This window comes from Schistocerca gregaria, chromosome 1 (assembly GCF_023897955.1).
Source record: "Schistocerca gregaria isolate iqSchGreg1 chromosome 1, iqSchGreg1.2, whole genome shotgun sequence".
Lineage (NCBI taxonomy): Eukaryota > Metazoa > Arthropoda > Insecta > Orthoptera > Acrididae > Schistocerca > Schistocerca gregaria.
In genome coordinates, this window is record NC_064920.1 from 608828683 (window position 1) to 608953503 (window position 124821).

The window sequence follows — 124821 nt, forward strand, 5'->3', positions numbered from 1 at the left end:
ACCCGTTAGTACATCATGTATAAAAACAGGCAGTAATTCCTCAAGATGTGCTCGATATTCTTGTTGATTAATGGACGCCAGACCACAACGAATTTTATTTTTTCGAACCACCGTGCTTTTTCTATACTTACGGTGCTGCATATTCTCCCGCTTGTTGCTTGCATTTCAAACTGGATACACAGAGCTGTCTTGTCGAAGGCCATACAATATAAGAGAAACTTTTAACTCGTTTGGTTCATTATTCCCACAGATGAAAAATATCAGGTGAAATATGTTAAGTAATTTCTTGTAAACAGTGTGTTCTGCGGTGGGTCTGAAGACATTGTGTGTGTAAAAACGTGCAACAATCTGTGTCTGCAACTTTTACTGCTTCTGACGAAAAGGCAGAAGCCTTACTATCAAGACGTCTTGCAGTCCTCAATAAACAGCAGTAATTTTCAAGAAAATGTTAAGTCTTTCTCTTTTAGAAAACAGGAAGACTCTTTCGTCTTTAATTTGTAGGATGTTTTGGTTTTGTTTGTACCTGGAAAGCTAACATATCTCGTACGAGATACGATATGTAATTTCCATGGGTCTAAATAGCCTTTGAGTTAGTAATACTTTGTTTTAATTGGCATTTTTGCTGTCTCAGTTGTGGACAACAATGATCTTTTTCTCAGCGCATTCATTTCATCCTTCTTAAATCTCACGCTGTGTAGAAAAACGTTGTGTAATAGTTGGCCGCAGTTACCGCAGCATTTGGAAATAATCTGTCGAAATCGTGGAAAAATAGGTAGCTATGGACGACATGTGTGAGGTAATACATTCAAACTCACAGATGACGAGCGAATATGACGCAGGTAGGCTTATGAAGTATTTTCTTCATTTTGCTTTGACTGTTGTTATTCCTTTATATAAAAGTGTCATCCATATGATAAAAAAGTGCAGAGTCTAAATCGCGGTACTGGCATGATGCGAAATATACGTACTGGTTTCTGGAATACATGCTTCTCATGAGGGAATGTGAATTTTCGACTTACGTGTTGCTTCGATTTCTCGTTTACGTCTTTTGAATATAAATGCAGCATTAGGCCTATCATATTCTTAGATGTTGTAGGCTACTGTCGGGCGGCCACCGACAAAAGGTTAAAGGGTGACATTGCGACCTAAAATATTGCAGTTAAACAGCAGGTTAAATGAATGTAATTCAGAATTGTTGTTTGTGACAGTTTCAGGTTGTTACACATTTAAATATTAAAAAAAATTATTCTACTGCTGGCAATATGGCCAATGTCTAAAAGGTATTATAATAAATTAAAAAAACTAATAGGATGCCTAGAGCAAGGGAATTGATTAACGATAAGATATCGGGATTAAATTAAAAAATTCAACTCGCTTACTGTTAAACTCACAATTAAATGCTGTGAAATACTGGTCACACAAGAAGTTCATATGACGAACAAATGTACGATACGTTTCCCAAGTCACTATCCGTCAACAGGACAGCAGATTGTCTTAGTTAAATACATATTCGACTCCGTTATTTTACAGGAGAAACAGTATTGTAAACTAATTGTGTCTCATTTTTGAATGGTGAATAGCGCTGAATTTGTTCTGAGTGTAACAATATAATTTAAGCACCTTCAGTTTCACGTCCTCGAGAAATGTGAACAATTATCGGTTCATCTTTGTTATAATTTATCGAAATGAAATATTGTTGGGGACAACTACGTTTTCTTTCCTGACACCTTGCAGCAGTTGGTCGTTCTCAAATGTGAATTCTCTTGTAGTAATCACGGAATAAATAGTTCTGATAATCTGTGTTTTCTGACACTTCAGTGTGTGTGAATTTTATTCATAACTAAGCAATCTTTACAGTCTCTGAGGGGACTGATTGGAGTCAATATCCAATATATATAAACGTATCGTACTTCCACATATCTACACCATAGGCCATTCCGTGTTGCTACAGAAAGGTAATGCTGGGGAACGCGGAGCGAATGGGAATGCGTAAAATAATTAGAAAAATTCCTCTACCTCACGACTCTGTTGTTTGTTTCTTTTACAAAGGTTCAAGGACTGAGAAAATGTTTATAGTAAATAGTGTAGTTTTACTAAATATATCATTTTAATGAACGTACAAGGGTTCGAATTTTATTAGTGACAATTATGTATTTATAACTTGTCAAAAATACATAGATGTTTCAGTGTTTTATTGTCTTTGAACGTAGTCACCACAATTGTGTATAACCTGTTGTCCAGAAACGTGCAACACGTAGGATACTCTTTGCAGCGCTAGTTGTGTCGATGGTTTTAGAGGAGCGGTCTACTGGCCGTCGTATCTCCTTGTCAGTTCCGAAGGGAATGCAATGAAGTGCTTCCTTCAGTTTAGGAATCAAGTTGAAGTCACAATGGCTTAAGTCCGGGAGTGTGTTGAGTGGTTCCCAGCCCCATCGATCGAGAAAATCAGACTCAACTTATGCCATATAAGCCAGAAGGAAGGTAGATTAGGTTTAAACGTCCAGTAGACATCGAGGTTGTTAGAGATGGAGCATAAGCTCGGACTGTATCAAGGATGAGGAAGGAAAGCAGTCGTGCCCTTTCAGAGGAACCATCCCGGCATTGGCCTGGAGTGATTTAGGGACATCACTGAAAACCTATATCTGGACGCAGATTTGAACCTTCGTCCTCCTGTATGTGAGTCCAGTGGTCTAAAAACTGCCCGCCACCTCACTCGGTAAATGCGCCCGAGCTTTGTCTCGCAAAATGATGGGCGAGTCCTGTAGAAATAAATTCTATAAGCTGGTCGCCATACTTTCTGTAGGTTCCACCCTCATTTTGCAGAACAATGTGCAAGCACACGCGGTGCAACAATGTTCATTGATTTGGTCGATCGATGGGACTGGAGAATACTGAACCACCCTCTACGAATTTAAGCCTTTGTGACTTCCACTTGTCTCCCAAATTGAAGGAAGTACTTCATGGGATTCGCTTCAGAACTATTATAGACGTTTGTCTGACAATATACCTCGCCACAAATGGTGCCGTTAAAGAGTATCCTACCATTGGCTGGCAGAAGTATATTTATTGATTTGGAGGTTCAGATCCCTAGTTCCCTCACAGTAGTATTCTTGGTAATGTGCACGCTTGTGCCGTTTCCAACATCGCATTCCTACTACAAGGGAGCAGTCGCGATGTCTTCCTGGCTACTAGTACCAGACAAATGATAACACACACTCCCAAATGGCCTGAATTTCTAGTATTCTACGTTCCTTGGTACACGGTATTGTCGATGGTAAACATGTGTTCCATCCACTTCGCCATCTTAACAGTGAGTGATGCAGAACAAAGAGTGCAATTCCTCTAAACATGTGTGTCGCATTTCAGTGAGTCTCTAACTTCAACTTTTGGATGAGATTAACCTGTTTAATGCAATAAGTTCCACTTTGGGACGAGAGTAACATGTATAATGCAATTAGTTCAGTATTGTGATGGGCGTAAAAATGAAGTAGATGAGAGAGAAACAGTTAACGCCACTGAATTTCGTAGGGAAAAAAAGGAACGTTCTGAACGAAGTTCAACTCAGTTAATTAATTCAGACTCAAGTAACATTACAGTGGATACAGCAAATTGCAGCAGTAAATGGGAGGTCGGTAGATGTGTGAACAAGGATTATATAGATGATTTCTGTGAAGCTATTGAAATCCTTTCAGGTGCCACCCGGCACTTTCTAAGGGAAATCTTCATTACCAGAACTGTGATCCTATGTTGCTCACAGGAATTGACTCTTTGCGACATACACGACTCTGGAAATTCAGTGACACAGGGTGGCAAGTTAAATGATTGGAATTGTCTTGTCTCCTTTCTTTCCACGCTGAAGCAGGCGACTTAGTTTTGCAAAAGTATCTTCAAAATTGTGCTAAGAATGCATAGTATATCTGCGCTGGTACTCAAAACCAGATAATAAAAATATGTAGTGATATTCTAAGAGTGTGTACTGCCCATGGAATGAACAGTTGTGACTCTTTCGCCATTCATGCCGACAAAACTACAGGTATTGCAAGTATTGAGCAAAGATCTTAGTGTGCTCGGTATGTAAGAGGGTGTGCTGGAAAGTAATACCACTGAATTTATTATGTGTAAACTCTTAAATTTTTTTAAATAAAACAAACGTTATTAACATATATGTCTTTATTCTTCATGTCTGCATGTTAACTTATTAACAGTCATCCTGATAACGAATACATTTCTCCCAATGAGAGACCAGTTTGTTAATACCGTCACTCTGGAATATTTGACTTTGTTGACAAAGCCACAATTCACCTCTTCTTCCACCACTTTGTCATAAAGTGAAGTCCTCAAAGCTGTTGGTTAAGTTCTGGAAACCGTTGAGTTGTATGGAGGGTGATCGATGGCTGTGTATCCAAGGCATCGGACTGTTGCAAATGTCACAGAGCTCGTGTGTGGTCCAGCGCTCTCGTGCTAAAGGAGAAGGTGCTTGTATTCGAAACTCGATTACAGCACTGTGTTTCTCACTCACCGACTTAAGTTATACTACATACCGCCATATCAACCCTGCTATTCAGAGCTCTCTAGCCGCAGATGACTGCAAAGATGTAGACATGAAGAATGAAGACATAGAATGTGAATAACGTTTGTTTCATTTAAAAAGATTTAGCCTTCTGCAAACCAAGTTGAGTACAGCAGGACCCCAACGTAATTATTTTGTATTTGTAGCTGTTTCAAATAGTTTATATTTATCAAACCAAGTAGCAGTGTCAAACTGTCCCCACAAAACACTACCATTGTTTAATTTTTTAACTAAAATTATCTTGATAATAAATAGTAATTTAAATGTTTGTTTGTGTCATTTGGAACCCCACTTATGATTCTTTGTGACAAGAAAACACATATGTATAAATACACATTGTGGGAAGTTATGTTGGTGCAAGTGTGAAACGAATGTTTTAAATTTTAATGCATTGTTGTATGTAATAATGTTTAATCAAATACTTTTCTCTGTTAGTCATTTACTTCAGTTCTGTTGCTATAGCCCGTTGTGTTGTAGAACAAGCATGTCGAAAAAGCTAAGGTTACAGAAGAAATATAATATATGCAATGAATAAGATCTAGAAGAAGTAATAGAAGTAACAGAATCAGAACTAGGAAATAGTGATATGGAGTCTGTGTTTTCAGAAACAGACGACCATGTGGAAGAAATGGACATGGCTGAAGGTGTTATTGAGGGAAGGGACAGTGAAGAAGTGATTGATGATATTCAAATGCACACAAAGTAGTGGACAGATTTGTAAAATAAACAAAACAAAAATCAGACACAATTTATGATTTATGGAATGCGACTCATCGTTCTAACAAGTGTAAGTGGATCCCAGTAAGTAAATCAGGAATGTTTGGTTTCCTAGAGCTCCTTGTAACTATGGGATCACTAAAAGTCACAAGAGAACCACTTTTTTTTATCCACAAACGAAAATATGTTTTCTGAACTTCTTTCTTACATCAGATTTAATGACATGACTACTAGATAGGAATGGAGACAAATGGGCAAATTTTGTGCATTTAAGGAAATATTTACAAGTTTCCTGCAGGAATGCAGTGTACGCTATAACCCATGTCGTCATTTGATAGTGGATGGGCAATTGGTAGCTTTGTGTGAGAAATGGCCATTTACGGTCAGATACAGCATAAATTGTTGTGTCCTCTGCCATTTTGAATCTTCTTATGCTTTTAACTTCAAGGTTCACACTGTGTAAGAATGATCTATGGAAAAGAATCAAGGTGCTAGAGTTATAATGGGCTTTAACATCTCCTTTAGGAAATGGATATGGTATTGCGTTGATACGAGGGCTATGCCGAAAGTTCGCAGCAGCCGTAAACCGTAAGGCGGTGGACAGGGGGATTGTTTTCATTCGAAAGAGCGATGTTTTTCGACCTTGGGACGTGCGCGCGCTTCCCCTGGCTAGCAGTGATCCCCCCACAGCGCGGCAAGAAAGCACAGGCAGTGCTAAGTCAGAGACGGTGCAGGATGGAGCTGTCGCGCCGCGACTTACGCGCCATGATCTTTTACGATTATAAAAAGGGCTTAAGTGCCGAAGAATGCCATTCTTCTTTGCTGCGTGTTTTTGGTGAAGCTTCCCCTTCAAGGGCCACAGTTGGAAATTGGTTTCACAAGTTTTCGAGGGGTCAGCAGTCAATTGAAGATGAACCTCGTTCCGGTCGGCCAGCAACAGCAGTTACTCCTGAAAACATTGATGCTGTGAGGAAAATGATAAAAGAAGATCCAAATCTTACATTTTGCGACATTGAAGGGACCCTAAATATTGGATCAACAGCAGCACAGACCATCGTTCATAGTCACTTAGGCCTTACTAAGAGATGTGCCCACTGGTTGCCACATTCCCTGACAAAAAGCCAAAAGGAGGCGAGAGTGGACTAGTGTCGTTTCATGCTCGAAAATTTCAATGGAGGGAATTCCCAAGACACCTACAATATCGTCACGGGTTATGAAACGTGGGTCTACCATTATGACCCTGAAACGAAGAGACAGTCTTCTGTGTGGTGCTTTCCAGGGGAGGAACCACCCACAAAAGTTCGACGAAGTCGAAGCTCTGGAAAAAATATGGTGGCAACTTTTTTCACAAAGATCGAGCATCTCACCTCTGTGACCTTGGACACACGTCGCACAGTCAATGCTGAATCGTATGTGAACGATTGTCTTCCAAAAGTCATCGCCACATGGAAGTCACAGCATCCAAAGTCCAAGAATGGGCACCTTCTGCTGCATCACGACAATGCATCTGCGCACAGGGCTGCCAGAACGATGGACTTTCTGGAGAAGGAAAAAGTGCGAGTGTTACCCCATCACCCCTATTCACCTGACCTGGCCCTCTGTGACTTCTTTCTGTTCCCTAAGACTAAGGAAAAACTCGAGGGCAGCGGTTTTCATCGGATGAAGAGGCCATTGCAGCGTACAGGAGTGCACTAAGTGACATCCCAAAAGAGGCTTGGACTGACACATTTTCTAAGTGGTTTCAGAGAATGGAAAAATGTATACAAGATTATGGAGAGTATTTTGAAAAGTTGTAAACGTTTTTTTGCAAATAATTTTTTTTCACGCATCCTGCCCTCGTCTTATAAGTATTTCTCTTGCACAGGAGCTCCTGAAACAAGGGCTAACGTCGACTGGTACTCTTAAGTAACAAGCCCGAAATCCCATCTGAACTTCAACCAATGCAAGTGAAACCACAGTTTTCCTTTATGTTTGGATTCAATGGAAAATTCTAACCATAGTATCATGCACACCTAAAAAGAACAAGGCAGAGTTGTGAAGATAATGGTGGCACAGGGAAAGAGGACTTCAAACTCGGCACTATTCTACACTGCAATAAAACCAAAGGTTCTGTTGATACGTGAAATAAACGAGTGTTAATGCAATAAGGCTGCCAAACGATGGCCATTTGTGCTATTCTTGAACATTATTGATACAGTAGCCATGCTTACGTTTTCTGGAAGACAAAAATCCTGTCTGAAAGCCTCTCGCACATGACAGAAGGAGAAAATTTTCGTTAGATTTAGGACAAGGACTTATAAAGCCTCACGTGTGAAGCAAAGAATGCGGAAACTGAATGGAATGTCCGCGAACACGGGAACAGCAACGGAAGAATTATTGTTTGGTGAAGACGCAAGCCCAGTGACACTTCAATCAAGCTCTACGCAACTCTGCAAGTGGCTGCCAGTGTTGGACGTTGCGAACTGTGACCTGGGAAAAAGACCGGAGGTGTAAAAGTATGGCAAGTGCTATTCTCTAGTATGTAGTGAACATATATTAATGGAAATGCAAAAACGTGTGCATTTACCAATACAGGGTACATTTTGAAAACGGTCTATCTGGTACCCTCCTTGGTATACCGTGTTATTTTTTTAGCTTGGAATGCAGTAAGTTAAGAGTTTTCACATGAAAAATTCGAAGGCATTACTATTTCGCACGCCCCCGTAGATGCAGCATTAAATATTATTTGTTAAGACTTCCAGATGTTCATAACTGCTGCAGACGTAGTTAAAATGGTCTGACGAACTTAATATTATCCAGCTTGAAACAAATCGGTGCCAGTTGTGAACTATTGATTAAGCAGAGGTACGACGGAGGAGAGGCAATGAGCTGTCATTTTCACGACGCCAAAGCTTCATTGTGAGAGAATAGCCAGTGGCTGTTTATAATATACATTGCGGTGCCCACGCTTTAAACGTTGCCTTAGCTGCTTCTAGTTCTCTGCATGCTATCAGGAATTGCATAGGTACAGCACAGTCCATTGAAACTTCTTTAGGATTTCCTCTATACATAATGACATTATGAAACAGTCTTTCAAAGATTTGTTACTGGTGACCAGACACTCAACACTTTTGGAGATGTGGGTAACTTGGCCGATTCATGAACATGAGGCAATTCTGCAATTTAAAGAAATAATTTTAATCATACTGCATTCTCTGCAACAGTTAACACCCTGTGCTAATAAATAAACTGTTCATAAAGCAAGCCAACTGATATGTGTAGTCACTCACAGCAATCATTTCTTTTGTCCTATTGGAAAAATCTCCTTGTTCACCATTTCTCTTTTTTGAACGCTTCAGAGTGTTAACTGTGATGTTGTTGCAGCTTTGGAATATGTTAGCGGTGTATCTAATGTCTTAAAGAAATAATACCAAATAATTACAAAGAATTCAAAACTCTGTTTAGTGACGCCTGCGCAGAAGTCGAAATAACAATCACAGAGCTCTATATCCACAATGAAATAAAGAAAAAGCAGCGCCAGTTTTGCTAGCAACCCAGAGGAATGTTGCAGAAGAAATGCGGCCTTACTTTCTTGCACCGTGTAAGAATGGAGCTCGACGAAAGGTTTTAGAGCTATGAAAATTTAATTAAGTCCACAGCAAGATGTACTAGAGCCTGCGAAATTTTATCAGTAGATGTTGCCAGACCCTTTGTCTGCAGCTGGTGTTTCGATAGATATCCGTTTTGCAGTGCATAGCGTCAGCCCAAACAAGTGCCGCTTATCACTTGTTTTATGGGATGCCCAGGGTCGACGGAAAGCGTCGTTTTTTTCTGTTACAAACAAAATTATTTTTAAAGAGGAATTTTACATATAGTACGATATTTGTTTTATCGATACGTATTAACAGAAACAGTAAAACAAGGAGATTAACCAGAACTCCAGCAGCGACCTCACTCATGGAGGTAAAAATAATTCTACCTCCATGACCTCACCGCATTGGCCCGCACTCTGTAAATCGAATGCAGCAGCACTGTTTAGTCGATGCTTGAGTACTACTTATTCCTCGCGTTTTACTGGTAATGTTAACACATATTGCACTGGACTAATTTTTGGCCCCTCTATCGAATGGGCACGTAAACCACTTTAAAAATCATTTTATTTGTAATGGGAAACAAACTGACGCTTTTAGTCGACACTGGGCGACATGAAAGATATGATTATCAGTGTTTGTTTAGGCTTATTTAAGCTACATATTACAAAAACAAAATTGCAGATACCTGCCGAACCATCAGAGAAAATGCGCCTGACCGCTTTTAGGAGGGACATCCGGTAGATACATAAAATAGACCTTTGCTCCAAAACCTAGTTACCCCCTTTCCAGTGGCATCGTCAGAAAGAACATTTTCGACTTTTAAATGTTTAAAAACCTAGTTAACGAACAACACAAGTCAAAATAAACAGAGTGGCCTTGCTTTCTTGATTTCACATCACTGCATTCGAATTGATTCTGAGGAAGTAGCGAATCACCTTACCAAACTCTAACGACTGATAAATACTTGCTGAAGGTAAGTGATAGCGCCTATTCTGCATTTGGTTGTTTGCATAATATCGATAAATACGTAGGCTGAAATTAAATAGTGAAAATTGTGCCCTTATACAATGGAGACATCGTACCCATAAATCCAAATCTCATCACGTACAGTCACAGCGTTCAGAAAATTGGGATTACTATTTGCATTGCCCAGCGTGTGCTGAGGTATTTCCAGGCGCCGTTGCTTCTGTTTTATTGTCAGCAGCTTTGGTACGAATCTCATGGACACACTCCTCATGCACAAAACGTCAGTCAAAATTGCTTGTACCGATCCAATGCTTACTCCTGACTTGTTCGCAAATTATCATACTCTTGATATGATAGTCTTCCATGACAAAAGTGGGCGCTTCTTCAACGATACTATCATTCCAGCATGTTGAAGGTCTGCCTCAATGCAGTTTGCTGGTCACTGACGTACGTCATTTTTTGAAGCAGCTGTACCACTTCTTTATCAATTAAAAATGGTATCATCCCCGAAAACCTGTTGAATCTTGCAAAGCGAATGGGACCCCATTGGGTCTCGCCAAGCTTTTTGTCTAATTTGATGTAATGTCACTTTTCAATTTGTTCCACCATTTTACAACTGAGGTCTGACAAGCGCTCGCTATATATTTTCACTCACACACTGTCTGCAGGTGAGAAAAAAATCTCAAATGCACACGAATAACCTCTACCAGATCACTTCTGAGGAAAGTCTCCCACTCTTCACTGGTTTACACGGAAAGAAGAAAGTTTTTGAACACACCTTGTGTGACTATCTGATTAATAACAGAGTGGACTAGCTACAGCAGTGATTCTGTGTGGCATGGATTTGAGAAGTGCTTCACAGGTTTCCAGAAGCATTTGGCACTAAATATCTACACACAGATCATTCAAGTTACATAAACTACAGGTTGGTGTTTGTGGATGAGAAGATGGTGTCCGATTGTATCCCAAATGTGTTGCATTATGTAGAGATCAGTCGAACTTCATGGTCAATATATCAACCTGAATTCACTCCATCACGTTCCTCAAACCACTGTATCATGATTCTCACCATGTGACATGGGCAGTTATCCTGCTGCGAAGTGTCATCACCATGGAGAAAACATGAATCATGAAGGAATTCAGGTGGACTGCCATAATGTCCATGTAGTCAACAGCTGTCAAGGTGGCTTTGATTACCATCACAGTTCCTACAGAAGCCTACGTAAATGTCCCCTATAGCATGATACTGACCCCTCCTGTCTGTGTTCATGGCACAGTGTGTGTTTGTAGCAGCTGTTCATCTGTATGACAGTATGTCTAAAGGTGACCATCCACCCGGTGTGAAATATCATCCGTCCCACTTGACAACAGATTTTCATTTATCCATCCTCTCATGTTGATGATATAGTACCCCCTGCAATAGTTGGGTCAACATGGGAACACTTAGTTTTTGTCTGCTGCAGAGCCCCATGTTGAACAGTGTGCAATGAATGGTGTGCTCTGATCCACTTGTGCCTGCACCAGTATTGTACTGTCAGCAAATCTATCACAGATTGCTGGCAGTCTTACTTTACAGAGCACGGTAGCCTTCAACTTCCACATCCTGTGATGAGACATCAATATCCAATGCCTCATCACCTACTCTTGGTTTCGACATCCCTCAACAACTTTCCGAAGATGCACACGACTATACTGTGTGTACAATCAACCAGCTTCATAGTTTCCAAGATGCTTGTTCCCTGGCACTAGGCCATAGAAATCTGCTGTTTCTCGAGTTCATTTTTCCCGTTTGCAATCCATATTGTTGCCCAAATGGCTCCCCAATACTGTTTGCTCCCATATACCCACTTCATAACCAGGCAGAATCCGATCTTGCAATTGGCAGTGTTCAGAATGTTCTTGCTCATCAGAGTATGAGTGTAAGTTCTAGCTTAGGTTGAATCTATAGGCAGTCACATAGTTTGATCTTTGATTACATCACTAAATAAAGGGTTACTTTTCACTTCATTTATCAAACAATTGCCTCTACTCATCAAAGAAAACAACAGCTGATGAAACACCAACTTAAATAAGTTTTTAAAGTATGGGTGGAGGAAACTGGTCTCTTTCTTCTCCAATCCCTATAAGTTTTTAAACTCTCATTGTGGCTGATGCATAATGAGGTGGGCCAATTTAAAAGTCATGTATTTCATTCTGTTAGGGTAATTCTTGCTTTAGTTTGTATTATTTATCCATTTTCATAAAGTTCCGAGAAAATAAACCACACATGTATGGAATCCTATGTTTTACACCACAGCATCAAAATTTATTAGTAGCCATTGGCAAGAATGCTAATGCTGTGTCTGCTTCATTGTGAAAGTTTCTTCTGCATGGTGATTTTGTCAAGTGGAATTTCTCCCTCTCCTTTGTATGAAATCACAAGTTCTGTTTTCCACAAAGGAAAACAGTCTTAACTATGTCAAATTTAGTATTTGTGAGTGAATGAATACACAAATAAATCTTTGATTTATGTTCAGTCAGTACATATCCTTGAAACTGCACTCTATAATTTAAATTGTGATGGGTCCAGGCAAAGCCCATTTTGTACATTCCAGAGATTCATGGAGACATTGTTAAATTTATCCCTTATCTGTGTGATTTGTATCAATCCTGGAGAGGTCATATAATTGGTATATCCACAGTTACATGTCAATAATTAGCTTTTTGTAATGTTGTATATGATGACCATCATCCAGTGCATGCTTAGAACTCATTGGGGTTGGGTAGAAATGTTGGGATTGCCTGTACAATACTTTCTGTCCAGAACATTAGGATATTGCAAAGTGTAATTGAGATGCATTTCATATTTCCTCTCTTCTCACTTTAAGGAAAAAGGAGAGGCATTTCGCAACCAAATTATAACCTGTGGTACAATACAGGTCCCAGGGAACAAGAAGAAGAATATGGAGGGGACAGAATGTGATAGGGACCCTTAATGGAGTTCAGAACTTCTTTATATGCAGTAGAAAGTTCTTACAAGTGTGTTTTAAAGATTTAAAGTTTTTGCTGCTCATGGAATTCCTTTATGACAAAGTGACAATGAATGCCAGTCTTAACATAAGAGAACTTAGTAAAATTCACCAGTTTCGCCTTAAAAATTATCTTTACTTTCCTGACTCTCAGATCCGCAGTCCTGAAAGAGATCTTTGGAGAAGAAAAATTCAACAATTATGTGCTTAGAGGGTGTTCCCATATTCTCTTTTTAAAATATGTTAAGATTACCTCTGTCCAGATCTTTGGAGAAGAAAAATTCAACAATTATGTGCTTAGAAGGTGTTCCCATATTCTCTTTTTAAAATAAGTTAAGATTATATCTGTCCAATGCAGAATTTGCATTAGAAATGAAGGAAAATCCTATAATAAATTTAATGTCACATGTAAATTTGTAAAAAAGAAGGTTGAACAAATATGTAGAGATGTTGCTATCCCAAGAACAAGAAAAAGAGAAAAACAGCTCTAAAATTATGATAATCAGTTATGTGAATGAAATCAAGCAAGTTGATTCTAACTGACGAACCCTACTTCTTTCACAGATAAGTTATAGTGAATTTGGCTACAGTAAAGGGAAAACACAAAAAAATTAATTCAGTAAATATAATTTTGGTAATACAACAGTCAGTAGCGCAGAAGTGTCACTGCAATTGGATTTCTGAGTTTTTTTTATTTCATCTGGTCAGGAATTTTTATTTCATCCATTGTATATCACAACACTTCCTGTTGTGCCCTCTACTCAAGCTAGGGAACAGGAGAAAGTAACATAAGCCCAAATCTAATCAGTAGAATGAGTCAAAATTGTTGTCATTTTATTTTTGAACAAAACCTTAGTGCAAATTGGAGCACTATCATGGCGGAGGAACATATCTTTAGATCTTTGTAGTTCAGTACTTCATGAAATTATTTTAGGACTTAAAAGTTAGTATTGCAAGCAAATGTTAGTACCATGAGGGAAAAAATCACTATGGTTTTTCTCCTCTAAGTATTTTACTATGTGTACAGAACTTTCAATAATGATTATATGTGACAAGTTAAAACTGTATGTGATGAATAAATCAATCAATCAATCACCCACTCAAACCCCAATCCCTTCCTTTCATGGGCACACGCAGGTAACATCTGTTCACTTAGTTAACATACTCATGCAATAAAAGCATCTAGTTAAGGGAAACCAACACCACCGCCTGTCTACCCACAGGAAAGAATTTGTAGTTACTTTTGGGTCTCATCATTCTACAATTTCCCTCATTACCGAAGAAATGAAAACACCCCCTTTGTCTGCATTTTATCCATCACATGTGACATTTCACACAGTTTTCATTTCATTATTTAAAGTGAAAATTTTCTGTGGTTTATGCATATATTTAGCCTTTCTATTCACTTAGTTTAATAACACAGATTTTGTTATTTAATTTATAATAGCCTTCTACTCTACATACAGTTACTTTTACATAATATTACAGTATTGTGATTTATGATCGTGCAAACTCCATGGAAAGCTTGAAAGCATCTGTAATTTACTTATCTTGTTACAGTCCCTGTGTTCCACCTGCCATTGATGTACAAGGGACTAATTGCCTGTCTCATTTCCCGCATAATGTTGTAGTCTTTGATGCTACACAGTCTTATTTATGGAAAGGCTTGGTGTCTGAGTGGGCGAATGTCAGATTATAAATTGCAAGGCTCAAAACTTGGTCACGCTTATGACTTTTGGCAGTTAATGCAACTTTTGACTATCACAATGTGTTCTGTATGTGGAAAAAGGGCCAAGATACATCCTGGATTGGGTTCCATGTTAAACTGCAGGTCTCTCTAGAAATGGTTGGGTAAGTCAGCTCAAATATCAAAGAAAACCTTGGGCATACCAGCTCCAAAAAGACCATGCTTAGCCAAGAACAGATATGCGTAAATCAACTTTCAGATTGAGGAAAGCTTTACTTTGTTTTATGTTAGATATAATGTTGATCAGATATAAGCATTTCCTTAATTAGGTAATGTTACATCCATGGACCCAATAAAGCAGATCAGTGTTTGTGGTTTACAGTTCAACCACAGTATACATCACCTGTGAATTTCATTGTATATAAAAGCAAATGAACATGTGTTTTTGAGAATTTTTCTGAAACTGCCATTGTTCTTTGCAAAATCTATGAGCAATTTGTAGCAAATTGGTGTTTGTAATTTGGTTACTGTAGCAGATTTTTTAACTAACATTTTGTGTTACATCTAGTTTTCCCTTAAAGAGTAGTAGTCATATATGTTATCTGCATTTATCATAAATTAACTCTGTTTTTGAGTTTGCTAACAAATATAATTAACAGCAAAATGTTTTAGGAAACTATTATTTTTTGCCACAGGTTTTGGTATTGCTTTAATAGAAATCTTGTTTCCTTTATCTGCTTCAGTTCTTATAGGGAATTAGCAATTTTGTAGCTCAGAAGATTAAAAGACAATCAGTGGACTTAATATAAAGTTATTTGTTCATTGCCTTGTAATACACTGTAACAACCAAAATGCAGCCCCACTGTGAATGCTGTTTTCAAACACGGAATGTGTTGGTTGACATTTGTAAGCAGCTGGAAATCACCCTGATTACAGTCAAACGATCGTCAGCTGCTGCGAATCAGTGACTTGGAAGAGGAGCTGAGAGTCATGTACCTGTGGTACCTACATCAGAAGTACCTCAAGTACTATCCTCTCATGTGGGTTCTATCTTTTCTGCAGAAAGTACAGGATTTGTCATTATCCATCCACTTGACTGTGAGAGACATGTCAATGGTAAATCTAGGTGTCCTGTACACAGTGGTTGGGGACCAAGGAGTACGTAGGGTGTTGTATCAATCCTCCTAATCAACAAGTATGGAGTGCTGTTTTTCACTGAAACTGAAACTGATCCAATGGGACTCACTTCACCTGTTTTGGAGAAACATGTTTCGTCTGGTGTCAGGAGGAATATTCACAAAAAGGTAGGGCTCTACTGATTGTCAGCAGTTCAAAAGAATGGTGAATGATGGTACCCCTTAGGGAAATGACACCAGATGCACTCAGTGTGTATGCCTGGGGGCCTGATTTGGCGCAAGTTGGAACAAGTGCTGACTGTCTTCTGGACTCTGAGATCATTCGTGGACCATTACAGCAACTGGCAGAGAAGATTGAGAAAACCAACCTTGTGCATAGAGTTTCAACAATGCTGACAATTTGCAGCATTTTCATCAGAACTGATCGTGGCCCTTTGGTTCTAAGTAGCAGGAATGAACCAGAGACTTCGAAGGTTCTGTGACAAGCCAGGCTGCGACTTCATTGACTTGTGCCATAGGGTTGAGAACTGTAGGGTTCCCCTAAATAGATCAGGTGCGGACTACATATCAGAGGCTACTACACAGATAGCTGACTGTGTGTGAATGCACACAAGGTGTGTGTTTTTTTAATAGGTGACTTTTCATCCAATCCTGATAACAACAGCTGTAGGAAACCCAGAAGTATCAGTGTATCAAAATAAATGGTAAAATGGTAAACTGCCAAAGCATTTGCATGAAAGTGCCAGAGTTTGCAGCACTCATAAAAAGCAGTGAAGTTCACATAATACTAGGTACAGAAACCTGGTTAAAGCCTGAAATTGATAGAAGTGAGATTTTGGAAAGATTTAAGAGTATATCGAAATGATAGGCAAAGTGGAAATGGAAGTGGTGTATTTGTCACAGTAGACAAGAAACTCAAATCCACCAGGTTAAAAATTCAAGCTGCATGTGACAATGTTTAGGCAAGACTCAGCATCAGGGGTAGGCATAAAATGATTATTGTGTCCTTCTATCACCCACCAGACTCATCTCCTGATGTGACTAAAAACTTTAGATAAAATCCCAGTTCACTTGTATGTAAGTTCCCCCTATCATACTGTAATCATTAGTGGAGACATTAATATCCGACAATTAACTGGGAAAATTACAGTGGTGGGAATAATGAGACCTCATGTCAAACTTTACTAAATGCCTTCTCTGAAAACTACCTAGAGCAGATAGTTAGGAGCCCCACTCATGATGGAAATATATTGGATCTAATGGCGAGAAATAGACCTGACCTCATTGAGGAGTTCCACATCAAAATGGGGGTCAGTGACCATGAACTCATTGTGGGAACAATGATGCCCAAAACACAAAGGACAACTAAAACAAGGAGAAAGATATGTATGTTCAGTAAACTAGATAAAAAATCAGTAGTGTCATACCTCAATGAGGAGCTTGAGGCGTTCAGCACAGGGCAGGAGCCATAGAGGAACTCTGGCTCAAGTTTAAAAGAATAGTTGACCATCACTGGATAGATATTGTACTCAGTAAAAGAGTTCATAGTGGGAGGGAACCTCTATGGTATACAGTCATTGTAAAGAAACTTCTAGAGAAACACAGATTACTGCATAATGGGTGTAAAACAAAGTGTAGAGGTATAGATAGAGAGATGTTGAATGAAATGCATTTGGCTGTCAAGAGAGCAATGCATATTGCCTTCAATGACTGCCGTAGCAGAATATTGTCAAGCAATCTTTCACAGACCCCAAATAAATTCTATGTAAAGACTGTTAGTGGCCCCAAAGTTAGTGTACAGTCCCTAGTGAGGGAGAGAAGAACTAAAATTGAAGGTAGCGTAGCAAAAGCTGAAAAGCTTAACTGCATTTTCAAATGTTCCTTTACAAAGGAACCCAGGAGAACTGCCCCAATTCAATCCTCGTGTCACAGAAAAGATGAATGAAATAAGTATTAGTGTCGGTGGTGTCGAGAAACAATTGAAATCATTAAAATTGAACAAAACTCGAGGCCCCGATGGAAACCCCATAAGATTCTGTACCAAATTTGTGGCTGAGTTAGCCCTTCTTCTAACTATAATCTAGTGTACATTCCTAGAACAAAAAAGAGACACAGGTTACACACGTCTACAAGAAGGGCAGTAGAGGTGATCCACAAAACTACCTTCCAATATCCTTGACATCGATTTGATGTAGAATCTTATTCATATTCTTAGCTCAAACATAATAAGGTATCTTGAACAGAATGGCCTTTTCAATGCCAACCAACATGGGTATCGAAAACATCAAACATATGAAACCCTTCTCACACTTTTCTCACATGATATACTCAAAGCTTTGGAGCAAAGCAGCTAGGTAGGTGCTGTATTACTTGAGTTCTGAAAAGAATTTGACTCAGTACTGCACCTATGCATATTGTCAAAAGAATGATTATATGGAGAATGAAGGGAAACATGTGACTGGTTTGAGGACTATTTGGTAGGAAGGACACAGCATGTTATCTTGCATAGAGAATCATAGTCCGATGTAGAGGTAACTTCAGGAGTGCTCCAGGGAAGTGTGTTAGTACCCTTGCTGTTCATATTGTATATTAATGACTTGAAGACAATAGTAAAAGCAGGCTTTTTGCATATGACTCAGTTATCAATTATGAAGTACTACCTGAAAAAAGCTGATAAATATTCAGTAAATGGATATATAAAAAAATCTATTCACCATGCAGTGGCTGGAGAACACACACACAAAAGGGTTTAACTTTTACAACCTTTTGGAGCCAGTGGCAGAAAAGTTGAAGGGTAAGGAAGATCTTGGTCAATCTCCTTAACATCCCACAGCCTTCACCACTGTGTCCCACACCAGTAATAACTCATAATCACAAGACCCAGTCACAACAGCACAGTGTTCTTAACCTCTTGTCCTATGTGCTCTCCCTGCCTGAATTATCTGTATTATCCAAGGGCCTCACTTACTGCCCTAAACCTGCATTTAACATTGCTGCTTTGTTGAAGGAAATATCACTTTGCAACCCAATCCCAAAACCTTTCCAACAGCAAACCTGACTTTGGCCCCTGCCTTGAACAGTTCCAACCACGATCCCAACTTCACGCACCACCACAACCTCAATATCATCCCTTCACAAGCTTTCCAAGAATTCCTCACCCCCAGCATTACTTCACAACCTTTCCTCAGGTCCCTACAACATGACCCTAACCTGTCCTCTGCAGATCCCAGGCTCTAAATTCCCTAAAAGCTGATGACTCCATCATTATCCTCCCAGCAGACAAAGGATCTGCCACTGTGATACTTGACCAACAGGAGTATGTTAGTGAAGCTCTACATCAGCTGACTGACACCCCTACATACAGCATCTGCCATCAAGATCCAGCCCCTGTGATTCAAACTGACCTGCAGTCCCTCCTAAAAACCTCAGGCACCTCACAAGTACTTAAACTTTAGTCTATATAACTTCTTACACCAACCAAAGCATGCACCCCCCACTCCTCCTTTTACCTTCTTCCTAAGATCCATAAACCCAATCATCCTGGACATCCTACAGTTACTGGATTCAAAGCACCCACCAAACATATACCTGCCTTAGTTGATCAACACTGCAACCCAAAGTACAAAGACTTCCCTCTTATATCAAAGATATCAACCATTTCCAACATCCCTGCCTGTCCCGCTCCCATCACACACCTTGCTTGTCACCATTAATGCCACCTCTCTCTATACCAACATCCCCCACATACATGGTCTGTCTGCTGGTGAAGATTTCCTCAGGCAGTGCCCATCTGATTCCAAACGTATGGTATCATTCCTACTCACCTTAATCAACTTCATACTTACCAACAACTACTTCACCTTTGAGTGGCAGGTCAGGGGTAGGGCATTGGGAACCAGGATGGCTCCTTCATATGCCAACCTTCTCATTGGTCACTTCATCCCCTGGTTTGGCTTACACACATAGAAGACATCCTCATAGTGAGATTGACCTGTTAAAATTCCTGGAATCTCTAAATACCTTCTCCCAATTAAATATCACATTGTCTTATTCCAAAGCTCATGCCACTTTCCTTGATGTTGATCTCATCCTCACTGAAGGCCAGCTACACACTTCCATCCACATCAAACCTACTGACAAACAACAGTACTTACATTTTGACAATTGCCATCCTTTCCATGTCAAATGTTCCCTCCCGTACAGCCTTGGCATTCAAGGCAAATGTCTTTGTTCGGATGCATAGTCTTTACAGCAACACACCATCACCCTCACTTCAGCCTTCACAGCCTAGTTCAAAAGCAGATTTCCATGGCCATCACATCCAATCCTGGTACTGCTGGTCCCTCCAAAAAACAACTTCAGAGCACACGGGCACTTCGACAAAGCCATGACTTCCGAAAATCATGCTCTGAAATGAAATCCATTCTGTTTGGAATTTTGCCCACCACACCTAGAATAGCTTTTTGTCACTCTCCCAATCTCCACAATATCCTTGTCAGACCCTGTGCTCCTTCTGCAACCATCTCCCTGCCCTATGGCTCCTACTCCTGTAACTGTCCCCACTGCAAGACTTGACCTATGCACCCTCCTACTGTTACCTATTCTAGCCCTGTAGCTAGCAAAACATATACTATGAAAGGGAGAGCCACCTGTGAAATGACACATCGTATATCAGCTATTATGTGAACACTGTTTGGCCTTTTACATCAACATGACTACCACTGAATTATCAATTAGGATGAATGGGCATAGGCAGAGGGTGTATTGTGGCAATATGCAATATCCTGTTGCAGAGCATGCTCTATAACAGGACAGCTGTAACCTTGGTGCCTGTTTAACCAAAGGCGCCATCTGGATTCCTCCCTCAGACACCAGTTTCTCAGAACTCAGCAGTTGGGAACTATCACTACAACATGTCCTTGGTTCTTGCTGCCCACCTGGCCTTAATTTACATTAATTGCTTCTGTCTCAGCATTTCTTCTCAATAACTACTACTTTCTTCACTCCATTTTAGTTTCTGACTTGGTCTATTTTTCGCTGTCCCACCTCCCACCTCTGTTACATACAATGCACTTAGCTTTTCACTCCTATTAAGTTGTGCACAATGTTTCAGTAATAATCTCTGTCTTGCGTTTACCTTGCCATCCGCCTTTAAGCCCTTAGGTTTTCAAATCTCATCCCCAACAGTCCCCAACAATCAGTCTTTCATTCTCATCTTGTCTAGTAAGTTTCTCCTGACCCAGATTTATGGGTGACTTATCTGAACTGTTCCCCATTCCCTAAAGCTCCCCAATCCTTTCCCTCACCCCTCTTCCTTCCCCTTCAACTCTTCTGCCAGAAAAAGGAGCTGCCGGCTCCAAAAGTTTGTAAAAGTTAAACCCTTTTGTATGTGTATGTGTGCGTGTTCCCCTGCCACTGCTTGGAGAGTAAATTTTTTTATCTATCCATTTACATTATATTATCAATAATTGATTATTTATAATGTTGTGCATAAATATTCAGTCAGATCTTGATAAGATTTTGATGTGGTGCAGAGATTGGAAACTTCCTCTAAATGTTCATAAATGTAAAATTTTGCACTTCACACAATGAAAAAATGCAGTATCCTGTGGATATAATATCAGTGAGTCACTGTTGGAATAGGCCAACTCATACAAATAATTGGGTATAACCCTTTGTGGGAATATGAAATGGAATGATCGCATGGGATCAGTCATTGGTAAAGCAGGTGATAGACTTCAGTTTATTGGTAGAATACTGGAGAAATGCAATCAGTTTACAAAGGAGGTTGCTTACAAATCACTTGTGCAACTGATTCTAGAATATTGCTCAAATGTGTGGAACTCACACCAGACAGGTTGTTTAATCTGTGGGAGAGTGTCGCAGAGATACTGAAGGAACTGACCTGGAAGACTCTCGAAGATAGGTGTAAACTATCCTGAGAAAATATATCAAAGAAGTTTCAAGAACTGGCTTTAAATGATTACTCTAGGAATATACTGCAAACTCATATTGCTCACATAAGGAGCATGAGGATAAGATTAATTTCTGTACACATAGAGGCATTCAAACAATCATTCTTCCACACTCCATAGGTGAATGGAACAGGAAGAAACCCTAATAAGTGGTTCAATGAGACCTACCCTTCACACAATTTAGCCATGAATGCAGTATCTCTAGAGGTAAGCTTTTGAGGTATGCCTGTTGTTTCTGATTTAATCTCAGCTCTCTCAATTTTCTCTTTAGAAATGCGCTTAAGAGCTTTATCGACTGCTTCCCAATTAGCATTCTTGCTTGTTCAGACATCTTCTCAAGCTGACTATCTGATGTGTCTGTGCCTAGCCAAACAAAAATGACTCATAGGCAGTATTGCCCGTTGCATGATGCGCATATCTCTTTCTGTCTACCTATGATTTCTTTCTCAGTTGTAAGAACTCCCGCAACCATCGTTGTTCCACCCCCAGCCCCCTCAGAAATTTGCTGCCACTAAGAATTTGCCACCCTGAGCCTCAGCTCATTTGTAAATATCGGTGTAGCTATAAGGATAAGCTGCTTCAGAGGTATAGAGGGACAGTTAATAAATTTTCATAATTTCATTACGCCTTGTTTGAATAGTATCTGTTTGGATGATATTACTTATATTTTACATACATAACATCTGTAATAACAGTCAGGCTAATAAATATAGCTTGTTACTTTAGTATAGGTTGCAGGCCTGGTAACAAAATGTCAATAATAGTCACAGTAGAGTCATTTAAGCTTATCAAGATTGTTCTCCATTGTTGCTGTTATCGTTCTAGAATTTTATTAGGAGTTTCTAACTATACTTAGTCTTTTGCAGTATTCCCTGTTCACAGCTTGTGGTCTATGATAATCATGAAAGGTTAGACACAGTTTTCAAAGCATTTTTCAGTGCTGTGTTCACTAAAAGCAAGGATCTGTTACCTAGTGGATACATACATTTCCTACCTTGTTTTTGTTGTTTTAAAACCATATTAATAAGACGCATATTGGTAGAATTCTAGGTGTATGCTTTTTCTTTATGCATTTTTCAAGTGACAGATCACATCAGCATGTATGTCATTCCGTTTCACTGTTTTGTGGAGAGTAAGCAATGGATCTTCAGTTTTATTTAAAATACTTGTCACAGCCTGACAATAATTTTTATATTTTAATGACCATCCTGTAAATTTCTAACCTACATTCTACATTTTTATTTGTCGCCAGAGAATTTTCCATTCATTTAGTTCACAGCTACACATTTCCTTTATTGTAAGATAGGCCTACAGCAAATGTTGGAAACTCCAAATATTGGGCAGATACTGCCATGACTGTGTGTAATGTTTTTCTAGATAAGCTGTCCAATCTACTTATTCCTCCAGCTGTTATTTAGTATCGGTCCCAACACACTTGACCAATGATTGAGTCTATGTGACAATTTTATTTCATAACCTTCTGAATTGTTACACCAAGGTATTTGTATGAGTTGGCTAATTCCAAATGTACCTGATTGTTTGATATAATTGTTCATTCATAAAACAATACAAACTGTATGGATGTTGTCAATTGTTGATACAATATTTCTTTTTAAATAAATAATACATCAATTTGTACAGTTATTACAGTTCTAATAATTAGTCTTACAATATATGTAATTATGTCATACATTGTTTCTTAATGTATGGTGTATTTATGATATTTAGTGGATGTCTACAGTTATTTTAAATTTTCATTTACAGTTAAAACCTTTTACTTAATAAATATGTTTACACCATTAATTTCCTGTGGCAGCCTGTTGTACAATTTTAGGCTATTATGTAATATACTATTCTTTATTTTTGACATGTTTTTTCTGCTTAGGTATCGGTATCGACTGGATCTAGTTTCATGGTCATGTACTGAACTGTTCGTAGCACACTGATGAATATTTTTTCTTAAGTAGATTATACCCTGGAAGATGTATTCACATGAAAGAGTCAGAATTTATATCTTGCTGAATACGTCAGTACTATGGACACTATTGCAGCCTCATTGATATTGTAGTTATTTTTTTCATTTCTTTTTCTATCGTCATATTGAGATCCTGCTGTTGTCCTTTTACAGAGAATTTAAATGTTATCCTTCATTTAGATACAGTCTTTGTCTGATGTTTCAGAATATATTTGTCCTGTTTGCTGCACTGGGAAAATGGAGATGGTTGTGAACATAAATCAGCATATTAACAGTGACTTTCTTGTGCAGATAAACTCACCTGTGACTGATAGTGTAGAAGTCACTGTGTTGAAACAAACAAATGAGGAAGAAAATGTTCCAAGTCCACTCAATTTGCGTAACACTGGCAGCTGTAGAGGTAAAATCAAAATAATATTTTAGCGTGTTAAGAGTAAAAATGAACATTGAATTTGTCAAAACTGGTATACGCTATAAAACTAAAATGCTAGTCATTCTAATAAAATGCAATTTATGTAATTTTTGTCTTTCAGAAAACAAAACACTTGAAGAAAGACAAAATGGAATAGATTTGTTGTACTGTGGGACACACAACAATGATTATGCTTCAAAAAGAAGTGACAATTACAGACTGTCACGTAAATATCCAAATGATACAATTAGTAATGGTCGCACTAATTATGGGAGTTTCGTTCGGCCTACCAAAGTACAAAATAGAAGGAAGGTTTCACAACATCTTACCTGTAATATCTGTGGCAAATATTTTGCTACCAGACCAGGATTGTACTTACATCGCCGAAAGCATAAAGAAGGATATCAGTTTGAATGTGATACGTGTTCTAGAAAATTTATGGATAAGCAAACATTAAAAGAACATCTCCTAACTCACATGATAGTTAAACCTTACCTCTGTCAAACTTGTGGCAAGCATTTCAGTAGACATTCTAGACTAAAAAAACATTTAATGAAACACAGTCTTGAAACGGTAAGACCTAAACATTACTTTACATGCAGTTTTTGTGAAGAAGTGTTTATAAGTGAAGAAATAGCATTGAAACATGCTAAAATTGGACATGGGAATGTTACAGAACTACATTTCAGTCATGGTTTGATTGATAGAGTTTTTCTTTGTGAGTACTGTGAACGTTGTTTTGTTAGTCATCAAGCATTAAACTGCCACCGAGAAAGTCATGCACCACTGTTTGTATTTTCCTGTATAGTGTGCAGGTCAACATTTCCAACATTTTCAAGACTTCAGACTCACAAAATAGCCCATTCTTCAGAAAATGTCACAGACAGCTTTGAGGTGCCTAGTTATTACGCTTGTACTGCTTGTGATAAGTCATATCTGCATTGGACAAACCTGACAGTGCACTGGAAACTACAGCATGATAAAATCAAATATATGTATCATTGTAAGGTAAATATAAAATTGCTTCTAATACACAACAGAGTATATTATTGTTGTCGTTGTGGTCTTCAGTCCTGAGACTGGTTTGATGCAGCTCTCCATGCTACTCTATCCTATGCAAGCTGCTTCATTTCCCAGTACCTACTGCAAGCTACATCCTTCTGAATCTGCTTAATATATTCATCTCTTCGTCTCCCTCTATGATTTTTACCCTCCACACTGCCCTCCAGTACTAAATTGGTGATCCCTTGATGCCTCAGAACATGTCCTACCAACCAATCCCTTCTTCTAGTCAAGTTGTGCCACAAACTCCTCTTCTCCCCAATCCTATTCAATACCTCCTTATTAGTTACGTGATCTACCCACCTAATCTTCAACATTCTTCTGTAGCACCACATTTCAAAAGCTTCTATTGTCTTCTTGTCCAAACTATTTATTGTGCATGGTTCACTTCCATACATGGTTACACTCCATAGGAATAGTTTCATAAACAACTTCATGGCACTTAAATCTATACTCGCTATTAACAAATTTCTCTTCTTCAGAAACGCTTTCCTTGCCATTGCTAGTCTACATTTTATATCCTCTCTACTTCGATCATCATCAGTTATTTTGCTCCCTAAATAGCAAAACTCCTTTACTGCTTTAAGTGTCTCTTTTCCTAATCTAATTCCCTCAGCATCACCCAACTTAATTCAACTACATTCCATTATTCTCGTTTTGCTTTTGTTGATGTTCATCTTATATCCTACCTTCAAGACACTATCCATTCCGTTCAACTGCTCTTCCAAGTTCTTTGCTGTCTCTGACAGAATTACAATGTCATCGGCGAACCTCAAAGTTTTTATTTCTTCTCCATGAATTTTAATACCTACTCCGAACTTTTCTTTTGTTTCCTTTACTGCTTGCTCAATATACAGATTGAATAGCATCGGGGAGAGGCTACAACCCTGTCTCACTCCCTTCCCAACCACTGCTTCCCTTTCATGTCCTTCTACTCTTATAACTGCCTTCTGGTTTCTGTACAAATTGTAAATAGCCATTCGCTCCCTGTATTTTACCCCTGCCAGCTTTAGAATTTGAAAGAGAGTATTCCAGTCAACATTGTCAAAAGCTTTCTCCAAGTCTACAAATGCTAGAAATGTAGGTTTGCATTTTCTTAGTCTAGCTTCGAAGAAAAGTTGTAGGGTCAGTATTGCCTCACGTGTTCCAATATTTCTACAGAATCCAAACTGATCTTCCCCGAGGTCAAATTCTATTAGTTTTTCCATTCGTCTGTAAAGAATTCGCATTAGTATTTTGCAGCTGTGACTTATTAAACTGATAGTTAGGTAATTTTCACATCTGTCAACGTCTGCTTTCTTTGGAATTGGAATTACTATATTCTTCTTGATGTCTGAGGGTATTTCACCTGTCTAATACATTTTGCTCACCAGATGGTAGAATTTTGTTAGGACTGGCTCTCCCAAGGCCGTCAGTAGTTCTGATGCAATGTTGTCTACTCCTGGGGCCTTGTTTCGACTCAGGTCTTTCAGTGCCCTGTCAAACTCTTCACGCAGTATCGTATCTCCCAATTCACCTTCATCTACATTCTCTTCCCTTTCTATAACATTGCCCTCAAGTACATTGCCCTTGTATAGTCCCTCTACTTACTCTTTCCACCTTCCTGCTTTCTCTTCTTTGCTTAGAACTGGGTTTCCATCTGAGCTCTTGATATTCATACAAGTGGTTCTCTTTTTTCCAAAGGTCTCTTTAATTTTCCTGTAGGCAGTGTCTATCTTACCCCTAGTGAGGTAAGTCTCTAGATCCTTACATTTGTTCTCTAGCCATGCCTGCTTAGCCATTTTGCACTTCCTGTCGATCTCATTTTTGAGACGTTTGTATTCCTTTTTGCCTGCTCCATTTACTGCATTTTTATATTTTCTCCTTTCATTAATTACATTCAATATTTCTTCTGTTACCCAAGGGTTTCTACTAGCCCTCGTCTTTTTACCTATTTGATCCTCTGCTGCCTTCACTATTTCATCCCTCAAAGCTACCCATTCTTCTTCTACTGTATTTCCTTCCTCCATTCCTGTCAATTGTTCCCTTATGCTCTCCCTGAAACCCTGTACAACCTCTGGTTTAGTCAGTTTATCCAGGCCCCATCTCCTTAAATTCTCACCTTTTTGCAGTTTCTTCAGTTTTAATCTACAGTTCATAACCAATAGATTGTGGTCAGAATCCACATCTATCTGCCCCTGGAAATGTCCTACAATTTAAAACCTGGTTCCTAAATCTCTGTCTTACCATTATATAATCTATCTGAAACCTGTCAGTATCTCTAGGCTTCTTCCATGTATACAGCCTTCTTTTATGATTCTTGAAACAAGAGTTAGCTATGATTAAGTTACGCTGTGTGCAAAATTCTACAAGGCGGCTTCCTCTTTCATTTCTTCCCCCCAATCCATATTCACCTACTACGTTTCCTTCTCTCCCTTTTCCTACTGTCAAATTCCAGTCACTCATGACTATTAAATTTTCGTCTCCCTTCACTACCTGAATAATTTCTTTTATCTCATCACACATTTCTTCAATTTCTTCGTCATCTGGAGAGCTAGTTGGCATATAGACTTGTACTACTGTGGTAGGCATGGGCTTCGTGTCTTATCTTAGCCACAATAATGCGTTCACTATGCTGTTTGCAGTAGCTTACCCGAACTCCTATTTTTAATTCATTATTAAACCTACTCCTGCATTACCCCTATTTGATTTTGTATTTATAACCCTGTGTCCCCTGACCAAAAGTCTTGTTCCTCCTGCCACCGAACTTCACTAATTCCCACTGTATCTAACTTTAACCTACCCGTTTCCCTTTTTAAATTTTCTGATCTACTTGCCCAATTAAGGGATCTGACATTGCACGCTCCGATCCGTAGGATGACAGTTTTCTTTCTCCTGATAACGCCGTCCTCTTGAGTAGTCCCTGTCTGGAGATCCAAATGGGGGACTATTTTACCTCCGGAATATTTTACCCAAGAGGACGCCATCATCATTTATCCATACAGTAAAGCTGCATGCCCTCGGGAAAAATTATGGCCGTAGCCTCCCCTTGCTTTGAGCTGTTTGCAATACCAGCACAGCAAGGCCATTTTGGTTAGTGTTACAGGGCCAGATCAGTCAATCATCCAGACTGTTGCCTATGCAACTACTGAAAAGGCTGCTGCCCCTCTTCAGGAACCACATGTAAGTCTGGCCTCTCAACAGATACCCCTCCGTTGTGGTTGCACCTACGGTACGGCTATCTGTATCGCTGAGGCGCGCAAGCCTCCCCACCAATGGCAAGGTCTATGGTTCATAGGGGGGACAGAGTATATTATATTTTTTAATGTCAAATCCCATCATACCTGTAAGATGTTTCTCCATTTTGTCAGTTGTTTATCTGATGCTCAAGGTGTTTAGCAAACTGCATTTGTTGTGCACCATTAGTACTTGAATAATGCTAAGTAGTTTATTACTTAATACTAATGAACTATAAACTTCTACTTACTACAGTAAATGTCGGCGCTGATAATCTCGCCACTGAGTGCCCCTAAACCCCAACCACTGTTATGGCAAAAAGTTTTCATTAAGGTTCTTATTGCCACTAAAAGTACTTTGTCATAGATCTCATGTAATAATGTTGATATAAACCAAAAATCTCCACATATTTCTCTTATTTCAACACAAAGATACCCAAAATTTCAGATGAATAGTACACCTAAATAGTTATAGAACATGATTAGTGTTTGGAATGAAGGCTTAATTTAAAGAATTACAAACTGTGGTATGGAGCAGCAACAATTGCGAGCTTGATAGTGTGTGGCTTACTTGTTGATGGAGACATGAGTGATAAGCAAGATGTGGAATTATATGCTAGCTTTAAGATTGGTCCTTTATTAAGAGAGTACTTGCAGGACATGCCTCATACTGTTGTACTACGATGAAGCAAATGTTTTGAGGTGTTAGAAGTGTAAATCTAGACTGGAGAGACAAGACTGGCAACAAATTCTACAGAAAATATTCTAAGCACTGTGAAAGGTATAACAATCGCGTAAATTGTGGTACAGTCAAAAATGAGGAAAGGGTGATAGCGAAAGTGTTGGGGAAGGGGCATACAACAGAAGAGGAGGCCAGAGGATAAGTGGCAATAAACTGCGTTAAAAATAAAGTTGTATTATTGAGTGGGTGATTATTGCAATGAGTACAGTTGAGAACAAGAGGACTTTTTTATAACTGTGGCATGTAAATAAATAATGAGTCACACACTGAAAAACTTCTGCTCCGACGGGAGGACCCTCCAATGTGTGGTGCTTTTGGCGTCCAGGTCACTGTGTGCCACATTTTATTGGATTGCGTTTTATTTTCTGACCAGCGGGCCGCGGCTGATTTGCCAGGAGACCTATCATCTCTTTTAGGCAACACTCGGACGAATGTGGTTAAAGTTTTAAAGTTCTGTGCCATGTCAAATGTTTTTACAAAGATTTTTGGGAGAGGATCTTAATTTGCTCACTGTGTGACAAGCTTGCCCATATTTTATGTAAGTGGCCAGCCAATGACAATTTACTGTGGCATTCTTGTTGCAACGTTTTTCCTTTCCTTACGTCCTACTCTACTTTCTTATGTCGCATTTTCTTTGTGTGTGTGTTTCAGTTTTATTAGGTCTGTCCACATTAATTCCCTTTAATGCATGTCGGGGCACTGATAACCTCGACGTTGAGCGCCCATAAGCCCCAACACACACACTAGAAGTAATCGATAAAATGAGTATGGCATTCGTGCAAAATCAGTACAAAAGTTGTGGAATGACAGCACAAACACAAAAAAACTATACAGATTTCTCATCCTGTATGTGATTTTTTCCCTGCATTAGTAGGTTTAAGAACAGAACAATACAAAATTTGAATAAAATGAAATTTTCTTTATGAAACAGCTTTAACATAAATAATGATCCAAGTGCCATCATGCCCATTTCCAAACATTTCAAAAGATTCTTGTAAAATCACTTATTCTCTTTTTTCACAAATGGAACAATTTTAACTAATCCTTTCTCTTTCCCTCAGATAACCGATATTCATCATTTAGTGTTTCCACTGCACCTGCTGAAGAGCAGGAGGCTTCATGTTCCTCTTTGGGATGTAATGTTTCTTGAACTCTTCAACTGCATTAAGAGGTGACTGAACTTACGCTACCCCTAGTCATTCAGCAGTCAGTCTGATCTGCTGTGGATCTGGAAAAAGTACACTGGGGAAATTCATATATTTTTCAGCAGCTGACTTAAAAGTTGTAAAAATGTGTTTCTTGCATAACAGTTACTATGAATGATGTGTATGATGAGGTGAACTAAATCTTTTGGAACTTCACACACAGTTAGCCTCTTTTGTTTCTCAAGGTGAACAAAATAATGATCATAAGGCATAAAAGAATGTCCTTCACCAAAAACTTGTATTCTATTTCTGTAAAGCAGTGGTTCCCAACGTTTCTTAGACTATTAGCCATGTGTGCAATGAGACATCAGCTAGTACCTCTGTCCCCCCCCCCCCCTCCCCCCCCGTCCTCACCACTTATAGCACCCAACTAAACTGTGGAATGAAAGACTTTCCTTGTTGGAACACTTTTATTTTTAAAATGATGAAAGATGAATGAACTCTTCTCAGACAAGAAAGCAAACTGTCCACAGTTAGGGTAGACACTTGTTATAAAACATACTTCCCCTGCATTACTCCTCTCCAGTGCAGCACTGTCTTGACCTGCACACTGCAACCCCATTTAAAATCAAATAGGTTCAGCTGTATGCACTATACTTACTGTTTGTAAATAAATTGAGTGCTGCACTTCTTACTTCTGAACTGGCAGAAATTGAACATTTTCAGGGTGTTAATGCTTTGTGTCTAACCACTCTAATAATAATAATAATGACACTATGTACAGCACTGTAGTAGCCCTTATGCAGTTACTGCTGTGTCTACTGTCAATCAATTCATTTATCTGTCTTTAAGAGAGTAATGAAGCAATTTATGGACTACTGAAATTACTATTACCCCACAGAAAATTTCATTTTACCCCTCAGCAGGTAATTAACACAAAGTTGAGAATCACTGCCGTAAAGTAACCCTTTGCTGTTAGGTAAACCCACAGAAATGTCATCATTCTTTTTTTATTGTGCCCACAGCAGATGTCACTCCACACTACTACCTTCATTTTACAAGTACGTTTCGATGTAAAGGCTCTGTGCACACAAGAAGCAATTTCATTCCCAGCCACATATGGTCTCATGTGAGAAACATGACCAGTTTGATTATCATGAAGATGAATGCAACAACTATAATTTGAGAGCTACCGTTAGTAGTACATTTCAGTGTGCCTTAATGAAGGAAGAGAAATCACTTTTTGTTAATTCATTGCACCTATACATTCTTCTTGACTCTTGATTGTGTCAGCTTTCTTGGACTCTGTAGCTTTGTTTGCTTTTCAGCAATGGATTTATAGCTGCAGTTTATTATCTTTATTATTGGGATCACACCTCTATTTTACTCTTGTAGGTCACATGTAGGACAAGTATCACTTGACAAATGATGAAATTTGTCTTTAAATACTTTAGTATAGAAGCAACATGTGATTGTATTGTTTCCATGTTGCTTGTGGAATTCCTTGAATAAGCGAAAAACAAAACAAACAGAGCTTAATTAAGCAGTCTTTGTCAGCTGTTTTTCCCTGGAATAACAGCTTTCTTGTCTTGGTATTGCATTAATATGATCAACAAACAGATTTTCATCATCTTGTGTACATTTCCGATGTTTGGTGTTATATCCTCACTTTTATTCATAAACAGTCTCACCACTTGCGATCACACCACTCTGCTTCAACCATGTAAATGTCTGAACTCTTCTTTTGGTCAAACTGAGAACCTCCCAAAATCTTCCTTCACGAACTCTTATTATATCTCCCTCACCATAAGTCAATGTGTAGCTCATAGTTACTACTTTCTTCTCTGGTATTACCAGTTGTTCAGCACCTTCCTTAGTAGACAGCTGAGTAGTTTCAGTATTACCAATAAAAAATGGCTCTGAGCACTATGGGACTCAACTGCTGAGGTCATCAGTCCCCTAGAACTTAGAATTACATAAACCTAACTAACCTAAGGACAGCACACACATCCATGCCCGAGGCAGGATTCAAATCTGCGACCGTAGTGGTCGCGCGGTTCCAGACTGTAGCACCTAGAACCGCACGGCCACCCCTGCCAGCTTATTACCATTATTCTCTTTTGATATTTGCCTCTTCACTTAGCAAACATGCATTTGAGACATTGCATTTATGCACTTTGGTTTACTGTATCTTCTAGTCAGCAGAAACCATCAAACAACTTTCAGCTCATATGCAAGCTGCCTGTATTTAAATTGACATTTACATGAAACCTGAAAGAGGTTCCATGTAAGTAGTTAACTTTAACCTCATAATCAGAACAATTATTTTTGTCAGTAAAAAATTCATTTCAATAATAAATTAAACAGATTAAAATGGTTGAACATTACTTATGTTGACCCCAAGTCTTATAACAAATTTTAAAACAATAGTCAAGGCCTGCCAGGTTCTTGGGAGCATCTTTAGCTGGATCCACAGTATTGTCTTTTTGAGTATATTCCTTTCCTTCACTGCATAGTTTCTTTATTTCACATTTAGCGCTACCTTCACTTTTCTTCCTCTGTTTTGGTGCAATTTTCCTTTCTGTTTTGCAGTACTGTGTATTATGTATCTATAATAATTACTTTGGCAATGTGTGGTTGCTGCAAACAAACCACAGAGCTACTTCAATCATCAGCAGTTCACACAAGTGTGTGCCAAGACACTAATGGAGAACAAAGTGTTGGCACATGACTCATTATTTGAACATCAAAGTTGGTGGAAGACATGAGTAGCATCTTGTAGCAACTGTTTACATTGTGTCCCACTGTTCTGGTGCTTGTATCTAAATACATGTTATTGGCCTTGACTTTACAATGGAATTTCACCAACAATTCTAAGTTTCATTTTTTTTAGCACTTACGTTATTTACCTACATGCCTCAGTTACAGTAATAACAATAATTCTTGCAATAAAGAGCCATTGGCATCAAGGTTATAGTTTCATCATTAAAGTGCTGAGAATGAAAGAGTAAAAGGATTAAAACTCTTGTGTAAATTAAGTTCAACAGGCTCCATATGGTGGTAGCTAGTCAGAGAACATTTATAGGATTCTAAGCAGAGGTTTCCAGTGGTCCCAAAGGAACAAGAGAAGATTTTTGTGATGACAAAAAATCTCATGAAGTATTCTTGCTCTCTGCCTTCCTGCAATCATCATGAGCTCCATCTTCTTTAAACTTTTATCTTGTGTACTTCAATGAGATTCCCAGAACATTTGAGGACTTATTAACAGTAGAATTGATAGAGACATTAAATATACCCCTCACAACATTAATGAGATGGCAGTACCATAAAGAGGAAGAAAAATGATGTTTGAATTATGCCAGAGAAGTAACACTTCCTAGATCCTTAGTCAGGAATCAGAATGTCTGGGTCCCCAAGTACTCACCAGGGAACATAAAAGAAAGTATGGTGATTTAAAAGCAAAATAGACCAAAAAAGAAACAATACAAAAGCCAAAATTGTAATTCAGATCCAGCCATGAGTCTTAAGAAAAGTTTGAAAAAAAAGTTAAAGAAACAAGAAAATGACACTCTTAAATCAAATCTCTGTGAACCCCAATTACAGAAAAGAGTCCATAGAGGTATAGAACAAAGAACATAGAAGAAACAGATGTGAAAATAAGAGTACATAACAAGGAACATAAGAGCAAGAAAAATATCATAAAAAGCAAATGGGGGAGGGTGCAGTTATGTTATTTGGACCAAGGGTACACAACAGTGTGGTGATTTGCATGGAAACTGTAAAAATTTACAAATGGAAGAGATGGTTTGTGGAAACAAGCTTGATGAATAAGCTAAGTTTTCCTTGCATAAAAGTTGAGAAGATTAACAAAAATGACCTATACATGTGGCACTTTGAGTGTTGCCACAGCAAATAGAAGCCACCTCCCAACCCAAATTATGGACAGCAAAATCATTAGCAAATTGAGTGGACTCTTCTCAGACGTGGGGCGTAGATAGTTAACAGCTACAAGCATCACACATTGATGAGTCCTCCCACTGCTTAAGGAATCAGTGAATCACGGAGACTGCCTAACGTAGAGGCAAGTTAGAAGAGCTTTATTTTGCCTCAGTAGCTGCCAAGAACCACAGGACCATTAAATAAACTCCAATTTATTGTCCTTCATTTTCAGCTATTTGTCATATGACATATGGTCATGTGCCTCTGGAGTGAAGTAACTGTATGCAGGGGAGTTTATATGTCACAACAGTATTTCAGGTGCTGCATCTGCCAGTTAGTGCCCCAAATTCCCACATGCCCTAATACCCCTCAAAATGTCATCAATTTGGTCAGACAGAGTCAGGAATGGTGAACATCGGCTTAGGGAGCAGTGTCAGGTAGTGAGGCCTTTCGCTGCTGGCCTATCCCAAGGCACCGCTCAATCTGTTCTTCCTTCCTGACTCAAGTTTAAACAATGGCATACATTCTGAAAATTATGCTTGAGCATAACAGATACAAAATACCTATAGAAGTTTGCAAATTTTCATTGTTACACAATGGTTTTAGTTTCACCTTAGTGTTACCAAATTTTTATTAGTTTAGTTTATCATTCATATATCAAGGGTACTGCACATAATAGCATTAATACTATTGAGAAGAAAAAAAAATTCAGCTAACCTTTGAGGAATAAAGTATTGTGACAGCTAAAGCCTCAGACATGGCAAAAAAATATAAAAATTATGTGCTTCATCTAACAATGCTAGTTTTCAGTTGCATTCCTTAGGGCCCAGGTTGATTGATTTATGACATGACCGGTTGTAGAATACCTTCTGGTCTGGAAAAGGGAGACATTCACAGGCTCACCACACCTGCTACCAGCAACAATATGATAAGATTTGTGACTGCATAGATGGAATCAGCAAACCACAGAAAGTTCTAGTAAGACAAGACAGATGGGAGGGATGCTCCAGTAATGAAAATAATAGAAAGACTGATTTTCCTTATGTAAGGATACAGCACTCACCCTATTTATATGCTCACATAGCTGTAGTCTACAGCAGTGTGTTCACAATCTTAGAGCTGTGTGAGATACGCAAATGGTGAGCATACATAGATTTTATACTGTATAAATTATGAAGTTTTCAAAGTTGCAAAAGTTTGTCACTGTTGTAGACCTTAAAACAGTTGCATGGCACTGATTATCCTCAAATTTTTGAACAAATGCTTTCCATATGATGTGTTTAGCTTACATGAAATTTCTTGAAATTTTTCTTGAAATGATATATTAAGCAGTAATACAAGCAAATAGTTGATCTTTAATGACCTTGTTGTCAATGGGACATTAAACTGACCATTTCTTCCATCTTTCCCTAAACAAATTATACAAAATATTTTCATGCAGTATATTATTGCTGTTATTTATAAAACTGTAGGCATCTGTGACTCATTCAAAGTAAGGGTTATGGTAAGTTATAAGTGGAAACGGGGAGCAGGGGGCAGGAAGCAGCAGCAACAAGCTGTGACCCCCACCCCGAATCAAATCCTAGCTTTGTGCCTGTCCACAGCTCCAACAACCTACAACCTCTGGACATCATATGTGCTATTGCAGTGTTGGGGAAGGAGCGAAGATTAACATGATCATCTTCACATAATGAAAGCTGTGCTGACATCCGAACAGTGGATGTATTGCCATCAAAGATGGTAATGTTAGAACATTGCTGTGAGGGAAACTATTATATATTGCCCTTTTTGCCAGTGCTAGTCTCCTTTTTACATCCTCCTTGCTCCATCTGTCAAGGGCTACTTTGCTGCCTTGGTAGCAGAATTTCTTAACTTCATCTGCTTCATGATCACCAATTATGATATTAAGTTTCTCACTGTTCTCATTTGTGCTACTTCTTATTAATCTTTTGTTTCTTCAATGTATTCTCAATCCTTATTCTGTACTCCTCAGATTGTTCATTATATTCAACAAATAATGTAATTATTCTACACTTTCACTGAGGATAGCAATATCATCAACAAATCTTAACACTGATATCCTTTCACCTTGAATTTTAATCCCACTCTTTTATTCCCGTCATTGCTTCTGCAATGTGTAGATCGAATGGCAGGGGCAAAAGGCAACATCCCTGTGTTACACCCTTAGTTGTCCCTGCACATCATTCTTGGTCTTTCAATTTTATTGTTCCCTCTTGGTTGTTGTACATATTGTACATTACCCATCTTTCTCTATAACTTCCCCCTATTTTTGGATTTTAAACATCTTGAACCATTTTACATTGTCAAATGCTTTTCCCAGATCGACAGATCCTATGAACATGTCTTGATTTTTCTTCAATCTTGCTTCAGAACTGCCTCTGTGGTATTTTTACCTTTCGTAAAGCCAAACTGACTGTCATCTAACAGGTACTCAATTTTCTTTCCCATACTTCAATATATTATACTTGTGAGCAATTTGGATGCATGGGCTGCTAAGCTGACTGTGTGGGAATTGTCACACCTGTCAGCTCTTGCAATCTTGGGTACTGTATGGATGTGATGTTTTCCCAAAAGTCTGATAGTATATCCCCAGTCTCATATATTCTACACACCAACATGAATTATAATTTTGTTGCCACTTCCCCCTATGATTTTAGAAATTCTGATGGAATGTTATCTACCCTTCTGCTTTATTTGGTTTTAAATCTTCCAAAGCTCTTCTAAATTCTGATTCTAATTCTGAATCCCCTACCTCTTCTGTATCAACTTCTGTTTCTTCTTCTGTCATGTCATCAGACAAGTCCTCTCCCTCACAGAGACCTTCAACGTACTGTCTCCTCTGCATTTAAGAGTGGAATTCCCATTGCACTCTTTATGTCCGTCCCCTCCCCCCTCGGGCTTTTAATTTTACAGGAGGTTGTTTTGACTTTTCTGTATGCTGAGTCAGTCCTTCTGACCATCATTTCTTTTTTGATTCCTTCACATTTTTCATGTAGCCATTTTGCCTTAGCTTCTCTGTGCTTTCCATTGAATTTATTCCTAAATGATCTGTATTTCTGTGTAACCAGTAATGGAGTGATATCCCCTGGAGCCAAACTGAAGGTAACATGGGTGTATTTTACATTTAATAACCAAACAAGGTGGCAAACAGTTTAAACATTTGCAGCTGATGAAGGTAAACACTACTCAAGGCAAACACTACTTAAGCAAACATGGCATTTCTCTGATTTTGGAATTACATTAACACTATGTTGTCCAGTGACAACACAGTGGTGTTGTATGCGAAACAGTGGTCAAAGGCCAGCGACACGACAGTGATGTCATCTGCATAGAATCGCGCAGTGACCAGCGACAGCACGTTAGTATCTTTTGCATTCTGTTGGTGTTTTGTTTAGGTAACAATAAGCTACACACGTCAACAAGTGTTTTGTTTTTATAAGTACTTGTGCCCTTTCATCATGAGACAATAGGATTGTTTATGATGAATGCGCAGACATTCTGTGTGACATTCTGGAAGAATTGACCGATTGGTAAGAAGACATTGGATATCAAAAAAATGAAAGTGAAGCAGAATCACAGGAAGATAATGAAATACATCCAAGAAGAATTTGGCGAACACTACGATTGCCAAGTGATTCGGCTGAATCAGACAAAGAAGACAGTGCACAGTGGTCAGACTTTGAGCACAGTGGTCAGACTTTGATTTACTGAGTACCAATAATAAATTTGAAGGATCCCCGGGTCCAAACATATTTCCCAAAGATACGAAGAGCATCAAGGATATCGAACAATTATATACTGGGAACAATCTGTTTGAATATATTAGCAACAAAACCAAAAAGTAATACAGTCAAAATTGCAATAGAAGGAAACTGGATTGAAAAAATGCCAAATTTGTCGATGTTACGTGACCCAAACTTGGAAAATGGATTGGGCTTGCTATCCTTATGGGAATTGTAAGAAAAGCAAGGATCAATGAATCCATCAATAGACACACTGATATTTCACAAAACGATGTCCCACAACCAGTTCAGACAAATGTTATGATTTTTACATTTTTCTGACAGCAACAATAAACTGGATATTGCCGACCAGCTTGTAAAAGTGCAATTCTTAACTAATTATCCTCAGTGGTGGATGTGGATAGGAGGGGCATGGGGTCAACACACCGCTCTCCCGATCGTTATGATGATATTCTTGGCCGAAGCCGCTACTATTTGATCGAGTAGCTCCTCAATTGGGATCACAAGGCTGAGTGCTCCCCGAAAAATGGCAACAGTGCATGGTGGCCTAGGTGGTCACCTATCCAAGTGCCACCCATGCCCGACAGCACTTAACTTCGGTGATCTCATGGGAACCGGTACCATTTATTAACGTCTGTGAAAATTTCATTACTAATATTTCTAAGAGTATACTTGATTTGCTATTTATTTCGATGCAAACTGAAAAAAACATTGTATCTGGTGATAAAAGGTCTTTGATATACCCAAGAAAAGTTAGGGTCCTAAAATGCAACCTTATGGGACAGTACATGTATTTAGTTCCCAGTTGGATGACACCCAATACCTTAATACATCCCTCTTTCCTACAAACCCCCTTGATTTTGTGCCAGTGATGATTGTATATTACCTTTTCTAAAATGCGGGAAAAAGTGAAAATGGATGGTAATACGATGGCATTTCTTTATCTCCTTTCTTAAACATCACATTTCAACCATTCAGGAAATGTTCATGTCATATGTTACTAAATTCAGAGGAAACTTTTTAATTAACTTTGTTGACGCTTTATCATAACCACTAGATTTTTTTTATTTTGGTTTAAAGATTCTATCATGGAAGTTACTTCAACTGGTGTAATGGGGGTCACATTCATATTACAGATGTTATTTGAAATGATTGGTCTGATATATTCCATGGCAGCACCTACTGAACCTTACAACCCATCCTTGATGAAAAGTATTGCAATACTGCATGTATTGTTACCAATGTATCATTTATTCTTAATGATGTCTGCTCATCCTCATCTCTGGTTCTAACACTTCAATTATATCTCATATTGTCATTATTTTCTTACGTGATGTGACTATCTTTTTCTCTTAATGTAGTTGTTTTGATGCCAAATTTGTCGATGTTACGTGACCCAAACTTGGAAAATGGATTGGGCTTGCTATCCTTATGGGAATTGTAAGAAAAGCAAGGATCAATGAATCCATCAATAGACACACTGATATTTCACAAAACGATGTCCCACAACCAGTTCAGACAAATGTTATGATATCTTCAATGGATGACACCCAATACCTTAATACATCCCTCTTTCCTACAGACCCCCTTGATTTTGTGCCAGTGATGATTGTATATTACCTTTTCTAAATATACATCAATATCTTCAGTATTTTGCATTATGCCTTGTGAGAGCTGTTTCTGAATGACAGATACAGTTTCCTATTGGTCATATGAGGTACCTTTATTCATAGAGAAATTCATTGATTCTTTGTAGACTTTGGTCTAATCTGGGTTAATTATGGGGAAAAGCAGTTTTCAAATAAAACAATGGAAAGTCTAGGTTGGGATACAAACAGTTATGAAAAGGATAGATTGCTTCCCCCATAGAGATGACATGCTGAGCTGCAGACACACACAACAAAAAGACTGTTACACACACAAACTTTGGCCAGATCCTTCTTCAGAAAAGGAAGGAAAACACTGCCCCACTAAGGCAGCCAGAGATAGTGCCTGAGGTGTGCCTGCTTGTGTGAATTTGTGTGTCTTTTCCTTTCCTCTCTGAAGGAGGCTTTGGCCAAAAGTTAAGTGTGTAGCAGTCTTTGTGTTGAGCCTGCGTGAAACTCAATGTGTCGTCCTTACGGTGGTTGCAATCCATCCTTTCCATAATTGTTGAGTTTTCAAATAAGGTGAGGAATTTATTAATAAAGTGTTGTTGTTTTTTTTAATTCACATCATGAGCACTGCTAGAGGTGGTCATTCCACTCCTGAGCTAATTCAAAGAGCCAGATCTTTCTGAGTACTGAGCAGTTGGTGAGTTGGAAAAAAAGGAGGATTAGATCGACTAATCCAAAGTGTCTCTCTGGTGACATTAGTGAGCAGAAAGAAACTTCTGCAGCAGGCTGCTGTAACAGCACCCTATGTCACATGCTGAAGAAATGTTTCTCATGCTGCAGAACAATGTGCTACAGATCATGTGCGCGAATGGATTCAATATCTTACTAATGTACACATCATTTCTCTGTCATAAGAAAAATAAAAAATGCAGGAAGATAAGTTCTTCAGAACACTGCATTAAGCAGAAAACACATTTCCGTCTTATATTAGGTGTAAATGATAACTGTTAACAATGTATCACAGTAATGTAGAGGAAGTGGGGAAGAAAAAATGTGATATAGGACACTGGTGGTCCATCATGAAGGGAAACTGGCAAACAAAACTACCTAAGCTACAACACAGGTCCATTATAAGAGTTTTTCAATATTCTCTTGCTCTCTTGGAACAAACTATTAGTCCTTGAGGAAAAAATGAACAGGACCTGCTTTGTAGAAAATTTACTGAAGTTTAATCTTATACTGGGATATGTTTTCACTAGGTGTGGCATTTATTGAGTTATCATGTACAACGTACGAAAATTACCATATTGTTCATGGCACTCTCAACTACCACTGTACAAAAATGTCTCACTATACAACTTACTTCCCACATTCAATCTTTTTTCCTCTTTATTGACTGTACTATTATGCCACCAGCTTAACTATAGACTTTCAGATTGTAAAATTGACTTTTGTGATTTATGTCAAAGTTTTGTGAATTTTAATGAAATAAAAGAATTTTGTTTGTTTGGCCCTCCTACTGTGAAACTACTCCGCTTGTAAGAGTTTAGATCAAATTGTTAACAATATTAGTTCCTGCATAAGTTTTCTGAAGTCCTTTTTCTTTTGTTACCCTCACAAGAAAGTTTAAATTAATGTTAATAAAATGGTCAATTAGGCCACTGCCATAATAGCCCAGTCAATGAAGATAAAAAATGTTAGATATGGGAAATCAAACAATGGAAAATCCATGATGGAATAATGACAATATTATGAAAAGGATAAACTGCCACTTACCATCTTGACTACACGTGTGTGTGTGTGTGTGTGTGTGTGTGTGTGTGTGTGTGTGAGAGAGAGAGAGAGAGAGAGAGAGAGAGAGAGAGAGAGAGAGAGAGAGAGAGAGAGAGAGAGATACATTTGCATGAATATGTGAGTCTGTGTTTTCTGTCTAATTTAGAAGAAGGCTTTTTGGCTGAAAGCTTACTTCTTTAGCAGTCTTTTTGTTGTGCCTCTCTCTGACTCTAATATTTCTTCTAAATAGTGAGTAGCAATCTATACTTTTTGTAATATTGTCAAATATGGGAAATAACTCACGTAGCTGCACATTTTTGTACAATGAAAGGAGGGAATGCTAAGAACAACATACCAGAAATCCTGGACGTGAGAGTGCATTTGAAGGTCACTTCTGTTTATTTTTCGAAAAGCATAGTTTCTAGCAAAAACAAAAAAAAAAAATCCCAGAAACAAATTAAACTACATTAAATTTCCTATAGCAAATGTCGTACTCATTTTTTCTCTAGAATTAATAGTTTGTGCGGGGACGGCAAGAAGATATCAAAAATCTTGCACGACATGTTGATGTAGCTTAGGTAATTTTATAGGACGATTTGAAATAGTTTTCCAACTTTATGGACCACAAGTGTCGTACATCAAATTGTTTCTTCTTGATTTCCTCTACATTATTGTGGTACGCTGTAAACAATTATCATTTACACCCTATATTTCTTCTTGATCTGAAATGAAAATTTCAAAAATCACATGCCCAATAAACATTTACATACTTTTGAGTGAGTTGTTGCTCCTTATCTTTTGATATAGCATCACACTACGAATATGTTTACTGTGATTATGCGAATTGCACAAACTGCAGTCTTCAGCTACACTCACATGCAGTAGATCACAAAGCAACTCAGAAATCACTTCTTCCCCAATGGCTCACCAGTCGATCCGGCTTACTGGCTGATCTGGCTCACTGCCATTCACACAGAGAAGAGTGCAAAGCAACTTAGGGCTCAGTCTGCTCTCTGCTGCTCATACAAAGTCGAGTACAAAGTGACTCAGGAGTCACTCTGCTCTCTTGGCTCAGTCATTGATTCAGCTTTTGGTTCCTTTTTTGATTCAGCACCTCTCCACCCAAGTTTGGTTCTACTGGATACTTTTCTTTATCATAATAACAATATGTATTTACATAATTATTTTTACATGTATGATAGTACATGTATACATTGCTTTTATTTTTGTTATTTAACCTGACCACATTAATGCCTTCAGGACCCCTCTTACATTGGACTGACTCACTTTGAGTAAAATAAATCAGATTTTTCTTATAAATCATAATATTGCTTTATTTTTCCTTGTTGGGTGCATTTGTTGTCATATTGATTGTAAATTATGGCTGTAGATAAATTAATTAGAATTATGATATAATATAATATGTTGTATTTTGTCTCCAATAAAAGTATGAAATGTAACAAGAATCAGTCAAAAAATAGATTTTTCCACTTGATTAAAAAAGTGAAGATAACTGCTCACCATATGGTGGAGGCAATGATTGGCAGAAAGACTCATAAACAGGAACTGAAACTTTGTAACTCAGTCTCAAACTTTTCCATCGTCACTGTGCATAAACACACTACTGCATTGCCCTGATATTGTATCACAATAAGAGTGAGGGGATGTTTTGGATGCAGCAAGAGAGTTAAGCAAAACAGGTGTGTGTGGGAAGGAAGGGGAAAATGGAGTGTGTGGTTACCTTTACTCCTTCCATTGTTTTTATTCCATCTGGGACTTTCCAGTATTAAACCAGGTGATTCTTTCTACTGTGTACAAACTCTAGGGGTTGATTGATGAGAGGATATGGACCAAAAAAGGTCTAATCAACTTATGTCTGGAAATGCATCGTTTCCATGGTAGAGACCATTTAGTCAATCATATATTGTTACAGAGACTGCAGGCTAATACATGCCGTACGATGCAGCCACAGTTACAGTATGTGTTGAAAATGGTTTCCAGGTGCCTCAACGCATATGTGTATGTGCCATAGCACATTCTGTCTCACATATTCACATCGGCCAGGCTGCATCCAAACAGTGTCAAAGGCAACTTGAATAAGATGCTCCAGTGTCTCAACATCTAGAATGGGCTCTGCATACGTGATACTTTTGAGATGGCCCCTTAACTAGAAATGGTTTGGGTTGGGATCTGGAGAATGATCAGGCCATGCAACTGGACCCCCTCATCCGATCCATTGACCAGGGAAAACATGATTGAGATGTGTCTGGACATTAATGGCTGCGCTGGAGCACTGTCTTGTAGTAGGCATATTACTTTTGGAATCATCAATGGCACTTTTTCCAGCAGGGGAGGCAAACTCACCTGAAAGAAACGCCAATAGTTCTGGCCTGTTAGGCTACGCAGAAGGAAGACTGGTCCTAAAATAGTTGCCAATCATCCTGGCCCACACATTCTGACTGCACCAGTGCTGATGCTTCTCTGTGAGCATACCATGGGGTCCTGCATACTTCCCCACAGATGACTGTTAAGATGCCTCTCCGCATAAAGGTGGCCTCATTTGTTAATAGGATGGATGACACAAAACACAGAATCATGGTTACCTGGTGAAGAAACCAGTGACAAAACTGCTCCCAATGTGCAAAGTCTATCACTAGTAAGCATTGCACCCACTGTAAGTGATAAAGGTAGTAACAACTGTCATCGAGAATGTTCCACATGTTCGTCTGGCGGACCAACTGCCTAGTGCTAACACAGCGGTCACCTTTCACAGTGTTAATCACATTTTTCTCCAAGTCCGGTTTCTGAATGTTTCGGGTTCATGTTTGATGATTTCCTGCTTCCTGAAATGACCCTGTCTCAAAGAAATGGTGAAACACTGTTACAAACATTGAATCTTTTTAGGGTTTTCCTCAAGGTCAGGCAATGCTCGTCCCAGGTGGGTGATATTATCTGTATGTCATCTACATGTACGATTAAATCCTTTAATAACTGCCTTCCTAATGCTTCGTCTAACACGCGTATGAATACTAATACCGAGATATTTAGTCCAAATGGTAACACATTAAAATGATAGGATTTTCCATCAAACAGAAATGCTATATATTTCCTTGAATATGGATGTAACTGGATTTGCCAATACCCAGCAGTCAGGTCCATTAAGTTAAAATACTGTGCTTTCTCAAATTTGGATAGTAACTCGTCAATGTTAATAGGCCTATCTCTTTCAGTTGCTATGTGTTTATTTAGGGTGAGCCGTCCACTACTAGCCGCACACTTCCTGTAGCCGTTTTAACTACTACCAAAGGATTATTCACAACACTCATACTGTGTTCTATTATTTTATTGTCTATCAGTTTACCTATCTCGTGCTTAACTGCTTCCTTTGAGCTTACCGGTATCAGTTTACAAAAAATGGAGCATCATCTTTGACCTTAAATTTACATATGTAGTCACTAATACTACCTGGACTATCAGAAAATACCATTTCATATTCTAATAGGATTTTGGTTAAATCTGATTTTTGGTCATTGATTAATACTGGAGATTAATTCTTTTTGTTTTTTTTATGTCAGCTGAATGTGATGTATGACCTATTTTTTCCATCCCTGGTGATTTGCGCTGTCACTGTTAATTCTAAACGCTGGTGTTCAGTTATTTGTTTATCAATATAACTGTCAGTTATAAACTTAACACAATATTTATACTCACTTAAACCAAAATAAAGACAACTCTCTTCAAAATTCAATATGACATTAAATTCTGACAGCCAATCTAGGCCAAATAATACCTCTCTATTGATGTTATCTACCACTAAAAGTGACTGACGAAATGGCACATTCCCAATGTTGCAGTTTACCTGTGTCTCATGTTTGACATCTTTTCTTTTTGTTCCCATAATATTTACTATGTATACTCCTGTTACTGGTAATAGTGGTAAGTTATATTTAGTTCTTAATGCATTAAAGAATTCACTAGAAATAAGTGACACTTCACTACCAGAATCAATAAATATCTCGACTTCAAAATCTTAATTGAAACTATGCCAGGTTCCTATAATAGTAACCATTCTTATGTTGGTACTTTATAAAGTATTTCCACGACCTGGGCCCCAGCCCTGTGCAAAATGTTTTCCTCATTATTGGTAATTAATGGCTGGTTACCGAACTGAGGTATTATGTTTCCATTTTGAGGTCTGTTATTACTAGGTACACATTCCTGTGTAGTTACTGGGCCTACATTCAAAGGCGGATGTCTTTTTTGATAACTGTTGTTACCACTGTTCTGACTATACCGGTGCACTCTAGCCAAATTAGTTTCTCATCTTTTAAAATTAGAATTGCTATTATTATTATTTATTATTATTATTATTACTATTATTATTATTCCTTCTGTAGCTCTGATTCTCATTTTGATACACATTCTCATTTCAGTCTTTATTTATCGCATGTAGTGCATCTACAAAAGATAACAATTCTTCTACCTTCTTCCACCGGCTACATAATATGTCTTTCCTAGCATAAGTGGGTAATCGCCTTATCAAAATTCTTACCAATCCCTCTTCCTCCATGGGTTTATCTAAATATTTTGTCCTTATTAAATGCCAGTCAGAATATTTTCTCACCATACCCCATGTATTGTTATGACAGTTTGGGTCCCACAAATCAGATACTAACTTTCCTTGGACACTTGTTGACCAATACTTCTCCTTAAACTTTTACTGGAAGTCCGCCGAAGATGAGAAATTCTCTATATTCATTGTGCCCCACTCTGAGGCCTCTCCTAGAAGGAAACCTACAGTCAATTCTATCTTTTCTGCCTCTTCCCAATTCTTCGGCAAGGCTTGATTAAATCATTTCAAGAAATGAGTTGGGTGTATGTCTCCATCTGGTTTCAATTTGGGAAATTGTCTGGACAGTCCACAATTTGCTCCCCATTGTAAATCTGTCACCATCTTGCTAGTCAACATTACATTCAGTGAAGCTGCCCCTTTCTCTACCTTCTCCTTGGTAAGTTTAAACTCTTTCCACAAATCATCCACGCCGTATCATTAAGTTCTGAAGCTAAACGTGATGGAACGTTGTCTGTGTTTATCCTCTTGACAACTTTTTGGTCAATTATTCCCTCTACCTGTTCCTCCCTCCTTATATTTATGGTGTCTGAGGTAGCAGGCTTTTCTTTAAAATTTCTCTCTACATCATCGACTCGAGTGTTGGCAATAGGGATCATTTTATTCTGTCTTTCTATGCTATTGTTTAAGGCATGTAGTCTTTGTTTCACTGCATTGAATGTAACATTACATACACTTTGAAATGACCCTAATTTTTCATTTAATTCAGACTCTATATTTAACAATATCAAGAGATATCTTCAATATCACATTCTAATTTCTTGGTCAACTTCTGAAATTGATCATCCTGCTTTTGGCTAAAATCTGTAAACGTTTGATTCATTTGGACAGTTAAAGGATCACTTAATGCATTCTTTAAAACTAATCATAAATTTTCCACTTTATCGTTTAATACATCAAACAGAATTTAAAGCTTCACCCTGTGCTTCTAATTTTTCACATAGAGTGGCTGTATTATACTTCTGGTCATCCAACTTAACATTTTGGTCATTTAATCTAGCATGTAGTTCTTGTCTTCAGGAATAGAATAGAACAGAATCTTTATTTGCCTTTGAGTATGTTTTCCATACAATTGGCATTGTCAGTGCGTTCAATACATTGTTTATAAAATTACAATAATTATTGTTGTACATAATTGTGCCTGTGCAGGGCAAGCAGATACGCATGCTAAAGTAATATTGATTATACAACAATTATTCATTCACAATAGTAATAATAATAATAATACCCGTGGAGGCCCGGGAAAAGAATAGGCCTCCGGTATGCTCTGCCAGTCGTAAAAGGCGACAAAAAGAACAAACCACTAATAGGGCTAACCCCCCTTTTAGTGTGATTAGTTGGTTCAGGACAGAACTAATGAAGCCTCAGACGAGCGCTGTCATGGTCAGGGACGACGCTTGAACCATATGCCCGTCCACAATGGTAATGACACTGCTAGCTACATGGAAAATGATTTAAATCCAAATAGAGGTGTTTTGCAGGATATGCTTCCTGCAACCACTCTAGAAGGAAAACAAAGACAGAGGATGAGATGGTCAGATGAAGTTGACAGACATCTCATGTTCTGTTATTACCAAGCAACAAACTTAGGAACCAACACAACTGGATACAGATCACAAGTATACACAACATTTATTACCAGATACCCAGAATTAAAATTTTTAACTGAACAACAACTAGCTGATTGGATCTGTGTAATAATAAAAAATAACAGGATACCCCAGTCAGAATTAGAAAACATCAAACAACAAGTACAACAAATACTGCAAACAAACAAAGAACAACACGCATCAATTAAACAATCAGAGGAAAACAAAATCTTAAGACCGCCACCAGAACAAGCACAAATAGAACACGAAGTGACACACATGATAGATATAGAAGAAAAATTTCAGCTGACATATATAGAATACAAAGACACTAATACAGACATTAGACCATTCTTGCATAGACCACCAAATAACCCACAAGTTGAAACAACAATAACAACTATCAATACAATCATACACAACAAAATAAATGAAAATACAACTATGGAAGCATTACAACTACTGGTTTATATAAGAGCACTCACTACACTAAATATACACGCTAGGCAGAGATCAGAACCAACCAACACACAGAAGAAACCCACAAAACCAGCGTGGCAACACAGTTTACTGGTCAAAATAGAAAAACAGAGAAAAGACATCAGACAGCTAACACAATTTATAAGAAATGAAATGTCAGACAAAAAATGAAAAATGTTAGGTAAAATCTCACAACAAGAAGTGATAGAGAAATTAGATGAAAAGAAGCAGAAATTACAAGCATTGGCCAAATGACTTAGAAGTTACAAAAAAACTGAAAATGGTAAGAAACAAAACCAAACATTCAACACAAACCAAAAGAAATTTTACCAGACAATAGATAACACACACATTAAAATAGACAATCCACCAAACACAACAGATATGGAACACTTCTGGAGCAACATATGGTCAAACCCCCCGGTACAGCATAACAGGCATGCACGGTGCATACAAGCAGAAACAGATGCATACAAGATGATACCACAAATGCCTGAAGTGATAATTTTGCAACATGAAGTCACCCAAGCAATTAATTCTACTCACAATTGGAAAGCCCCTGGAAAAGATAAAATAGCAATTTCTGGCTAAAGAAGTTCACCTCAACACATTCACATTTAACTAAATTATTTAACAGTTACATTGCACACCCATACACATTCCCTGATACACTTACTCATGGAATAACTTATCTAAAACCTAAAGATCAAGCAGACACAGCAAACCCAACTAAATATTGCCCCATAACATGCCTACCAACAATATACAAAATATTAACTTCAGTCATTACACAGAAATTAATGACACATACAACACAGAACAAAATTATAAATGAAGAACAAAAAGGCTGTTGCAAAGGAGCACGAGAATGTAAAGAGCAACTGATAATAGATGCAGAGGTGACATATCAAGCTAAAACTAAATAAAGGTCGCTACACTAAGCATACATAGATTACCAAAAAGGTTTTGATAGTGTACCCCACTCATGGTTACTACAAATATTGGAAATATACAAAGTAGATCCTAAATTGATACAGTTCCTAAACACAGTAATGAAAAATTGGAAAACAACACTTAATATCCAAACAAATTCAAATAATATCACATCTCAGCCAATACAGATTAAGTGTGGAATATACCAAGGAGACTCATTAAGTCCTTTCTGGTTCTGCCTTGCTCTGAACCCACTATCCAACATGCTATATAATACAAATTATGGATACAATGTTACTGGAACATACCAACACAAAATCACACATTTGCTATACATGGATGATCTAAAACTATTGGCAGCAACAAATCAACAACTCAACCAATTACTAAAGATAACAGAAGTATTCAGCAATGATTGGATAACCACATCAACTGCATAGAAGCCATGGAAAAAACAGATGTCTATAAATATCTAGGATACAGACAAAAAATAGGAATAGATAATACAAATATTAAAGAAGAACTAAAAGAAAAATATAGACAAAGACTAACAAAAATACTGAAAACAGAATTGACAGCAAGAAACAAGACAAAAGCTATAAATACTTATGCTATACCAATATTGACCTACTCATCTGGAGTAGTGAAATGGAGCAACATAGACCTAGAAGCACTCAATACACTTACACGATCACAATGCCACAAATATAGAATATATCACATACATTCAGCAACAGCGAGATTCGCATTAAGCAGAAAGGAAGGAGGAAGGGGATTTATCGACATAAAAAAACCTACATTATGGACAGTAGACAATTTAAGAAAATTCTTTCTGGGAAGAGCAGAAACTAGCAAAATGCACAAAGCAATCACTCATATAAATACATCGGCTACACCACTGCAATTTCATAACCACTTCTACAACCCTCTAGATCACATAACATCAACAGATACAAAGAAAGTTAATTGGAAAAAGAAAACACTACATGGCAAGCACCCGTATCATCTAACACAGCCACACATCGATCAAGACGCATCGAACACATGGCTAAGAAAAGGCAATATATACAGTGAGACCGAAGGATTCATGATTACAATACAGGATCAAACAATAAACACCAGCTATTACAGCAAGCATATTGTTAAAGATCCCAATACCACAACAGATAAATGCAGACTTTGCAAACAACAAATAGAAACAATAGATCACATCACAAGCGGATGTACAATACTAGCAAATACAGAATACCCCAGAAGACATGGTAATGTAGCAAAAATAATACATCAACAACTTGCCATACAACATAAACTAATAAAACTACACGTTCCCACATACAAGTATGCACCACAAAATGTACTGGAGAATGATGAATACAAATTATACTGGAACAGAACCATTATAACAGATAAAACAACACCACATAACAAACCTGACATCATACTCAGCAATAAAAAGAAGAAATTAACACAACTAATCGAAATATCTATACCCAATACAACAAATATACAGAAGAAAACAGGAGACAAAATTGAAAAATACATCCAACTGGCTGAGGAAGTCAACATGTGGCATCAGGATAAAGTTGACATTATACCAATTATACTATCAACTACAGGAGTCAAACCACACAATATCCACCAGTACATCAACACAATACAGCTACATCCAAACTTATATATACAACTACAGAAATCTGTAATTATTTATACATGTTCAATTACCCGAAAGCTCCTAAATGCAATGTAACATATACCGTACAGTTAAAAGGAAGTCATGCTTGATCAAGGTCCGCATCAATTTTATTTTTGACCAGACATAATGTCTGAGAAAAGAAAGAATAATAATAATACGTCATAACAGTTAAATACACAATCGTATCAAGATATGTTTATGGTACATCTTATATATCCATGTAAAAAGTCTTTGTTGGTACATTACTGTCACAAACATATAGGTATAATTCAAATGGCAGTTTTTTGTTTCAAGTATCATATCTCTTTTGTGTCAGTGTTTAGAAACTCATCAAGTGAGTAATATGGCATACATTTGAGCCACACTTCTATTGTTTGCTTAAAGTTATTCATCGGTAGTTCACTCACAGCCTTTGAGAGTTTGTTACAAAATTTCAAGCTAAGGTGTTTATGGCTCTTTTGTGTTAATTTCAGCCTTGTGTATGGTAGGTTTATGTTACTATTATTTCGAGTATTATGAACATGCACTTCAGATCTTAAATTAAAGTTCTTTACATTCTCTTTAGCATATATTAAAGAATTATAAATGTATATACTAGGTAGTGTCATTATCTTTAGTTCTTTAAAATTATTTTTGCAACTTTGTCTTGGTGCTAGTCCTAAAATGCACCTAACTGCTTTCTTCTGCCACTTGAAGATGGTACTAGAACCTACTGAGTTACCCCAAAGAAGTACCCCATATTGCAGTTGTGAATGGAAAAAAAGCAAAGTATGTGGAAATTAGCAGATTTTTACTGATAATGTGTCCCAGCTTGTGTAATAGAAAGAGAGTTCGAGCAAGTTTGCCACATAGATAATTTGTGTGTGTGTCCCATGTAAGTTTTTAATCTATATGTAAACCTAGTAACTTGACATATTTTTTATTCTTTTCAATTGGTTCAGGGTTAAGTAAATTTCTTCAGTTTTCAATTTGTTTATTGATAAAAGGTTGGCTCTGCACCATTCACTGCTCATTTCATTTACTACCTTGTTGTATTCTATGACATCTTGCAGATTTTCTCCATCTGTTATTAGTGTCATATCATCAACATGCATGGCATGTAATTTGAGAACTCATTGATGTAAACAATGAACAGGAAAGGACCAAGCACTGAGCCTTGTGGAATTCCTCTCTTTACTTTCATGGGTGTTGGCTTTTGATATTTCGTTTTTACTAATTGTACCCTATTGCTTAAATATGATTGAAAAAATTGTAATGCTTTATCAACAATACCATAATGTTCTAGTTTTTTAATCATTATTTCATGGCTGACGGAGTTGAAAGCTTTTGTTAAATCTAACAGTGTAGCACAAGTGAGTTTCTTGTTTTCATATCCTTCATATATATTACTAAGGAGGCATTCCCTTATTCCGCCTCAGTTACACTATATCGGCCATTGCTGTGCAAACAAGTTCTCCACGTATGTGTACACCACGCATACACAGGGGTTACACTCGTCTGGTGTGAGAGTTTACTGGGGGAGGGGTCCACCGGGGGCCGAACTGCACAATAACCCTGGGTTCGGTGTGGGGGGGCCAGAGGGGTGAAGTGGACTGCGGTAGTCCTCATGGGGCTGTGGACCACTGCGGCTGCTGTGGGGACGGGGCCGCTGATCCCCGGTTAACATACAATACAATACAATGAGACATTCAACTGCTTTGCTTGTCGATAGTTCAGATCGAAAGCCAAACTGGTTCTTACTCAATAATTTATTAATTTCAAAATAATTGTAAATATGGATATGTATGCAGTTTTCTATTACTTTTGATATATTGGGAACTATTGAGAATGGTCTATAATTGTTTGGCATTTTTCTGTCACCTTTCTTATAGATTGGGGAGTGTAACTGTCATTTTCAGACATTTAGGGAATACTTTTTCTTCAGGTATGCAATTAGTCAGATATGTTAGCGGCATTAAGATTGCATTGGTTATGTGTTTAACAATACTGTTACTAAACCCGTAATAGTCCTCTGTTTTTGAGTTTTTAAGTTGCTTTACAGATTTGATAATGTGGCCGAAGGTCATTTTTGACCAAGAGAATTTGTTGGGTGCTGTTGATTGTTGTTTAAGAAGGGTTACAGCAGCTGAAATATTATCAGAATTATTTTTACCAAAAGAAGAAGAAGAATGAGAGCTGGCACAATTTATAATATTTTTGTTAAGGATGTTGAAATCTATAGACTCTGTGGCATGCTGTTTGCTCATATTGATTACACTTTTTATTATATTCCAAGGTGCTTGGCAGGCATTTTTTGAGCCTGGAATATATTCATCATTTACTTTACATTTAGCTGATTTTATTTCATATTTATGCAACTTCTTAAGGGTCACATAATGTTTCCTGGCTTCCTCATTTTTATCAGTATTATTTTTTAGTATAAGTAGCAGTGTCCTCATTTGCTTGAGCTCTGGACTGTACCACTTGTTAGAGTGCTGATGGTTTTTTTTTTTCTTTTGGTTGGTAGGAGTGCATCTTTTTGTGATAAGTGGGCAGTGACTATCTACTGCATTTTTAATTATATATAAAAACATAGAGAAACATTCATCAAGACTTTTTATATTGTGTAGTGTATTTGACCAATCTACCACCTACAGTTCATGTTGTATTGGACAATATTGCTCTCTTTTAGTATTCTATATATATTCTATATATATCCCGTCATGATCAGATAACTCTAATGTAATCACATCATGCTTTAGTTGATCCTGATTTATGTTACTAATTACATTGTCAAGGCATGCATCTAGTCTAGTAGGTGTTTCATTTATACAGTAGACGTTTAGTGCCTTTAGTCTGTTAACCATGTCATTTACATTTTTTTCTACTTTCCCTTATATCTATATTGAAGTCACCTGCAATAAAAATTTTGTAATTTTTGTGTTTAATGAATAATTTGATTAGTGAATTTAGTTTATCTATAAGAACTTACTCATCAGATGCTGGTGTACAGACACAGAGGCAATGATAATTTTTTGGGTATGCAATACTATGGCTGCTACTTCAAATACACCTTCAATGCAATGTTTGTGTAGGTCTATCACTGAATTCCGCAGATTTTTCTTTGATGTAGATTGCAACTCCACCACATGCAATATTTGTTCTACAGCATTTTGTGGCTAATATGGAGCCATAAGGTACACACAAATCTATTTCTGAGTCATGCAACCAATGCTCATTAATACACAGTACGCTACAGTTAATTTTGTCTGCTAAGTACTGTAACTCATTAACCTTATGTCTTAGGGATTGTACATTGACATGAAATAACATTAAATCATTTTTGTTACTGGGAGGAATACTTGTTGCTTTTAACGTTGCATTATCTTTATTGTCCCTTGCAAACTGTTACAACCGAATCCAACTTGTGTTAGATTTGGTCGCTACTGGGAGTTTCCCTCTACCTTATCTTTGAACTGAAACCTATAACTTATTGTATTAGCAGAGCTTAATTTTTCTCTTACAATCCCAAGTATTTTCTTCTTAGAAGTGACTTTCCTAAGCCATTTAGATGCTGGCCATGGCTTGTATGACAAGCTCTGTTACAGTGACAAGGTTTGCTAAGGGGCACAATTGTGGTGTGGCAGCAGTCATTCGTGTCAATCATTGTTACGTTTTTGAAATGTTTACATACTGAATCACAGAGGTTATTTGCTTTTTTAATTTTGTTGTTCACACATGATTGTTCTATTAGATCATAACGGTGAGGTATTTTAGCCACTGTTACATTGGTGTGTGTTAGCTTCCCCAGTGACTCTTTCAATGCTTTTGTTACTGCAACTGTTTCATTGTGCTACACATCATTAGCACCTCCTAGAATTACTGCATTCTTCTTCAACACTGTCAAAAACTTGACTTAATCTTGCATTAGGTTTTACTAGTCCCTGAATTTTGAACCTTCCTGCTGCATCATCTGTTTTCAGTTTTATAGCTAACCCTCTTCCAAAACTGTCTGAAAAAAACTTTTTGGTTATTATAGTGATTATTTTTTCATAGTACCTTTGTGTTCGTTTGATGAAAATGTTTTATCACAGTTTTGTTTCAGGTATGTCTTCTTTGGACTGTCACTTGAGGATTACTGTCATTGTTTATATGAGTTATAGCTGAGTATCTATTCTCATGTTCAGGGATTGTACAAAGATTAAGATAACTATTCACTTTTGTGTTGTTTGTTACTTATGAGGTGGTCGAGCCATAATCCATCCTGTGCTGCTTTTATGAAAATGTGTTTGACCTGTGGACTGGGATGGTGTTTCGTTATTTAGCATGTCCATTGTTGTTCTAAATTCTCTACGGTAAACTTCCTGTTGGCTTATAGCATTAGATCTTGTCCTACATTCCTCACATTTCCAGTTTGTCTACAATTTCATCTCTTCTATAACGTATGGATCAACTTTTCCACATCTAAAGTGAAGTAATAGACAGCATTCATTGCACTTCACACCACTTTTCACATTTTTCTTACATCATTTACAACGAGATGAAATTTCATCACTTGAAACTTGGGTGCTAGGAACTAGTCTTTTCTCAGCATGAGTTGTACTAAGATTTTCTGTTATCATGTATGAAAGTTCATCACATTTGTATTTTAATGTATATATTTCTTCTATTAATGCCATAATAATTTTATTTTTAGTCCTTTTTAAGTTTAATATTCAATTCATTTTGATCACATTATACAGATAGCCATAGTTTCCATTTTTAAGTCGCATTTGCACATTGAAAATGAAATATTGTTTTACATTTCACACATGTTATTCCTTTGTAAGCTCACTTTTCACAGTAGCAGTAACCGGAATCGAGTAATACATTCATATCACTGTTGTAGGACGTGACTGCTTAGCAGGCAATGTCTTTATAGCATTTTTCTATGTCCTTAGTCTTTATTTCAGTTGTTTTTCTGGCAATATGACATACCAAGCACATATTATTACGGTAAACACTGAATTGTTTGTGTTTTTCACACATTTTCTCACAATTTCTTTGTTTACTAACAGGAATATCACGTTTGCTATTTACTTTGGCTGCCATCTGAATCTGCTCTCTGTTCATCTAATTTAGTATTTAACTGTATACTCTGAGCTTTGATTAAATTTATTACTTCAGACAAGCCTGGCATTTTTTTATTCACCATCATGGCCATGGCTGGTTCTGAAGTTTGTTCAACTTTCAGAATATTATCCATCTCCCTATTTTTTGACCTAGTCATCATCTAACCTAAAACACAATATTGTGTAGAATACCTACACCCACAGTTTATTGACCCACAGTTCTTTCGACTTTACCAAACAGTTATTGGTTTTCACTCACCTGTCATAGAGGTCTAGGCCGTGTCGGTGAGCGGGTGTAGAATCGGCACCAGTGAACAGCACAGGCACCGCCAACATGGCAATGGTGAAAGGCAGTTGCAGACGGCGATGGTGGCTGGTTACTGCGTTGGTGTCATTGGCAGGATACTGCAATGCTGTCGGCTTGTTACTGTGTCAGTGTCAGCTGGTTACTGCATTGGTGTCAGCTGGGTACTGTCAGCATTGGCTGGTTACTGCATGGGTCAATGTACGTGTGAGGACTGCTTACTTCCCCACACCAAATTTTCTTAGTTGAACTATTCACTTTGTCTTCCTTTGTTTGGTGCTTATGAATTTTTTCACCCTTTTTTTTCTTTTTGGCAGAATCCAATTCTCCATAACAGTTTCTTTGTCTTGTTGCTCTCAGTTGATATGGCAACTCAGTATCTTCTTATCCCGATTTCTGTCATAAACTTCCTCCTTTTCGAATCCTGATCACATCAGTCACCACATTCTAATGCTTTCTAGATGTGTGGCAAAAAATAATATCTTCTTATTTTCCGTACTCTGGTGATCACATATACAAACTTTACTGTCGAACTACTTGTCGATTAGCAATGCAGTCAACTCGAAATACAAAAAGTTTCTTTATGTTCACTTAAACTTCGAGAGCCCCATTCAGTAACATTTATGAGAGAGTTGGTTTAAAAACCATTCCTCTTCTCACAAAATTGTAAACATGTGTCTTGCCTTCTGTGAGTCAAACAACAGAAAGTCAACTGGTTCCAAGATAAATGTCAGAATCTACTAAACACTTATACAGTTACATATGTCCTGCCTCATTCAGAGCCAAGACATAAAGTAAAAGTCTCTATATAAGACATGCTTTGTCTGTCTCTGTAACAATGACACCACACACCATGAAACATTATCCAAATACTCTTTGACTTTTTGATATAACTTCTAAGGTGCTGCTAGTAACCACTTGTCGGGACCACTCATCTGCCGCAGCTCCTGGTTCCTCATGACAGCTGTCCTTCCTGCCCACACAGACATGTGTGGCGCCGTAAAAAGGCTCTCTCACCCTTGTCATTAAAATATTGGATGTCTGAGGCAGTGTAGAGCCAAGTGTTTCTATAATTTACCCCAAAATTCTTGAAGCACTACATTGTGTATGTGTCTGGGCTAAGAGGCTGCTATAGGCCACACCAGCACAACAGTGAACAGAGAGCTAATGGGGAGGGGGAGGGGGGGAGGGGGAGGAGTAATTCCTCAGGTTGTATGGAACTTCTGCACAGTATCTGTGGAGGCACTTCAAGCAATACTTGGAATATTTCTAATTGACACAGAGATGAAAGCAGCCATGTACTGGTGCAAAGGGAAAGACTACCATCAAGTTCAGAAACTCAAATCAGCTAAAAAAACTGGACTTAATCAACACAAAAGTTTAAATAGAAGAATTGCAGTAGTTTAAAATAAAAACACCTTTCACATGCTGCACATTAAGTTTTACAGTATTTAACTTGTACAGGCAGATGTGTTTCATCTTAGTTACAAGGCCTCTTCAGTGGGTGTCAGAACAGCATTTAATTCATTATTTGCTTTGTAACTAAGATTAAATGTGTCTGGATGCACAAGTTAAATAAAAAACTTAATGTGCAGCATGCAAAAGGTGTTTTTCTTATAAACTACTGCAGTTTATATACAGCTGCTGAGAAAATAGCCACAACAAAAAACTTGTTAAACAGAAGAATTTCTATTTTGTGATAATAAAAACCACAGTGGACAGTGAGGGAGGAAAAGGTGGTAGATTAATTAGCTCATAAGATCTGACAGGTTAATACAAACCACAAACCAAAACCTGTTAAGAAACTGGGTCCTCAGCCTCCAGCAGGAATGACAGACTGATATTGTAGATGTATGATGAAGCTACAGCTTCTCTGCAAATGACCAAGACTGGATTACAATTTGTGAACCCCTCAAGATGACTGATCCAGAAGGCCATAGTCCATTTTCATTGTTTTACGCTTACAAGGAAAGAAACAAATGAATGTGTCTGCTAATAAGAGGCCACTCCAGAGAACACTGTGTGGAAATGTCCTTTGTGTGCAAATGTGGCTAGGGTTGTGAGGCAACAGCTTTGCCATGCTTAAAACATCACATTTCAGATTCTACACCTTGAGTCCAGACCATCAGCACCTTTAACTTTGCTGGTGCAGTGACTCAAAAGGCATGGAAAGCACATCAACATTTGAACCAAAAAGCTCCCCTCCTACTGGAATAGTAGTGCCACAGTAGTACTTCTTTGCGCGCAAGTAGTTCAAGATTGGGATGACGCAGTTCATTATTCAGCAATAATCGACACTGGGTGCTGTAATGTGCCCATGCAGCTAGGAAATTGTCACCTACAACCAGAGAGTACAAGAGAAAAGTTTGCAACAAAGACTATTATTTAACATTAAACAGATGAAAAATTCAGATTCCTTCCATTTGTCCTCTGCCATACCCGGCAGAAAGCTGACAGATTGGGAGTGATGCCAAGTGATGTGAGGAATTTCAAATGCAAAAACTATTAAATAGATGGACAGTTCTCTGCAATTATACAGCATAATATAGTAAAATAATTATGTGGAGGTAAATATACATGACTTAGTAGTAGCAATAATGATGGTGATGGTGGTAGTATTAGAAGTAATAGTAATACTTTGCTATATTTGTGACTGTAAAGTTATTATTTAATGTACGTAAGTGTAGAAATATAGTAGTAGGCAGAAAATATAGCCTGTTGTAGATTACTAGGTGACAGGTTATTATGTAACACATATAATTACATTTTGTACAAGGCTGTTTGCAAACAACTGAAACTGGTAATGATTCTAATCAAGTTCTGTGACTGTCTAAGAAAAATGAGAAGAAATGTAACATAACAAAATGTTATGGTACATATACTTAGGAGACAAAGGTTATGATATAGCACTAGTATCGTGTACATGATGTATAAAAGGGCAGAGCATTGGTAGAGCTGTCATTTGTAGTCGTGTGATTCATGTGAAAAAGTTTCCAATGCAGGTGGGCATCAACAGACTTTGAATATGGAATGGTAGTTGGAGCTAGACATGTGGGATGTTCCCATTTCAGAAATCATTAGGGAATTCAATATTCCAGGATCCACAGCATCAAGAGTATGCTGAGAATAGCACATTTTGGCATTACCTGTCACTGTGGGCAACACAGTGGTCTCACTGTGGGCAACACAGTGGTCGACGGCTTTCACTTAACGACCAAGAGCCGTGATGTTCGCGTAATTGTCAGTACTAACAGACAAGCAACACTGGGTGAAATAACTGAGGCATGCACAGTGAGCATATCCATTGCGACAGTGTGGTGAAATTTGGCATTAATGGGTTATGATTACGACGATTGATGCAAGTGCCTTTGTTAACAATATGACATCGCATGTAGTGCCTCTCCTAGGTTTGTGACCATATCGGTTGGACCCTAGATGACTGGAAACCTGCGGCCTGGTAAGATGAGTCCTGATTTCAGTTGGTAAGAGTGTGGCACAGACCCCATAAAGCCATGCAGCTAAGTTGTCAATAAGACACAGATTGTGGCTCGATAATGGTGTGGGCTGTGTTTTAAGTGGGATGGACTGGGTTCTTTGGGCCAACTCAACCGACCATTGACTGGGTTTTGTTCGGGTACTTGGAGACCATTTGCAGCCATTCTTGGACTTCATGTCTCCAAACAACATTTGCATTTTTATGGGTGATAATGCACCATGTCACTGGACAACAATTGTTTGCGATTGATTTGAAGAACATCCTAGACAATTCGAATGAATGATTTGGCCACCCAGAGTGCCCAACATGAATCGCATTGAACATTCATGATATGTAACAAGAGGTCAGTTCATGCAAAAAATCTTGCACCAGCAACACATTTGCAATTACGGATGGCTATACAGGCAGTGTGACTCAATGTTTCTGTAGGGGACTTCCAACGACTTGTTGAGTTTATGCCACATTGAGTTGCTGCACTATGCCAGACAAAAGAAGGTCCAACAGGATATTAGGAGGTATCCTATGACTTTTATCGCCTTACTGTATAGTGTTGTTATACTTTTCAACAAACAATGACTTAACAACTGGTTTAAAAAATCCACACAGTAGAAATGTAAAAAATGTAGGAAGAGAAAGATTGCTACTTACCATAAGGAAGACACATTAATTTGCAGACAGTCACCATTAAAAGACACTTACATAAAGCTTTCAGCCACAGCCTCAGTCAAGCAAAAGAGAAGCACACCTAATGTACAGATGACCACCAGCTCCAGCATCTTGGCCCAATGGCAGTTGCGTGCATGTGGTGTGCTTCCTTGTGTGTACGAATGATGTGTGTTTCTGTTTTGCTGATAAAGGCTGTGGCCAAAAGCTTTATGCAAGTGTCTTTTAATTGTGCCTCTCTGCAACTTAATGTGTCTTCTTTACAGTAAGTAGCAATCTGTCTCTTCCTACATTGTTGATTTTCCTACCTGGAGTTTACATTGTTGATTTCGTCAAACACAGAAGAAAATAGGTAATAATCAACATATGTGGATATCATAAATCTAGTTGACATCTGATGGTTCCATTGTTTCCAAATGCTTACTTGGAGGATTGTTCATTAAGACTGCTGTGGCCTCTCATATAGAATGTAATGAAAGTTTCTTCAGTGAGTCTATCACACTGTTTACCTCAAATATCATGCTACATAGTTGTGGCCAACTCGTGTTGCAACACCAGGGCAACATAATATTGTATCTGTGTTTTTGTGAAGCAGTTATCTCTGAAGAAGACATTCCTCACATCCTGAGCAGTGATTTCAATCTAGTGGTTGTTGACTGCTCAGTGCCTAAAGTCAGTGGCATGCATTCAAGGGAAACAACTGAAGCACTTCTTTGGTAATAATAACTGCAATGATACATTATGTATTTATAACCACACATTTATTCAAGGATATCTACAGAAAACCCTTACATTTCTTTGAAACACATAGAACCAATACGATGATCACACTACATTATTAATAGAGCACTGTGAGCTGAGTCAAAGCAATATCTGTGCAGCTTAGCTAAGCAGTGAGGGAGTTGTGCATGCAGCTCTGTTGGCTGTGTGCCATGGGCACATTTTTTTTGTCACAACCAAACATAGCTCCAGTAGCGGGAGACTTGCATGCGCTCCTCTGTTGATCCACAGGCCTTGCGCATGTTTATAGCCATAAGCAATGGTAGCTTCAGACAAGCATATAACTTGTAATGGAGTGTATTAGTAATAGAAAAGGACTATTATGCTCTGTTTACAAGTTTGTCAAACATATGTTGAGGTGCTTGGTGGTATTGAGTGTGACATAATGCAGAACTATGTCTACAGTATTACAAAAGAGCTTTCATCTAAGCCATTTTATGTGCATTCTAACAAACTTGGTTCAAAAGACTAATAGATTCACTAATGGAAAATCAATAAGTTCACTAGGTTTTTAGGGTAACATTTATACCAAATGTGATGGGTCAGCCAGCAGCAGTGACCTAAAATGGTGTTTCACTGGTATTGTCTATTGTTTGTAAAGGATAGAAATGATGGAAGTACTGTCATACCACATTTTATCTTGAATCACCATCCAAATACTGGAGTTGAAAATATTTGTTAATTTGCTTGATGGACTTGCTGATTCTTTTTTTTCAAGGTCCTCTAAACCAATTAAATTTTTGGACCCATTTTTGCAATGTTGTCTTCCAAACACCTGTCCAGTGAGATTAAATTAGACTGGGTTAGATGTACTTTTCATTCCAACTGGTACATAGTGAGGAGACAGAATTCTCTGGGGTACGAACCATGTCAGACAACAAGAATACAGAAGAATACAAATGAGACAGAATTACTCATCAAGATTAGCGAACACTATGTGCAGGAACAGAAATAAACTTTGTAATGTGTTAAGTGCCATGTTACAGCACCCTCAAGAATTTGACCCAGTTTAGTACCAATTAAGGTCTTTTTGGTACTTTGAGAAGACTTCAAGTTTGTTTCATTCTTGAACACATATGGCAAAATATTTACCTTTCCATGATGTGCTGTTCAACATCCTTCAGAACCAACCAAGCGATATTCTTGCCACTCCTCAGTTGCACTATGTGATGACTGTGAACAAGTTTTCCAAGAAACCGTCTCTCAAGTAGGAATATGTTCAAAGAAGAAAAATATCAACTATAAATGCACCTATTGCAAAGTGTTTGATAACATTAATACCCATTTGAATTTTAGATTTCAAGATTATTCTAAATTGAAATTTTCAAATTTATTGTTTCATGTAAACTATGCGCAATACTCTAACCAGTTGTCCTAAAGCAGTTTCCAAAATCCTTTAGTTTCATATGGAATGTTCGCCAAAGCCATTCGATTGAAAAATGAGCTGACAGTAGTATACATTAGTGAAGAGTTTAGCAACAAAACCATGAGTGAACCTGCAAAACTACTCAGCAGTAATTCAATGACAAACAAAAGTTTTCAACAGTTTAATATGTTAATGTCTTAACTATATACAATTCATGGAGTAAGTTTTCAGTAAAAAGGCTATTTACTTCTGTGATGAGAGAAGTAAAAGCTACTTTCTTCATTCTTTTGGAGAACAGAGACTGTCTCATCTTTCAATTGAAGCTTGCCAACTAGGAGAACTCAGAAGGAAGGATCGTCTGTTTGAGGAGGTGGCTACCAAATTTCCTTTCCAGGAGAGAAGAATGGAATTTCAATTAAATTGATCTTGCTGAAGGTACTCGGTCTACAAAAGTGTCAAGGTAGAGATTAAAGCCAGATACTAGTTATTTTCTACAAAAGTTTGCTTTAGTGATATAAGTTGCTATTAGATCCAATTATTCAATATCTATTCTTTTAATTTAAAGTGTTACCAGTTGTGAATGTTATTGAGATGAGCCTGACCCTTGATTTACTTAAAATTATAATATTAACATGATTAATTAATAAATTAATGAACATTTAATAAGAGTATATTAATACTATAATAATATAATTATAATATTCAGTGCTTCAGCTTTCAGAATGTATACTCTAAATTGAGTGTTTACTTTTACACCATCCATGGCTCTCCAGTATTATTTATTTTATGGATTTGTTGTTATTTTATTCAGTGTTATTTTCATTCTGGTGTTTCACAGTTCCATGTGTTATAATTCTGTTTTGCCTTTAAGTAAGGTCTGTGTACTTTACAATGTGTTCAGTAAGAGATTGCTACTGGGACAAATATTCAATGAATTAAAGTTAAATGAAAATAACATGTGAGCCAGATGTCATCTAGTTAATGCAGGCTTGCCTTTTTCACGCGTTTTAACAACCTCCATCCCTTTAAATCAAATCTTTGAGTTGAGCTCCAAAGTGGAATGCCGTAACAGATCTTAACCATAGTAGACGTCTGAACTGTAGTTACACCGAAGAGAATAGAATATTCATTCAGCTTTAAAGGTTTTAATAGTAAATGGTGTCATAATGTAATGTTTATATACATCAATAGCTACAACACTACAGTATTCATGCATGGTTCTTTGTACAATTAAGCAATACTTATGGTCCCCCCGTCCCCCTATGAACCATGGACCTTGCCAGTGAAAAGGAGGCTTGCGTGCCTCAGCGGTACAGATAGCCGTACCATAGGTGCAACCACAGTGGAGGGGTATCTGTTGGGAGGCCAGACAAATGTGTGGTTCCTAAAGAGAAGCAGCAGCCTTTTCAGTAGTTGCAGGGGCAACAGTATGGATGATTGATTGATCTGGCCTTGTAACACTAACCAAAACGGCCTTGGTGTGCTGGTACTGCGAACGGCTGAAAGCAAGGGGAAACTACAGCCGTAATTTTTCCCAAGAGCATGCAGCTTTACTGTATGGTTAAATGATGATGGCGTCCTCTTGGGTAAAATATTCCAGAGGTAAAATAGTCCCCCATTTGGATCTCTGGGTGGGGACTACTCAAGAGGACGTTGTTATCAGGAGAAAGAAAACTGGCATTCTCTGGATCGGAGCATGAAATGTCAGATCCCTTAATCAGGAAGGTAGGTTAGAAAACTTAAAAAGGGAAATGGATAGGTTAAAGTTAGATATAGTGGGAATTAATGAAGTTGGTGGCAGGAGGAACAAGACTTCTTTTCAGGTGAATACAGGGTTATAAATACAAAATCAAATAGGCGTAATGCAGGAATAGGTTTAATAATGAATAGGAAAATAGGAGTTCGGGTAAGCTACTACAAATAGCAGAGTGAATGCATTATTGTGGCGAAGATAGATACAAAGCCCATACCTACCACAGTATTACGTGTTTATATGCCAACTAGCTCCGCAAATGATGAAGAGATTGATGAAATGTATGACAAGATAAAAGAAATTATTTAGATAGTGAAGGGAGACGAAAATTTAATAGTCATGGGTGACAGAAACGCGATAGTAGGAAAAGGAAGAGATGGAAACAGTAGGTAAATATGGAATGGGAGTAAGGGCTGAAAGAGGAAGCCGCCTGGTAGAATTTTGCACAGAGCATAAGTTAATCATAGCTAACACTTGGTTCAAGAATCATGAAAGAATGTTGTATACATGGAAGAAGAAGGTTTCAGATAGATTATATAATGGCAAGACTGAGATTTAGGAAACAGATTTTAAATTGTAAGACATTTCCAGGGGTAGATGTGGACTCTGACCACAATCTATTGGTTATGAACTGTAGATTGAAACTGAATAATCTGCAAAAAGGCGGGAATTTGAGGAGATGGAACCTGCATAAACTGAAAGAACCAGAGGTTGTAGAGAGTTTCAGGGAGAGCATTAGGGAACAATTGACAAGAATTGGGGGAAAGAAATACAGTAGAAGAAGAAGGGGTAGCTTTGAGAGATGAAATAGTGAAGGCAGCAGAGGAACACGTAGGTAAGAAGATGAGGGCTAATAGAACTCCTTGGGTAACAGAAGAGATACTGAATTTAATTGATGAAAGGAGAAAACAAAAATGCAGTAAATGAAGCTGGCAAAAAGGAACACAAATGTCTCAAAAATGAGATCAACAAGGAAATGCAAAATGACTAAGCAGGGATGGCTAGAAGACAAATGTAAGGATGTAGAGGCTTATCTCACTAGGGGTAAGATAGATACTGCCTACAGGAAAATTAAAGAGATCTTTGAAGAAAAGAGAACCACTTGCATGAATATCAATAGCTCAGATGGAAACCCAGTGCTTAGCAAAGAAGGGAAAGCAGAAAGGTGGAAGAATTATATAGAAGGTCTATACCAGGGCAGTGTTCTTGATGACAATATTATGGAAATGCAAGATAATGTAGATGAATATTAAATAGGAGATATGATACTGCGTGAAGAGTTTGACAGAGCACAGAAAGACCTAAGTCAAAACAAGGTCTCGGGAGTAGACAACATTCCATTAGAACTACTGACAGCCCTGGGAGAGCCAAGGCCTAACAAAGCTCTACCATCTAGTGAGCAAGATGTATGAGACAGGCGAAATACCCTCAGACTTCAAGAATAATATAATAATTCCAATCCCAAGGAAAGTAGGTGTTGACAGATGTGAAAATTACTGAACTATCAGTTTAATAAGTCACAGCTGCAAAATACTAATGCAAATTCTTTACAGACAAATGGAAAAACTGGTAGAAGCCGACCTTTGGGAAGACCAGTTTGGATTCCGTAGAAATGTTGGAACACGTGAGGCAATACTGACCCTGCTACTAATCTTAGAAGAAAGATTAAGAAAAGGCAAACCTACGTTTCTAGCATTTGTAGACTTAGTGAAAGCTTTTCACAATGTTGAATGGAATACTCTCTTTCAAATTCTGAAGGTGCCAGGGGTAAAATACAGGGAGCGAAAGGCTATTTACAAATTGTACAGAAACCAGATGGCAGTTATAAGAGTCGAGGGACATGAAAGGGAAGCAGTGGTTGGGAAGGAAGTGGGACAGGGTTGTAGCCTATCCCCAATATTATTCAATCTGTATATTGAGCAAGCAGTAAAGGAAACAAAGAAAAATTTGGAGTAGGTATTAAAATCCATGGAGAAGAAATAAAAACTTTGATGTTCGCCGATGACATTGTAATTCTGTCAGAGACAGCAAAGGACCTTGAAGAGCAGTTGAATGGAATGGACAGTGTCTTGAAAGGAGGCTATAAGATGAACATCAACAAAAGCAAAACGAGGATAATGGAATGTAGTCGAATTAAGTCGGGTGACCCTGAGGGAATTGTATTAGGAAATGAGAGGCTAAAAGTAGTAAATGAGTTTTGCTATTTGGGGAGCAAAATAACTGATGATAGTCAAAGTAGAGAGGATATAAAATGGACAAGAAGAGAATAGAAGCTTTCGTTATGTGGTGCTACAGAAGAATGCTGACGCTCAGATGGGTAGATCACATAACTAATGAGAAGGTATTGAATAGAATTGGGTAGAAGAGAAATTTGTGGCACAACTTGATTAGAAGAATGGATCTGTTGGTAGGGCATATTCTGAGGAATCAGGGGATCACCAATTTGGTATTGGAGGGCAGCATGGAGGGTAAAAATTGTAGAGGGAGACCAAGAGATGAATACACTAAACAGATTCAGAAGGATGTACGTTGCAGTAGGTACTGGGAGATGAAGAAGCTTGCACAGGATAGAGTAACATGGAGAGCTGCATCAAGCCAGTCTCTGGACTGAAGACCGCAACAACAACAACAACATGGTACAAGAAGGGATTGACCTAAGTTGTTATTTTAATAATGCACTTTGTTATACAAGGTAGTCTTTGTCCACAAATCTAGTATAGTGTGATATAATTAATCACTCACAATGAATTAGATTAACAACACTCCTACGCGAGGATCAAAATTTCAAGTCATCTATTATACATTCTTCAAATTCTTTCACTGTATAAAATGCATTACGTTTTATCCATTTTGTTTTTAGCCTTTTGAATTTATTCAGAAGCACTGAGACATTTGAATTTATTCAGAGAGACTTAGTGTGCTTTTTTGGGTGTTAAAATATGAGGGATTACTGTATATAAACCCACATTATTTAAAACTAATGTGGATTTTTGGTAGTCAGGAACAGAACTTGCCGATTGCATGTCTGTTTGTTGTGTTATGGTGATGCAAGTTATCCAAATTTCTTTTAGCATATACTTATACTTGACAAAAATATCGAAACACCAAAACCACAACATACCACGCCTAATATGTTGTAGGAAAACTGTTGGCATTCTAAACAGCTTCCAGTCATCTTGGACTGGATAAATACTGATCCAGTATGTTTTATATCACTCTTCCTGCAAAATAGTGACAAGTTTAGGTAACAGTGAAGGAGGTGGATAGCAACCATGCACCCTTCTCTTCAAAGCAGACCACAAAGGCCCAATAATACTGAGATCTGGAGACAGTGGTAGTCATGGGAGATGCAACAATTCATCCCCGGGGTCAAAAATCCTGGATGATGCGAGCTGGATGAAGAGGAGCCCTGTCAATTTTAAACCACGGCATCACCATTGGGATACAAACATTGTACCATGGGGTGGATCTGGTTAGCCAAAATGGCCACACAATTCTCGGCAGTAATGTGATCTCAGACAATCCATGGGGCTCATGGAATACCACAATATGGCTGCCCAAATTATCATGGAACGCTACAATTTTCACCCATGGGGCATAAATTTAGCCATAAGTTGGAAACAGCCTGAAACATGACTCAAGTGACCAACTTTCTCCCATTGCTCCATAGTCCAGGTTTTATGGCTTTGGCACTACATTTTTCTGTTATGGGCATTTGCATCACTGAATTGTGGTTCTGTAATTCCAGCTTTTTGTTGTTTTGGTGCAGATTGGATTATGAGCGCAACATTCAGTTTTGCAATGTCCCTTTCAGCTGTCACCCTCTTATTTTTCATCACAATCTTCTTCAATGACCGTCTGTCACAGTCGCTCAACCCACATTTTTCTGTGCATTGTTACTTAGATGATGATGTTTTTCCCACTTTCCCCATATGTGATATGAATCTTCAATATTATGCCTCTTGAAACACTGAACACGTCAACTAATTTGGTTATTGAAGCACATTAAATACAAGCACCAAAATTTGCCCACATTTGAAATCACTTAACCCAAACATAATGCACTCAAACCTACACAGAACACTGTTCTGACTATGAATGAACTTGCAATGTGTGGAGGACATTGCAAATGTGCCATTTGTGGTCAAATAGGTCGCAGTAACTTGCAGGCTTGGTTAGTATCTACATTTATATTCAAGCATTCATTTACCATGGTGTTCCTATATTTTTGTCCAACCTCTGTAAAAACATACATGCTAGGGACTGTCATGATATTCATATCCTTGAAGCAGTGTGCATAAATGATTCCTATGGTGTCAGTCTTGCAATGCATGTGATAGCCTTTTTTGTCATTTAAATACAGTCTTTGATCCAGGTGAGTTTCCTCATAGCACACTTCCAGATGTCAGATTGGAACTGCAAAAAGCAAAGTATGCAAACTGAAAGAGTGTTCCACTAACATGGCCACTCAGCTTATGCAGCAGATAAATCACATGTGAGAGTCTGGTGCATAGTTTATCTGTGTTTACATTCCAGCTAAGACTGTAGTCAGCATGGGAGCCAAGAAGTTACACTGGTTTAGTTTCCTGTTTAGGGGCATTCAAATTAAATACAACGTTTTCAATTTTGCTGTCACTCTAATGTCTGAAATGAGGAATAAAACTCTGTAAGTTTTCATAATGCATAACAGAGAATACTCAGACTGCTTAATAGTTTCATTCTGTGGAGGCATGAAATAGTTCTCCATTTGTCCTGTTTCTGCACCTTCAACTGTTATTAGATCTGTGCGAGTCTTATGATTCCTGAATGAACAGAAAAGTTCACAGGCAGTCCTGTTGATACTTAACACTACCATAATTCCATATTTTTACACAACCATGACATGAGCCCCATGCAATGTCACACACCTGTTACATCAACTGCTGAACAGATAAGGGAGAATTCCCAACTGTCAGTTCAATTTCTGAAGTGACAATGGAACATTTCCAAGTGTCAATAAACAATATTGCTTGGCTGGTGCATAGAGGGGGTGAATAAGTATCTTTTTTTTGTTTGTTCTCAATTTCATTTTTAAGGGGTAAAACACAACCCAAAAGGTAATTTAGCATATTAGGTTTGGAGGGAATATCTTCAAAATGATATCTGTATAATTGAATTATGTAATAATTTGAAATTTTGCAAATAATCCCACCACTAAACATTCATTGTTAATCTAGTTATTTATTTTATTTATATTTGTTTCTTATTTCAAATTGTTTTACTATTTACTTTTTTTTAGTTTTGTCACAGATGGTCCTCTAAATATCCTGATACATATCAAACAACAGAAAATCCAGGATGGAATGTAACAATATTATGAGAAGGAAAGTTGCTACTCACCATATAGCGAAGATGCTGAGTCACAGATAAGCACAACAAAAAACTACAACTATAGCTTTCAGCCATTAAGGCCTTCTTCAACAAAACACACGCAAACACACACACACACACACACACACACACACACACACACACACACACACACACAACTGCAACTGAGGCATCAAGGGATCACCAATTTGGTATTGGAGGTCAGCATGGAGGGTAAAAATCATAGAGGGAGACCAAGAGATGAATACACTAAACAGATTCAGAAGGATGTAGGTTGCAGTAGGTACTGGGAGATCAAGCAGCTTGCACAGGATAGGCAACTGAAACCACACTGCGAGTAGCAGCACTGGTGCATGATGGCAGTGGTGACTGGGAGAGGGTAAGGAGGAGGCTAGGGTGGGGAGGGGGGGGGGGGATAGTATGGTGGCAGTGATGAACAGTAAAGTGCTGCAGGATAGACAGAGTGCAGGGGAGACATGGAGAGGGGGAGGGAAGTGGCAGAAAAGGAGAGAAATAAAAAGACTGGATGTGGTGGTGGAATGACGGCTGTGTAGTACTGGAGTGGGTACAGGAAAGGGGCTGGATGGGTGAGGACAGTGACTAACGAAGGTTGAGGCCAAGAGGGTTATGGGAATGTAGGATGTATTGCATGGAAAGTTTCTACCTGCACAATTCAGAAAAGCTGCTGTTGGTGGAAAGGATCCATATGGCACAGGTTGTGAAGCAGTCATTGAAATGAAGGATTTTATGTTTGGCAGAGTGTTCAGCAACAGGGTAGACCACTCGTTTCTTGGCCACAGTTCATCGGTGGCCATTCATGCGGGCATACAGCTTGTTGGTTGTCATGCCTACATGGAATGCAGCACAGTGTTGCAGCTTAGCTTGTAGACCACATGACTGGTTTCACAGGTAGCCCTGCCTTTGATGGGATAGGTGATGTTAGGGACTGGACTGGAGTAGGTTGTGGTGGGAGGACGTATGGGACAGGTCATGCATCTAGATCTATTACAGGGGTATGATCCATGAGGTAAGGGATTGGGAGCAGGGTTGTGTAAGGATGGACGAGTATTTTGTGTAGGTTTGGTGGATGGCAGAATACATTTCAGGGCATGACAAGAGGTAATCAAAATCCTTGCAGAGAATGTAATTCAGTTGCTGCACAGAATGTAATACAGTTGCTCCAGTCCTGGGTGGTAGTGAGTTAAGAGGGGAATGCTCCTCTGTGGCCAGGTAATCAAAACCCTTGCGGAGAATGTAATTCAGTTGCTGCAGAGAATGTAATACAGTTGCTCCAGTCCTGGGTTGTAATGAGTTAAGAGGGGAATGCTCCTCTTTGGCCAGACGGTGGGACTTAGGGAGGTGGTGGGAGACTGGAAAGATAAGGCTTGGGAGATTTGTTTTTTGTACAAGGCTGGGAGGATAATTAACAGTCAGTGAAGGTTTTTGTGAGACCTTCAGTATATTTTGAGAGGGACTGCTCATCACTGCAGATGTGACTACCACAGGTGGCTATGCTATACTGAAGGGACTTCTTGGTATGGAATGGGTGCCAGTTGTCAAAGTTGAGGTACTGCTGGTGGTTAGTACGTTTGATATGGATGGACATACTGATGTAGACATCTTTGAGGTGAAGGTCAACATCTAGGAAGGTGGCTTGTTGGATTGAGTAGGACCAGGTGAAGCAAATGGGGGAGAACCTCAACAATGTCTCCCTCATAGGGAAAGAAAACATCTTTCTATCTTTTGACATGGTCAGACATTTGTTTACTAGTTTTCAATGTTGTTACAAGAATATTTGTGGCTTAAAAAAAAAAAAAAAAAAGAAAATCTTGAATTCTCTGTCCAAACTCAACATTAGTTTCTTTTAAAACTATGAAAAGAGGGGAGGTTAGTGTGAGAAAACTGTTTTGACCATCATATCCGAGGACAAGACAGGTACAGACATGCTACAAATATGGCTTTCGATGTTGGAAGAACCTCATGAGACGATTTTCTGATACAGTTCTGTTGAATTATTTTGATGTGTCTCTGCTTGAGAGAGAATATAATTAATGTACAGGCTCTAGTACATAACAACTCTTTTTACCAAGGCTTACCATGGTGCTGAAATTTGTCTCATACATATTAGATATTTAGAGGACCACTTGTGACAATTTGAAATCTTGCTGAATTCTGTTTTATATTGTGCTCTTGGTTATGTATATTACGTGAAGAAATTTTGATCATTTTATGTGCATAGTATAAGAAAACATTATTTTTAAGCATTTATTTACGAACTATCAATATTATAATAATTATGTACCATAATAAGGAATTATTGTTTTCAATTAAGAAAATACACATATGTGAAACTGTTAACTAAAAAAGTTTAAAATGTAAAATAACAATTTTAAACATAAAACAAATATAACTAAAATAAATAACTAGACTAATAATGAATGTTTATATATTTTAATTAGGTTTGTTGAAAATACTCTGACAGCACATTGTGTACAGCTTCTTTTCCAGAAATGGTATTTCAGAAACCAGCTTTATTGCATATCGATGTATGTGGCTTCAAAGCTTTTTTAATTTAGGATGTAGCAAAACTTTCTATTTTTCAAAATCAATTATTGGTGGTGGAGTAGCTTGCAAAAATCCAAATTACTACAAAATTCTATTATACAGTTTTCAAGAACATTAATTACATATCAGCTTTCATATGAGAAACATTTTTTATGTACCAGACTTCAAATATACTTGCTCCAAACCAAATACGCTAAATACAGTGTGTGTTTTACCTCTTAAAAGTGAAACTGGGCACAAACAAAAAAACAGGTTTTGCATTATTTGCGCTTCTACACACCCACCAAAACCTGTCAATATCATTTATTGACATTTAGGAATGTCCCCTTGTGAGTGGCATGGAACAGAAAATTCATATTTGAAATTAATACAGGGAAATGATTCAGAACTATGAGAGGTTGCTCTTACTGAATAGTGGGTAGATTTTTAAGGTTTTAGTTAAGTGACAACCAACAGTCATTAAGTAATAAAAAATGCATTTTTAACCATCAGCTCTTTATTTTACAATCAATATGTCTACCGGTTTCAGTCCTCGACCATCTTCATAGGGCATAAGGTGAAAACAGATCAGGCAAAAAGAAAAAGAAAGGGTTGATTTTGTATTGCCTACACCTTTGTAGGATATTGATGATATAGTGGTTTAAGAGGAAGCAGCTAATTTTATAACCTTTGTTGTAATTAGGCATAAGTACAACATGACCAGTAGACTGATCACAGAAGCATTAACAACTTGAACACAGTATTAAGTTACATCACACACACACACACACACACACACACACACACACATGTGGCCTTTTGAAAGTACGTACATGCTTCACAGCATTCCTTCTCTCTTAAGGAGATTGGAGGTCACAGATTTTTAAATTCTTGAGACATCCATGCTGTCCTTGTCCGCTGGGCTCTGACTAAGCTGGCATGCTGCAATGGGAGCATATGATCTGAAGTGCTCCAGGTGTGGACACATTCTGTACCCACCTTCCCATGTCAAGCCATACAGCAACACCAGCGACACCAGGTCTGTTTCCATGTCAACCTCGGGCATCGGCTCTAGTAAGCATTCTCACGATGCTGATGATACTGGTATCAGCAGTTGCTCAGTAATGGGTGACGGAATTCCTGATGATGGTGTCAGAAGCAGTAGAGGTATTTCTGGTTTGCCTGCCAAGGATGGATGCCCTCACTCACATGGGAGTGGAGAACCAGCAGCAGCAGGTGATGTGACGACCAATGTGGACAGCCTCAGAGGCAATTATGTGACATCAGGAGGTGCCCAGTCATCCATGTGAAGGCAAAGCTGATCATGGTGCCTCATGCAGAGGCCATGTTACATGTGGATGTTGCAGAGATGCTTCCTCCAGCATCTGACAATGACAGCTGGTATCCATATAGGGCCTTGTCCAAAACCACGTGCCCAGACAGCCACATCCAGCTGGAAGAGGCACAGCAGCTACACAGTCCATCCAGGTGGAAGATGCAGGAGGTGTAGCAGAGTCCTCAGCTGGTGCCCATGGGGTAGCTCCACCTGGCTCTTCTCGCTGAATGGCATAAAACGGTATGAGGAGAGAAACCAATCTATGGCAATGTCAGATGAAGAGTTGGCAATGTACTGTTTCATCCAAGTTTTGAATGTTTGCACTAGGTGTTCCACTTCAGCATTAGATTGTGAATGGAACAGCAAGGCAAGGATGTGACGTATACCAGGGAAATTACAGAATGCCTCAAACTCTTGTGATGAAAATTGTGGACCATTATGGGTCACTAATATCATGGGCAAGCCTTCGAACAAAAAAATTTTGGGCAAGGCCACAATGGTGACAGTTGCGGATGTGCAAACATAATGAACAACGTAAGGAAAATAATAATATGCATCAACAGCAATGATCATTGAGAAAGGGGCCAGTGAAATCCATAGGTATATGGTCCCATGCATGCCATGGCTCCGGCCAAAGACACAAAGAGACCCAGGGAGCTGCTTGGCGCTTTGCACACTGTGAACAGGAGGCAGCCAGGTAGTCAGCATCACCCTCCAAGCTTGGCCAAAATATGTGTTGACGGGCCAACACTTTTGTGCTTGATACAACCCAATGATCTGCATGTAATAAACAGAGAACCTCTGAGGGAAGCACTAAGGAGATCACTATCCTGAGGAACCAAACACCGTGCATCTAAAAGCAGAATTCCATCCACAACAGAGAATCGATGTCAAAAGATGTAATATTCACGGAGGAGATCGGACACATGAGAAGATGGTGAATCCGGCCAACCATGCTGTACAAAAGTTATGACCTTACATAATACAGGATCCAAAGCTACATCCTTCATGATCTGTGTGCTACTTATAGGATAACCATCAACTGTCTCCTGTTCAGAGATCTCTATGTGGAAACAACACAATTCCTTCTGATCAAATCCTGAGGGTCTGGATTAGGCGGCAGGCAGAGCAAAGCATCAACATTTACATGTTGATTCGTAGGGCATATAAGTTTGTGTGTTTAACAATGTTACCACAGCTCTTGTATCCACTCGCATGTGCAGAACTTTATGAAAAACTATAACATTAATGAAAAGCTTGTATGGCACAACAGAAATAGCCAATACAACGTTTACATCCATATCTGCAGCAGGATCATTGAGCTGAATTTTTCTTTTACAAACAGAAGCAATGTGACCTTTTTTGTTGCGATTATGACAGATAGCCAACATTCTGGGCACTAATGGTTAATGGAACAATTAGTACAGGACAGAAGCATGGAAATATGTACAGTGCTGTTTATTGTATTGTTTACTTTTGTTGGTGCAGCCACTGCTGGGAGGGAGGCCAGCCACCTCGACACTGTGAGCATGTGTGGATCGCTTCAGCCATGTCTTCCCCTATGTGAACTATCTGAAACTTGGTGTGGAGGAGAGGGTCGGATTGCTGATACCTCACGCAATGACTCATTTTGGTTACCTGCAGCTTGCGAGTCCTTGAACGACAGTGCAATAGCTAAAACCTCAGAGATGGATGGATTTTCATACTGGGCGGCATGCTCTCGCACCTCACAATCTGGAGCTAAATGAATGATAGCATCTCACCATCTGATTAGCATATTGCTCTATATACACATCAGACACAAAATGCCAATGACAACGATTTAACCCAGGGGTCTCCAAACTACGGCCCGTGGGCCAAAACCGACCTGCGAGGGCTGGCAAACCAGCCTACGTTAGCTGGCCGGACATCCCCGGTATCCGGCCCGCCAAATATTTGAGGTGGTACCTACACTGCCAACAACTGAGTTTCGAAGCCTATCGCGATGAATACACTGTGACATTGGTTCTGCTGCTTGCTACGAGACTACATAACTAAACTTATTGTTGCACCGCTTGAAATAAAAATGTGTTGACATACTCTGCCTATGTTACGTCTTGCAGTAATAGTGTTGCTAACAGTGATTTTGAGATTTCGTTAACTTTGCAGGACACTTTCGTGAAGAATGTGCAGTGACATTCTTTTTGTCGGTGAAATTTGCCAGAATAAAATACGCCAAAATTTCGGTCAGGTACGTCCACCAATCAAAATTATGTAATTAAATAAAAATCGTAGTTCGTTTCAGTGCTAGCTATTCCCACAACCTTAAATTTTTGCGATTTCATCTTTCCTTTAGCCTTACAGTACAGTGATCATGAAGTGCTAGGGTGCTTTAATCCCACTAGGTAGATCTTGGCCCTTATGATTTGGTGGAGGAGTAAATGCGGCCCATGGACTAAAAAGTTTGGAGACCCCTGATTTAACCCATAGAGTTCAGTCACACATGCTCAATATGACTGATGTGGCTCCTTCCTACAATGGTAAAATTCCACCTGGGAAAAATCCTGCAAAGGGGCGAGTTGACATAGGACATGGCAATATTCATGAAAGGAACAAGGCACAACATAAAATGGCATCACTAATCCCAAAAGCTTGAAAGTGTTGTCACAGATGTTTCTCATATGTGTCCCATTCCTCAACCCAACTCACTATATGTAGGAAAGGGAGATGGATAAAAAATGGGGACTGCAGAGGGCAAAACAGCAGGTGACAGACTGAGGAGCATGCTGACCATACAAAACAGCAGCCAATGACTGAAGTACATGAGTTTGATTGTCCAGCACCAGTGATTTTTGATTGGTGGTGCAACATTGTGGAGAAAGATTCTGCTGCTCAACTACCCAACGTAAAATGTCTTCCATAACACCATCAGCCATCATGAGAATAAAAGAAGGACCAAGCGAAGTTTTTTCACAGAGAACAGGACCACACTCATTGTCAACTGTGTTGTTACTACGTATAAGTACAACACGACCTTTAGACAGAACACAACTTTATTCCACGGAAGCATTAACAACACAGTATTTAAGTAACATGCAGCAGGAACCAATAATGCACACCACAAAGAGCTGTACTTTATTAAACTTTTATATTTAAGAAGTATGGTATTGTCATAATTACACTACTTCAGTATTATAAGAATGAATGTTTGTCTCACTGTTGTCTGATGTTGACTGATACTTCTTTTCACAGGAAGATATGAATTTTGATTTATTTTCTATTCCACTAAGTCTCACCTTGTTGAAAAAGTGTTGCTGAGAAAAAGTGCAGAGAACTTTGTATTTTACTTCTAATTTTTCCTGGTTTTCAGTTTTGTTCCCTAACATTTCCTACCTCTTGGACATTGTCAAATCACTGTAAACATGACCATGCTGACATGGGACTGAAAGCTTATAAACGAACATTCAAATGCAAAATTTGTTTTCAACTATTTAAAAATGCATCAGATATTAGGACACACATGGATCACAGTCATAACAGTTATGAGGAGACAAAATATCTCTGTGAGACTTGTGGCAAGGTATTTAAACAGAAGGTAAGGGTCATACAAAAGTTTTGGATTTTTAAAAATTTGATTAAAATGATTAATGGAAAGTCTCATATAAAGATGTGAAACAAATACTAACAAAAAGATAGAGGGGCTGGCCAGTGCTTACCTCAGCTCAGTACAGCCAATAGATACACAAAGCAGAACAGAAATTTTTTATCCTAGCTTTCAGAACTTTGTTCCTTCGTCAGGGAGGTTTCCCTCTTCCTCCCTGACGAAGGAACAAAGTTCCAAAAGCTAGGATAAAATTTTTCTGTTCTGTTTTGTGTATCTATCAGCTGTACTGAGCTGAGGTAAGTACTGGCCAGCCCCTCTACCTCTTTGTTAGTATTTCTTTAAGAATTTGTTTATATTTATAAGCTACCAAGTTTCCCAAAGTCAGCACAAAATAAATTTATCTCAAACAGATAAATGTTTAAAAAAATAGCACTTTGTTATTAGAATTGTATCACAATGTTTCTTTTTTATCTTAAGTTTTTGTCTTTGAGAGCTAGGGCCAAAGATAAAAAAAAGTATAAGAAATAAAAAGAGATATGCATTTTAGTCAGACAGCCAGAAGGTTCTGCAAATACAAATCTTTTAATTAGTTTTGATGTAATCTGTTAACTCCCACTCACCCCCCCCTCCCCCCCTCATTTTTAACAAAGAAGATTTTATATAGTCTTCTTTAAGAGATAAATGTTATGAAAAGAAAATAAAATAAAATAAAAGAAAAAGATCATTTCAGATGATAACAGAAGATTTTCTTATGAGATGTTTTTACTTGTTGTCCTTAAGAAGGAGTTCTTAATTTGTTCAAAGAGAAAGATTGAATGCTTTTCTTAAATTTGTGCACAGTTTGGCGTATGTTTAAAATCTGAAAATTTTCTTATAAGTTTACTAGACTAGTTCCGGATGTTCACCCATCATTGACAGTATTTTATACATACGGTAATTCCTCTTAGCGTACGCTAATGACAGTATTTCATAATTATCATGTAATGATATGATTATAGGGTTTATATATGTGATATATGTAAAATTTGCTGATTGTGCACATATTACATATATAAATCTTATTATATGATTACAACAAAATATTGTCATTGGCGTGCACTATAAAGCATTGCAATAAATCAAGCAAGTTGGCCTAGTGATTAGCGCACTCGATTCAGATTCAGGAGGATGATGGTTCAAACCCGTCTTCAGTCATCCAGATTTAGGTTTTCTGTGATTTCCCTAAATCACTCCAGTCAAATGCCAGGATGGTTCCTTTGAAAGGGCATGGCTGATTTCCTTCCCCGTACCTTCACAATCCAAGTTTGTGCTCTGTCTGTACTGACCTCAATGTCGACTGGATGATAAACTCAATCTTCCTTCCTTTTCCTTCCATTATGTATAAGAAACTGCTGGTGATGGTGAATGCCCAAAACTAGGCCAGTAAAATAAACTACCACCAACAACCAGCTTATGCAAAAAATTTAATTATTAATCTCTATATATAAAAGGAATTCTCCTGGCTGATTCACTGACTGATCGTCGCTTGGTCCATGCCACTAAGGATAGAAACTTGAAATTTGGAGAGGGGGTTGATCTTATACTGCAGGCATCATATAAGATTGGATTTTCGAAATTCTGCCTCTAAGCAGTTGGAATATAGGATGAAAGGTTTTTTGAAAATATGTCACTATTAAGGCAATTTTGAAGAAAGAACTACGAAAATTGTTATTTGGTTTCTCACTCAGAAATTATGTATAAAATAGAGGAAAACATTCCACGTGGGAAAAATGCATCTAAAAACAAAGATGATGTGACTTACCAATCAAAAGCGCTGGCAGGTCGATAGACACACAAACAAACACAAACATACGCACAAAATTCAAGCTTTCGCAACCAACGGTTGCTTCATCAGGAAAGAGGGAAGGAGAGGGAAAGACGAAAGGATGTGGGTTTTAAGGGAGAGAGTAAGGAGTCATTCCAATCCCGGGAGCGGAAAGACTTACCTTAGGGGGAAAAGACTTACCTTAGGGGGAAAAAAGGACAGGTATACACTCACACACACCCACATATCCATCTGCACATACATAGACACTTTCCTGATGAATCAACCGACGGTTGCGGAAGCTTGAATTTTCTGTGTATTTTTGTGTTTGTCTGTGAGTCTATCGACCTGCCAGCTCTTTTGTTTGGTATATATGATTCCAAGACTTACGAAGCGGGAAAGCGCCAGTAGAAGGCACAATAAAAAACACACACACAAAATTTCGAGCTTTCGCAACCAGCGGTTGCTTTGTCAGGAAAGAGGGAAGGAGAAGGAAAAATGAAAGGATGTGGGTTTTAAGGGAGAGGGTAAGGAGTCATTCCAATCCCGGGAGCGGGAAGACTTCCCTTAGGGGAAAAAAAGGACAGTTGTACACTCGCGCACACACACACACATATCCATCCGCACATACGTAATTCTGTGTGTGTGTTTTGTTCATGTGCCTGTCTGCCGGCGCTTTCCCGCTTGGTAAGTCTTGGAATCTTTGTTTTTAATATATTTTTCCCATGTGGAAGTTTCTTTCTGTTTTATATATGTATATATTCCAAGACTTACCAAGCGGGAAAGCGCCGGCAGACAGGCACATGAACAAAACACACAAACACACACACAGAATTACTAGCTTTCGCAACCGATGGTTGCTTCTTCAGGAAGGAGAGGGAAAGACGAAAGGATGTAGGTTTTAAGGGAGAGGGTAAGGAGTCATTCCAATCCCGGGAGCGGAAAGACTTCCCTTAGGGGAAAAAAAGGACAGGTGTACACTCGCACACACACACACACACACACACACACACACACACACACACACACACACACACACATATCCATCCGCACATACACAGACACAAGCAGACATATTTAAAGGCAAAGAGTAGGGGCAGAGATGTCAGTCGAGGCGGAAGTACAGTGGCAAAGAAGTTGTTGAAAGACAGGTGAGGTATGAGCGGTGGCAACTTGAAATTAGCGGAGGTTGAGGCCTGGCGGATATCGAGAAGAGAGGATATACTGAAGGGCGAGTACCCATCTCCGGAGTTCGGATAGGTTGGCGTTGGTGGGAAGTATCCAGATAACTCGGACGGTGTAACACTGTGCCAAGATGTGCTGGCCGTGCATCAAGGCATGTTTAGCGAAGTATCCAGATAACTCGGACGGTGTAACACTGTGCCAAGATGTGCTGGCCGTGCATCAAGGCATGTTTAGCCACAGGGTGATCCTCATTACCAACAAACACTGTCTGCCTGTGTCCATTCATGCGAATGGACAGTTTGTTGCTGGTCATTCCCACATAGAAAGCGTCACAGTGCAGGCAGGTCAGTTGGTAAATCACGTGGGTGCTTTCACACGTGGCTCTCCCTTTGATCATGTACACCTTCCGGGTTACAGGACTGGAGTAGGTGGTGGTGGGAGGGTGCATAGGACAGGTTTTACACCGGGGGCGGTTGCAAGGGTAGGAGCCAGAGGGTAGGGAAGGTGGTTTGGGGATTTAATAGGAATGAACCAAGAGGTTACGAAGGTTAGGTGGATGGCGGAAAGACACTCTTGGTGGAGTGGGGAGGATTTCATGAAGGATGGATCTCATTTCGGGGCAGGATTTTAGGAAGTCGTATCCCTGCTGGAGAGCCACATTCAAGGTCTGATCCAGTCCCGGGAAGTATTCTGTCACAAGTGGGGCACTTTTGGGGTTCTTCTGTGAGAGGTTCTGGGTTTGAGGGGATGAGGAGGTGGCTCTGGTTATCTGCTTCTGTACCAGGTTGGGAGGGTAGTTGCGGGATGCGAAAGCTGTTTTCAGGTTGTTGGTGTAATGGTCGAGGGATTCAGGACTGGAGCAGATTCGTTTGCCACGAAGGCCTAGGCTGTAGGGAAGGGACCGTTTGATATGGAATGGGTGGCAGCTGTCATAATGGAGGTACTGTTGGTTGTTGGTGGGTTTGATGTGGACGGATGTGTGCAGCTGGCCATTGGACAGATGGAGGTCAACGTCTAGGAAAGTGGCATGGGATTTGGAGTAGGACCAGGTGAATCTGATGGAACCAAAGGAGTTGAGGTTGGAGAGGAAATTCTGTAGTTGTTCTTCACTGTGAGTCCAGATCATGAAGATGTCATCAATAAATCTGTACCAAACTTTGAGTTGGCAGGCTTGGGTAACCAAGAATGCTTCCTCTAAGCGACCCATAAATAGGTTGGCATACGAGGGGGCCATCCTGGTACCCATGGCTGTTCCCTTTAATTGTTGGTATGCGTGGCCTTCAAAAGTGAAGAAGTTGTGGGTCAGGATGAAGCTGGCTAAGGTGACGAGGAAAGAGGTTTTAGGTAGGGTGGCAGGTGATCGGCGTGAAAGGAAGTGCTCCATTGCAGTGAGGCCCTGGACGTGCGGGATATTCGTGTATAGGGAAGTGGCATCAATGGTTACAAGGATGGTTTCCGGGGGTAACAGACTGGGTACGGATTCCAGGCGTTCGAGAAAGTGGTTGGTGTCTTTGATGAAGGATGGGAGACTGCATGTAATGGGTTGAAGGTGTTGATCTACGTAGGCAGAGATACGTTCTGTGGGGGCTTGGTAACCAGCTACAATGGGGCGGCCAGGATGTTTGGGTTTGTGGATTTTAGGAAGTAGGTAGAAGGTAGGAGTGCGAGGTGTCGGTGGGGTGAGGAGTTTGATGGAGAAAGTTTGGTACAGATTTATTGATGACATCTTCATGATCTGGACTCACAGTGAAGAACAACTACAGAATTTCCTCTCCAACCTCAACTCCTTTGGTTCCATCAGATTCACCTGGTCCTACTCCAAATCCCATGCCACTTTCCTAGACGTTGTCCTCCATCTGTCCAATGGCCAGCTGCACACATCCGTCCACATCAAACCCACCAACAACCAACAGTACCTCCATTATGACAGCTGCCACCCATTCCATATCAAACGGTCCCTTCCCTACAGCCTAGGCCTTCGTGGCAAACGAATCTGCTCCAGTCCTGAATCCCTCGACCATTACACCAACAACCTGAAAACAGCTTTCGCATCCCGCAACTACCCTCCCAACCTGGTACAGAAGCAGATAACCAGAGCCACGTCCTCATCCCCTCAAACCCAGAACCTCTCACAGAAGAACCCCAAAAGTGCCCCACTTGTGACAGAATACTTCCCGGGACTGGATCAGACCTTGAATGTGGCTCTCCAGCAGGGATACGACTTCCTAAAATCCTGCCCCGAAATGAGATCCATCCTTCATGAAATCCTCCCCACTCCACCAAGAGTGTCTTTCCGCCATCCACCTAACCTTCGTAACCTCTTGGTTCATCCCTATGATATCCCCAAACCACCTTCCCTACCCTCTGGCTCCTACCCTTGCAGCCGCCCCCGGTGTAAAACCTGTCCTATACACCCTCCCACCACCACCTACTCCAGTCCTGTAACCCAGAAGGTGTACACGATCAAAGGGAGAGCCACGTGTGAAAGCACCCACGTGATTTACCAACTGACCTGCCTGCACTGTGACGCTTTCTATGTGGGAATGACCAGCAACAAACTGTCCATTCGCATGAATGGACACAGGCAGACAGTGTTTGTTGGTAATGAGGATCACCCTGTGGCTAAACATGCCTTGATGCACGGCCAGCACATCTTGGCACAGTGTTACACCGTCCGAGTTATCTGGATACTTCCCACCAACACCAACCTATCCGAACTCCGGAGATGGGAACTCGCCCTTCAGTATATCCTCTCTTCTCGATATCCGCCAGGCCTCAACCTCCGCTAATTTCAAGTTGCCACCGCTCATACCTCACCTGTCTTTCAACAACTTCTTTGCCTCTGTACTTCCGCGTCGACTGACATCTCTGCCCCTACTCTTTGCCTTTAAATATGTCTGCTTGTGTCTGTGTATGTGCGGATGGATATGTGTGTGTGTGTGTGTGTGAGTGTACACCTGTCCTTTTTTCCCCTAAGGGAAGTCTTTCCGCTCCCGGGATTGGAATGACTCCTTACCCTCTCCCTTAAAACCCACATCCTTTCGTCTTTCCCTCTCCTTCCTGAAGAAGCAACCATCGGTTGCGAAAGCTAGTAATTCTGTGTGTGTGTTTGTGTGTTTTGTTCATGTGCCTGTCTGCCGGCGCTTTCCCGCTTGGTAAGTCTTGGAATCTTTGTTTTTAATATATTTTTCCCATGTGGAAACAAAGATTCCTAGACTTACCAAGCGGGAAAGTGCTGGTAGACAGGCACAATAAATAAAACACACACATATATATAGAGATTAACACACACACAAATGTCTGCTTGTGTCTGTGTATGTGCGGATGGATATGTGCGTGTGTGCAAGTGTACACCTGTCCTTTTTTCCCCCTAAGGTAAGTCTTTCTACTCCCAGGATTGGAATGACTCCTTACCCTCTCCTTTAAAACCCACATCCTTTCGTCTTTCCCTCTCCTTCCCTCTTTTTCTGAAGAAAATAGTCCTCCATTTGGATCTCCAGGAGGGCAGTGCCTAGGGGAGGTGACCATGAGAAAAAGATAGAATAACCAACAAAAGGATAACATTCTAAGGACCAGGGGCTGGAATGTCAGAAGCTTGAACATAATAGGAAAGCTAGAATATCTGAAAACAAAAATGCAGAGGCTCAGTCTATATATAGTACTTCTGATCAGATGAGTATACAGCAATATTAACAGCAGCAGAAAATGGTATAACAGGAGTAGGATTCATTATGAATAGGAAGGTAGGACAGAGAGTCTGGCACTGCAAACAGTTAAGTGATAGGGTCGTTCTTATCAGAATTGACAACAAACCAACAGCGACAATGTTAGTTCAGGTATACACACTGATGTCACAAACTGAAGATGAAGAGATAGGGAAAGTATATGAGGATATTGAAAGGGTAATACAGTATGTAAAGGGAGATGAAAATCTAATAGTCATGGGGGACTGGAATGTAGTTGTAGGGGAAGGAGTAGAAGAAACAGCTACTGGAGAATAGGGGCTTGGGACAAGGAATGAGAGAGAAGAAAGACTAATTGAGTACTGTAATAAATTTCAGCTACAAATGGCGAATACTCTTTTCAAGAATTACAACAGGAGAGGTATACTTGGAAAAGGCCACATGATACAGGAAAATTTCACTTAGATTACATCATGGTAAGACAGAGACTCCAAAATCAGATAGTGGATTGTAAAGTGTACCCAGGATTAGATATAGAATCACATCACAATTTATTAGTGATGAAGAGTAGGCTGAAGTTTAAGAGATTAGTCAGGAAGAATCAATACACAAAGAAGTAGGAATCAGAAGTACTAAGGAATGATGAGGTACACTTGAAGTTTTCTAAGGCAATAGAGACAGCAATAAGGGCGAGCTGAAGAGGAACAGACATCTCTCAAAAGAAGTTGGAATGAAAAACGTAGATACAAAGAACGTAACTGTGAAGAATAATGGGTAACAGAAAAAATTCTTTAGTTCATCAAAGAAAGAAGGAAGTAAAAAAATGTTCAGGGAAATTCAGAAATGCAGTAATACAAGTCTCTGGTGAATGAAATAAATAGGAAGTGCACGAAAGTGAAGACAAAATGCGTGCAAGAAAAAGTGAAGAAATTGAAAAAGATAGGATGGCAGAAGGACTGACTCAGCATATAGGAAAGTCAAAACAACATTCGATGAAATTAAAAGCAAGTATGGTAACATTAAGAGTGCAATGGGAATTCTGCTGTTAAATGCAGAGGAGAGAGCAGATAGGTGGAAAGAGTACACTGAAGGCCTCTACAAGGGAGAAGATTTGTCTGATGTGATAGTAGAAGAAACAGGAGTCAATTTAGAAAAGATAGTAGATTCAGTATTAGAATCATAATTTAAGAGCTTTGGAGGACATAAAATCAAATAAGGCAGAAAGGGTTAGATAACATTCCATCAGAATTTCTAAAATCATTGGGGGAAGAGGCAACTAAAGGACTATTCACATTCATGAGTAGAATGTACGAGTCTGGTGACATGCCATCTGACTTTCAGAAATATACCATCCACACAATTCCGAAGACTACTTGAGTTGACAAACACAAGAATTATCGCACAATCAGTTTAACAGTTCATGCATTCAAGTTGCTGACAACAATAATATGCAGAAGAATGGAAAAGAAATTTGAGGATGTGTTAGATGATGGCCAGTTTGGCTTTAGGAAAGGTAAAGGCACCAGAGAGACAATTCTGACATTGCGACTGATAAAGGAAGAAAGACTAAAGAAAAATCAAGACACATTCAAGGATCTGTTGACCTGAAAAAAGTGTTTGACAGTGTAAAATGGTGCAAGATATTCGAAATACTGAGAAAAATAGGAGTAATCTATAGGGACAGTCACATATTATACAATATGTACAAGAGCCATGAGGGAATTATAAGAGTAGATGACCAAGATCAAAGTACTCGGATTAAAAAGGGTGTAAGACAGGGATGTAGTCTTTCACACCTACTGTTCAGTTTGTACATTGAAGATGTACTGATGGAAATAAAAGAAAGGTGGTAAGGAGTGGAAATAAATTAAAGATGAATGGATATCAAAGATACAGTTTGCTGATGACACTGCTATCCTGAGTGAAAGACAAGAAGAATTTTTGCATGGTCTGCTGAATGTAATGAACACTCTAATGAGCACGGAGTATGGATTGAGGGTAAATTGAAGAAAGACGGAAGTAATGAGAAGAAGCAGAAATGAGAACTGTGAGAAACTTAACATCAGTATTGATGGTCATGAAGTAGATGGAGTTAAGGAATTCTTCTAAATATGCAGCAAAATAACCAGTGATGGATGGAGCTAGGAGGGCATCAAAAGTGGAGTAGCACTTGCAAAAAGGGCATTCCTGGCCGAGAGAAATCTACTGGTATCAAACATACGCCTTACTTTGACGACAAAATTTCCGAGAATATTACATTTGAAGCACAGCATTGCATAGCACTGAAATGTGGACTGTGGGAAAACTGGAACAGAAGAGAACCGAACCATTTGAGATGTGGTGCTACGGATAAATGTTTAAAATTAGGTGGACTGATAAGGTAAGAAATGAGGAGGTTCTGTGCAGAGTTGAAGAGAAAAGGAATATGTGGAAAACACTGACAAGGAGAAGGGCCAAGATTATAGGACATCTGTTAAGAAATCAGAGAATGACTTCCATGGTATTAAAGGGAGCAGTAGAGGGCAAAAACTGTAGGGACGACAGAGATTGGAATACATCCAGCAAATAATTGAGTATGTCGGTTGCAAGTGATACTCTGAGATGAAGAAGTTGACACATGAATTCTTGGCAGGCCATGCCAAACCAATCAGTATGCTGATTACTCAAAAAAAGAAAGAAATGAAATAGGGAATGAAAAGTTTTATTAAAATATTTCGTTATGAAAGCAGACTCACTTTTTGCTCAAAAGTGGTTGGAAAAGACCATGCTTCTATGGCATTAATTAGAGTTAAAAGTTTAGAAAGTGTTGCATTTTGTGAACTAAATCAAAGAAAGCTATTTAATAGTCACCATAACAAATTGTTTTGCCAGAATTGAATTGGGGAGGGGGGGGGGGGGGCCTTTAATACTTCTCAAATGGCCTAATGTATGTTTATAGAATTAGTTTTGTTGTAATAACTGTGAAAACTAATCATTACTGATGACAAAATAGATTCCATCCTGAAATGCTGTTCCATGTACAAGAATATCTGAGAAAAGAGAGTTCAGTACCAGGTCAAAGACCAGTGGTGATAACTATAGAACCATATAGCCAATTTATCATCCTTTTTTTAACTCAATATATGAAATTAAATTAAAATCAATTTATTTATTTATTTCAATGGAACACTTCAGTACCCAAAGAAATTGTGCAGAGACTGGCAGCCATGTAAAGGGTCACTATCATTTTTATAGTGAGTTGATTTACATGTGAACAATGGGTGTAACAACGTACAAATTCAATTAAAGAAAGACCATACAGTCTATGCAAGCAAAGCAGCATGCGCTAAGCTGGTATGATATGTATACACTTTTAAGACACCTGTCATAGTAGCTGCCAATTGTGGTTTGAAGTCAGAAGGGACGAGCTCTAGCCCATAAGACATGTGATTAAATAAGTAAATAAATACCATATCTGAAACTTATTTAACAGTATTCCCAAGCCAATACTCTCTTTTACCAGTTTGCCAGTTCCATCCAACTCCTCCATGAAACTTCTGTGCTTCTGAAATTGTAAAAAGAAGGAAGTTATTTCTGTATGAGCACAGATATTGTTGGTATGTTGGAATTTTTAATATGCTGAATCTGTTCCTCACAATTCCTGTAGAAATAATATTTATGTAGTAATGTAAAAATGTGGTGCACTGGAATTAACTGCTTTCTATCTTTATAAAAAAAATCAAATTTAATTTAAAAACTGTAAATTGTCAGTATGGAGCCATATTTGCATATGAGTGTGTAATATGAACGGAAAATGATCATTCCACATCATTATGAGTAACTGTACAAATGTCCTATGGAACATAAAAGTAACTACAAAGGAAATTTCTAGTTTCAAGCACATACTCTTCCATTTATTGAAAAAGCCAAAAACAAGTAGTACACAGTGTGTTTGGATACCATAATGCAATTCCTACCAAGTTTCATAAACTACTGTACTTACGTACGATTACGACAATACAATTTTTTTTCTTGATACAATAATTTACTAACAACCATATATATTGTAGACATTTATTTCATGAACTTCTTGTATGTAACTAGTTTCAGCATTACATTGATGCCATCTTCAGGCCCCACACGTCATAGTCGTCATAGAGTCTGTGCCTCCTTGTCACCAAGAGCTGTTGCATAGCAATTTGATTCATGGATCCAGTTATATGGCTCCTTCTGTATATAGCGATTTTAGACTATGACATGTGGGGCCTGATGATGGCATCAATGTAATGCCGAAACTGGTTGAATATAAGAAGTTCATGAAATAAATTTCTACAGTATATACGGCTGTTGGTAAATTATTGTATCAAGAAATACATGTCAGCCATTGTCCCACAGTCCATAATGGACCAACAAGGACAATACAAATTAGTTAAATTTGTAAATATTTTGTTAGTTACCTGTAGTGCAATATGGCTAGGTGGAATAACATGAGGAGCATAAACCATGATCATATGCTGCTTCTGAATAATATAAAATTTATCTTATATTTGCAAGATATGCTAATGAAATAATTTTATATAAACACATTTGACCAAGAGTGACAAGACACAAAGTTAAAATACAGCCAGAAGAAAAGGAAAATGGTATTTATAAAAAGTTTTTATGAAGTCAGTATGTGCTTCAGTTTGCTGTTAGTATGTTGAATTTTAATTTACAAAACAAGCATTCATTTAATTGACTATTAAACACTGAAACATTAGAAAAACTTACAGCAGTATGGATACAATGCAAAATCGATGAGGTGTCTGAGCAGACTGACATTACACCAAAATACATGTACTGATAAACTATCCAGTGTTACAGAAATTAAGCAAAATCTATGGCAACATTACGTTATGCCCTGTCTGTCCTATTAAAAACAAATTTTCAAAGACAACTAGACTGCAGGCACTAAGGCTTATGACCCACGTTGACCTTCAAAAATGGTTCAAATGGCTCTGAGCACCATGGGACTCAACATCTGAGATCATCAGTCCCATAGAACTTAGAACTACTTAAACCTAACTAACCTAAGGACATCACACACATCCATGCCCGAGGCAGGATTCGAACCTGCAACCGTAGCGGTCACGCAGTTCCAGACTGAAGCGCCTAGAACCGCACAGCCACACCGGCCGGCCACGTTGACCTTCTGTCATAAAATTCTACGATTTGTTCAAGTGGAGAGTAACAGCTGTGACCTCTGCCAGTCATCTGCATTTGGTCACAATACCCCACTGCACAAAACAGCATATGTATGTAACACAAAGCCTGAGTGCAAACAATAAGGAGCCAATGAATAGTTGCAGCCATAGCAACCTCAGCAGTTGCCAAAGTTTCCTCCAAATATGACAATCTATCTTATACCAGCACTTTGCTAAGTGCATTCCAGAGTTAGTCATTTCAATATTTTGTGCCTTTTATGGGTACAGAGCATTAGAATCCATCCCTAAAGCATCTAGGAATATCTCATGTAAATGAATCAATGACCAAATTCTTAAACATGTGGACCAAGCTATCTTGCCTAATGAGGTGGGAGATGTTATGATACACAAATTTTAGCTGTAATTTTTACATATGACCTTCAGTTAGTTGTTATTAGTAGGAAGAAGGCACAACAAAATTCAATGAGAGAGAGAGAGAGAGAGAGAGAGAGAGAGAGAGAGAGAGAGAGAGAGAGAGAGAGAGAGAGGTTAAAGACAAGACAAACTAGGCAACCCAATGTGAAACACCATGTCAGTCACCCTCATCAGTCTACACTCACTTAGGCTGTCACCAACGGAAGAACAGATAATTCATAAGGAACTGGAGAAGAGATGTATTCTAGTTAACAGTCTGGACACACAGTTAACATTTCAAAGTAAAAAAGTTACACAGACTCATTACAGAAATGTATGTGCCAGTGACAATTATAACCATCAAAAATAGATATGGGGACCTCAGGGTCACCTGTTGCTATGAACATCCACATCTCATTGTTCAGGGCATGCGCCTCAGTTAAGAGCAGGGCATATTGTAGCCATTCCTCCTGTAGTCCTTATAATTCATCAGACTGGAATTGTTTATTAGGATGTTTCCCAAGTTCACAAATAGCAATAAATGGGTCACATAGTATGCACTGCCTACAAACTGCTTCTGTGTCAGGTTCTTCGGCCGACATTCATCTAATGATTTTTCTGACATTTTGCCAGCAGGAGTGGCTGGCATTGTCAAAGCTTCACCCTCCATTGCCGGTGGTGAACTGGAGCCGAGCTCGCGGCCGCAGACTATATGTACCTGGCGCACCAACATCCGAGGGCTTCTCCGTGTTCATTTCCGGTACGGTTCGCCTCTTGCTACCTGCGACGGTCGTTCGCTGCAGTACGGGAAGCCAGGATCCGTTTACCTTAAGGCTTTCCTCTTTCTGGTTGAAACTGTTCGCATGTTTTTGTATTTCTACAGCTTCTCTGAACAAGCATGTGTGATAGTGCTTCTCTACAGCCAGAACTTCCGTGCTGGCGAATTTTATTACGTGGTCAGTCTCATTCAGTGAGTGCTCTGCCACGGCCGATTTCTCCACCTGCCCCAACCTGCAATGTCGCTTATGCTCTTTGATCCTGGTGTTAATTGATCGTGCAGTCATTCCAACATAAACTTTTTCGTATGTGCACGGTATACAGTATATTCCCGACATTGCAAGTGGGTCTCTTTTCTACTTCGCCGATCTAAGACACTCTTTGATCTTCCTTGTCGCTTTGAAAATCGTCTTTATGCCATGTTTGCGCAATATACGGCCGATTCTGTCCATCACTCTGGGAATGTATGGCAGAAAGGCCGTACCCGACATTTCTTTTTCTGGTTCCTTACTTCGCTGAGTGTTTGGCTCTGTTACACTTATAATATAATTTGTGGAGTACCCAATGCTCCTCTGGACAGTTTCCAGGTGTTGCATTTCTTGTTTGAGGTGTTGCGGCTCACATATTCGTTCTGCTCTCGTTACGAGTGTACTAATTATGCCTCTTTTCTGGCTCGCGTGGTGGTTTGACAGTTTGTGCAGGTATCGGTCTGTGTGTATCATTTTTCGATACATGCTGTGTCACAGGTTTTTGCTGTGCCTTGTGACCTGCACATCTAGAAATGGCAGTTTCTTGTCCTTTTCTTCTTCCATGGTAAATATTATGTTGGCATGGAGGCTGTTCAAGTATCTCAGGAAGTCACCGAGCTGTTCTTCACCATGGCTCCACACCACGAAAGTATCATTGACGTACCTGTACCACACCTTAGGTTTGAAGTCGCCAAGTCCAGTGCCTGTGCTTCGAATTATTCCTTGAAGAAGTTGACCACCACTGGACTGAGAGGATTACCCATGGCGACGCCTTCCAGCATGGAAGAGCTTTTTGATGTCTTGTGGGAAAATGGAACCAATGTGCTCCAGAGCGTCACTGAGTGGCACTTTCGTAAATAACGAAACAACATCAAAGCTGACCAGGATGTCGTTTGGTGCAAGTTTTAAGTTTCTTCAGCTTGTCAATGAAATGTCCTGAGTCCTTAATGTAAGTGTCGGTCTTCCCCACGTGTGGCTGGAGCAAAGAGGCCAAGTGTTTTGCCAGTTTATACATCAGTGAGCCAGGAGCGCTAACGATCGGTCTCAGTGGAATGTGGTTCTTATGGATCTTGGGTAATCCGTACACCCAAGGTGGTAGGGCTTCTGTATTGTGCAGGTTTCTCTGTATGTCCACCGGCAGAGAAGACGCCTTGATTAATCCATTCGTATTCCGTGTGATACACTACGTCAGATCTGCGCTTAGTTTTCGGTACGTTGTTGGATCTAATAGGTCTCAGATTTTTTGCTCATAATCTTCGGTCTTCATTACGATGGTCGCATTCCCCTTATCGGCAGGCAGTACCAATATACTCTTGTCGGCGTTGAGATTCTTGATGGCTTGTACCTCTTCTTTCTTCAAGTAGCAAGCTGGTGGTTTTGCTAGTGCAGTATACTGGCTGTTTCAGTGCATATTTCCTCTGCTCTTTCACAAGGAAGGGTCCAAATGGCTGCTTCGGTGTTGGCAATGATGTCCTCCATAGGTATAGTTCTCGGGATGATAGTGAAATTCCCTCCTTTTTGAAGAACAGACACTTCCTCTTCGGTCAATTGTCGTTTAGTGAGGTTGAGCACTGTGTGTGACATGTCGGGAATCGCCTTGTCGCTCTGCTTCCGGCACCTTTCATACTTTTTCTTCTGTCGCTCGGTGCAGTGCTCAAGTTCATTCTGCATGCTCCCGTGAGTGATATTGTTGATCTTGTCCCAGTCGTCTCGATGCATTCTGCTACTTAGTTGATAGAAAATGTCCAGAAGTTCCCGATCTGTTCTTGCCAAGTCTCTCCGTGTTGTATGAATTCGTTCACAAAGAAAAGCTCGTTTCATTCTGTCGTAGATACAATGTGCTTGGGCGGTGGTGAATAGGCACTTACATCTCAAGAACTTTGGTGTACCACATTCATCTTGGCACCGTGACAGAAAGGCGAGAGAGGACATCAGTCGCGCTTTCTTCTTCCGTTGTTGGTCACGGCAGGAAAGAGGCATGATTAGTACACTCATAAAGAGAGCAGGACGAATGTGTACAGCACCTCAAACGAGAAATGCAAACCTGGAAACTGTTCTGAGGAGTAATGGGTACTCCACAAATTATATTAGAAGTGTAACAGAGCCAAACACTCGGCAAAGTAATGAACCAGAAAAAGAAATGTCGGGTCGGCCTTTCTGTCATACTTTCCCAGAGTGATGGACAGAATCAGCCTTATATTGAACAAAAATGGTGTAAAGACGATTTTCAAACCGACAAGGAAGATCAAAAAGTGTCTTAGATCAGCGAAGGAGAAAAGAGACCCACCTGCAATGTTGGGAATATACTGTATACCATGCACATGTCGGAATGACTAGACGATCAACGAGCATAAACGACATTGGAGGTTGGGGCAGGTGGAGAAATCAGCCATGGCAGAGCACGCACTGAATGAAACCAACCACATAAGCAAGAGGAGAACAGCACTAGAAATGACTGCTGAGAAGCCCTCGCACGTTGGCGTGCCAGGTACATATAGTCTGCAGCCATGAGCTCAGCTCCAGTTCACCACTGGCAATGGAGGGTGAAGCTTTGACAATGCCAGCCACTCCTGCTGGCGAAACGTCAGAAAAATCATTAGATGAACGTCGGCCGAAGAACCCGACACAGAAGTCAATAGGCAGTTTGTCAACAAGTGGCCATGAAAGCCTTAACAATAATGTATGCACTGCCTACTTCACTTCTTATGTAGTAACCAGGGCTGTTGAGACTGCCAAAGTTATATAAACTGTCTGTTTCTTGCAGAAGGTAATTTTGAAACATCGGGCACCATGTGTAAAGATCCCTGATTGTGGAAAAAACTTTATTCTAGACTGCTGTCAGAAGTAATTTCTTATTGCAACTGCCTACCACCTGCAAGTGAATTGTCATGTGGAATTTTTTTTTAAGCCGTTGGCAGATACACTCTCAGTCTGTGCTGACATCAAATAGAGAGACTGAGATATGAAACTGCTGTTGTAACATTTGCATGTAACACAGCAAAGAAAGGTATTATACATTTTATGTTGGTTTTTTTAAACCATAATTGAGAGGCTGTAATAACTATTTTCTCTCTTTCAACTTCATGAACTCAGGTTGATTACATCAAACAGCTCATAAGCAGTACTGAAGAATCAAGACAGCTGACACAAATATTGAGCTTGGATGCACAGGATAAGGAGCTTGAATATCATAAAGTGAAACACTATCCAAATGACCTAGTTTGGATTCTAATATCTGTGCAAGTCTTGCTACCAGAAAAAAGATTGAAATGCTACTTTGACTCATACTGAATCCTATGTCATATGACAGACATCACCTATGAAATTGAGGATGGTAATCCTATTCTGAGCAGGTAAAAATGCAGAGATGTCATCAATGTGAAGCCCTATAAAAATTCTTATTAGTTGGTTTGAGGAAGGGCACAAACAGAGAGGTCATTGTTCCATAATTCTGAGGTGCAGATTGATGATAGGGGCTTTTGATAAAAGGAACACAAAAACCTGTCCAATTATTGCAATGGCTTGATGGAATTAATTCCATTTGAATGTCACAGTGACCATTATGATGTGACAAACACAGCCAGAATGTAAGGGTCCACCATTGCTATCATACAAAAAAACCACTAACTACTTTGAGATATAGGAAACTGTAGTACATTTGCAAACAACAGGTCACTGTTTTGGGAGGAAGCGGAGGAATAACACGTGCTGTGAGTCATCTGCCCCAGCGTAGTGGGTGTAGGCACTGGCTAGCTTGTCTGGACCAATGGTTTGATTCTCATGTCCTGCAATGATTTATAAATTTACATTTTTGATGTTGCAGTGAGAATGATAATTGCCCACCACAGAGATGCTGTATGATGAAGCAGTATCACCAGGTGCCAACAAGGAAGGAGTAAGATATGACTCCTTTAGTTTCGAAGCATCACTGTTATGCCAGGCTCTTCAGATACTGCCAGACAGGACAGGAGGGAAAACTTCTGTCAGAGTCCAGTCAGGGCCTCTGAGAGTATCAACAGTTTCGCCACGAGTACAGCCACAAGACAGTTCCACATCAGCCTACAGAGGCCAGTGTCAGCATACATTGATCGGTCAAGCTTTGTTCGTACTTACGTGGACAGAGTACTGAGTACCACCAACAGACATGTATTTGTCACAACTACAGTAAACAGTCTGCATTCCTTAACTGCAGATTTGTACTATATGCTCAGTGATTTTAGCTGGTCTTCTGTATTTGAACCTCCATTAATTCCACATGTGCTCTCACACCCACAGCAGAGCACACCCATAGTAATGAGGAGCAAAAGTTAAGTGTATCATTTTTTTTATTTAAAAGGTGTTCTGTTCATTGACTGGTCACTTGTATGTGTGCCCAAAGCAGGACACTACAGATTTGTTGAAAGTCATGATATTCCTTATTTACTGAATATTATAATTTGCTAAACATTCTATATGTGTATAAATAGGAGCACTCTCTACTGAGGCATGCATTTCAGCCTTCTCTGAAGATGTACTCAGAAGTGAGGTGTTAGTTATTATTGATTAAAAAAAGAATATTTAAGTTTAATGTACTTTCAGTGATGTGGCCATTAGATATGGAGTACAAGTTCAGGATGGAGAAGAAAATTGACCACACCCTTTTGTAGGAACCATAGTGCAGTTCAGTTTAAGCTGTTAAGAGAAGTCTCAGAGAACTAACTCTAGGTGGGTACATGTTAGCATTTCTCATCCTGCATCTCTCAACTACTCACAGGGCAACCATCAGTTTTTAAATTAAAAATCACTGCCACCAGTCAAAACTAGATATATACATTGAGTGCAAAACTTCAATGTGGTATACATCAGATTATTTGTTTTGTAAAGTCTGTTTAGTTTACCAAAGTTACTCTGGTGGATTTTTAATACTGCCTGGCCTAAATATGAAAAGTGACCAAACAGTTCCATGTCATTCATTGATGGAATTCGTCTGCCTTATAGACAAACAATACTCTGCCATGAGCAAAATAAAGTTGGTTCAGCTTTATTCCATTAACATGTATTGCTTTTTCAGTTCTCCTGTCTGAAAATTTCCTTTTGAGCTGCTGAGGATAATTTTTGTGATATGGAATCACCTTGTTCAAATCTTCTTCTAGTTCTGTATTTCCTATCATCCCAGTTATACCTAAAAGAAGTTATAATTTAATAATGTAGACTGACCATATTCCTTGTTCTGCAAACACTGTTAGCAGAGGTCACTTGAAACAGTGCCCAGAACTTTCAGAAAATCTGTGACTACTAGAAAAAGTGGCAGTACATACATACAGCCTTGTTTCGTAACTTTGTTCGTAGCTTGCAACTGGTCCAATGTGCTGTATTCCCTTCTGAAACCAGCTTCTTCCTTTAAAATCCAGTGTTTTTCTGTGGATCATGTAACAAATCATATACTGCACTTGTATTTGGTGAAAATAATTCATATGTTGATTGAAAATCAATCAACTAATAAAGGGAAGATCTTTGAATGGTAATTTATTATGCTACTAAAAATTATTTTTACTTCTTTGTTAATATAATGTAGTGAAGTAGCTCTTCCTTAAGAAGCATACATGAATCTTTAATCTTCAACAACTAGTTAAACATAACTGGAATTGGAATTAAACAATAGAAAAAAATTGTGTGAATATAAAATTTATTTCAACATTTTTCAAGGTTCACAAACTCAGCCAGTTTGCACAGTCTCTAGATGACACTGCTTTGTGAAGTAGGCAACAGTTCACTGCTTTACACAAAATTTGTAATTTACTTCAAATGGGAACTAAACTGATGGTGTTAATGTCATAAATGTGTTCTGTGGGGCACTTTAAATAAAAAGCAAACAATTTCAGTTTGAAACATTAGTTCTAGGATCTCCACTGTAAGAATCTTAATCAGTATTTCATCATGAAAAATACAGCTATAATAGAACAACAATTTTTGCATGATAACTGCTACAAGCCCTTCAGTGTACACTTAAGGAGGAATGATGGCAAAGGTGGTTACTTGAAAATTATTCAATGACTTTTTTTAGAATGCTTATAAAAGGCTGTCTGACAGGAAACTGGTTGATCCACAGTTTATAAGTGGGGCACTGCAGCTGGTGAAGGATACTGTTGAAGTGAAGATTCCAAGAGGAGTGAAGCAGATACCTGTTAAAGCCTGCACCACTTTTGTGGCATGGTGGATCAATGGTAAAGTGCCAGGCAGCTCCAAAAGTCATGGGTTCAATCACAGTCACTTCTAGGAGTTTTATCTGTCACTTATTACTCTCAGGCAATGTTTGTTAATGTGACAAATGCTGAGCAGCCTCATAATTCAGAGTCCACATTAATCTTTATGTCACTCTACAAGTGGCTGGGTCAGCCAGGTCAAAGGTCAGAGGCAGGCAACAGCCTACCACCTCCAATAGAACCATACCTAGTCACTGTGGTGTTCAAACTATTCTTTGGTTGATGACAGCATTACTTATTTGGTTAACTAATTGAGACACAGGAGACAAACATATCAGTTGTACATGTAAGATGTCAAAGAGCCTTAGTTATAAAAACTTAACATAACTTCCTGCACTGGACCAGCAAAGGTTAATAGCAAAAATACAGCAGTGAAAAAGTCTCAATAGTAGGAAGAATTTATTTATACATAAATAATACTGGCCCAAGAATCTAAATGTTGACAAAATAACTGTTGTGTGCAGGCACAGCCTGGTTATTCTAAAAGCTTAAAACTGTGAGAGAACATTGTATTAGTTTGGTTAGGTTCTCTGATTATTACTGTAGATTTACAGATGTATGTCAAAACCTGAAACTATTTGTTGGCTGTATACTTCTCTTCAAATAACTAACGTTATTGGAGAGTAATAGTGAGATACAATAGGTAACATAGAATGATATAGAGCTTACTTAATCTTGGAGAAAGCCTATATGCATATTAATTTGTAGTGCTTCACTTAATCACAGTTTCAGTGAGATTTTACAAATGATGGGGAATTGACAGTTTAATTGCACTCTCTCCTCCTCCCCCTTGGGGCAATCCAAATACACTGAAAACAATAACCAGTACTCGTATTACACAAAAAAATTGTGTTGGGAACTTGTGGGGATATTACCAGAATGAATTATTGCAATATGGCATTGAATGTTTGGAAAACAAGACTCTGAAGTGTTTAACATTGGATGTTCAACATAATTGCTTGTATCATTTGCTGTAGTTGTAATTATTGTTCTTACAGATGGTATTCTTACACAGGCATCATTAGAACCTCACATTCGCTCACATCAAGGACTTAGTCAACACAAATGCAAGCTTTGTGGAAAAACTTTTGTTCACCAATCTAGTCTGTCATCACATCTTCGGCTGCACAGAGGAGACAAGCGTCACACATGTAAATTCTGTGACAAGGCATTTTTCCAACTAGGAGATCGAATTAATCATGAACGAAAACACACTGGAGAACGCCCATTTAAATGTGATGTATGTGGAAGAGCATTCCGTACAAGAGGAATGTGGTTTGAACACAGCAGGTGAGATAAACAGAAGATAAAGGTCTTGTTGTTGTTGTTGTTGTTGTTTGTGTGCATGTATTTTGAATGCACAATGTGGGCTGCTTTCATACTATTAGCAGCATGCCTTTCATTTAGATTTCAACATTGAAATTAAATACACTCAATATCTTATATTCACCTAACTTTATAAACATCAGGGAAGGTGTATGGGCTTCCTAAATATCTCAGTTCAGCTAAATTTTCACTTCATATTATTGCAGCTCTTCAAGAGAACAAAACATTAGCGTACTTTGCTTATTTTTATTCAGTAATGTCATATGGAATTATACTCCGGGGTAACTCATTGTTAAGAAAGAAAGTTTCCATTGTACAAAAGTGAGTCATTGGCCATTCGAACAATATACAACTATTCAACGAGCTTTGTATTTTAACAAGTCATCCGTTACCATTCAGATCGAATAATGATATCCTTAATTTCAATATTAGAAAAAAAATTACCTTCAGTACTATTCATTAAAATCTTTGATTATTTACTCAGCGATATTAAATGCCTGGCAGATACCAAATTCTGTATAAAATCTTTTGAGTGACTGTTCCTTGATAGATTTCTTATTCAGAAACTTGTAGCTAATTCAGAAGAAAAATATTACATTCTGTTACCTAAGCTAAATATTCTTTTCTATGATATGATTTCACCTGTAAATGTCACATACAGCCAGTAAATGACCAGTTAATTGACTCATTCCATGTCATTACTTGAGAACAACATCGTAAATGACAGTTAACTCAAAATAATATCACAAAATGTCCAATATATAACCAAAAAAATAAAACAAATTGACAAATTTTTAAGTGTTTGTAGTCCTCATGTTCATCTTTTGAATTAACTAGGGTGCAAAACTGAAGAAATGTGTAACATTAATTTAAGTAATTATAAAACAGTCAGTGTCTATTGTAGGAATCAACAAAAAGGTGGAGGTGTTGGTATTTATGTCAAAAATAATGTCCAGTGTGAAAAAATTGCTTGGGTAGAAAAACTTGCATGTGAGATGGTTTTTGAAATAGCTGCAATAAGAATAAAGCTTAAGAATAGCAATTAAAAAATAGTTATCCTGTACAGATCCCCTAACAGTGGCATGGAAGAATTTTTCTGTCATTTAGAGGAACTTGTTGACAAACTATCACCTCATAAAAACAGATTATAATAATAGGGGAAGTGAACATAGACTCCTTAACTAATAACATAAATTATCTTAGATATATTGATATTTTACAGTCCTATAATTACATCCATGTGAATTCAATGCCAACAATAATTACATGTGACCCTCAGACATGTATTGACCATGTTATTACAAACTTAAGAAAGGAAGACCTTGTAGTTAGAACTGTTGAGAATCACATTTCAGATCATACTGCATTAGTCCTAGAGCTTCATACAGACAAAGAAGTGGTATCTGATGGGGACCTGTTAACCTATAAAAGAAAGCTTGACTATCGTACTTTAAAGGAAACCCTGGCACACATAAATTGGCATCAGGTAGGTCTATATAAAATAGAAGATATTAATGAAAAGTGGGACAAATTTTATACAACATTAACCCACTGCCTTAATCAAGTGTGTCCAGTGGTCAAAATACCAAAGAAAACTGACAGTTCCAGGAATCTTAAACTTCCCCCTAACATGATAAAATTAAAGGAACATATGAGGAATTTATATGTTCTATCAAACTGCAGTACTTCCAATTTAAATAAAAAGCCTGTAGAAAAACCTACAAGGAAGCACTTAAGAGATTAAAAGCACATATGTATGCTGAACAGATGAGGCAATCTAGTAATGTTACCAAAACAATTTAGAGTATAGTAAATAAGGAAAGAGGAGGGAGTGACAATGCAGTGTGCAATAACATAAGTGACAATGAAAAATTGTTCAGTGACCCAAAGGAAGTACATGAGAGACTCTTAGAACAGTTTAGTAGAATGAGTAGGGAGGATGTGATTGACCCACAACAGGTGCTAAATCCCAGTAATCTTAGTAATTCATTCTTCCTGAGGCATGTTTCAGAATTGGAAATCCTGAAAACCGTTGCCAACTTAAAAGCAAATACATCCACTGGCTGGGATGACATCTCAGAGAAACTTCTGAAAGAACACAGTAATGAATTAATAAAGCCACTACAACATTTAATAAACAGCTCTTTCAGTCAGGAGGCATTTTCTGACCTGTTAAAAGTCACTGAAATAAGACCGGAGCATAAAAAGGGAAAAACTACAGACATAATAAATTGTAGGCCTATTTCATTTACATCAGTAACTAGTAAGCTGTTGGAAAGGCTACTTCTTGATCAACTTGAATCATTTTTCTGTAAGTAAAATCTATTCATAAGCTGTCAGCACGGTTTCAAGAAGGGCCAGTCTACACCAACTGTAGCTACATTTTTGCAAGTGGTACTGAATAAAATTGATGATGGAAACAAAGTTATTGGCACCTTTTTAGACCTATCCAAGGCTTTTGACTCTGTAAACCACTCTGTTCTTCTACAAGGTGCACAACTTTGCTTCCGCCATTTTTTTCCCAACATTTGAGGCTTTAATGAAACAAATTGGTTACACATGTATCATACAAAGTATTTTCCATCACTGGCCACTTCTTTCTCCCATCTTTCAGGCAGTGTATGAATCCTACATCCAAAAAAAAATGTTCATCTTTTGAAATGATCCACGAATCAATCCAATTTGTGACTTCTTCATGAGATTAGAAGTGTTGGTTAGCCAGGCCATGCGCCATCCATCTAAACAGGTGATAGTCTGCAGAATACGGTGGGTGGGGTCGAACTTTCCATTTTAACATTTCCAAGTACATTTTGACCTCTTTTGCAATGTGGAGTCAAGCGCTGTTGTGCTGCAAAATCACTTTATCGTGCGTTTTGCTGTATTGCGGCCGTTTGTCTTTTAATGTTCTACTCAAGTACATTAATTGCATTTGATAATGAGCACGTGATTACTTCACTTGGTGTTAACACCTCATAGTACATGACACTGAGCTGATCCCACCAAATGCAGAACATGGTCTTGGAGCCATGAATATTTAGTTTAGCCATCGACTTGGAAGCATGGCCAGGATATCCCCATTATTTTTTGCATTTAGGGTTGCTGTAATGAACCCGTTTTTCATTCCCAGACACAATGCAATGCAGAAATAAATCCCTTCCGTTTTGCCTCTGAAGCAACTGTTCACAAACACACAAACGCTGTTCAACGCCTCTTGGTTTCAGCTCAAATAGGACCCAAGTTCCTTCTTTCTGAATCATGCCCGTAGCCCTGAGACATTTTGAAATGGCTTCCTGTGTCACTCCCACTCATCATGCCAATTCTTCTTGAGTTTGACGCAGGTCTTCACTCAGCAATGTCTCCAATTCTGCATCTTCGAAAACATTCTCTCTTCCACCACTGTTCTGGTTTACGACATTAAAATCAACATTCTTGAAGCGTTGAAACCACTCATGACACGGTTCTTTCACTAATAGCATCCTTACCATACGTGCTTGAGAGCATTCAATGAGACTCAGCCTCTGTTTTCTTCATAGTGAAACAAAACAGTAACACCTCCTGTCATGATGTAAACTGACATTTTCAATCAAGAACAACTTTATGATGCAGACACAAATCGACTAATGTTTGAATGAGGTTATGTTGACCAAGGTCCAAGCTAACTGTCTGACATCTGTGGTCTGTTTCTTTTGACCACTATTTACCGTTGTCGTCACCTAACGGCAAAAGGCGGAAGCAAAGTTGTGCACCTTGTACATAAATTAGAAACTTATGGAGTCAGAGGAGTAGCATTAGATTTGTTAAGATCCTACCTTGCTGACAGGAGACAATGTGTAAAGCTGTATTATTATAAGGGGCATTCAAAAAGAAATGAGCTGGAGGCATAATTACAGAAACCAGTAACTGTATGTTAGAAGTATTGGCCCTGGCTGTTGAGACACTTGTCCCACTGTGACACAAGGTGGTGAATGGCTGTCTCACAAAATTCCCGGGACTGTGATGTTAACCAGTTCCACACATACAGCTGAACGTCATCGTCCAAGGTGAATCATTTTCCCCTTAGAGTCTTTTCAAAGGGAACAAAAATGGCATAACAGGGAGCGAGGTCCAGACTGTATGGAGGATGGCCGAGAATCTCCCATTTGAATATCTGCAGGAGTTCCGTGACTGTGTTGGTTATATGAGGCTTTGCATTGTCATGGAGAAGAATGACCCTACAGGTGAGACTGCCTGGTCATTTTGATTTGATCGCTTGGCAAAGGGTGGTGAAGGTGTACTGCATGAACTGAATCAGAAGGGGGCCATCTTGGTCAAAGAAGTTTGTCAGCATAACCTTTCCTGCACTTGTGTGGACGACGATGTCCAAATGCACGTGCAGAACTGGTTCACATTGCAGGCCCAGGAATTTTATGAGACAGCCATTCACCACCTTGTGTCACAGTGGGACAAGTGTCTCAACAGCCAGGGTCAATACTTCTAACGTACAGGGACTGGTTTCTGTAATTATACCTCTGGCTCATTTCTGTTTGAATGCCCCTTATACAACTGGGAGACACACACAAATAGTGAAAATCATCTCATAAAATTCTAAACTGTGGAGTCACTCAGGGAAGCATTATCGGGCCTTTTTTGTTTATTATGTACATCAATGATATAATAATTCCACAAAATTCAAACCTAGTAAATTATTCTGATGATACCCCCTTCATAAGTTGGGGCTATACAAAACAGTTAGCAGTGCAAAATAATGCAGAGAACATTAGCCTCATCACAGAATATCTCACCAAAAACAAACTGGCACTAAATAAGGACAAGACCATTCTGATAGAGTTTCTGCTAAATTATAAATCAAGACAAATGGATACAGAACCAGAACTGTCAATTGAAACAATTGATAAACATAAATTCCTGGGTATTATAGTAGACAAATATCTTACATGGAAGGAGCACATCAGCTACATGTGCAAAAAAAAATCTCCTTTAACACTTACCTGCTAAAACATCTTTCTAGCATAATAGCACAACCTGTTTTAAGACAAATCTATTTTGGAATTATACTCCCACCTGCAATATGGCATCGAGATTTGGGGGGGGGGGGGGGGCACCAATGGTATTTAGGGATAGGGCTAGGGCTTTTAGAGCCCAGAAAAGAGCAATTAGGATAATAGCTAATATTAGTAGGTGTCAGTCCTGTAGAGTATTAAGTATAACATACTAACAGTGTATTCATTGTATATTCTCAGAACTATTCTGTTTGTAAAAGAAAATATGGAGCATAGTGTAATCAATAGTGAAATCCATAATTATAATATAAGAAAAAGAGACGATTACCACATAAAATTTAGTAATAAAAGAGCAACAGATCATATCCATTTTCTGCTGGAAGATATTTTTATAACAGATGGGCAAATAATATAAAATTGTTAAAAAGAAACATATTTAAGACAAAATAGAAGCAACTATTAATTGATAAATGTTTATATTCCATCAAGGAGTTTTACTGTTATTGTGTATAATTTATCTTTACTTCTAAACTTTTTTAATGTTCTTGTGTTTGGAAACTGACTATGCCCATGACTATTAAGTTATTTTGGACAAATAAACCATTTATTTAGTTATTTATTTATTATGATACACATGGTGTCCATGCGGAATGGTCATTATTCCATGGTATAACAGGGAAGATCATTCGAATCAAAAATGTCGAGTAATTATGGACTCTAAAATGTATACTTTATGAGCTATGAGCACTTGTTCAGTAGCAGAGATGTGTTTCATGGAAGCAAAGATGAGCAAGTGTTCATAGCCTTTAAGTAATGCACTTTAAGCCATCTTTACTTGACACTTTTTCTTGTTTTGGCCCATATGACCACCTCTCAAAATATGGAAAACAAAGAGCTTGCAGTACAAGACAGACATGTACATGTACATGTACATGTACATGTACATGTTCGTATGGGTGCACGACAGCAAGATCTTTAGTGCTCAAGGGGAACCAGATTGAGACGAGTGTCAGTAAATTACACAGAACAGGAAGATAAAAACACAGAACCATGGAACGAAGTATTGCATCAGTAGTAAAACATTAACAACACAGGAAGAAAGTGGAATAAGGAGCTAAAACAATATAGCAGATGGACGTGGTTGGCTGACCACAAGAATAAAAAATGGAGAAGTCTGCCACTCTGCAACACACTAAAACCTCCAGCCTAAAAGTTTAGGTGAGAATCCAGACACATCGCAAAACCTTAGTCACACTCGTCTCATCATCAGCTAAAATAGAGGGCAGATCCCCACCAATATTTGCTTCTGCCCTTGCATCACAATATAAAATGCACTCCGTTAAAATATGGTGGATAGAGATGTGCACACCACAAGCATCACAATATGGGGGATCCTCTCGCTGTGGTAAAAAGCTACGTGTGAGAGGGCAGTGCTCAATTCTAAGATGCATGTGGATAACTTCATCTCATCATGTTGTGACCAGGTTGTCGACTTCACCAACCACAGTTTATTGGCCATCACCGCAAGCCATTCCTCATCCCACAACTGCATGCACTTCCTGTGTTGTGCAGAAACGACAGCCTGCAAGCAAATAGGACACTGTGCCACATACTGTCCTCTGTAGGCCTCCTCGGCAGGCCGATCGACCTGTTTATTTCCCCACATCCCATGACCTGGCACCCAGCAGAATAACACCTGCTTGCCCTGCTGTTGGAGCAAGTACAGTTGGTCATATATCAGCCAGACCAACTCCTCAGCTGGGTACAGGTTCTGTAACAATTGTAGAGCACCAAGAGAATCAGATCAAATGAGAAACCATTTGCCCCAAATATGACGCATCTGGTCCAGTGCCTTCAGGACTGCTTGGAGCTCCAATAAGAAAATGGTATACTCGTCAGGAAGGTGAATCCTGGTGAAGTGATTGGGGAACATGACAAAGCAGCCAAAGGAATTCCCTTACCTGGACCCATCAGTGTACACTATTGTGAAACCAAGATACATATCTAAAATGTTAAAAAACAGAGACTGAAATGTAAAATCTGATGTATGATCTTTCTTAAAATTCGTCAAGTTGAAAATAAGTCTGGGCCTCTGGAGAAGCCAAGGTGGAAATCTGTTCACACATGATGCAAAACATGAAGACTGGCTACAACCATCTCTAGAAGGCAATCCTGTGGACGAATCCCATAGGGCCTCCTTGCCCGTTGCTGGTTACGAAAAAGCCTTTCCAGTGTTAGGTGGGTGTGTACGGTGTGGTCAGTATTTTATACACCTGGCACACCATAAGTAGCCGTCGCCTGATTTGAAGTGCCGGCTCCCCAGCCTCTGCACAGAGGCTTGGTATGGGGCTTATTCTGAATGCCCCAGTGGCCAACCAAATCCCTTCATGGTGCACCACATCCAACATCTTTAAACAAGAGGTCCTCACAGATCCATACACTGTGCACCCATAATCAAGCCGAGATTGCAGATAAGTCCTGTCTGCTTCTCACGTACTGTGGCAAAAACATTTAAAAATACTTAAAGCCTTAAGTGACCCTTTTCTCAGGTTCTTAAAATGTGGTAACCATGTAAGCTTACAGTGTGAATACTCCCAGATGGTACATCCTTCCCACTGGGAGGAGATGATGATTTTGAGGGTTCCATCTCGGTCCCATGAGCAGCTAGGGAAACAAGGGTCCACTTAGACAGAGCCCCGAGGTGCCGGAGTAAGCCTTATACAAATGAGTTGCAGCAGGTTCCCAGAGATTGCCTGCTAACGACTGTTCCACTTCAACAGCCATGCATCTCATCAGCGTGCAGCACACTTTGAGAGTGAGGGTTCTTTTTATAGAGATATTTAACATCCTCGCTATCCGGGTGTATTTGTGACATACAACGTTCCACTGCTGCGCCATACTGTGGTCACTGAAGCATGCCCAGAGCTTACAGTAACAGGGGACTGGCAGCACTTACCTGTTCCCAGCCCAGGGACCACGGGGTCACCTAGGCCATACTTGGCAAACATGCTGAGCCCCTGAGGGCTGCAGTACAAGAGATTCATTTCATAGCATTGAAGACAATGAAGTGTTCATAGCTCTTAAGGCATGTATTTTAGAGCCCATGTTTACTCAACTTTTTCACTTCGAATGAACATGCCTGTCATGTATGTGAATACCGGTATTGGCCATTACTCCTGAGACACACAGTATTGTGCAAGTGACACAGGAAATCAACTAACTTTACTATCAAGTAACTAACTACATTGGAAACTATGATAACCAAACAGTACCAAATTAAGGAAGTAAATAATGTTAGCAATTAAGATATCTTCATAAACAAAGTTTCATACACAAAAGCTTCAGTTGGACTTAAATGGGTTGGTTCAAATGAGGAAGGAATTACCTGTTGTCTTGCTGAAAAAGTTATCACGGCACTCACTTGAAATTATTTCAGTAAACTTCAGAAAACATACATTGGAAATACTAAATGGGAATTTTAGCTCAGTTTCTAATTGCTGTATGTCCATTGCTTTAACCCAAGTGTGCTTTAAACCAAGTGGTGGAGATGTAAAATATGGTCTGCAAGCCAAAATGTGATTGCAGATGTCCATAAACTGGACTGTGATACATTTGGACTATTGTATCACAAACTGTGGAGTGTATCCATCTCTCTAATTTGTTTATTTAATTTGGGTTAAAATGTTCCCCTAGTAGACAGCAATGGTATCAAGCTAGTGTGTAATGTGCTTTCATAAAGTCTTGTATTCATTACATAAAGACACACTTTTTCTGTAACATTGCTTGTTTGTAGAGCACATAATTTAAAAAAACTAAATGAGAAACAAATAATTTGTATGACACGTCCACGACAGTGACAGCTGACTTCAAAATATGGTGACAACACTGCTTCAAAAGTTCAATTTCACAGTCGTTTTCTCACAGAGAAGTGTGATAGTAGTATTTCAGTACGGTGAGAATGGGAGCAAAAAGAGGGAATCTCATGGGGAGTGTCAAAGTTCAATAGTGAGTGGACAGTATTTTCTTTCAAGAGTTGGTGATAAAGCAGTATTCTTAATTTTCAATAAAGCATTCAGTTTTCAGAAAGTACAATCTTAAGCAGTATTCTAACACAAAACATTACAGGTGCTGCAATGGACATACTGAAGAGACAAGGACACATGTTATGTTAAACAATGGTTCAATTGGAGAAATATCTTTTATGAAACAAAACAAAAATGATCAAGGTGACAAGTTACATATGCTGCAGTATATAATTTCACAATAGAAAATGAAACATTTGAGCACTAGGAGCTCCTGAAAGATGTGCTTGATGTGTCCGAGAGGCAGAGGATACTTCGTGTACTATAATCATATTCCTCCTTCCCTGTCCTACTTTTGAACAGAATGTGGGAAGAACGATTGTCAGTAAACTTCTGTAGAAGTCTTAATTTCTCCCATTTTCTCATTGTGGTCATCTCATGAGATGTATTTCAGAAGATTTAACATGTTGCCCGACTCATCCCAGGATGTATATTTTCAGAATTTCAGTAGTAAAGTTCCCTTGTAATGTCTGACACTGGAGTTTGTTGAACATCTCAGTAATACTCTTACATTGATAACACGGTCCTGTGGCGAAATGTGCTGCTCTTTGTTGGATCTTCACTCTCTCTTCTACTAATCTAACCTGGTAAGGAGCCAGGCTATTGAGGAGTACTCAAGCTTTAATCAAATAAAGTGTTTTCTTTTTTAAGCCACTCCTTTGTGGATGAATTACATTTCCTTAAGATTCTTCCTGGCACCTGCCTTACCTACAGTTTGTTTTATGTGGTTATTCCATATCAAGTCACTCTGGATGGTTACTCCTAGGAATTTTAAGGTAGTAGTTGTTGGCTGTGATTGTCATCAAGTGTAATTATAAAGTAGTAGATTTCTTCACCTATCTGTGCACAGTATTTAACACTTATTTATGTTGAGGGTCAATGACCAGTCCTTGCACCATTCATCAATTCTCTGCAGGTATCTCTGCAGTTCACTACAGTCTTCTGGCGTTGCTAAATCATCTGCAAACAGCCTCATGGAGCTTCTCACATTATCCACTGGACCATTTATACACACATCAAAAAAAGTTTTGCATCACCCCGGTTCCCAAAACTCCTGAAGATAGACGTTGACTGTGGGTATTGTATCACAGACACAGTCCCTTTGATTGTCACTAAACCCGCCCAAAGATGTAAATAACCATGCATGAGCAGCGCCTATTAGATGGAGGGGGTCTGACAGCCAATCTGTTCCAGTCATTCCACCAGGAAGGAAGTACATGGCTCGTTGTCTGTAATTCAGCCATGCCTAGATGGTCAACACTGTGGTTCAATCACATCTGCATTGTTACTTTGTGCCAGGCAGCGCTCTCTACAAGGGAAGTATTCAGGCACCTTGGAGTGAACCAAAGTGATGTTGTTCGGACATGGAGGAGATACAGAGAGACAGGAACTGCTAATGACATGCCTCGTTCAGGCCACCCAAGGGCTACTACTGCAGTAGATGACTGCTGCCTAAAGATTATGTCTCACAGGAACCCTGACAGCAATGCCACCATGTTGAATAATGCTTTTTGTGCAGCCACAGGGAGTCGTGTTACAACTCAAAATGTGCGCAATAGGCTGAATGATGCCCAACTTCACTCCCGACATCCACTGCGAAGTCTATCTCTGCAACCATGACACCTTGTAGAGCGGTACAGATGGACCAAACAACATGTCGAATGGACAGCCCAGAAATGGCATCACGTTCTATTTACCGATGAGTGTCGCATATGCCTTCAACCAGACAAGCTGGAAAGCTGATCATGCTGAACGCCTTAGACACACTGTCCAACGAGCACAGCAAGATGGAGGTTCCCTGCTGTTTTGGGGTGGCATTATGTGGGGCCAGCATATGCTGCTGGTGGTCATGGAAGGCGTCGTAACAGCCGTACGATATGTGAATGCCATCCTCTGTCTCACGGAAAACCCAAATCAGCAGCATATTGACAAGGCAGTCATCTTCATGGACGACAATTCGCATCCTGATCGTACAGATCTTGTAAAGACTTCCTTCAGGATTATGTTCCTTGTAACACCACTGTCTTCTCAAAAACAAAAGCAGTCAACAAAATGTCGCCTTTTCTTGTGACTGGCTTCTTTCAGGTGCTGCATTGACTGAATTCTGTAATAGACATCATGCTAGAGAACTTGCCCAGTTCTCGTAAGTAGAACACTACCTACTTTCAGTATGGGATGTACTTAAGTGTAAAGGAAAATCCTGTGTGTGTATGCAGTGTACGTGAAACACATTATAAGGATGTAACCAGCACATAAACTGTGCTTTTGTGCTACTGCATTATGTGTACTGGAAGGAATTGGGGTTGTATGGATGAGTTACCAGTGGGTAGTTTTGTTGCAGGTAATTCGTATCTGTTGAGGGTAAAACACTGCACAGAAGTATATAGTGATTACATTTATACTACTGTGTGATTAGCTAATCGAAATCATGTCATTGACTGTGGCCCATAAACACCAACTCAAAGTTCCATAAATGGGTCACACTTTGCATGGTGCATCAACTTTGTCAGCCATGAACCATCACAAAATTCCAAGGAGTCACAGGCACAGATATTCCACACTAGTTATGCCAGCCACGGTACCATTAGCTGATGCAGCATTCCTGCCTGCTCTCCAGCAGAGCTAGCTGGCAAGGTGACTGTAGCATCAGCCGGAAGAGAGCATACGTTGACTCAAGGCTGTGTGTCTGCGAGGCCACTACACACATAGCTTCCTGCTTTCAGCACAACTCAGTTGGCACAGGCATGGCATTAACCTATTTGCTGTAACACAGCACAATGTGCCCTCGCTCAGCAACCATCATTCAGTGTAGATACTGGTTTCTGTAAGTTGGGTGTTCAGCCATGCAACAAGAAAACACCTCCTCTGTGGTTTTATCTGTCTCAGTGTACTGAGGACTTTGACATTGTCAAAGATGTCTATGATGACACTATGCAATTTGTTCATGAGGGAACCAGGTAAACAAAAGAAGGTTTCAGTGGGATTCCTTCCAGATCTGAGACATAAGATTTGAAAATGAGCCGTTTTTCAAATAAATCTGACAGGGTACACCAAGGAATTAAAAGCATGGCTAAGAGATCCGATTCAGAAATCAATCTCCAGCTGTACAAGAGTACACCTCAGCACAAGTATGCAAAAATGCCAAGCTAATTGATAAAAAGATGACTCAGTAGACAAATAATGTTTCTGTTAAATCAACAGATAACAAAGACATTAAAGTAATCAATGCACAACAGAACAACAGATTTGTTCCCATTATGGAAACAAATCAACAAAAGATTGCCTGACAAATGTAGTAAAAAACCGAATTGCATTCCACGCCTTAAAAGGGGAAAACAATGCTCACATGAAAAAGAAAAAAGAAAAAGAAAGAAAAAAAAGAAACAAAAGAACAAAGAACTGCCACTTACCAGTTCCTCCTAAAAACAGAAATAGCTTGGACCGATTATGAAAATGTTTAGTAACCTGTACGTATATGTGGTGCAACTAATTATCAGAAGGCATGAGGCTTTACTGTTTGGTTAAATGATGATGGCATCTTCTTGAGTAAAATATTCTGGAGTTAAATTATTCCTCCTTTTGGATCTCTGGGCGGGGACTACTCAAGAGGACGTCGTTATCAGGAGAAAGAAAACTGGCGTTCTACGGATCAGAGCATGGAATGTCAGATCCCTTAATCAGGCAGATAGGTTAGAAAATTAAAAAAGGGAAATGGATAGGTTAAAGTTAGATATAGTGGGAATTTGTGAAGCTCATTGGCAAGAGGAACAATACTTTTGGTCAGGTGAATACAGGGTTATAAATACAAAATCAAATAGGGGCAATGCAGGAGCAGGTTTAATAATGAATTTAAAAATAGGCGTGGCAGTAAGCTACTACAAACAGCATAGTGAACGCATTATTGTGGCCAAGATAGATATGAAGCCCACGCCTACTACAGTAGTACAAGTTTATATGCCAACTAGCTCTGCAGATGACGAAGAAATTGAAGAAATGTATGATGAGATAAAAGAAATTATTTAGATAGTGAAGGGAGATGAAAATTTAATAGTCATGGGTGACTGGAATTCGATAGTAGGCAAAGGAAGAGAAGGAAACGTAGTAGGTGAATATGGATTGGGGGGAAAAAATGAAAGAGGAAGCTGCCTGGTAGAATTTTGCACAGGGCATAACTTAATCATAGCTAACACTTGGTTCAAGAATCATAAAAGAAGACTATATACATGGAAGAAGCCTAGAGATACTGACAGGTTTCAGATAGATTATATAAAGGTAAGACAGAGATTTAGGAACCAGGTTATAAATTGTAAGACGTTTCCAGGGGCAGATGTGGACTCTGCCCACAATCTATTGGTTATGAACTGTAGATTAAAACAGAAAAAACTGCAAAAAGGTGGGAATTTAAGGAGATGGGACCTAGATAAACTGACTAAACCAGAGGTTGTACAGAGTTTCCGGGAGAGCATAGGGGAGCAATTGACAAGAATAGGGGAAAGAAATACAGCAGAAGAAGAATGGGTAGCTTTGAGGGATGAAGTAGTGAAGGCAGCAGAGGATCAAGTAGGTAAAAAGATGAGGGCTAGTAGAAATCCTTGGGTGACAAAAGAAATATTGAATTTAATTGATGAAAGAAGAACATATAAAAAAAGCAGTAAATGAAGCAGGCAAAAAGGAATACAAACGTCTCAAAAATGAGATCGGAAGGAAGTGCAAAATGGCTAAGCAGGCATGGCTAGAAGACAATTGTAAGGATATAGAGGCTTATCTGACTAGGGGTAAGATAGATACTGCCTACAGTAAAATTAAAGAGACCTTTGGAGAAAAGAGAACCACTTGCATGAATATCAAGAGCTCAGATGGAAACCCAGTTCTAAGCAAAGAAGGGAAGGCAGAAAGGTGGAAGGAGTATATAGAGTGTCTATACAAGGGCAATGTACTTCAGGACAGTATTATAGAAATGGAAGAGGATGTAGATGAAGATGAAATAGAAGACATGATACTGCGTGAAGAGTTTAACAGAGCACTGAAAGACCTAAGATGAAACAAGGCCCCAGGAGTAGACTACATTCCATTAGAACTACTGACAGCCGTGGGAGAGCCAGTCTTGACAAAACTCTACCATCTGGTGAGCAAAATGTATGAGACAGGTGAAATACCCTCAGATTTCAAGGAGAATATAATAATTCAAATCCCAAAGAAAGCAGGTGTTGACAGATGTGAAAATTACCAAACTATCAGTTTAATAAGTCACGGCTGCAAAATCATAATGAAAATTCTTTACAGACAATTGGAAAAACTGGTGGAAGCCAACCTCGGGGAAGATGAGTTTGGATTCCGTAGAAATATTGGAACATGTAAGGCAATACTGACCCTATGACTTATCTTAGAAGCTAGATTAAGAAAAGGCAAACCCACGTTTATAGCATTTGTAGACTTAGAGAAAGCTTTTGACAATGTTGACTGGAATACTCTCTTTCAAATTCTGAAGGTGGCAGGGATAAAATACAGGGAGCGAAAGGCTATTAACAATTTGTACAGAAATTAGATGGCAGTTATAAGAGTCAAGGGACATGAAAAGGAAGCAGTGGTTGGGAAGGGAGTGAGACAGGGTTGTAGCCTATTTCTGATGTTATTCAGTCTGTATATTGAGCAAGCAGTAAAGGAAACAAAAGAAAAATTCGGAGTAGGTATTAAAATCCATGGAGAAGAGATAAAAACTTTAAGGTTGGCCGATGACATTGTAATTCTGTCAGAGACAGCAAAGGACTTGGAGGAGCAGCTGAACGGAATGGACAGTGTTTTGAAAGGAGGATATAAGATGAACATCAACAAAAGCAAAACGAGGATAATGGAATGTAGTCAAGTTAAGTCGGGTGATGCTGAGAGAATTAGATTAGGAAATGAGACACTTAAAGTAGTAAAGGAGTTTTGCTATTTGGGGAGCAAAATGACTGATGATGGTCGAAGTAGAGAGGATATAAAATGTAGACTGGCAATGGCAAGGAAAGCATTTCTGAAGAAGAGAAATTTGTTAAGATTGAGTATAGATTTAAGTGTCAGGAAGTCGTTTCTGAAAGTATTTGTATGGAGTGTAGCCATGTATGGAAGTGAAACATGGATGATAAATAGTTTGGACAAGAAGAGAACAGAAGCTTTTGAAATGTGGTGCTACAGAAGAATGCTGAATATCAGACCACATAACTAATAAGGAGGTATTGAATAGAATTTGGGAGAAGAGGAGTTTATGTTCCGAGGCATCAAGGGATCAACAATTCAGTATTGGAGGGCAGTGTGGAAAGTAAAAATCATATAGGGAGACCTAGAGATGAATACACTAAGCTGACTCAGAAGGATGTAGGCTGCAGTACGTACTGGGAGATGAAGCAGCTTGCACAGGATAGAGTAGCACGGAGAGCTGCATCAAACCAGTCTCAGGACTGAAGTCCACAACAACAACAACAACAACAACAACAACAAAAAGATATACACACAGTAGATTTCAGCCATGCACAGTCGCAAGAGAGACAAGTCATTTTCCATCAGAGCAGTGGTGCTGAGCAGTCGGATGGTGCAAACAACTTGGTGTCGTGCATAATAATGTCCAGCACATGATGCTCCTGCTCTAAACACTGACAGTTGAATACCATTACAAGGAAATGACTGACTACATTGAGGGGTTGCTGAAATGACCAGGTCTGCTAGCTCCAGAACTGAACATGGCAGCTTTCAGATGAGTGATTTTTCAGGCTCAGATTCGGTTTAAGATAAATGAAATAGAGAGTAAGTTATCATAATTAGAGATATTCGATGGCTGCCACAATTCTGAGTGAGATTTTGAAACATACAACAGGCAAAACCTCCCAACCCAGCATCCACAAACCTCTTCACCAGTGCCATGACATGACAAAGTTAACTTCGTACATGGTGGTGGTACCTTTAATGATTTCCAGCCTGCCTGAACAAATTGTACCACTGACATACAGATCAGTGACATGGTAACATCTAATTTATTTAAAACACCTGAAAGAACATTGGGTACATAGAGCACTATTTCTGACAATGTGCATCAACATGTCGACAGATGTCACATTCCCATCTCCTGATTTGTGGGCTCTGCAACTTGTGATCTGGATATCAGAATGAGAGTACCACATGCCTCCATCACACGTAGCAACGGAGCCACCACACAAAAGAAGAATATATCAGGGCCCATGACAGATGAACCCTCTGCATGCAATGAGAGAAATACTGCACTGACATTGTCGCAAACAACAACTCAAACCAGGTGCATGGAGATACAGAACACAGCATCATGCTAAGTAGGCTGCAGGATTCTTTAATTCTCAAGCAGCTATGAGATTTGTATTAAGTCTTGGAAACACAATTATTTTTTGAACACCACTGGCAGCAGCTGGTCATATTTTGCTTACTTATTTATATTACTTACTTATTTTGATTACTCTCCCTACAGGTGTAAAAGCCCTGTGCGATTTTCTCAGACAAGTCTTTACATGTGGGAATGAAGTTTTCACTCTTGAAGATTTTGTGAACGCCCATGGACAAGTCTGTTTTGACCCTACTCTGCATTCACCTAAGTGTTATGTTCATAAAACATACATATAACAGCATCAGATTCCTCTAGATCAACATTATGCACTCAGCATCAGTAATAAATGACCTGTGAAAGACTATAAAGGAACTGGGTGTCATTGCGCTACTCCAAGAACTGTACGGCAGAAATGGGAAACTTCTGCACTTATAGACACACATAAGCTCAACAGATGGCCAGCAGAATGCCAAGGCAGCAACCATCATTCCATTCGTAGATACCTTGTCAACAAAGTGCACAGTTACACAGTGGCCATGCTGTAACAGTACGTATGTGTACTCCTCAATGCTTTTAGATCATTGCCTGCATATACATGCAGTACTTCCATATGACTGATCCATTCCTTGACAAATTAAGATATGCATTAGTGTACAGTTTTCATGGATATCAAATAACAAGAACAGGTGAGAACGCTAATTCGGTGCTTTGTCACAGCAGAATGACAGATGGACGGGATGTAATAACGCAAGACTAGAACCAAGAAGTGAACCTGACTGAGATAAATGAATATGGAAGCACACTGCAAATAGTATTGATGCACACATTGATACAGACATCACCCATGCAGATCAGGCAGTAGGTACTAATAAACTTGGAACATTAAGCAACACATTACTACTAGCAACCATAGTGTCATAATCTTCTATATGCAAATAGTAACTGAAAACTGGAAACAGTGGAGGCATCAGGAACTGGAAGGCTGGGATTTGAAGAGAGCAACCTGGATAGCACTTACTACTGAAATAGCTTGTTTCAACTTGGACCATTCATCCAAAGACATAGACCCATGGGTCCATGCTCTTACTCAGCTCCTTCAGCATGTGCAGGCAAATCATATCTTGAAGAGGAGATATAGATCTATCCCTGAGTCACATCTATCCCTGAGACACCTTTGAATTGAGAACTACAGAGATGGCACAGGGCCACCCTAAAACGTACGCACTTATGGGTTCTCATAAGGATAATGGAATTGGACAGTACTACAATAGCAGATAATCTACATGTCACTCTGAGAACATATCCTCCTGACATCACAGTAAAATATATAAGGAATTAAATGATCCAGAATAACAAACATGTTAGATCTTCAAGACTGGACACTTATGTAATTGTAATTTAGTTTAATATAAATACATAACTTAAGAGTAATAATATGCTATTGCCATTTAAAAATAATTATGATGACTTGACATTTTTGCGAGTCGCTCAGCAACTGGATAACAAATTTAATTGCAATTTTAAATGTTTCACATTAGATATATAGCTATAATACATGTAGGAAATGAATAGGTGACTGAAGTGTAGGCTATTTTTCCACTCAGTGCAGGCAAACATAGAAGATGTTCTAAGGTAGCCACAAACCAAAGTTTAGCTAAGGAAATTTACTCGAGAAGTAAAACAATTATTTCTTTTTTTGTTTCATTACTCACCTTAACTTTACTTTTTAAGGTATACTGTATAAAGCAGTATCTTAATATTGCATTATTAGAGTTAAGAAAAAAAAAAACTGTATACTGTTATGAAGAGAACTTTGAATGTACTGAATGTTTATTTATGATCTTCTTTAGACACACAGCAAGATAGATTTTACAACACCAATAAATAAATAAAAGCTCAATTCTTGGGAATGGAGAAGAACCAACTTCACCTGACTAACCCCACACTGTCAAAAATACAACAGCATTTTCCACAGATCAGTAAGAAAGAGACTATCATGAACACATTTTAATGTTCATTGTTTAACCTGTTTTATTGAACTTTAAAATACGTCTGTGAACTGTTGATCGTGCAAATATGCCTCACAGTTGCTGCATAGCTTTTTATGTTCTGATAATACATTTTTACTATTATGACACATTGGGCAATAGTAAATTGCATCATGATTAAGACACACATGAAGAAACATAATAAATTCAGACTAAAGTAACAGTTGAAATGTTTATTGAAACTGAAATGATACACAGCAATGTGGTCAAGTGACAAATAAAAACATACTATGCGATTTAAAATTGGTGCGCTTTTTGAAATACCTTTAGTTCTCTTTTTTGGCAATATGGGAAAAGATAAAAACTTCTCTTGAATTCTCTGATCTCTAATGGAATCGTGTTTTGGCTTTCTGTTAACATGGACCATTTGAATAAATAGAATTTAACTATGGAATTGAAAAACATACTTATTTTACAAATTATATTGTAAATAAAATAGAAAGAAACTTCCACATGGGAAAAACGTATTAAAAACAGATTCCAAGACTTACCAAGCGGGAAAGCGCCGGTAGATAGGCACAATAATTAAAACACACACACAGAATTTCTAGCTTTCGCAACCGACGGTTGCTTCTTCAGGAAAGAGGGAAGGAGGGGGAAAGACGAAAGGATGTGGGTTTTAAGGGAGAGGGTAAGGAGTCATTCCAATCCCGGGAGCGGAAAGACTTACCTTAGGGGGAAAAAAGGACAGGCCCGAACTCTTTGCCTTTACAGATGTCTGCTTGTGTCTGTGTATGTGCAGATGAATATGTGTGTGTGTGTGTGTGTGTGTGTGTGTGTGTGTGTGTGCGAGTGTACACCTGTCCTTTTTTCCCCCTAAGGTAAGTCTTTGCGCTCCCGGGATTGGAATGACTCCTTACCCTCTCCCTTAAAACCCACATCCCTTCGTCTTTCCCTCTCCTTCCCTCTTTCCTGAAGAAGCAACCGTCGGTTGCGAAAGCTAGAAATTCTGTGTGTGTGTTTGTGTGTTTTAATTATTGTGCCTATCTACCGGCGCTTTCCCGCTTGGTAAGTCTTGGAATCTTTGTTTTTAATACAAATTATATTGTAAATAAAATAGAAAGAAACTTCCACATGGAAAAATATATTAAAAACAAAGATTCCAAGACTTACCAAGCGGGAAAGCGCTGGCAGACAGGCACATGAACAAAACACACAAACACACACACAGAATTACGAGCTTTCGCAACTGGCAGTTGCTTCGTCAGGAAAGAGGGAAGGAGAGGGAAAAATGAAAGGATGTGGGTTTTAAGGGAGAGGGTAAGGAGTCATTCCAATCCCGGGAGCGGAAAGACTTCCCTTAGGGGAAAAAAAGGACAGGTGTACACTCGCACACACACACACACATATCCATCCGCACATACACAGACACAAGCAGACATCATGTCTGCTTGTGTCTGTGTATGTGCGGATGGATATGTGTGTGTGTGTGTGCGAGTGTACACCTGTCCTTTTAGGAAGACCAGTGCTTGAGTAATTCTAGCTGTAACTCTTAATTTTAATGTTGGTGAGTACCTATAGCACTAAATGTATTCACAGTCCATAAATGCAAATGGAAATGTTTTTGTTCTGTTGCTGTTATCTTTATGAGCAATGCTGATTATCAAATTTCATTGTTCATATTTAGACCACTAATCCTGTCTCTGGTTGCCCCTTTAAAGAACTTATTAACAGCATATATTGTAAAAATTTAACTGTACTTAAGTAATTTCACACTTTCTTTGTAGAATTCACAAGGATGAACGGCCTTTTCCATGTGACATATGTGGGGCAGCATTCCGGCGGTCATATGCATTGAAGAACCACAAAACTGTTCATACTGGTGAGAAAAAATATGTATGCAGCCAGTGCAATCACGCTTTTCGTGTAAAGCAAGATATGCAAAAGCATATTAACAGTTATCACAGGAATGAAATAACATTTACAGAAGCTATAATGTAAAAAAAAAGGCAAAGAGCATGACATATTTATCCTCCACAAAGGTAGCAGTGTGGAACACTTATTGAGGGAGTGAACTGGGATGTCGAGAGGGAGAGAAGAATATTGTAACTTGTGTTTCTTTTAAATGTATTGTATGGTATGTTTGTTAAGAATACATCAGCTACAAATTTTAAAACACTTTTTTGTTTATGCTGACAGATATCCAGTCACCTGGCTCAGGTCTGTTCAGACATTCTTTTCAAACTCCTCTCTCTCTCCCTCTCTCTCTCTCTCCTACATACTTCATGTGAAATGGGATATGATGGAGAACGGCTTAAGTACAGCCTGAGGGCTCCTCCAGAATGAATCTATCATTATGCATGAAAGATTAATTGTAAACAAACTTCCATCATATTGATCACAAAAGCCTAGGGTCAAGATCCAAGTCAGGAAGTTTCATCAAGAATAATATCTCCTGCAAAAAATGATGGCAACAATGATGATGATGAAATATTTGAGATAACATCCTATCAATGACCAGGTCACTGGAGACAGACTACAGCTTTTGAATGGATACAGACAGGAAAGAGATCATAAGTGTCCTTTTCAAAAAAGGACCATCCTGCCAGTTGCACTTTCCTGAAGCAATTTAGGTAAACCACAAAAAATCTAAATCTGACTGAAAACATTTTTGAATTCTACTCCTCCAAAACACAAATACAGTCTTAACCATTGCACCAGCTCACTCAGTAAGTTGTCTTGTTAGTGAAGAAGATTCATTCTGGTAAACTAAATATTCACCACAGAATTAACTTGCATTTTGATAAGGGCTGTACTTAGTTACAACATGTCAAGTTTATTAGAAATTTCAACATAAGCCATAGGCATTAATCACTAGAAAATTCCAGCCTGTGATTTCACCTCATGTGGCTATATGTTACTTTTAATTTTAGCTTTCAGAACATATGATTTTACTATTTACTTATTGTATATTCATGCTATTGTGTTCTTTGATATACAGCTCCTTTTTAAGATTGTACCTAGTTACTTAGTCAACCAGAACGAAGGGGTATTTGTCGAGAGGCCATAAAAATGTGTAGTTCCTGAAGGGGCAACAGCCTATTCTCCAGTCACAGGGGGGACAATCTGGATGTCTGATCTGACCTTGCAACATCAACCAAAACAACCTTACTGTGCTGGTATTGTGAACAGCTGAAAACAAGGGGAAACTACAATCGTAATTTTTTCCCAAGGGCATGCAGCTATCCTGTATGATTAAAAATGATGGCATCCTTTTATGTAAAATATTCCGGAGGTAAAATAGTCCTGGATTCGGATTTCCGGGAGGGGACTAATCAAGGGGACTTTGTTATCAGGAGAAACAAAACTGGCATTCTACAGATCACAGTGTGGAATGTAAGATCCCTTAATTGGGCAGGTAACTTAGAAAATTTAAAAAGGGAAATGGATAGGTTAATGTTAGATATAGTGGGAATTAGTGAAGTTAAGTGGCAGGAGGAACAAGACCTCTGGTCAGGTGAATACAGAGTTATAAATAAAAAATCAAATAACAGCAAAGAAAGAGAAGGTTTAATAATAAATAAAAATGCAGATACGCTACTATGAACAGCATAGTGAACACATTATTGTAGACAAGATAACGAAGCCCACATCCACCACAGTTGTCCAAGTTTATATGCCAAATAGCTCTGCAGATGAAGAGATTGAGGAAATGTATGATGAGATAAAAGAGATTATTCAGATAGTTAAGGGAGACAAAAATTTAATAACCATGGAGGGCTAGAATTCGTTAGAAGGAAAAGTAGTACATGAAAATGGATTGGGAGGAAATTAATGAAAGAAGAAGCCACATGGTAAAAATTTGCACAGAGCGTAATTAAATACAGCTAACACTTGGTTTAATAATCATGAGAGAAGGTTGTGCATGTGGAAGAGGCCTGGAGAGACCGGAAGGTTTCAGGTTGATTATACAACGATAAGACAGAGGTTTTGGAACCAGGTTTTCAATTGTAAGACAGTTCCAAGGGCAGATGTGGACTCACATAACAATTTGTTGGTTATGAAATGCACATGAAAACTGAAGAAACTGCAAAAAGGCATGATTTTAAGTAGATGGGACCTAGATAAACTGAAAAAACCAGGGGTTGAAGAGAGTTTCAGAGGGAGCGTTATGAAACATTTGGCAAGAAAAGGGGAAAGGAATACAGTAGAAGAAGAGTGGGTAGCAGTGAGAGATGAAATAGTGAAGGCAGCAGAAGATGAAGTAGGTAAAAAGATGAGGGCTAGTAGAAATCCTCGAGCAACACAAGTGATATTGAAATTCATCAATGAAAGGAGAAATGTAAAAATGCAATAAATGAAGCAGGCGAAAGGCAATACAAACATCTAAAAAATGAGATTGAAAGGCAGTGCAAAATCGCTAGGCAGGAATGGCTAGAGGGCAAATGTAAGAATGTAGAAGCATATATCAACAGAGGTAACATAGATGCTGCCTACAGAAAAATGAGATAGACCATTGTAAAGATAAAACTGCCTGAATGAATATCAAGAGCTCAGCTGGGAAGCCAGTCCTAAGCAAAGAAGGGAAAGCAGAAAGGTGGAAGGGGTATATGGAGGATCTATACATGGAAGACATACTTGAGGGCAATATTATGGGAATGGAAGAGGACACACATCATGATGAGGAGCGAGATGGGATACTGCATGAAGAATCTGACAAAGCAATGACAGTCTTAAGTCAAAACAAGGCCCCCCGGAGTAGACAACCATTCCATTAGAGCTACTGATGGCCTAGGGAGAGCAAGCTGTGACAAAACTCTTCCACCTGGTGACAAGATATATCAGACAGACGAAATACCTTCATACTTCAAGAAGAATATAATAATTACAATTCCAAAGAAAGCAGGTGCTGACACATGTGAAAATTATCGAACTATCAGTTTAATAAGTCACAGTTGCAAAATATTAACACGATCCTTTACAGAAGAAGGGAAAAACTGGCAGAAGCTGACCTCGGGGAAGATCAGTTTGGATTCCGGAGAAATGTGGGGACACGTGAAGCAGCACTGACCCTACGACTTCTCTACATCTACATTTATACTTCGCAAGCCACCCAACGGTGTGTGGCGGAGGGCACTTTACGTGCCACTGTCATTACCTCCCTTTCCTGCTCCAGTCGCGTATGGTTCGCAGGAATAACGACAGTCTGAAAGCCTCCGTGCGCGCTCTAATCTCTCTAATTTTACATTCGTGATCTCCTCGGGAGGTATAAGTAGGGGGAAGCAATATATTCGATACCTCATCCAGAAACGCACCCTCTCGAAACCTGGCGAGCAAGCTACACCGCGATGCAGAGCGCCTCTCTTGCAGAGTCTGCCACTTGAGTTTGCTAAACATCTCCGTAACACTATCACGGTTACCAAATAACCCTGTGATGAAATGCGCCGCTCTTCTTTGGATCTTCTCTATCTCCTCGTCAACCTGATCTGGTACGGATCCCACACTGATGAGCAATACTCAAGTATAGGTCGTACGAGTGTTTTGTAAGCCACATCCTTTGTTGTTGGACTACATTTTCTAAGGACTCTCCCAATGAATCTCGACCTGGTACCAGACTTACCAACAATTAATTTTATATGATCATTCGACTTCAAATCGTTCCGCACGCATACTCCCAGATATTTTACAGAAGTAACTGCTACCAGTGTTTGTTCCGCTATCATATAATAATACAATAAAGGAGCCTTCTTTCTATGTATTCGCAATACATTACATTTGTCTATGTTAAGGATCAGTTGCCACGCCCTGCGCCAAGTGCCTATCCGCTGCAGATCTTCCTGCATTTCGCTACAATTTTCTAATGCTGCAACTTCTCTGTATACTACAGCATCATCCGCGAAAAGCCGCATAGAACTTCTGACACTATCTAGTAGGTCATTTATATATATTGTGAAAAGCAATGGTCCCATAACACTCCCCTGTGGCATGCCAGAGGTTACTTTAACATATGTAGACGTCTCTCCATTGATAACAACAAGCTGTGTTCTGTTTGCTAAAAACTCTTCAATCCAGCCACACAGCTGGTCTGATATTGCGTAGGCTCTTACTTTGTTTATCAGGCGACAGTGCGGAACTGGTATCTAACGCCTTCCAGAACTCAAAGAAAATAGCATATACCTGGGAGCCTGTATCTAATATTTTCTGGGTCTCATGAACAAATAAAGCGAGTTGGATCTCTCACGATCGCTGTTTCCAGAATCCATGCTGATTCCTACAGAGCAGATTCCGGGTTTCCAAAAACGACATGATACTCGAGCAAAAAACATGTTCTAAAATTCTACAACAGATCGACGTCAGAGATATAGGTCTATAGTTTTGCGCATCTGCTTGATGACCCTTCTTCAAGACTGGGACTACCTGTGCTCTTTTCCAATCATTTGGAACCTTCCGTTCCTCTAGAGACTTGCAGTACACGGCTGTTAGTAGGGGGGCAAGTTCTTTCACGTACTCTGTTTAGAATCGAATTGGTATCCCGTCAGGTCCAGTGGACTTTCCTCTGTTGAGTGATTCCAGTTGCTTTTCTATTCCTTGGACACTTATTTCGATGTCAGCCATTTTTTCGTTTGTGCGAGGATTTACAGAAGGAACTGCTGTGAAACAGCTTTGGAAAAAGGTGTTAAGTATTTCAGCTTTACGCGTGTCATCCTCTGTTTCAATGTCATCATCATCCCAGAGTGTCTGGATATGCTGTTTCGAGCCACTTACTGATTTAACCTAAGACCACAACTTCCTAGGATTTTCTGTCAAGTCGGTACATAGAATTTTACTTCCGAATTCACTTAACGCTTCACGCATAGCCATCCTTACACTAACTTTGACATCGTTTAGCTTCTGTTTGTCTCGGAGGTTTTGGCTGCGTTTAAACTTGGAGTGAAGCTCTCTTTGCTTTCGCAGTAGTTTCCTAACTTTGTTGTTGTACCACGGTGGGTTTTACCCGTCCCTCACAGTTTTATTCGGCACGTACCTGTCTAAAACGCATTTTACGATTGCCTTGAACTTTTTCCATAATCACTCAACAGTGTCAGTGTCGGAACAGAAATTTTCGTTTTAATCTGTTAAGTAGTTTGAAATCTGCCTTCTATTACTCTTGCTAAACAGATAAACCTTCCTCCCTTTTTTTATATTCCTATTAACTTCCATATTCAGGGATGCTGCAACGGCCTTATGATCACTTATTCCCTGTTCTGCACATACAGAGTCGAAAAGTTCGGGTGTGTTTGTTATCAGTAGGTCCAAGATGTTATCTCCATGAATCGGTTCTCTGTTTAATTGCTCGAGGTAATTTTCGGATAGTGCACTCAGTATAATGTCACTCGATGCTCTGTCCTTACCACCCGTCCTAAACATCTGAGTGTCCCAGTCTATATCTGGTAAATTGAAATCTCCACCTAAGACTATAACATGCTGAGGAAATTTATGTGAAATGTATTGCAGATTTTCTCTCAGTTGTTCTGCCACTAATGCTGCTGAGTCGGGAGGTCGGTAAAAGGAGCCAATTATTAACCTAGCTCGGTTGTTGAGTGTAACCTCCACCCATAATAGTTCATAGGAACTATCCACTTATACTTCACTACAGGATAAACTACTACTAACAGCAACAAACACTCCACCACCGGTTGCATGCAATCTATCCTTTCTAAACACTGTCTGTGCCTTTGTAAAAATTTCGGCAGAATTTATCTCTGGCTTCAGCCAGCTTTCTGTACCTATAACGATTTCAGTTTCGGTGCTTTTTACCAGAGCTTGAAGTTCCGGTACTTTACCAATGCAGCTTCGACAGTTTACAATTACAATACCAATTGCTGCTTGGTCCCCGCATGTACTAACTTTGCCCCGCACCCTTTGAGGCTGTTGCCCTTTCTGTACTTGCCCGAGGCCATCTAACCTAAAAAACCGACCAGCCCACGCCACACAACCCCTGCTACCCATGTAGCCGCTTGCTGCGTGTAGTGGGCTCCTGACCTATCTAGCGGAACCCGAAACCCCACCACCCTATGGCGCAAGTCGAGGAATCTGCAGTCCACACGGTCACAGAACCGCCTCAACCTCTTATTTAGACCCTCCACTCGGCTCTGTACCAAAGGTCCGCAGTCAGTCCTGTAGACGATGCTGCAGATGGTGAGCTCTGCTTTCATCCCGCTAGCGAGACTGGCAGTCTTCACCAAATCAGATAGACGCCGGAAGCCAGAGAGGATTTCCTCCTATCCATAGCGACACGCATCATTGGTGCCGACATGAGCGACCACCTGCAGATGGGTGCACCCTGTACCCTTCATGGCATCCGGAAGGACCCTTTCCACATCTGGAATGACTCCCCCCAGTATGCACAAGGAGTGCACATTGGTTTTCTTCCCCTCTCTTGCTGTCATATCCCTAAAGGGCCCCATTATGCGCCTGACGTTGGAGCTCCCAACTACTAGTAAGCCCACCCTCTGCGACCGCCCGGATCTTGCAGACTGAGGGGCAACCTCTGGAACAGGACAAGCAGCCATGTCACGCCGAAGATCAGTATCAGCCTGAGACAGAGCCTGAAACCGGTTCGTCAGACAAACTGGAGAGGCCTTCCGTTCAGCCCTCCGGAATTTCTTTCGCCCCCTGCCACACCTCGAGACGACCTCCCACTCTACCACAGGTGAGGGATCAGCCTCAATGTGGGCAGT

The 124821-nt window shown here is 39.0% G+C and overlaps 1 protein-coding gene across 6 annotated transcripts; it reads left to right on the forward strand.

Moving 5' to 3' along the window:
- Positions 1-282: 282 nt before the first annotated feature.
- Positions 283-118279, forward strand: LOC126358674 (zinc finger protein 429-like). 6 transcript variants are annotated; one of them, XM_050007569.1, is made up of 7 exons: positions 588-839; positions 23812-24006; positions 24140-24736; positions 24827-25026; positions 76630-76854; positions 97394-97668; positions 117889-118277. In XM_050007569.1, exons 1-7 carry the CDS (start codon positions 779-781, stop codon positions 118100-118102), a joined length of 1767 nt encoding a protein of 588 aa, XP_049863526.1. In that variant the 5' UTR covers positions 588-778; the 3' UTR covers positions 118103-118277. The 6 variants fall into 6 exon arrangements, with proteins under 6 accessions (XP_049863528.1, XP_049863525.1, XP_049863526.1 ...); XM_050007571.1 differs by lacking the exon at positions 588-839 and adding an exon at positions 283-430 and having other exon boundaries at positions 24140-25026; XM_050007568.1 differs by having other exon boundaries at positions 380-839; positions 24140-25026; positions 117889-118279.
- The last annotated feature ends 6542 nt before the right edge of the window (positions 118280-124821 follow it).

Excerpts from the sequence above, each read along its gene's own strand:
- LOC126358674 (XM_050007568.1), top strand. The coding sequence starts at position 779 with ATGGACGACATGTGTGAGGTAATACATTCAAACTCACAGATGACGAGC. Across the intron at positions 24,007-24,139 it reads TAACACTGGCAGCTGTAGAG|AAAACAAAACACTTGAAGAA; the intron begins GTAAAATCAAAA and ends TTTGTCTTTCAG. Across the intron at positions 97,669-117,888 it reads ATGTGGTTTGAACACAGCAG|AATTCACAAGGATGAACGGC; the intron begins GTGAGATAAACA and ends CTTTCTTTGTAG.